At 40.6% G+C, this 115,235-nt stretch overlaps 2 protein-coding genes and 1 long non-coding RNA gene across 6 annotated transcripts; 1 reads left to right on the plus strand and 2 right to left on the minus strand.

Annotated features, from left to right (window-relative positions):
• Positions 1 to 28,527: 28,527 nt before the first annotated feature.
• Positions 28,528 to 31,941, minus strand: LOC138108304 (uncharacterized). Of its 3 annotated transcripts, XR_011149924.1 has the most exons (3): positions 31,854 to 31,941; positions 30,827 to 31,065; positions 28,528 to 30,733 (listed from the first exon to the last, which is right to left on the minus strand). It is a non-coding gene; the product is annotated as an uncharacterized lncRNA (long non-coding RNA). The 3 variants fall into 3 exon arrangements; XR_011149923.1 differs by having other exon boundaries at positions 28,528 to 31,065; XR_011149925.1 differs by lacking the exon at positions 31,854 to 31,941 and adding an exon at positions 31,431 to 31,537 and having other exon boundaries at positions 28,528 to 31,065.
• CCN2 (cellular communication network factor 2) lies at positions 31,703 to 34,793 on the plus strand. Its single transcript, XM_069010756.1, has 5 exons — positions 31,703 to 32,001; positions 32,108 to 32,330; positions 32,463 to 32,714; positions 32,936 to 33,147; positions 33,472 to 34,793. Exons 1-5 carry the CDS (start codon positions 31,942 to 31,944, stop codon positions 33,766 to 33,768), a joined length of 1,044 nt encoding a protein of 347 aa, XP_068866857.1. The 5' UTR covers positions 31,703 to 31,941; the 3' UTR covers positions 33,769 to 34,793.
• A 14,946-nt stretch (positions 34,794 to 49,739) lies between these two features.
• LOC138108305 (ectonucleotide pyrophosphatase/phosphodiesterase family member 1-like) lies at positions 49,740 to 102,576 on the minus strand. Of its 2 annotated transcripts, XM_069010757.1 has the most exons (25): positions 102,391 to 102,576; positions 85,679 to 85,751; positions 84,099 to 84,215; positions 81,119 to 81,244; positions 80,889 to 80,949; positions 75,891 to 75,988; positions 73,102 to 73,181; positions 71,729 to 71,848; positions 70,535 to 70,644; positions 69,284 to 69,349; positions 68,904 to 68,976; positions 67,918 to 68,026; positions 66,663 to 66,794; positions 65,139 to 65,170; positions 63,796 to 63,923; positions 62,670 to 62,739; positions 60,564 to 60,651; positions 59,192 to 59,367; positions 58,635 to 58,686; positions 56,102 to 56,256; positions 54,697 to 54,832; positions 53,811 to 53,891; positions 53,020 to 53,152; positions 52,202 to 52,358; positions 49,740 to 51,392 (listed from the first exon to the last, which is right to left on the minus strand). In XM_069010757.1, the coding sequence occupies exons 1-25, from the start codon at positions 102,574 to 102,576 to the stop codon at positions 51,225 to 51,227; spliced, it is 2,727 nt and encodes a 908-aa protein (XP_068866858.1). In that variant the 3' UTR covers positions 49,740 to 51,224. The 2 variants fall into 2 exon arrangements, with proteins under 2 accessions (XP_068866858.1, XP_068866859.1); XM_069010758.1 differs by lacking the exons at positions 75,891 to 75,988; positions 84,099 to 84,215; positions 102,391 to 102,576.
• Between the last annotated feature and the right edge of the window lie 12,659 nt (positions 102,577 to 115,235).

Consider the following 115,235-nt stretch of genomic DNA (forward strand, 5'->3'; position numbering starts at 1 on the left):
CTGTAAATTCTTGACATATTCAGCAGATCCTCCATAATGACAGCTCCCAGAAGAAATTGTTCTTGCCTTGCCTTGTTTTCCTTCTCTTCCTACAAAAACTCTCCTTCTTCTCAAAGACTTTGGTGTGGTTTGGTCACCAAGTTCTGTCACTCCAGGTTATGGAGGGTAGCTTTCCCCAAGTCCACCCTGACCACAGCCCCAGGTGGGCCTGGCAGTCAGCCAGCTGGTGGGCCTGGAATGCAGCACAACCCCAGCCTTGTCCGAAGAACATCTATGGGATCACTGGATCTGGTATGCCCCCCAGTGACATACAGAGTATGTCCATGGTGAAATCAAATAAAGTGGTATCATTTCAGGGGAAGCAAGTAGCAGTGGTCTTGGTTCACTACACTAAATGTGTTAAAGGCCGAGAGTTGCAAGGAAAAGGACCATGCAAATTCAGAGATTTTCTAAGATTAGTATTCTAACACTAGCTTCACAGGTCCCAAATCTGCCATTACTGAATGAATGTGCAGCAATGTGAGGGGGAAAAAAGACTTACTTCTGTTAGGGAGCTCTGAAACACTCTGATTATGAGGGAGTAGCGGAAAAGTTCCCTGGAATTATCTAGTGATCATGTAATCAGGCTGTTTCAACTCATACCTGAACTCATACCTACTGTGAGCACACAAAGAGAGGAGCCCTTTTCTCTCCTCCAGATTTTGCCTGTGGGTTGGATTGTGCTGATCATTCTCTTCCTCTACTTAAGCAAACACACTAAAATTCACCCACCAATGTAACTTCTGTTGTAAAACAGTGGTCACAGTTTGAAGGTACCAGTACTCGTGGCCCACAGTGACCCTCTTATACTGCTGTACCAAAGTCACCATCAAATATTCCTCATTTAAGAGCAACCACAGCTGATTATGTTGCTGATTTATGTCATAAGTTATTGTACTACCTAGTCATGGTTAAAAACATTTTCGTCTGGAAGATTTGGACTAACAAGTATTTTGGATGGTAAATTCCACAAGAATCTGCTCCTAATTTTTATTTATCTGGTGTCTTACTTCAATCAGTGCCTTTATAGTGAAGTCATGGCTGGGATGGTGGACTACTTAACAGTAGTTGATAATGCTATGCAAAAGTGTAGGGAACAAACTGAGGAGGAACACCATAGCCAATTGAAGTGGCAGAGGAATGCAGTAGGCAGAATTTAATTACTTGTGTAAGAATTTGCCTAGGAAACTGAAGCAAAACTCTGCTCCTTTGAAAAATATACTTTTTAGCATATAATGATCTAAATCTCTTTGCTAGGTGAACACTGTATTGTTAGAGTTCTGGCAAAAAACTGAAAAAACCCCACCAAGTACAACAGACTAAATGGTTCTTGAATGTTCATTAATTTTAATCTGATATAAGAAAAAAATGCCCTAACTGCCTAAGAAAAGCAAAATGGAAATCAAGGGAAAATATGACTAGTTTTGAGTTTCACACATTTCTGAACTTCTAGAAGCCAGGGCCAGAGACAGAAAGAATTAGGACATGCTAAACTTCATATAAATGCCTTTTTTTCTATAGGATTTAAGACCAGGGGCTAGACTTATATTTGGAGACTGGTGAAAATTGTTCGGCAATTCATTATGGTTTTGATGACAGCTCTCAAATCTTTTAAAAAGTAGCCTGGGATCTTTTGGATGCTTTTAAGTTCTGCAAGGAAGTTCTGAAGTCTATACTCGTTATTTGTAAGAGCATAAGTCTACATCCAGAAAGTGATCCAAAGGTGGGATGCAAGAATGTGTTTAGAAAAACAGCACCCAGCCTGGTGATGCTGGACCCCTACGGGGCACTGTGCAGGAGGTGGCTACAGGGAATCCACTCTGCACTGCTGAGAATGACTCCAAGCAGAGAGCTCTCCAGCAGCAAACAGGGAAACCCTGAGGACAGACACAGATTTTTAACTCTGCCCTCAAGGCACCATGTGTTGTACTCAGAGTTAGCAGAAGGTACCTTCCTCTCTTCAAATCAAAGTCTCGGTCTGTAGGAAAACTGCCTAAATTACAACACAAAGCACAGGTGTCCAGCCATGCTTTGGAAAAATGATTCAGGACAGTCTACAGGGGCCTTGTTGACATTTGCGGTTCCATGGGAAGTGGCTGACTGCTACTCACTTTGGTCCCTCAAAACTGGGGGAAATCCTATTTCTTTGGCAAGCTCCCAAACCAGCCAGTAACAGGCATGTGCCCTCCTGCCTGCTCAGACATCCTGTGCAGCAGAAGGACAGATGCTCTCAGACAAAGTGAGTGCAAGTGGCAACTTAAACACTGTGCATAGAGGAAGAAAAGGGGTAGCTTTTCTCATTACCCTTAATCCCCTGGGCCCTGGAACCAGCACAGATGGAAAAGCTGATTAGTTGAAGCATAGCACCATGCAGAGGAAGCAATATTCCCTTTCATTCAAAAGCTAACTTGGGTGAGCAGGGTCTGCATGTGGGCTGTAGTCAAAGAGAGAGGTGATAGGGATACTTTTCACTGCTTCAGTCACTGCTCTCAGTCATCAGTTTGTTATGATATCTGATTTTCCACAGGTGATAAAAATGGGCCATTCTGGTATCTATGCAGGTTGAAGACAAACATTATGCATTGAAACAGCTGCAGGAAGAAAGAACAGAAGAGACTGGGGAGAAAAACGTCAAATATTAAATTCAGTTTAGTAACATATCTTGTTTTAGGCCAGCCTCCCTTCACAATGTTCCACAAAACCAGTCTTAATAGAGACATTTACAAGCATGGAGTATAGATTGGGAAGAAGTCAAGACTCCTTTTATTCCAGGAACTGAGAGAAAATTTCCATGCAAACATACGCACTTGTGCAATCACAAAATCTCCTTGAGTGTAACTTTAAGAGATGCAGCAGCATTGGTCGTCAGATCAGCCAGAACCACTTCAGTTTGATTGAAGAGAGGAAAAACAACAACAGTAAAACCACTGGGTTCAACAATTTGGGCCAAGTCCTAAAAATAGAACTGCTTTCTTATGGAAAGAAATAAAAAAATAGAAAAAAATCCAAAACAAAACAAAACATAACAAAACAAAACCACCCTCCAGAAGATCTGAACTGTTCTCAAAATTGCCTGAATTTGGTGCCAAGCACACAGGGGCAGCCTAATACTTAAGAGGCTCCCTGTGCCAGCTCTGAATCCCTCCAGTAACTAGAGACTGTACATCCAAGACTGGGAAGTGACTATGGAAAAAACACCATGTTTTCTAGTGGGCAAGCTGTCCAGTCATTTTAACCCTTGCTTGAATACTTGCCTTGAGGCCTCATGATGCATAGTTTTTCCTCAGCAGGCTGCTCCAGCTGCCAGGGCTTGCAGCCTGCATGGCACTGCAGTGGGACCAGTCTTGGGCACCCATGCTCCAGCAGGGCCAGGGGTTAAACAGCAGCTTTGTTTCATGTGAGGAAAGAGTTCAGCCCTTATGGAGAGACACAGCTCCAGCCTTCTCTGCTGCCCAGACCAGGTGCCCTTGGTGCTGTAAGTCTGCAAGCAGGGTTCAGCCCCAGGTTCCAACCAGAGGGTCCTTGCACGGGCTCACTCCCATCATGACCACTGTGCAAAGAGCAACCCCGCAGCTGCCTCCTAGCAGGGAACAGGGCATCACTGGCAGAGAATGGATCTGCTTTTGCACAAAAAATCCCTACTGTGAATGAGTTTCCTGAAATTACCATCTTGGAGCAAGTCCTTGCTGTGCTGTACAAGCTCAGAAGTGTCTGTGTAGTACTGAAAAGGCACAGGGGGATGTGCTGCTCCTTTCATGCAAAATAACTGAAGAGGAGAGGCAGTTTTGTGTTTGCCTGCCTGCACCCTTCAGAATGGGAAAAACACAACAAATAATGTTAAGAAAATAAGTAACAAAGCTGCTTACATTTATCCCCTGTGAGACTCCCTAATATCTTACTAAGAACCAGGCAGAAAAAGAGCTTCTCATGATTTTGCTTTCATGCTTTGCCCAATCTCAAAATGTACGGTACTAAGAGAATGTATCCCCTTCAGGGACAAAATAAAGGAATAAACACTTTCTGCACATTACACTGGCAAGAAATACAGGTCGTCTTTTTTCACAAAGAAAGGCAGGATTCTGGATTTTCACAAATCACCTGAGAGCTTCATGCTAAAAAAACTGAAATGTCATTACCTGAAATGTCAAGAGTTATCAAACCTTTCCCTCCAGACCAATGGCCTAATAGCTGTTTGTCCAGAACACCTGAAGATGCTGCATGAAAAGACTCTGAGAGGGCAACTCCGCCGCCTCCCTCTGAAAGGCTCCTTAGACCCTGCTGCTCCTGTGAGGCATTTCACTGGTATTTTAAGGCAATCTTTGTATTAGTGATTTTTACTTTTGCCTATGGTATGAAAAGTTATTTTTAATAAGCGTATAAAAGATTTTTAGTAGTAGAATTTAGCTAATTTTCATCAGTTTAATTGTTTCTAAACAGGTTCCAATGTAGCTCCATCAGTTTTCACATAAACTCCAGACTCAGTTGTTGTTTCAGTTTCCTGAAAACTTTCGCTAGAGTGGCAGGATAAGCTACTTTCTTTCTTTCTACATGGCTGAAATTGGCATAAGGACCAAGAGAGGCCAGGACATTTAAGGAAGAAAGGTCACTTTTCATACAAAAAGGGTTTTTAACAAGCCAGGATCACAGCTGAATTTTCATATGCCAACTACAAGAAATATAATATGAGAGAAACAGAAGTGTTATTTTGGGTCACATAAGTATCATATTCTGAACAATCCTTTTATTAGCAGGCTGCCCTTTCCTGCCTCATCTTTCTTGCCAGCAGTTACAGACCTCAGGCTCATACATTTCCATCAATGCGGTGAGAAGAGCATTTATCAACTTCTGTCCTTCAAAAAATATAAGTAAATCTGAAATTGAACTTACCAAGAAGCACATCACGAAGCACAGAGCAGCAGCTCTCAAAGTTGTTTAAAAATGTGTTTTCAAGGAGAAGGTCAATATTTTTAATATGATATTTATCTTCTTTCTAAACATCTGACCCAAATAAGTAATCAAAGAGAATGAAAGCCTAAAGCAATCAGTTTGAATTTCATCATGTGATTCTGGCCTGGTGCATGAGAAAACACTCTTTCAACTTAACAAGTAAAGTGTGCATAGGAAATATTATTCTAAGCATTTAATGGAGTTGCATAACTCTTGTGTGTTTGCTAAATATAGAAAAACAGTCAAGAAACACTTTTTCAATAAAATATACCCTTTTATTTAAAAAATAAAAGTTGCTTATGCTTTTTACAGACATTCAGTGTCAAAGTGAATCTAATAAACATTTATCAGGGCTCTTCGGGTAACATGTTTAACTCATTGAGAATAGTTTCCTTTTAACATGATAAAATGAGAATGGAAATTTTTTTTGTGCAAAAAATTGCTTTCCAAACAGTTGTCATGAATACTTTCACTTACAGTTACAGTGTGGTTAAATTGTTTATTCAAGAGCCTGAATCATTGGTGTATTTCTCCCACTCTGTTTTTTTTTTTAAGTTTAACCCTAAGTATAAATTTTAAAGCTTTCATATGATTTGGACCAATTACAGAAGGCCCTTGGAACTGAAGCTATGGCTGTACTAGGCATGGCTCCGATGCCGAGGCCAACTGAGTGAGTCCAGGAGCATTTTTAATTACAGCACCGCCCTACGCATTTATGATTATTTAAGTGTACTTGACCCCACCAGTTGTCTAATCCTTCCTTTTAACTTCTCCACGGTCTATTAAACATCCCCATTTACAAGACTCTCTGCTGGAATCAAACCCTTGGTGGCTGCAATGTCTGCCTTCCCTGCTTACAGCGTTCTGACAGCCCTTAACATATTCCAGTCCAGATTTGACCTTTCAAGGGAACATGTCTAAATTGAGTCAATCTCATTGACAAAGATCAAACCACTACTTAAAATGTCTCATGGCTGGATTTCCTTCCCAGCAGACCCACAACTCCAAGCTGAAGTAAATATGAAAGGCTGCATGCAGCTGCAAGCAGTATTAGGTAGGAGAACAATGCAATGATCTGAGCAGTAAGTGTTCCTGTGGCAGCAGTACAGGGAGAAGGGAGGGGAAATGGGCAACAGGCTCCTGACCCTTGAGTAAATCAGTGCCTAGAAAGCGTGATGGGGATACTCATCCATGCACGGCAGAAATACTCACTCAGTGCACACTACACATGCACAACAATGATACAGTCAGCACTTGATAAATTACCTCGCTGAGTAGAAATGAAAGATTTTATGCTGTTTCCCTTCTTTGTGGTGTTGCTCGATTCATTTCTACTTATGGCTCAGAACTTTTCACAAACACCATCTGGAAAACCAACTTTTCTACAAGTCCAGGCAATCCAGCAGTACAACATACAGTATAGGTATTTTGCATGGAAAAAAGAATTGCTGCTTTCAAGTACATAGAGTAATTTATGAATGCTGTCCTTAAGGTGATTACCAGATGATATCAAACTAGAATAGAGAATACAATTCCTACTGTTTTCCACCGAGAAGTCACAGTGTACACAAAACCACTGTTTTTGCAGGAAGATGAGGAGGCTAAGCTAGGAGCTATAGCATCTACAGTTTTATCTGTGATTTCATTATTTACTTTCAATCAGGTATTTCATTTTCCTTTCAAGATATCATCTCTTTTGGACAATTATTCTAGCAAAGAGTGAGAATAAAGCTCTTGATTTCAATTTCTTGAAAAGGCTATTTTGCCATTAATATACTGGGAACCAGTCAACAATTATGCTTCTGCAGGGCCCACAGAAACAGAACTGGTACAGAAAAAAAAAAGAACTAATTCTTTCAATGCCAGTATAAAAGAAAGTCATGTTCTTGCCAGGCAAGTTCTTTAGGTCAAGTACAGCCAGAAGGTGCACTTTGAAAAAGAGAATGTATTCTCCAGATAATAATGTTCTTTGGAAAGAAATCTATGCTCCTAGAAATTGGTCTGTGAGGTTTATTTTCTGGCTATATGGGTGGAGGAATACAGATCCAGGAAATATATTTACAATTCTCAGTGGATCAGAAAAGTTAATGCCTGTCTCACAAAACTCTTTCAACTTTCCTTGGTCCTCTCCTTAGCTTCCTACCAATTATTTTCCCACAGTGTCCTGTAGTAACTCCGGCTTCACTGAATGCAAATTTCTTTATCTATATTGTGTTCTTAAAGAAATGCATTCAAAACCATCTTCTAATGAGACCAACCACCCAGGAAAACAAAACAAGAGGGCTTGATAAGACCTCACTCTGTCATTGTGAGAGGTTGGGACAGGATAAGATAAGAATAAATAATAAGAATAAAGAAAATAAAGAAATAAGAAAAAAGATACTTCTTGTTGTTCCAGTAATGGAAGGCAGAAATCAGCTAAATTGGAGGTCTCAGAAAGCAATACACATAGATTACTTCAGATTTTGTTCTTATAAAGCAAAAATGAAACAAAGAAATTAATAACATCCCAACTATCCTGGGGTAAATAAGTGAATAATTGTTCTGTACTATATCTTAGCAGTGAGAAAACCACTATCTCATTTCAAAACTATATATATATAGAGAGAGAAGAGCAACTGACATCACCTACGTAGACATTTGACACTGTCCTGCACAGCATCCTTGTCTTTCAACTGGAGAGCCATGAATTTGACATAGAAACCACTCAGTGGATAAGGAATGGTCTGCATAGTCACAGTATGAGAGCTGTGGTCAACGGCTCGATGTCCCAGTGGAGACCAGTGAGGAATGGCCTTCCTCAGGGCTGGCAGAGGGACCAGCACTGACATCTTTGTCAGTGACATGGGAAGCAGGATCAAGTCACCCTCAGCAAGTTTGCCAATGACATCAAGCTGTGTGGTGCAGCCGACAGGCTGGAGGAAAGGGATCCCTCCAGAGGGGCCTGGGCAAGCTTGAGACGTGGGACTGTGCAAAAGCCAAGTGTAAGGTCCTCCAGGAGGGTCAGGACAATCCCAAGCACAAATATAGACTGGGCAGAGAATTGTTTGAGAGCAGCCCTGCAGAGAAGGACTTGGGGGTGCTGGTAGATGAAACGCTGGACACAGGCCGTCAGTGTGCACTCACAGCCCAGAAAGCCAACTGGGTCCTGTGCTGTATTAAAGACAGCAGGGCCAGCAGGTCAAGGGAGGTGATTCTGCCCCTCTACTCTGCCCTTGTGAGATCCCAGCTGGAGTGCTGCATCCAGCTCTGGGACCCCTAATATAAGAAGGATGTGGAGTTCTTGGAGTGAGTCCAGACGAGGGCCATAAAGATGATCAGAGGGCTGGAGCAAATTTCCTATGAAGATAGGCTGAGAGAGTTGAGGCTGTTTACCCTGGAGAAAAGAAAGGTCCAGGGAGACCTTACAGAAATCTTCCAGTACAAAGGCATCCTCCAAGAGAACTTGAGAGAGATGTTTTAGAAGGGGCATGTAGTGACAGGACAAGTCTAATGACTTTAAACAGAAAGAGGGCAGGTTTAGTGTAGATATTAGGAAGAAATCCTTTACTGTGAGGGTGGTGAGACACTGGAAAAGGTTGCCCAGAGAAGTTGTAGTTGCCCCATCCCTGGAAGTGTTCAAGGCCAGGATGGATGAATAGCCTGGTCTAACGGAAGGTGATCCTGCCCATGGCAGAAGAGTTGGAATGAGATGATCTTTAGGGTCCCTTCCAACCCAAATCGTTCAACAATTCTGTGATATGTAGGTATATATAATAACCACTGGTATTGTATATTCCCTAAGAAATGTTTCCTAGTTTACATATTACACAATGAAGACTGAAGAGTTTTAATAATACCCTCCCAACTTTGTACTTGTTCTCCTCCCTGCCAGGAGGAAAAACCCTGTGGCATTCCAATTCCACTCTGTAATTGAGCATTCTCAGTAGACACTGCATGTTTTTTGTCTTGAGGTAACAAAACCAATTTGTTAGTTATGTTGTTAATTCAGGGGGAGAGGAGTAGAGCTTCAGGGCTTCTTTCAGTCCCTTACTCATGTCTTCTTTTCTTCCAAATTTACTGTGGAGTTAGGAATTTGTAGTAAAGATAAGGAATTATTCTAGGATTTGCTTTCCCATTTAAAAGGTATTTAAATTGAGGTATCTGGCTAGAAATTATTACTTAGAGATAAATCCTGTGTTGCACCTGGTGCAATACCCTCAGTCACTGTGCCCAAGGAAAGTGAGAGTATTCCTGGGGATTTCACATTTCAACAATGTCTTTCTAGCCCGCTATAAGGTGGCACAGGGTTTAATGAGAGTTAGCACTTTCCCTTCCCACATGATTAAACTGATGACATCTATAAGCACACATATAAACCCCCTGGAATTGTATATTATGAAACATTTGAGGCAGAATTTTTGATAACTGTAGTATGAGAATATTACGCTCTAAAAATAAAATGCAGAATAGGATTAATGGTATCTAAGACACTTAATAGCTCAGAATCTAGGCAGACATGAAGCAGCACACAGATTTCTTTGATTGATTTCTTTGAACCAAGTATGACTAAGTCTTTGACTGATTTAAGCACTTGATGTGTATCTCATAATTCCAGGAACACAGCAAGCCTTTTTCTGCTTGAATGTTTTAAGTGGTGAATCCTGTATGCCAGGTAAGCATCTGCTTTCATTATGGTTGTTCTGGTTCCTAAGAAACAAAGCACTCTGGCTTTAACAGTTTCCTCTAGTTCCTTTTCAATTCTATTAATAAAAATTGTGGAATATATTTCATTTGAATAAAAACATCACATACATTTTTCTGCAACTTATTCCTGGGAGAGTTATTTTTGCTTTTGCAAAAGCAAAATATTTCTATATCACAGTACTAACACAAACTGTCAACATAACCAGTCCTTCTGCTGTCATAAACAGGACCACAATAATGTTCAACTCCACTACTGAGCTGTTCTTCAGGTATTTCAGTATTTCTTTACTGGGCTGCTAGATAAGAAATAAATAATAATTAACACACATCACAAGAGATGTTTTAATTGCTTTGACAGTTAGACCCACTGAGGGTGAAGTTTTCTGACTTGAACTTACACGTCTTATCTGAGCCTGCTTTCTCGAATCTGAAGACTGAAGAATCTTCATGAATCCGTGAAGCAAGGCCTTCATTGGTTGAAGTTTTCTTAATTCCTCCTGTAGATCTCACCTCTTATAATAAAATGTTCATGGAAAATTCTATTCAAACCCTTTCTGTTCTTCTTAATAAATGAGCATTCAGGTAGCTGATTGTAGTGGGAAATGGAAATTACACAGAACAGTGCAAAAGATTACTACTTTCTATTTAGATAAACATATTCCTTGAAAAAAAAGAATATTGTAGAACTTCCAGGTTCTTTGGCCAGTTCAATTTGCTGTTACTGAACTCTCTGATGATATTATTTGCCTAGGTCTTCTCTCCTTCCAGTCTTTTCGTTCTGTTTCAAGGGCCTGTGCTGTTTTGCTCCATTACTGTTCTCCTCTGAGGAACTCAGTTTTACCATAGCTGCAGAAATACAAAGCAAGACAACCAAAAAGTTGTCTTGGTCCCTTCATATTTTCATCCCATTCTGCTAATTTTCTCTTCAGGACTCTTCCTCCATATCAAAACAACTGAACTATTCTCTTTTCCAGACCCCAAGAAGCCCTTTTTTTTCTAAAACCCCTTCTCCTTGGCCCTAAATCCCTTCTTTCTTTTGATAAAATATTCCCCTTGTGCCTCCTGTCTATCTGCTCAGCAGGGAGACTGGCACACAAAAGTTGCCTTCTGCTCACCTCTGTGGTGTCTCCTGCCCTAGCACAAGTCCTACACAGCTCCAGTAGTGTCTTCCCACAAAGATGCTCAGTTTAACCCTTTGGCCAGAAAAAATCCCTGGTATATTACCAGGTATTTTACCTTCAAGGCTCAGTTTCAGCACAACAGGCACAGAGGAATCACCAGTCCTGCCTGAAGGATGAACCTCCAATAGTCACATTTTTACTGGAACTTTCTTGCATTTTGCAAGTGTTTTTTAAACAAGTTCCCTATTTTTATGTCTGTCTAGGTTTCAAGTTCAGGATTTTGCTGAAATAAATTAGATCCAATTAATGAAGAATTTGCTACCATGTGTCTCACAGTCATTCTCAAAAAACAAAACAAAAAACCCCTGAAACCTTTGTCAGCATGTTTTCTGCAGACATAAGAAAGTAATTTGGACAAGGTGATTCACTGTTTGTTCCTTTCCAGATGTAGTGTTCACTATAAAAAATAAAGGTCTTTGTTTTAAACGCCCTGCAAAACAACAGTAGCTGTTTTCACAGACTAAATTTTCTACTCCTTAAGAAATATTGATAAAGGAATCAAATTACCAAGACTCTCCTCAACTTCTTGTATCACATGCACAAAACTTCAGTAAGTTCAAACCACACCATTTAAATACAGAACATTATTTAAAATTAAGCACGTGCAAGAAGGAGTTCAACTAAGTCTGCAGTCTGACTAATTATTGCTAAGCAATTAATCGCTGAAGCTTGTCAGGTAAAAGCAGAACATTAAGTCAAAACATGATCATATTACATTTACAAATCTCAGGTACCACCCTGACTTTCTTATTTCCTTGGACCAGGTTTCATAGGACCTTGGTGCTTTCTGGTAATCCTGATATATCCATAGCTGACTTCAGAAGTGGCCCTAACTGGGACAGCTTTTCACAGAAGACCTTGGCAGGAAGAATACAACAGCAAAACATCCAAAAAAAGGCTTCTCAGTTTATATGGGGTTGTTACATGAGACTTTCTTCTGGGATGGGATATAGATCTAGAGCTGTCTCGTTCTTAATACCCAGGTTAATCATTGAGAACAGTACAAACAATGGTATTTAAATTAAGTAGAATAAACAGCAATTTTGAGTCACGCTGTTGCTCGCTCCCTTCTAACATGCTGTGTGCTGTGGCTGAACCATCCAACATCTGGACTGTGAATATAATGCTGCCAAAGCTGTACTTGGTGGTTGCCAAACTGTTGAGCCCACGTGTAGCTTCGCAGCTTGATATCCAGGGAGCCCAACTATGATTCCAATTCTGAAAAGTCACCAGGTCTATGGTTGCAATATGATTCAGCAGTTTGGAGGCAAGCCTTCTTAAGTTAAAAAAAAAAGAAAACGGTAACAAAAAAAGCCACAGCTGACCATATATGGCATACAACTAGCAAAGAAGCAAACTTCTTGAACACCTTCACAACAGAGCTCCACAACTTGACCAGATGGTACAAAAGATGATTTATCACAAGCATCGGGCTAAATTCTGCTCCCCCAATAACTGTGTAAACTCAGATGAACTCCACTAATTTCAGCGATACACAGCCTGCTTAAATATGAATGTATAGATGTTCCTCAACATGCCTCTTGCTGGCACTCTTTGAGATAAGCTTGAAGTCATTAACCAGGTAGAGAGCAGCATCCTTACAGAAGAATGCCTCCAGTGGTATTCCAGGAATTTAGCTACAGAGGTAGACTCATTCCCTACCACACAGATATACTTGATTTGTAAATGAATTAAGCATTGTGAATTGATCAGAGAAAGAAAAAAAAAAAACATGTTCTGCACACACACAGAATGCACTGGGAACCTCAGTCTTACATCAATTGCTCTGTGCACTCCAGGATCATTTACACATACATAAAAGATGACCATATCTTGCCAAAATTAGGTGTCTACTGGCCTGGTAGATGGAAGGGCTCAGCTGCTGATTTACATTGCAAAGCCTGTTTCTCAAACTTGTCTCCTTGCCTTCTAGCAGATATAAATAGCTAAAACATGACTTTTTTCTTCATTTACTGATTGTTCAGGTGGACCAGCACTGCACCAAGGCATGAAAGTCCTCAAAGCTCATCCTGTGCTGCTCATCCCTGCCTAGTCAGACAGACGAGACACCATCCTTCTGTGTGTATTGCCTTCATTTCTTTTGGTGATGATGCTTACTCTTCCTTTGCCAAGTAGAGTGGCTTGACTAATATTCTCTACTCCCAGAAAAATACATGCTCAGTCATTTGGGAAATTAAAAAAAAAAAAAAGGGGGTGAAATAAATGCTGCTCCAATTGAAGTTGAATGATTTGTTCAACACTACAAAATGTTGTTCTAGGAAAGCTTCCCTTTAATATAATAAATGCAACAAATGGAGTCCCCTTTTTTCTCATTCCCTTCTCTTTAATAGTAATTGAATGAAGTGGAGATTGTGAGGTAAAACCAAGCACATCTGGGTCAATTAGCATGGAAAGTCAATTCTTTAAAACCTGAAGGATGCCTCTGGGAATCGTGCACTTCACAGCACGAATCTCAGGGCAGTGCTGCACTCTCAGCAACTCAACTCAATTAAGCCATTACGTGGTTCTTTAAATCTGGGGATCCGGGGGAATTGGTTAATTGTCTGCTTGTCATAGTTCCTCCTCAGGGAGCATGTAAACGTCTTCTGTTTCTCCTATAGATGTGTGGTGCACGTAAGAACAATCCATTTTAGCTGACTTATTCAAAGCTTACTTCTCCCGTGGGAAAATTAATCTTCCACCTCAAACACTCAGAACAAAGCCCTCCAGTGGAAACAAACCATGCCATCAATGTGAAATAGGTTTTCAATGACTACAGTCGAATTTATATTTCCTTTTCCTTACAAGGCTCAACTATTTCTCCCTGCTTTCACTTGTTCCTAACTTTCACAACCAAACTTCTCAGGCCTGTGATAGAGTTTTACCATTCTCTGCAGCTATGGGCAGGCAGCTCTGACACACCCTTGGACTTACCTAATGCACCGTAAGTCACCCGCTGACTTTACAGTCAGCAGAGCCCCAGCAAGCCATCTAAACATTTATGAAGTGCTTAACTCCATGTACAGGGCTGAGTGCCTCCAAAGGATAACTCATCCCACATCCATAGTTGAGCAGAATGGCACATCAGGGGATTGTGAGCTGTTCTGGATTCACCAAACTGAGAGATCTACTAAAGAGCTCTTTAACAGCCAGCCTAAGGCAGACATTCCACTTTTAGACAACAAAATTAGTGAGCTTAATCCCACCTACATCTCCTCACTGCTGTGACTGTGACAACCACTCGGGAAAGACAGACTGCTGTCCCTGTTTCACCACACCACATCAGTGAGTTCCTCCTCATGTGCACACAAGCAGCTGCTTTCACTCTTCTTTTGCTCCATGTTTCAGACTGCTAAACATCCAAAATCTCTAGCTGGCCTCAGCGGGAGATGGTTGCTGGGTGCTCGGGATTGTGGAAACAAGCCATCCCATTTAGCCCCTAAATATGGATTTAGAAGGCTAACTTTAGCTTCAGATTTTTTTTAAACTTGGCATGGTATTAAAATCCATCCATGGGGCGAGTTAATTTTTTACCATCAAAGAGTAGTAAAACAACTTCTCCAAGGTCATGCAGCAGGATGACTAGGATTAGAATGCCACAAATTCCATGTGTTATAACCAGAAAATTATTCTGTTTCCTAAATGCAACATAATTGGGATACAGTCTGATAAATGGAGACTGAGTAAGCCACACTAAATCTACTGATGTGTTCTGCAAAGTCTGGATGCATCCCCAACCCTAGCTATGAAAGGAAATGTAATTATGGTAATGAGAAAGTGCAGTCCACCCATCATTTGGGTTACCACACACATACGTAACCGATTCCAAATATAGAACTGCAGCAATGTCTCCTACACTCTTATCTCCCATTGGATCCCTTTTCCTTAAGTTATACACTTGCCATCTTTTCCTCTGACAGGAGAAACAATCTATTTTGGTGTATGCACAGCAGCTGAAGGGCTATCACATCCGTCAGGACACGGGGAACAGCTGCTGGACGTTCACCAGAGAGCTGCCTTTGGGGGCAGACACCTTCCCTTGCCCACATAGATGTAACCAGTGTTTGCTCAGGCGCAATGCTGGGGACGAAGGAGGGAAGCTAAGCCTGAGGAAGAACGTTCAAGGAGGAGAGGAAGATCAAGAAGCCAGAGAATTTTATAAAGCACCCTTGTGTTTTGAAACCTATGCCAATTTTAAAAATGAGGGGTATGTCTCTTAGTGCAGTCTAAGCCATGAATGCAAGGTAGTGTAGAGATTCAGAAGCCTTATTTAAACATCCTAGTTTGGCTCCAGAGGAGCGGAACAGCATAGCACACAGTCCAGGGTAACTTACACAGCTCTGCCATGGCAGTTTAGACCAGTCAGAGCCTCAGGTGTATAAAGGTCTCTGTACAGCGGTGACCTCAGCATGCATCACTCACTTGGTTTACATCATCTGGAGGACGTGTCTTCACGGGTGGTGCAATGTGTGAGTGTAACTTAAAAATTTCAGCTGTGGCTCCAGAGTACGTGCAAGGGATCCTGATGACAAACATTCTGGCTCTCCTGCCTGTCTGCAATCCAGGGACATAATGCCAGACACTTTTCCTCCTGTGGTGGACCGGCATGTACTTATTTTTGTGCACCTCAGCTTGCCATGGTTACGAAAGAGAGAGGAAATATTTTATTAATTTTCATCTCCTAAACCAGAGTGTGGCAGATAGCTAGACTTCCAGTTCCACCAAGTTTCTGCAGGAAAAGGAGAAATGGGTCATTGTCAGGTGTTTATAAAGGTATTCGGAGGTATCTAAAGCTGAAAAACTGTTCTGAGTCTAACTTGAAAATATTAGTATCTTTAGGCTGTCATGCCTAGATGTTTGTCCTGAGTTAAGGATATAGCAGCTATAGCAGAGACAGCAGGAAGAATTAGAGAACTGGATTGTGACCTGCACATCCCCACACAAGGCTTCTTGGAAGTGCCTTGTGCTAAGCAACAGCATGTCACAGCAAAGTAATCCCAGAACACGGCAGCCAGTCCCAGTGCGCTGGTCACAGCTCCACCAGCATTCAGTGCTTTCGGACACAGAGACACATCAGGGCTTGAAGGGACTCTCTGTCCACTTTCCACCCACAATGTTAGCAGCACCACAGCTCTGTTCTCAGTTAAAATAACACTAAATGTACGTGCATCTGGACCAATTGTCAGGGTGTTGTAGATTCAAGATACTTTAATTTCCTTCTTAGAAAACAAAGGAAGAGAAAAATCAGCAAACTGCCTCTTATACCCTCTGTCTTTCTTATTGCCTGGAATGAACAAAGATGGTGCCTGATAAGCCATAGATGGAAGAAGAAAAATAGGGAAGCACTAGAGCAATCCCAGTAACTTCAATCCAGTCAAGTCAACAGCAACTTGAAAGCTTTCTGGATGCTCCGCAACCCACACACAAGAGTTCCTCCAGTCCACTTTCTGCTACCAATATATCTGCATCCCAAAGTTAACACAGAAAGAGGCCAGTAGAGGCTGAATTGCTTCCTGGCATAAGGTAGCGTGGACTCTACAGTTGAATATACACGATATACCATTTGAGGAAGGGACAGAATATTGAACGGCAACTGTATGTACCATAGCCAGTGCCTGACTGCCCTGCATGTCCTTTGCTGTAGCCTGCTGAACTGGTTCAGAGATTATGTGAGATGCTGCTGCCATGTTTATGTTGGCTTCACTTTGATGCAAGTGACTACATGAAATGTCACACATGCGCACACAGGCACACGCACACCCCAAAGACAGGCCTTCTTCCAGGGCTGTCAGCAGCACCTTTAAAAAGCTGTATATGCACCTTAAAAAAAAAAAAAAAAAGAAAAAAAAGCCATTTTGAAGAACTAATTTTTCTTACCTTTCTTCAGAAAGAACTCTAGCACCCTCCAACACTCAGGGCAGCACAAAACCTGGTATGTTCGTCTTGGTATTTCAAGCACATACACACATATGAACATACATGCACACACTTATGCAGACCCAAAACTCTCTCCCCAGGAACGTGGGCTTCCCTTTTCAGGTACGTACCAGTAGGAATGCATACACTGAAGAAACAGAGGCAGAAAAATCATATTTTTCACACAGCTGTTTATTCTGCTTGCAGGAGTTCCTTTTCCAGCCACAGGCAAGGGTGGAATCCAGAGAAGCCAAAGGCAGTTGAGGCGGGATGTAAATGAGACCACACCTTCCAGACACACTCCAATCATAAGGGAAGAGCATGGATGTAAATAAAACCACACCTTTGCTGGACCAGCCTTCTCTTCTAACGTAAAACAGTTTCCATGTAAATAAGGCCACTCCTTTGGATGATCTGCCTATTTCCATTTGTGAGGAGAGGCATGTAGGCAAGGCCAAGCCCTTTCACAAACTCTTAAGTAAAACTTTGAGAGGATTATAAGTTTTGCCCTTGTCTGGCTCAGAGAAGAGTAGTTCCTTCTTTGGAAAGAACTTTATTGTTCAGAGTGGGATCTGATGAGCCAGCACATATCTTTCCTCAGTCTCCCTGTCAGGCACTGAAGACTGCGTTATGAACAAACTGCTCACAGAACATGGATACACATTTTAACGTGCAACTTTTACCTTGCACTGATAAGCCTTTACGCTGACATTAGATGGGTGCCTTCCTTTCAGCTGGGCAGAATTTAAAAATGCAGCAATGGAAATAGTGAGATCCTTCTGCATTTTCTCCATTTTTCTCTTATATCCTTCTTTCCACATGCACATCCAAATCTGATTTCAAGATTTCCAACCCAGATCAAATGCAAGAGGCTTGTCCCAAAAGGTAAAGAACTAAACTGCATCCAGGCTTCAGCATAACTTTTTCCAGATGTCAGAGCTCACTATAATCATCATCAATTTTGGTTTGGGTCAACAAGCAACATAAGTGTCAGTAAAATCTTACTATCACTGAGAGTCTTTAGCTACTTGGAAACACTTCAGATGTCTAGGTTAGGAAGACAAACAACTTGAAGGCATTCTGAGGGAAAAAACACAGTTCTCATCTATACTCCTCACATGAAGAAAGTCCTGGAGGAATGAAAAAGGCAGACTCAGTTTCCTAGAACAAGATACATGAGACAGAGTGAAAGTGCTTACAGTGGCACACACTTTAGCCAGAAAGGTGGTTTTTAATAAAATTGGGAAATGGTGTACTGCATTCCCACAGAAATGGTGGAAACACAGATGTTGTCCCAGTTTAGGAAAAAAAAATTGTCCACATTTTTGATGTTTGCACCAAAGGAAAAAATGCTGCTTTGAAGGAAGACTACTAGAGGAAACCAATATTATCATGGCTGCCATCAGTGATACAGGAGGCCAGGATCTGTCAACATTTTCTTTATAAATCCATCTTTCAAGAGAGTCTAAATAGGCTTTAAATAACTATAGTTGGGACCAAAATCTGGATTGTGAGATCCCTGGAAACAAATCTGCATCTGGCTGTTTACAAAATTCTAGTCTAGAGAGATCGTGAGAGCGGAAGAGGGATAACTTCTAGTGGTTAAAGGTATCTATCTTGTTTGTGCTGCTAATCAGTGATCAGCAACCAAAAAGGATGTTTGGAATCTGTGCTGATGAACACCCAGAAGTATGCATGCACATTTAGCCATCTCCTCCAGCATTTTCTTCTTAAACATAACACAGGCTGCCTTGTGATATATCTGGAGCTCACAGTTCCAGAGATATCCTGGACAAAACTCAGCAAGAACCACAGCAGGAAAAGAAAGATTCACAAACAATCTTGATTTTTAGAAAAGAATTATTTCATGCCCAGGCTTAAAACTAAGTTATGTCTAAAACACAATTATTATAATAATTCAATGAACCAGCTCATTAGGCTTAAAGAGTAGCACTCAAACAAAACCATATATACAGTTTTCCTTGTCTGAGCCAGTCCCCCAAAAGTGCCTACCTACCCTAAAGCTGTACACTTTAATGAGAGACAGAAAGGAAGTAAAATGAAAAATGGAGTCATAGGACAGGTCTGATCAAGCAGATTTTTCATTTAATGGACTGAGTATACCAATTTCCATCCACCTCTCCTGCCTCACTGCACTGTTCAGTGGCCCTGGCCCTCTCAAACACTTGTAGCATGTTCCAGCTATTTGTCTCTACAGCTTCCTTCAACTTACATAGCTGTAAAAAGGGTGAAGTCCATTAACGTTTTGCTTTACCAGGCTAATTAGGTGTTGGGCAGAATAGCAACTGGTCCTGGTTCAAAACCCACCATGGTCTGCTCTTGCAGTAACTGCTCCACACGTTTTTCTGCTCTACAGTTTGTTGAACTTACCCCTCAGCATTTTACTTTCTTGTTATTTCTGCTCCAGTTTATGCCATGCACCTCTTCTTCCTCAGTCTTCCTTTCAACAGCAACACCCCTAAAGTAAACCACCTTACCTGCACTCTGAGGAAATATCCATCCCAGGTTATTGGTTCTCCCCTATTTTACCAGATTTTACAAGCTCTTTTGCACAAACCTGCTCTTAATCTGTGTGGCACAATTGGCAAAATCTGGACCCAAGAATGGTCTCTTCACACAGAAGCCGTGTTTTACTGGGCATTCCTGCAACACTGCACACAACTGGTATCCTTTGCACATTAGTTTACTATTAAAAATATCTAACCCCATCAATTATGCCTCAAACCTACTAGTTCAACAAATTATATAAATCCCTTACATTTTAATTAGCTTATTAGCTAGATCTTTTAGGAAGATGCTCTCTTAAACTCTTAGGCTTACCACAGAATTCTTTTGTGGACCAAATCTATATAACAGTATCTGAGAGAAACTTTGAAACAATATATTACAAGAGAGAAGCTGCAGTTGGTGAGAGACCAATAAACACACTGTAAATTCTGAGGGTTTTCACAAGAAACACTGAGTCGTGAATGACTATTCCAGAAATGGAAAAATAGAGAGCCTCTTGACATCCGAATAGGGTGAGCAGGCAGTGGTCCAACAAACAAATCAGAAGTGGAAAGAGAAAAAAATGACTTTTTGGATCCAAATAGTTTCAAAAATGAAAACAGGGATTAAAAAACAAGAATTAAAACGTGGGAAGCTGAAGTCTATTCCCATATTTTATTGCGCCACTTGAAAGAAAGCTAAATGCTGGCTCTGTCCTGATGAGAAGCAATATCCTCTGTTTTTCTGCCAATTTTAGATAAGACTCGCTGTCAAAAATGAGGTTTAAAATAGGATGGGATTTAAATCAGTGCACAGATAGAGAGGTCATGCTGCTGCTTCTTCTTTCATTAAATGCAGGGGTGGCTTTCCTAACCTGTGTACTCTGGAGGTGGCAGACCAGGTAGATAAGACTCTCCCCTCAGCTCTTCCCCATGCCACTCTGCAAAGCAGGGAGTCCACAAGGACAGCTGCTGGTGACACTGACAAGTGCTGAATGCTACTGCCAGTGGCTGTGAAAGGCAGGAAAAGCCCCTGAAGGAATAACCTGCAGCAGCCCTCTGCCCTGCAGGCACTAGCAACGAAGTCCACACTAGAGCCCTCTGAAAATGTCTCTGGCACATCACCCTTCTGGGCCATGCTTGAAGGCTTATGGCAGAAACCCAAATATTACTAGTTTGGAGAGCTGTTCAGTGTTAGAACACTTAGATTAAACTCAAGAAACACAAAATGGTCCTGAAGCAGCTGTGAGGGGAGGTAAGGTCCTTGTATGTGAGGGCCATCAGAAAACAGTTTGGTACCCTCGGGTCTCCAAAGAAGATCTTACCAGACTCAATCCCTGCAGCTGTGCCTCAGAAACTCCCCCTGCAACTCCAGCAGAGAAAAAGCATGACAAACAACTACTGTTTCTTTACAGGTAGCAAAGCTTCCACCCACACTGCCAACTAAACTCCACACTCAAGTACAGGACTCACGTGAAAGCACAGAAAATGCAGAATGATGGCTGAAGGGCTCCAAGGCAGCCCTCAGTGATTGATCCCTACCTGCTGGACTCACTGGCCTGTACCCAACACTGACCCTTTGAACTGCCTAACCTAGGGCTCTGTACTGCAGACACTCAGAGTGGGATTTGGTTTAGGAACAGCTACAGTGACAGAAAATGGTAAAACTGCATTACCAAATTTGCTTTTACATAATAGGTTTTCATGAGTCTAAAGAAATCTTAGAGTATTTTTAAGTGTTCCCTGATGTGGGCCAGAAAAAGTTTTTTCTGCTCTTTGAAGAACACTGGGTTTCCAAGCATGTCTTCAGCCCTACTTACAGTGATAGACATTAAAAAAATGTCACTCAAAGTGAAAATTTTAAAAGTGTTTTTGAAGAAAATCAAGACCAGTAGGTCATTAACACAAAGAGGATTTGAAATCCATTCCCCCAACATTTCTCCCTTCCAAAATCAAACCAAATCATTGACATGTTTCAGAACAAAAGAATTCCGATTTTTTTCTCAGCTTCATTTTGCTGAAAATCAACACAAGAAATGCACAGAATCTATTTCATCAGGATTTCTCTTTCTAATGAAAACAAATTTCAATCAAAGCTCCCCAGTTGTCCTAGAAACTTAAGAAGAAAAGACTAGAAATGTTCCTGGTGTCTTTGTCTCTCAGTTGAGAAAATCATAGGCTCTATAAACTGCATAAGATAGATGAACAGATAGGCAAGCAGATGCTCACAATTTTGAAGACACACCAAAAAAATAGTCCTGGAATACTGAAGGGGATTTTCATAGCCTGTCTGTAGTTCTGACTGGTTTTCCAATTGGAAAACAAATATCTAATTGCCTTATATACTCTTAAAAAAAAATATCCTGTCATTATTTTAAAGTGTGTTGATCATAGTTTATTTTTAGATCTGACAAACCACAGAAACATCTCCAAAAATATTCTAAAGAAACCCAGTGACCTTTCCAGCTTGGAAAGCAGAGCTGTTTTAACAGCATCCTCCAAGCTATGGTACAGGCTAAGCAAATCTGTAAGACCCCTTGATGGCCTTCCCAAAAGTCTTCCACATTCACCTATACACTGTTTTATGAAAACTTGTCACCTAGGCTAGCAAAGGTAGTCTTAATTATCAGCCCATACTCAGAAGCAGAGCAAGGAGTCACCGACTGAGGAGGAGAGCATTGCTCTAGAGACAGAAAAAGATGCTCGTGGGAACATGGGCTGCAGTGGTGAAGAGCGACAGCCAGCTTCGTGTCTATGCTCGAGAGGATGCAGTTCACTGAACACACAGGCAAAATGAGGAAAGGTGGTGAAAAGGCACTGGAACTCAATCGGGGAAAATGATGGTCAGGAAAAGGAGAAAGCTTCCAAAATGAGCGGGGATTTGATGCACAAATGATGCAAAAGTAAGTGAATATTTTGCAAGGTGCAAAGGGCAGAGGCAGGCAGGGAAGAAAGTTTTACCCCTCATGCTCTGGGGATGACATGTTACAGCTGGTCAGGCAGAGTGTCACTACTGCCCCATGGTCAATCTGCTGAAGCTATCTACAGCTGGGTGCTGTATTATGTCTAGCAATTATCTCCTCCCTACACCTACTTACAAATTCAAAACTTTCTTCCAAGCAAGTGCAGTCATCACGCAAGAGGATCACCCTAGGTCTTTTCACCAGAAGTGTCCCAGTATCAACTCTTCACAAAAATTCTGGGCACTCTACTCTCTCAACCTGGGGAATTTTTTTCTCTCCAGCTTTCCTGTTATTCCCATCTTAATTGTCCCCAAAACTCTAATGCATTGGTTCACTTATTCTAGGATTATCAAATATGTTTTAACTCCTGCAACTATGTTCCTGCTTAGCTTTCTTGATAAGTATCTGTAGAAGAGAACATCTTGTTACCTTGGTGCTTTTTTTTTTTTTTCATATTAATATTTTCTTTTTTAATGATTAAATAATGAGAATGTACTGTTCTGTGTTTGCCTGAAGCAAAAGCAGGAAAAATTAAGGAATTTTGAGTGAAAACATAACTTTGGCATGATTTGATCTGGTGGCCTTCAAGAAATAAAAATTAGACACCTCATCTATTCACCTAATTTTACTTGAAATACAGCATGTGTGGGGGTTTTTTTATTATTATAATAAAATGTCACAAGTGCACAAGGAATCAGCTCTGGACACAACGTAAAATCAAGACTCTGCAGGAACAAACCTGTCACCTCTAGCAGCAGACACACATCTATTCCTTTTCAACTAGAAGAATGATTCAATTACACTACAGCGACTATGCTGTCCATTCATCCTAAACCACAATGAAGAGTCAAAACAGAAAGGCTGACACATCAAGTAGAAGTGTTGGACTCAAAAAAGATTGCTGTAAGTTCCCTCAAAGTTACTTACTCTCTTTTTCTTTTCTCTCCTGAAAAGAATAAAGTGATGAAAATGGAAAACCCGTAGAAACTGGAATTACAAAGCACCTAATGCTGGTTTTGCTCTTGGTTTTGTCTTTGTACATGTATTGATTCTTCAAATGTTACAAAACACACGCCATGTCCAGAATTAATATCTATATCTTAACACAGTGTTTTGTAAAAGCACTCTGACAGGGTCTAGGTTTTGTGACACTGTGACACTGACTCAGGTCAGTGTTCTCCAGGGTTTTATTACTGCAAGAGTCAGGGTGAGTGCAGTAAACTGTGGTACAAGCTTCACTATGCTTCTGACTTTAATCCCTTCTATAACTAAGGGAAAAATTAAAAGTTGCTCTGAATTTATTTAATTTTATCATTTTCTGTTTGCATTTTTATGTTAGGTTAACTTTCCGAATTTGCAACAACCACCCTAAATAAAAACAAGAACCTGAGGTTTAGGCATAAGTTTGGAAAACGTATATATATTTTTTTAATCTTAGATGTTTATTGTTGAGCAAAACCAGCCTTGCATTCTTTGAGAATTTCACTATACTTAACAAAGTTCCACTCAAACCTAGGCACATTACCTCCAAAAAGCATAAGCAAATTCCTTATGTCTTATTTGGAAATTGGACCAATAATTCTCTCTTTTTTGTGTCTGTTAAGAACAAGGTTGTGGAGCAGGCACTGAATTTATCAATATGCTAAACACAAAGAACATGGATTTCGCTCAGGCTCCTTTTGATGATAGTTCAAAAGTCCAGGGATCCCAGATATACAAAATGCACAAAAAAATGTTACCCAAATAATGGTTTTTCTTCCCAACCCATTTTTGCCATTAAAACCAAAAGCAAAGACTTGCCTGCCATATTCTCCTCTGTATTCTAAAATAACACGTTTAGCATGTATTACTGTTATTTCTCATGATAGGTTACAGAAGCGTGTGTTTCTCCTTTAATTCTTCCTTCATTCTCACTTACTCTACCTCGTTACAGATCTGTGCACTCAGATCCTGAGGACTTATAAAAGAAAATGTGCCTGATTCACTCCTTTCAGTTGTTCTCTTCATCATTAACAAGTTCCTGAAAATTATTTCGTTCTTTCCCAAAAATTGTTGACTAGGTTGTGCAGTGATAAAACTCCCTAACACAGACCCAAAAAGCAAGAAACTTGTAGTGTCTCCACTGTACCCCTCAATGCGGCTTGGTCCTGAGTGGAGCAGGGCAAGAGAAAACAAGGACTGGCTTCCATAGGTGTGGAAAACAGGAGCACCCAGACTTCACTGCAGACACCTCTCTCTTCTTCTGGAAAATTAGTTTTCCCGTGGTTGAACTGACCTGAGCACGGTTTCTTGGTGGTGAAATACTGTAAAGGCAGTGGGAAGGAAGCTGCCAAGCCCACCTCATCCTTGGCTGCTTCACCTACACCACTCTCCTCACACACCATTTTCTCCACTTCCTCCGTTCCACCCCACTCCACCGCAACACTTCCCACAAAAACACATATGCACCTCTCTCTTCAGCCCTGTTTAGCCTTTCCCACTCAGCACCTTGGCTGGTTTTCTCTGGGGACATGCTCAAATACAGCACATGGGTGAGAAGCTAACAGGAGTGGTAAGTCCCTTTCCACCCTCTTGTATTACTCCAAAATCCAAGCCCACTCCTTCAACTCCCGCTCTTACAATCCCCATCTCTGGCCCCATCCCTCCCCTGCAGAACTGTACCAAATCCACTGGCAGGGCAGGATGGTGGCTGACAGCTGTGCTAGTGCTTCAGACCGTGCATTGCAAGAGCAGTTGTGGTCACACAAGGGAGAAGAGAGCAAGCCCGCAGCCAGGGCCAAGGCGCGAGGAACACATCCCCCTTCCCCATCCTGGCTGCATAGGGCCCATAGAGAGTCCAGTTACTCATCATGAAGCAGACAGGGTGGATTTCACCAACACTAACAGTCCCACAAAAACAACCCTTTTCTATCAAGTTGGCAGAACTTTTCCTCACTGTGTCCTCTGCCTTGCCTCTGCCTAGCATTTTTTCTTCATTAGCCAATAGCCTAATGTGGGAAAAGCCTTTTGTCAGACGGGCAGGGATTTTGCAAGTACTTTACAACTCCCACATGTCATCTTCCCTCCTGAGGCAGGAAAACAATTCGGTCACATTCTCCTTACATCTGGACAGAAAAGCTGGTAGGAATGAATAAGAAAAACAGCGCGGTTTTGCAAAGCGGTGAACTATTCAGCTTGTCCCAGCTCCTTTCTCCAACCAACCCTTTCATTCCTAGAACATCCACTCCTCTTTTGCCCCTGCTTTTCTCGCCGTGAGAGACTGGCCAGGGTACACACAAATACAGCACTTGCCTCAGTGGCTTCTTGGGCAGCACAGTCCTTTCCAAACTTCTACTCCCCCCTGTGGCAGCTTGATGGCAAAAAAGAAATAGCTCATTTCCCAAGTCTTATACTCCACCGTCACTCTTTGGAAGCCCTTGATCAAGAAAAATAAAGATATATGAAGGCCTAGGTGAGGTATCACTGAATTTAAGAAGGTAAAATAGGAAAACTGTTCCCAGGGAATTTGAAAATCAACCCTCTTTATCTTGTGAGTGACATAAGGAGGATAGTTCATATATGGTTTTAAAACTCACCTGAAATTTTTATTACAAAGTTTGTAACTCACAGAGGAACAATGTTTAGGACAGATTTAAGATTTTCAAATACCTTGCAAAGCTTAGGCAATAAAAAAAGGCAGTTGATGAACTGTTTTTCATCCCATGTCATAATTGAATCTTAAATAATCATACAGATCTGCCATGCTATTAAGGTTAGGCTTTTCCACAAGATCCACCCTGGATAGCTTCCTCACAAGAAACGCACCACAAATAACTTCTTAGGCTCAATCTTCACAATGACCCCATTGTCCAAAATGGCCAAAACAAACATCATACAGTAAAAATCTAACCTTGATTTCTATTTAAAACCCTTTAATAAAAGGGTTATAAACGGAGTAATATGCTCAGAAACACTTGCTGTTAGTGAGAGTCCTACCACTTTTACAACATCATGCTTATTACTTAAAAGCCACCCATCAATAAGACATCTGTAGCAACATGGTTGTAAACTCTAGACCTGGGACTATTGATGTTTAAAACAACTGGGTTTCCTCAATTAGTTCCTACAGGAAATCAAAATATTTTAAACATGTCCCCACTTCCCTAACAATGCACATTTCTTGGAGTATCTGCTTTTCTCGTCTCCATGTGAAAAATGGTCTGACAGAGAATTTCCCACCAACACCAGAGGGATTAGCAGTCGAAGATGTTTTTCAGACCTGGCCCAGTAGTTGCTAAACTTCACACACATCCGTGGGTCAATAAGGAAGCCACCTTGGCTGTTGTAGGTTACATCCTAGTTTCCCTGCCTGCGTCACTTGTACAGATGTATTTACACAGGTCACATACCACACATCACTTGCTGAAAAAACAGACAGCCAAGCTGGCAGCTGAACCATGGGGAACCATTTTCCTGAAAAATCATCCAATCTCCAAAATCAGTGCCAATGCATTGAGGACATTATGTTGCTTTGCAGGTCAGCCGATGCAGCGTGCTTATGAAGTCCTGCAGAGGCATTACAGACCTACACAATAAGCCAATTCCTCCGTTTTCTCTGGAAGGAATTTGCTAACAGAAAGGCCCACTACACCAAGGTCAGTGAACTGAGGTTGCATCAAAAATGGGGGGCACATTTCTCTCTTTTCTTTTCTTCCCAAAGAAACCACTATTTGTCACCCATGCATGTACAAGTATTGACCCTATCCTATGAGACAACATGGAAAATGTATCCCACATGATTCTCCCCAGGCCTCTACTCCACAGCAGCTACAATATAAATTAAGAGATCACATAGTTTATGGCAAATCAAACTGCATTTGTTAAGGGAAGTCCCTAATTTGGTCAAATCTTTAATTAAACATCGATGGCTCATCTTGGGGCAAAAAAACCCACAAACCCTCGAAAGTTACACTGACATCTCCTGAAAAAAGAAGACTGAAAAACTGAAAACAAGATCACATGCATTGTAGACTAAGCAGATCTGATTCATTCCTGCCCACATAATCCACGACAGAGTGGGAGGAAGTGTTCATCCAGCTGTTTTCCACGTGGTTCCTCTGAAAATCTCAAAAGGATTTCTGGTTCATGTTCTGAGTCAGTCCCTGGCCACATTTCCTCTCCAGCCAGCAACACTAACTTTTTATGAATTGTTAACCATTTATGGGACAATTGTCAAAGGAGTGGTTAGTAACTCACTGCAGTCCTATACCAGCTGACTTACTATAGCAAGAGCTTGCGAACCTCAGTCAAATCAGAGAAATAAACAAGTGAAAGCCTCCTCCCTCCATGAGCTGCGGAAGGGCTCTACATTTCCCCACAAAAACCCAGGACACAGCCAGCCTCCTCACACATGTAGTGAATGCTGCTCCTACAGTGGTTTTAAGACCAGATCTATGGCAAATTTTTCAGAATAAAATCAGATAAACTGAATCTGAGGCTCAGTAGGTAAAGGACATTTGACTTCACACTACTTATAATCTCACTTTCATACAAATAGTTTTACATGTGCTTTGAATACCCGTTTACATTATTGTACTTCCAGTAATCACTTTGCTGGTTTAAGACCACACACATTCACAAAAACTCCAGTTACTTTTTAAGGATAAAGCCAGGTGCTTAAAGCAGCATTCTCAATGACTCTAGAAGTAACGAAATATTGCACGTTAACACATAAAGAATGACATTACAGAAAGGAACAAAACTCAGATCTGCAAATGGGAATTGCACCTGATGATTTTGCTTTAGCCCAATGGACTTGGACTTTTCAAGTCCCAGTATTTTGATGGCTAACAGTGAATTTAGTGAACTGCCCAACTGATGCTAGCAGAGAATCTGAACCAGTATCTTGAGGGATTTGGACTAGGTCCACCAGTTCGGCAGCAAGTATTTCTACAGGCCCTAAGATATCCACTGCCTCTCCCCGCCTTCTTATTCTGGTTCACTTTGGAGAAGAGCTAATGGTTCTCATTAGTAAGATTAGCTGACATGAATTGTCACAGCTACAAGGTGAACAGCTTTGTATCAGTCTAACCAAGCAGTACAAATCACACAACATGGATGTTTCTTGACAGATCCTGGGAAATGTAGTCTTTGCTTTGCCTTTGTTGATCCATGAGCTCACGCATCTCCCCAGAAAAGGATGAGTAAAAGTTCAGCAAGTAGTCTACTTCAGAGCCTTTCCTATGCCTACAGATATGTAGAATAAGCTACCAGATAACTTCTAAGAAAGAGAAATACAAGGCAACCACATTAACGATGGAATAAATCTCTTTATTTTTATTCTGTGTCTATTTCTGAGCTAGCAGAGTAAGTATTTCTTGGAATCTGCATTTTAAGCAATAGCCTACTAACGTAACTTTAACCAGACCTCTCAGAATTTTGAGATATATTTATTACAATTTTAAAGAAATATCCTGGTGAGCATTTTGGGAAAGGAACTAATTGGCACACTAAACCTGAGGCAAGACAGAAATGTCTGAAGCCAGCTACAAGCCTATCGTGATGATAAACAGCTCAGGGTCCAGATGCCCATATATGGCAAGACTTCCTATAAGACTGACAGTACTGTATGTGCATTGCGTATGGTTGTTGGATCAGATTCACATTCCTCGGGTATGTTTCTCTGGGAGCTTTTGATTTCCGCTTTGAGGCCTGGCTCAGACCTCCAATTGCTCTTATAAAAAAATATCTGTGACTGAAAGTTGAAAATGTGCAAGATTCTTTCTTTAAGTACACAAACACTCCAAGTCTAGCCACTTTCCTGTAGTCTTGCCAGGTTTTCACTATGTCTGATACCTGATCAAGTGACTTTTTGGGGGGAAGCAGGAAAAAAAAAAAAGAAGGAAAAACACAAGAGAGGAATGTAGCAATCCACACCTGTACATTTTACAAGACTTCACCAACTGAAGCTGATGTAGACACACACATACCATATATAGCTGTGTAAACAAGTCTGCAAGGCTGGTATAGTGAATTCCTAGTTTCAGCAGAAAAAATATACTATCTTAAAAGCATGTGCTATATAAATACCTGCATGGAAGTCAAAATTAGTGCATTTTTACCATTTTATGCATCAATGCCAAGATGTACTTCTCCAACCTGTGGCCTTCTCAAGAGACACCTGGATGTGGCATCCGGGGATATAGTTTAGGGGTGATTATGGTGGTGTCACATTGCCAGCTGGACTAAATGATCTTGAAGTTCTCTTCCAACCTTGAGGATTCTGGGATTGTCATCAGAAAGGATAAGCTGAAGACTGACTGGAGTCTGAAAGAACTGCCTTTGCTTCCAGGTTCCCTTTGCCCCCGTGCGTAAATACACACACACACACACAAATGAGGTACCCATTGTGACACATCTAACAACACAGAAACCAAGATGACCAAAAGGCACTCCCATGGACTCTGATTCTTACCCCCCTGCGTGTGCTGGTACAACTTCTAATTTAGTGGGCTAATGCCTGATCCACAGTGGTGCAAGACCAGAATTAGTTCTGAATTCAAACACCTATTCAAGTAGTTTTTCTCAGGGCAGCAAGTGTATGGGGCTTGCTGTACTTGGCCTGCAGTGGGAGGACTTAGGACAGATTTATCCTTTAATTTTGGATTTCCTGGCTTTCTGGTAATTTGTTACTTTTAAACATACTTTTTCTGTCAGTAAGATTCTTAGGTTTTGTTTAATAAAATTGTATCTCTGAAAAAACCTCTTACATGGAAAGTTATAAAACATGTCTAGAGCCTCTCTCTCTCTCTGATGTTCTCCTACCATATTTAGGCATTTAAAAAAGGCATTCTGTTTACCTGGTTACATTTGCATTTTGGTATGCATGTCATACATAGTTTGGTACACATACTATTTACCCAGCACTGAGGCCACTGGAGTCCTTCAAGTAAATACAGATTTTAGGAGACCTCATGATTTTGGGAACATACATTATTCACCATAACTGTTCCTCTGGGATTTATTTTTTCTTTCAGAGCCAATCTCATTTCTTTTAATGGAGAATTTCAAGTAGAAGAAATTACATCCAAATGACTTTACCAGACACAGTACAATGCTGGCAGAATATAAGTAACAGTTTTACAGTACAATGGTTCTACTGGGGCATTACATGGAAGACCTTTTTTTCCCCTCATGAACCCTGTGCACACATATTGCTGCATCATAGCATGGAAGCATGCCTAGATATGGAGGGATGGGAAGAAGTGGGGGGCGAGGGGGAATGGTAGTGGGGGAAAGCCTACATACAAAAGATGAGATCTCTTAAGGTAACTACCAAATTTCAGATTGCTTAATGTGATGCATTAAGCTGGTCTCTCTTACTAAACACTAACATACTTCCACAGGTCAAAAGCCAAAACATTGGCATTCCTTGCGTTAAGCGGAGGTCAAACAACATGACATCACTGAATATTCAAATAATACACAGCAGGCAGGGGAAGAGCCATCCTCCTGGCTAAAAAAAAAAAAAACAAGAATCATAGCAGTTATCTGCAATGACTTAATCCAAGCCACAATGCTTAGGTCTTGGGTTCAGTCAAATACAAACCACAGTGTTAAGGTTTTGGCTGAGTGCGGCGGCATGCCATTCTCTTCTTGTTGTAATCCTGGGGCGGACCATCAGCAAGGTTGGGAAGCAGGGATGTGCGAGGAACGTGTTGCTCAGAAATGACAGCTGCACACACAGGCGGTGGGAAAATAATAGCCACTTCTTCCATGCTTCACACTCCACTCGCTGTGCCAAGTATTTCAGAGTAAATAGGCACTCTCTCTATTCATAGAGAGCATCTATTAGGGAAGGAACACATTACAAATATTCAGTATGATTCAGTGGTACACAGAGTCAATTTATACCCGGTAGTGTAATTATACCTTTTTTCGGTGGTACCAAAGCGCCGGGACCGTTCGCCGCCGGACACCGAGTACCCCGCGCCACCCCCGATCCACCCGCCCCGCGTCCCCTGTGCCCGAGGGAGGGACGGGGGGCGAGCGGGGAGCACAGGGGAAGGGGAATAGCGGATTCCCCCGAACGCCCCTGGCAACCGCCCCGCCGCCCCCCTCGCCCCTTCCCACCGGACCCGCCGCCCGCCTCGGAATAACGCGCTGCCGGGGGCGGGGAGCGGCCGGGAGCGCTGGCAGCGGCGGGGACTCACATTTAAAACACATCAAGACGAAAAATAAAAACCCGTAAAGGGGAGAGGGGGGTGAGAGTGGCGCTGGGGGGGCGCAGCCGGAGGAATGCGGGAGTCAGGGGTCAGGGCCGCTCCGGGGCGGCGGCGGCGGCGCGGGGCGGGGCGGGCGGCGCGGCGCGGCGCGCAGGAATGCGCGGAATGTCGCTGTTTGTCCGCGGCCCCATTCAGCCCATTGGCGAGGCCGCGCCGCCGCCGCCTATAAAGGGGCGTCCGTACCGGCAGCACTTGGCAGTCACACAGCCACTCTCCCGCCGCACTCGGACGGAGCGGAGCGGAGCAGAGCGGAGCCGCGCAGCACTCAGCAGCCACCCTCCGGCACAGCGCCCGCCGCAGCCCCGTCCGCGCCGACGAGGAGATCCGCCCTGCGGGAAGCTCTCGGCTCACCTCGGCTCACCTCGCTGCCCGGCAGCCCGACGCCGCTGCCTGCCCGACGCCGCCGCCTCGCCGCCCACAAGCCGCTGACCGCTGCAGGATGGTCCCCAACACCTTCGCCCCGTTCGCCGTAGCCCTGCTGCTCGCTCTCCTCAGCCCGGTAAGTGCTGCCGCCCGCGGCGCCGCCGCGCCTGCCCCGTCCGGGCGGTCCCGGCGGAGGCTCTGACGCCCCTCTCTCTCTCCCTCTCTCCCCCCGGCACTTGCAGGAGGCTCAGGGCCAGGAGTGCAGCGGGCAGTGCCAGTGCGGCGCAGGGCCTGGCCCCACCTGCCCCGCCGGCGTCTCCCTGGTGCTCGACGGCTGCGGCTGCTGCCGCGTCTGCGCCAAGCAGCTGGGCGAGCTCTGCACCGAGCGCGACCCCTGCGACCACCACAAGGGGCTCTTCTGCGATTTCGGCTCCCCCGCCAACCGCAGAATCGGCGTCTGCACCGGTGAGTGGGGACCGGGGCTGCCGCCCGCCGCGGGGACAAGGACAGGGTCCCGCCGGGCAGGGAGCGGGGGTAGTGGGAACCTCCGAGACTCCCGCCCGCCCGACTCAACGCTCTTCCTCCTGCCCCTCGCAGCCCGGGACGGCGCCCCGTGCGTGTTCAGCGGCATGGTGTACCGGAGCGGAGAGTCCTTCCAGAGCAGCTGCAAGTACCAGTGCACCTGCCTGGACGGCGCGGTGGGTTGCGTGCCTCTCTGCAGCATGGACGTCCGCCTGCCCAGCCCCGACTGCCCCTACCCGCGCCGGGTGAAGCTCCCTGGAAAGTGCTGCGAGGAGTGGGTCTGCGATGAGGCCAAAGAGCAGACTGCCGTGGGACCTGCACTCGCCGGTGAGTGGCTCTCTGCAGATGGCAACCAGGGGAAAGGGGCACCCTGCTTGGAGGCTGAAGGCAGTGGGCTGGGTGGACACAGGGCAGACTCTGGAGGGCTGCAGTTAGTGGAATCACCCCACAAATTTAGTGTAGCTGCCTGAAATTCTCAGGAAAAAGAAGGAGCATTTAGAGGGCTGAGGTCACGCAGTGGTCTCACTTTGGTTTTCTGTCTCCTGCAGCTTACAGACTGGAAGACACTTATGGTCCAGACCCAACAATGATGCGTGCCAACTGCCTGGTGCAGACCACGGAATGGAGTGCTTGCTCCAAGACCTGTGGCATGGGTATCTCTACCAGGGTCACCAATGATAATGCCTTCTGCAGACTGGAGAAACAGAGTAGACTCTGCATGGTCAGACCTTGTGAAGCAGACCTGGAGGAGAACATCAAGGTAAATATGATTATCTTTATGTATACTGTACTAGCATGCTTCCATCCACTAGCAAAAGGACAGTGACCAAAAGTGCAGTGCTGACAGGTAGTCAGTTTAAAGTGCTTTGCTTTGAGATCTGAGTTTTACCCTAGTGGTGATCACTATTTACAATTAAATGTCCTTAGTTTTCTCTCATGCTGTATTATGGCACTATACAAGGCAGTCTTGCCTAGTGATAATACAGTAAGGATTATCATGTCTCCTCACCCTTAACTTGCAAGCTTAGTGTGCTGTGTGAAAGCCTACCTTCTAAACATGTTGTATTCACTTTCATCCTAACAGAAAGGCAAAAAGTGCATTCGCACCCCCAAAATCTCCAAGCCCATCAAGTTTGAGCTGTCTGGCTGCACCAGCGTGAAGACCTACAGAGCTAAGTTCTGTGGTGTCTGCACTGATGGGCGCTGCTGCACACCTCACAGAACAGCCACCCTCCCCGTGGAGTTCAAGTGTCCTGATGGGGAGATCATGAAAAGGAAAATGATGTTCATCAAGACCTGCGCGTGCCACTACAACTGCCCTGGAGACAATGACATCTTTGAGTCTCTGTACTACAGAAAGATGTATGGAGACATGGCATAAAGCCAGAAGGAGACGCTAAGTAGATTCTCAACTTGAACTGATTTGCATCTCATTTTGTAAACATGATTCAATAGCACAAGGTATTTAAATCAGTTTTTTTTTTTTTTTTAATTTCAACAAACTGCTCCATGTGACTTAAGACAATTTTTCTACTGACCCCAAATGGTGGTTTGAAGAAGAACGTAGAATGGACAGTGGGACCACAGCAAGACACAGCTTCAGAACATGTTGTTCCTAAGGCAGTGTGATGGGGTTAAGGGAAATAGACAGGAAAAGCAGATTCAAGCAAATGTTCCCTTAATGTGGTACAGCATGCTTCATCTAGTAGTGCAATTGAGAAGAGACCATTAGCATGTTTGCTGGTGCTGGCTTAGACACAGCAACAGCTGGAATGCAAACACCCAGCAAAGTGCTAAGTAGAAGGTGTTCTGTTAGTCAGGACAGTAATGTTTCAGCTCTGACATTCTGATTTGGATGGCTTGGCCAACAAGAGTCAGAATCATGTCAATTAGACTGGACAGCTTGTGGCAGTTAATTTACCTGCAACAAGCTACTTTTTATGAATATTGTAAATAATGTGTGTATATATATTTGTACAGTTATCTAAATTAATTTAAAGTTTTGTGCTTTTGTTTAATGCTTTGAAAGTTCAATGATAGCCTTCTTTTTTGGAACAAGATAGGTAAGATTTAAAGCTTGTTTGACAATGCATTCAAAGCATGAAATAGATACTCTAGTGGAAATTGTTCACATAAGGCCAAATGGTGAGTTGAGGTCAAGATGAAGTTGAGGTGCCTGTAATGTTACAAAGCATTCGTCTGGCAAAAATATGCTTACTTACTATAAGACAAGTGGCTTTAAGAAAAATGACTGTTCTGTAGCTCATCAGTCTTTCCACTTGAGCATTTGTTTCTTTCTTTGACTATGGCTCTTTTTGGACAGTTTATTTGTTGAGAAGTGTGACCAAAAGTTACATGTTTGCACCTTTTTAGTTGAAAATAAAGTATTTATATTTTTTATATAAACGGCTTGGTATTTCATTTACCTTTAGTCTCCACTATTTCTTAACGTATTTCTAAAAGGGCTTGGCTTTGCACTAGGTGAAAATCAAGTAATGTGTGGTGAGTTCTTTGTCCAGAAGCACATACACTTAGGAATAAGCTAATGATTTACTTATTCTGTTACTAGTGAACCAACTGTAGTTTGTTACTCTTCTAAGTTTAGAATGGAGGGAAGGGCCAGGCTTGCTTTGCCAAGCCCAGTATGGCATTAGAAAGTGCAGCAGGTCTCTCATGCATCACATGTGGTTTGAAGGGAGCTGGCTGGTCACCATGGTATTCAACTGCTGCTGTAAGACACCACACAACATGCTTAATTACATTGAGGTGTTCCACTGGTCAAGATTTGCTTTCAACTAAGGCAAGGAAAATATTTTCACTAAAAGCATTGAAGTGGTTCTTGACTCTAGAGTCAAATCCAGAAGTCCAAAATTTGGTACAATTCTCAGGGAAGAGCTAATGGGTTGTATAACAAAAATCACAGAATCCTACAGGTTGGAAGGGGCCTCTAATAAGCTTCTGATTTAACCTTCATGCAGAGTAGGGCTAATTTAGATGTAGCTTTACTTGAATTAACACCTAAGTGTGGTATGGTGGAGCACTGAACTCTGGTGGCAATTACCAGGATTATCCTCCTACTTGCTGACCAGGCTAAATAATTTTACGTGGCAGTTCTGTGTAAAGTGTCTATAGGTTCATACTCTAGCAGGCCCACAGATGAGAAGTATTGTAAGAGCTACATATTTTGATGATGGTCCAAACATTCTTCTTAGATAAGCAAAAACTAGTGTAAGAACAGTTGTGAGTCACTTGCCTCATCCCCCTGGAAGCTAAAAGAAAAGCTTCAGTCCCGTGCTGGGTCCTACATTAATAGCAGAATTTTTTTGTCCCTTTGTTAAGACAAGGAGATTCTTTGAATTCAAAATTAACCTTTGCACTAGAAGTATTAGTTCTTGTTTTCAGAAAAAAACATGCTCTCCAACAAGAATCCTTTTCAGGCAAACAAGTTCAATCTGGAATTTCCTGGTGCTGAAAGAGTGTTAGCTTACAAAAATGTCCATCCTTCCTGAGCACCTTCCAATCTTGTTGATTTCAGCTAGCATTAGCAGCAAATCAGTGTAACACCAGCTTTGACTAATGATGAACAACAGAGCCCTAAACTAATGGGAAGTCAATGGGAGCCTTGCCAATGGCTTCACCAGGCTTTGCTCAAGGCCATAGAAGCATTTTCCCTTCCTCTGAAAACACAAGGAATTCTCCTGGCATGAGGAAGTGGCTTTCTATGTCCCATACTAAATACCTTTGGGTAGCCTCTGGCTCTTATGCTCCCTGAGACTCTCCAGCGTTTTTTCTCTATTTTTTTTTTTCAGGTTATGAATGTGATGCAGCCGTTCAGTTCCCCCTGGAAACACGTCAAACCCTCGTACAAGAGCAAGGACTGGTTGCCTGACCATGACTGTGGCTCCACCCCCAAATAAAAAGAAAACTGTCATTTCTAGTTCCAGCAAGGACAGGATGTACGTGGACTTCATTCATAACCATCACTATAGAAGCTCTCGGGATCAGCAGAACAGAAAGAAGCACGATGCACCTGGCAGGTTGGGATTAATTCCTCTAAGAGATGGGGTGTTTACAGCACTGCTTAAGCCTGTTGAGGAACAACTCTGCCCTGCAGTCTTTTACAGATTGGTATCAGATATTATAATGAATGACGTTTCCTGGTAACATCATTCCCATGAGCCTCATGACCATGGGCCCATGAGATTCACTCAAGTTCTGCTCCCAGCTCTCTGCAGTGTGGGCTGCATCACCAGCACCTAAGCCACACAATGCTGTGGCCTCCCCTGGTACTGTCCTCGAGCCATGCCTGGAAAAAAACACTAGAGGGTCAGAAAGCAGCAGCAGGGCTCTAGGTGAGGAAGGGCTGTCTGAAAGACACTCACAAAAGGGCTCCCCCAGAGCACCCCAGGACCACTACCTATCCTCTTCCCGATTATATGATGATGAAACAGCCTTGCCTGCCATCTGGCACATTGTTGCACTGTTTCACAGGCCAGCAGAGCACAGAAGAGGCCTGTCAGACTATTTTAATGGTGTTTTGCTGTTGCCACTGGGAATTGAAATAGGGGAGCATGCTACATATGAAAATCTGTTAAGCAAATTATTGCTCTCCCCTGAGCATATCAGGGACCATAAATCTCAAGTATGCATGATAATGAATTGCACTCCTTTTTCCAGGACCATGTGTAGTCTTCTGACAGAAGCATGCGTTTTACACCATTTCACAGGTGTCAGACCTCTGAAGGTTTTATCTCTGAAGGCAAAGAAATTTAAATATTTTGTTGTAAGCTCTCCTAGAGGTGTAGGTGGGCATCATAGTCTTTGTAAGTCTTTCTTTCAAAGGTATCCCAGGAAAACGGAGCCCTTGTGTGGAATTTATGGCATCTTAAATGATGGCTACAATGTGGGCCTTTCAGCCGTAAAGAAGTTTCCTGATTTCATTCTTTGTGCCTAAGATGCATAGATGGAAGAATAAAAAACTTGAGTTCAAAAGTCCAAAGTCACTTACATGGGAAAGAACAGTGGTTCACATTCCTTTCAAAATACCTTGTTTTGGAAGTTTGCTTTTAGTTGTTTGCATCCTCAGAAAATCCTATTGTTCAGGTTTGCTACTTTAAAAATATTTTATTCATATATGAAAGTCTATTAATTCTAATTAGTAGCTCCTTAAAATGGATCTCCAGCCATATTAATAATACAGTTGGTAAAGAATCACTGTAAAGTCAATACTGATTTAATAAAATATACTCAATTAAATATTAAACAGGAATTCAAGGTGGCTGGAGACCAGAGTATCAAATACTTTGAAACAGTTCTAAGCCATCGCATTTCAGATTTTTGTACCATAACACTTTTGCATGGATTTGCAGCTTAGCTTTCTAACACAATACAGATGTGAACAACAGACACGGATTATAGCCCTTTCATATGAAATAGGCTCTACTCTCCAGATGGAAATTTGTCAGATTCCTCAGAGCTAAGACATATCCAAAAGACACTAGTTAAAAAAGTCTTCAAGAATGAGCCACTTTTAATGATCCGCAACCACACAGGAACAAATAAGCCTTTGAACAGTATCCAGTTGTTTGTCTCACAAAGACGGGGACTCAGCTGAGAAAACTGACTTTTGGACACCACTGGAAATACCATACTCTTTACTAGATCAGTTGTATTTTTTTCACGTAGCATAGCTTTTTCAGACCTCTCACTTGAAGAAAGCCCTCATTTCATTACACTGAAAAGGTCATTAAATGTAAGAAGGAACAGTAATATTCTTACCTGAACATATAATAATTCAACCATTCTGACTTTGTATCCTACCACCAAAAACCTAAGTTCTTTAAAAACAGTGCTTAAATGTGGCTTTAACTGATGTTATACTATGCCTACATATGGAAGTAGTTAGCAAGGAGAATTTGGGATGAAATACCAGTGTAAGGCTTTGCCCAAAACCCAAGAAGAATCTGAGAGAGGAAGTAGTTCAGTTAACTTATTTTTCCTCTCATTTTCCACTTTTTTTCCTCCCTGCAGTTCCTTTGATTCATGTCCATAAATGGACATACCAAAAGCCATTACATTCTCACAGTGTTTTTCAGCCTGCCTGGAACCAGGAAATACCAGGAATTTCTTCAAGGAACCTGTTCCCAAACTGTACTAAAGCCTTCAACACATTTAGTGTTTGAACAGAGTTTAGAAGCATGACTAAGGTCCCATCTCCACTGCACGATTCAGGGTTGCTGCTGCATCAGAGAACAACTGCTTGCAGTTATTAGTGCCAGCCCTGGCTTTTTCAGCTCTTCTCTGTGCTAGTCCAAGCCCACATCCCCAGAGTAGTGAATTTGGGCCCATTCTGAAATGTCCCACCCTGAAACATCTGGCTGCATATTGTGGCAGCATTCCTCAGCTCCTGTCTGTTATTGGGGCACTGCCAGTTGAGGGACTATTTATGTTTGCTTAGTGGTAAGTAAATTCAGCCTTGATAGTAGTATAATGGTGTTTATGTTGTGAGGAACAAAGCGTTTTACAGCCTCCTGAGCAGGACCAAAAGGTTGCTAACATGGTACTGCAGTGCTAACACAATCCAGTGGTGTCTCCATTCATTAGTCAGCCCCATTAATTGAGCCACTGAAAGAAATGCGCAATCCAAATAAATGTTTGTTGGTTTAAATTAGGCCTATTAAAAGCAGGTATTTAACAGCTTTCAGCAGCTAGGAAATATGTTTTCCTGCTCCTGAGCTGAATGCTAAGAACCAGCTTTTCAGCCAGTTTTCAGGACTCAGGTCAGCCTAGCTAACTGACTTAACTGCAGTCAGACTGGTTTAGACCACCTGTGATACAAAATCCTAAGGCTGTACAATTTTAGGGGAACTGCATGGAGCTGTGTGCCTTGGAGGGCTCCTGGGAGGACACAGGCTGGTCCTGTGGCATTTGCTGGGCAATAAGCTCTTGCAGGAGCACAAACTGCGCAAGATAGTATTCTGTAAACAGCTAAAATTAAAACCTAGTACAAGCTACTAGAGAAGTGATAAGCTAGTGTATCTGGTAAATTAAAGTGAAGGACAAGGATTCAAAATTGATCTGAAATATTATTCAAACTTTAGACAATGTAACACCTGGGAAGGTATTGGATATAATCTTAATACACTGTGATATGGTGTTAAGTATGCTTTTTTAACTACATATTTTTAAATCGTGTAATTAAAAAACCCCAAAACTTTACTCTTAAACAAAGAAGAAGACATTTAACGTGTTCTGATGAGGTTCATCTCCTCATGAGCTTTCTAATTTAGCATATTGTGCTCTGAAGGAACTTACTCTGCCCTAACTCTCAGGCTTTGGTTACATCACATGCACTGAGCCATTCACTGACCCAAGAACAGGTATGGCCCACCTGACATCTGTAATACTGTGCTGTCACACAGCTTCATTCTCAGGTGGAGAGGCTGGCAAGTGGAGAGGAATGTAAAATGAGAGAAAACAGACCAGCTAAAGAGGTAACCGTACCTCTGGGGTTCAGCTTCACAGACAACAAGAGCAAAACAGAAAGATATTACTGTGCAAAGTTTGCACCTTCTTATCCATGAATCAAGAGCAAGAGAGAAATGTGTATTTGATGAAAAGCATGAGAATAGTTGAGGACCATTACATCCTGTAAAGCCAGAGAATAAAAGTACACAGTCTTGCTGAGACAATATCTGTTCTCACAACATTTCAAATTCTTCCAGCCTAAGGAAGGTCAGTGTTAAAATTCACTGATCTCAGTAGAAAAAAGCATTTGTTTTGACTTAATGCTCACAAACACCACACATGCAAGAGAACAAGCATGCAGAGCAATGGAAATAAGTTAGAAGTCATATTTGACCTTTTCCATTTATATATACTGTTTTAATTCTAGGCTTGTTGTAAGGTTAAAAAGTCCAAGGTGAGTAAGTTGATCAAGCTTCTGAAATCTAATGTGTTAGGAGTTAGTGAAGAAAGCCAGCTCGTCTTATCTTGGGAACTGCCAGGAATGTCTCTCAGTGGGTTTCCCCATCAACCTTCTATCTGTAGTTGCCCATCTGGGGGAATCTGCTCAGGTTTTTCTTCACCCATGACTCAAATGATTTTCATATGATGGCATAGAAATGAAATATTTCTTTCCTTCCGTTGATCCTTCCAGCCACAGCTCCATAGCCAATAAGTTGTCACTTTGAAAAGAACTGCACAGATAAGAATATGCTCCAGCCAGTGATTTTGAATGGATCCCAATATGGCTAATACCTGTGAGAAGTCACCTGGAATCGGTATGTCAAGTAAAAGCAACCTTTGGCTTTTCTTTCTGTGTTAAAGGTACAGCATTGCCGCTTATCCTTATGATCCACAGGAGTACTAAAGAGCACTCTAGAAGTGCCATTTTATTTTACAGTCATTTCATTACTGACACCAGGAAATGCTGCTAGAGAAGAATTGGTGATGTTATCCCACTTCACGAGAGGATGCCTAACTTAGAACTAGTCAACATGGAATACATCTTGAGTAAGGATGTTCTGTGAGGTCTGAGCTCACACACACACGCAAGCCCTTGTGCACGCAGACATCCCCACTGTAGCTTTCGGTATTATGTAGCTATTCTCATGAAGATGTAGTTATAATCTAAATGTGTCACCTTAGACAATATTCTATTCTACAAATGTGAGTATGCTCATGTTACCATTTGGATAACTGTATGCAATGGGGATTTTTAGTTCTGGCCTTTCTGACTTCTGCAAGAATATAATGAGTATGGCAAATCTTGGAAGTACAGCCAGCCTTAAGAGTGCATGGACTATCTGGGTAAAAACTTGGCCTTTGTATGAAGAAATAGTGGACTTTCTACCTGCAGAAAGAAAGCAAGACTTCTATCCTTAAGAGTGCTTTAATTTCATACAGTTGAAAAGCAAATTAGAGACTATTTATGTAATGTTTTATTTGGCTTCTGCATGGCATTCTCCACAGACCTTATCATAAAACAATTTAGAAACAACGCGTATTTGCTAACAACCACACACAGACATATACAATGGCCCTCTCAACACAAATCAGAGGCAAGCAACTGGATGATAAAATCTCTTTGTGCTGTATGGTGACTGCTGGTTGCGAGAGGCAGCAGGTTCTTCTTCCAAATAGTTTATAGTTAAGCCTAAAATCTCTCTAAGATCATTTCTTAGACTTCATTAAAGCAATCTTTGAATAATTTTTTGCTCTGTACATCCACACCAGGACAAGTTGTGGGCTAGTAGGATTGCACAAAAACATCCTGTCCTTTAGACAGAAAATAAAGCAGCACTGGCCACCTGTATTTCGTCTGTCTGCTTTTCCAAAACAAGGAGGAAGCAAAAGTTGGTCTGTAATTTTATTTCATGAGTTCATTCAAATAAGAGTGGCTTCATTGATGAGGCAATTTTGGAGCATATAATTTCTGGTAGATTATGCTGGTTATAGATAGTGTAGGAAGTACAGCAATATATTCTCGTATTTATCCTAGCTAGTACTTAATACCCCACTTGAACCCGTATCAGACTACCAACTCCTGAAACACCAAATTACTACAAAGACCCTGTCGGGTTCCAGTTGTCAAAGGTCTCTGCCAGACCTCACGCCGGACCACAGGAATGGGGCCGGGCTCTTTCCCTGCATCACACTGACACCGTGTGGCTGCTCTGCAGCCGCCTTTTGCCTCCGTCCGTATGAAGCCAAACAAGCTCATTGTGCTCTTTTTGGAGGAAAGTGTTTGATTACTCACTTGAAACAATTCATGCTGTTTTGTTACGAGGGATGATGTGAACTAAGCATAGACCTATTTGGAATATAGGAGATCTTTCTTATTTTCTCAAAGTGTATTAAAGTAACAGCTACACAGTTCTCCCTGAGCACCATGCTTTACTTCGATATCATTGCATCATTGCTATTGATATTAAAGATACAGAAAATTAAACCCCCAAAGTGCTTGGCACCCACCTTGGAAGAACAAATCACCATAATAGTCACAATACATTACAATAGTTTTCACCAGAAGGTACCTGGAAAAATACTCTGAAAGAGGGGTTTATTTATTAAAGACAATATTAAAGGAGAGTATATTTTAATTGTCTTACTTTTTATCTTGCATGTTTCTTAAAAACTAATCAACACTCCAAGGTTCAAGTTTTAGGACGAGCAGAACTCACTTCTCCTCCTTAGGAGGATACAGATTCATGTGTAGGCTTTGGGGATCTGTCAGAAATCCATAAAATTATCTTATGTAATTACACCTCCTTTTTTACAGTTGACTAATTATGTTACAATAAGCTTTTGAGTTAAACTGTTGAAAGGGACAAATTCCCTCCTGACTTCTTCAACATGCATAGACAATGAGTTACATCCATTCTGTGTCAGTTTGGTTGCTAAATAGGTCTTTGGCTCTGATGCTCTCTAGCTCTAACCCAAACCCACTGTAAAAAAACTCTGATCAAGCTCTCTACTTGAGACCCATTAATGTGAAGTGGATTTGGACATACAAATGGGCCAGAGGGCTGCTGTGCCTTGTTCTCTGGATTGTGTCTGCTGCAGCTGTTGACTGCCCAACTTTGAAATTGTGGAGCAGGGTCTAGTACGTGGACTGCTACACTACTGAGACTCAAAAAAAGTGGTAAGAAATGCTGTGTGTTTGTAAGGCCCATATACTTCCTTCATAAGTTAATATGTTTTCTACTAGTCATTTGAATAACAACTTTATTCAATAGTAGCAATGATGGACTGGCCATTCTTAGTCACTCAGAACCAGAGATTCACCTGAGATTTGCTTTCCTTACTCTGCTCCTTAACAGCACTCTGCACCTCATCTTCAAGAGCAAAGAGCCAAGGCTTTTTAGAGACAAATTTCCTCAGATAACCTTCCCCAGGTGAACAACTTTTAACACAGGGTCTTCTTCAGACCTTTGTCAATGCTTTAACTAACCTGGCTAGAAATGTTCAGTGAATCTCAGGCCTGGCACAGGATCCAGAGGCCTTGAGATATCAGTACCACTCAGGCAGATGTCAGAAAGAGTATCTTCCATCTCCTAGTGCCACCCCCTTCTTGGAAAGGAGGCAGTCTTGTGGATAGCCCAGCTTTGTGCTCACCATCAGCCTGGTCCTAACTGATCCATTTCTTCAGCTTCTAAATCCCTACCAAGAGACACATCCCATAACCTGTGCATAAGTACTTCTCTCACATTCCTGGTTTGAGAATCCAGGTTGGGCAAACATTTGCTTACACAGTTTGCTTTACACAGAAATCCTTCTGCCTCTTTTTTTTATGTTAAAGGCAGTGGCTCAGTCAAACAGGTCTAAGAACATATTCAGGTTAACTTCTCTCTTAAGCACTATATTCCCCATATATGTATTTTGCATTGTGAGTAGCTGTTTTCAGGGTGGCTTTGAAATTCTTATCATACACACACTCCAACAAAATCATTATCTACATGAAGTGTCACCTCTTATACCATCAGAATATGCTATATATTATGTTTCTGAAAAAATAAAAACTTCCAAGGAGAGGGCTAAAATCAATACAAGTTTTGTTTTTAAAGATGAGGCCTTAGGAAAGTGTTTGCCATTGACCAAGTCCTCAAAATTTCTCTTATTAGCAGTGGCAATTATTTCTTTGTCACATGTTTATCCAAGTCCTTTGGGCCAAAACAGCCTTTTGGTTGTTGCTTTTTCTCTTTTAGGAATCTGTGTGCTTGATCTCAACTGATAGACCTATTCTGTCCAACACCCGAAACACCACCCTTTTTTGATGCCCTTTTAGTAATGGAGCATTTGCACTCTTGCAGAAATAACTACAGCTCTGTAATTTCTGTGAACTCTGATCCTAAATTCCACATGGCTTTTTCTTTCATGTAGGGCTTTTTCTTGTAATACTTCGGGTTCACCGTCATGTTTTGCATAACAAAAATATTTCTCTTTCAGAAGCTTTATTTTGGTGTGGATGATTCTTTGGCAAATTATCATTGTGAAGGATTAATTGTGGATGTTGTGGGAATCTCTGCCCTTTCTGTATTTAAGGAAGCTACATGTCAAGGAGCTACATGAAATCTGGTGCTGAATCTGAACATATGTCAACATGTTCTGAGCTTGTAGCATATGGGGACAGGGAGTCTGGGGTCATGCTTTACTCTTCTTGGGGTTTTTTTGGTGGTTTTTTTTTTTTTTTTTTTTTTTTTGAGACAAAGCTATGGACAACCTGGTTCATACTGTGTAATCTCCAAGATGACATCCATTTCTGCCAGACATCATAAGAACAATTGGGATTAAGTAATTAAATGATTGATACAGAGTCACACTGCATTTCTGCTCTGTTGAAGCCAGCAGTGGGAGTTAGCAACGTGCATTTTAAGTGATTTTAGCTCCCTGTACAAGAAAGTTCCACTGGCATGTTTCATGAACAGGCTATATAGTAATTTGTATGTAAACAAAAACTTCCTTGGTGATAGGAGATGATAGCATAACCTTCTTCTGCAGAATTTTGATTCTTTGCACCTCAGTAATTCAGGCTTCCCCATGCTCTCATCTCTAAAAATTCTGCTAGGTGTGTTAGGTAATTACAGAAATGGAAAGTACCTCATAAGAAGCCTGGGAGAGCCCATTATTTTCAGGTGGCTTGCCTGGATTTCTGCCGTCCTGGGGCCATGTTTCCTTAGAGAATGTACACTGAGCAAAACAGATAATTTCCCCGTTATTCCAGATCAGGCCAGAAGAGGGCCAGTTATCACCAGCAAATGCAGCTGTGTTCACTATTCGTTCAAAGTATAATTTATCTATGCGTCCATAGACAATTTATTTTGAACACCAGAATCAAGTGCACATCATTTCCTTCTCCATATAAAGGGACTAAATACAGCTTTAGACCTAGTTACAGGACTGTAACAAAGAGCATAATTAATTTTTTGTAGTGGACGGTGCCATCTTCTGCAGCCAGCTGAAGACTCAGAAGCCAAGACACAAGATTTAAAAATTAATTATCGCCCTCAAGCAGCATACTTTCTGCCACAGAGAAATTCAAAGCTCTGGAACAGATGCAGGATGGCAAAGGTAAGGCCTCCAGAAGAGACATTTGAAAGGACCTAAAGAAATTCTCTGACAAGTTTCAGACCAAGGCTGGTGCTAAAGTGTGGCTTTGTCAGTGTCACAAATGCAGACTCATAACAACTAGATGGAAAGTTAACACACATCTATAAGAAAGGCTGGAAGGAGATCTGGGGAATTACATGCCTGTCAGCCTGACCTTGGTGCCAGGGAAGGTCATGCGGCTGATCATCTTGAGTGCAATCACACGGCACGTACAGGACAGCCAAGGGATCACCCCAGCCAGCATGGGCTTATGAAAGGCAGATCCTGCTTCACCAACCTCCTTTTATGAAAGGTTGTGGACATTGTTTACCTGAACTTTAGTAAAGCCTCTGACATCATTTCCCATGGCATTCTCCTGGAGAAACAGGCTGCTTATGGCTTAGGTGGGTGCACAGTTTTCTGGGTAAAAAAAGTGTGTGGATGGCTGAGTCCAGAGAATGGTGGTGAATGGACTTACATCCAGCTGGTGGCTGGTCATGAATGGTGTTCCCCAAGACTCAGTACTGGGATCACTCCTGTTTAACATCTTCACTGAAAACTTGCCTGAGGCGATCAAGTACGCCCTCAGTTGGTTCACAGGTGACCCCAAGTTAAGTGGGAATGTCGACGTGCTGTAGGGCAGGAAGGTTCTGCAGAGGGATATGAACAGTCTGGATTGATGGGCCAAGGCCAGTTGCATGAGGCTAAATAAAGTGAAGTGCTGAGTCTGGCACCTGAGTCACAACAACCCCACGTAACACTCCAGGTTTAGGGCAGGGTGTCTGGGAAGATGCCTGGTGGGAAAGGACCAAGGGGTGCTGGTCAACAGCAGCTGAACATGAGACAGCTGTGCTCAGGTAGCCAAGAAGGCAATGGCATCCTGGCCTGTATCAGCAATAGCGTGGCCAGCAGGACCAGGCCGGGATCATTGCCGCTGTGCTCAGAACTGGCGAGGCCACAACTTGAATCCTGTGTTCAATTCTGGGCCCCTCACTACATGAAGGACATTAAGATGCAGGAGTGAGTTTACAGAAGGGTGAGGAAGCTGGTAAACTGTCTGGAGCACAAGTCCTGTGAGGAGTAGCTGAGGGAGCTGGGGTTGTTTAACCTGGAGAAAACGAGGCTCAGGGGTGACCTTATCACTCTCTACAACTACCTGAAAGAAGATTGTAGCCAAGTGTGGGTCAGCCTTTCCCCCCAGGTAACAAGTGAAAGGATGAGAGGAAAACAGTGTGAAGTTTCACCAGGGGATTTTTAGTTTGGGTATTAGAAAAATTTCCTCACCAAACGGTTTGTGAAGCACCAGAACAGGCTGCCCAGAGAAGTGGTTACAATTCTTGGAGGCACTTAGAAGATGTGTGGATGTGGCACTTAGTGACGTGGTTTCATGGTGGACTTGGCAGTGCTGGGTTAATAGCTGGAGTCGGTATCTTAGAGGTCTTTTCCAATCAGAATGATTCTGATTCTGTGACTGTCAGCCATGCCTGTGTGCCTTATGGATGTGACCAAAAGGCAGTTCTGGTGTCTTCCGATCAGGAAATCAGTCTGGAGATTTTGGGTGACTCAAGATTCTTCCATTTCACTGTATTTTATTTTATTTCAGTAAATTAAAAATAGAAAGAACTAAACATGCAGTAAATGGCAATACAAATCTGACACATGTTGTGGCTGAGGAGGAATACAATAATTTGCAATGGTATCCTCTAAAATCGGTTTCCAGGCTTCCATAATTATTCCAAGTTTGTCCGTGGTCTCCATAGCAGACTTTCCCGAGGCTCGAGGCTGGTGTGGTGACTCACAGTGGTTCAGCAAGGGACTCAACTCCTTTCCAGGGAGTCTGAGTCACAGGATACCAAACCTGGACTAGTTTCCTGTAATATAGAGGTTCCTGAGCTGTGGTAGATGTACCGCTCATGGTACACAAGCCACCTCAGCATAGTGCTCTAACACCTCCCAGACACTGCCACAAGGTATGCAAGGGTAAGCAGGAGATGTTGCTGCTGCTGCTGGCAAACACACACAAATATTTGGAAACTTGTGCTTTAATAAGTTGTTGGACTCATACTGACTCTGCCCCTGAGCTCCTCAGAAGGGCAAAAACAGTTTACCACAGCCCAGCAGTAAAAGTGCTGAATATAGAGCTCACCATGAGCCCTGGACTGGTTTCCCAAACTCATTAGTGGTGCTGCTGTGGGCACAGAAAGTTACAGCAGCTGCCCTGTGACCCTGCAGCACTAGAAGTTCCTCACAGTGTTCTTATTCCTGAGCATCTACTCTGGAGTGGTAGGTTGGGCAACTCATTCTGGCACAGGTACCTCCTCAGCAACAAGCTTGAGCTTTGTAGTAGATTTTGAAAGAAGGAAGGTCAGAAATGAGATCTTTGCTCCTAGATGAGTATCCTAATCACAGAGTCACAGATTGAGGCTTCCTTTTATATTCCTTTTTGTCTTCTTGTCTCATTTTCCTGGAAAAGTGGATGCCCTCCCATGCAGCAGGAAGGTAGCTCCTCCCAGCTTGCTGAGTATGGTTTATAACCTTGTATTTAAAGGGATAATTTTGTACTTTGAATCTCCTCAGACTAAGGAAAGGCAGGAGCCCAGGCCACCCACTTGCCGGATGGCACAGGGCAGCCTTTGGCAGGTGCTTTTAGCAGACGGCTGTTGTGCACTGGGCTGGACACAGTGGTTTAGTGTATTCTGGATGTGTTGAGAAGAGATTTGCCAGAACAGGCCTGTCTGAAATACAGACAGATGTTTCTTCATCTTCTTTAAGCATGGTAGATCCTGACGTAAATAAGAGCAAGAAACCCCTAACATATCAATCAAGCAAATTACCTCAGTTACTGACAGTAGCAACCAGTGAAATAAGTCTACACCACCCGAATACCTCTGAAGGCACAACTCCACTTGTCTTGTGACACGTGACACTGCCAGGCACATCCAGACCTGCAGTCTGCTCTTCCTCTGCCTTTTTCACTTGAAAGAAGGCCACACTACACAGCAAAGAAGCAGTTATATTGAGTAGTACTGACACCCATGTCACCTGTCACCTTTCAGCTTCACCTACTGAAAATGCTTAGTGGAACTCTGTCATGGTTTAGGAATGGTATCCCCAATTTAGTGTTCCCACTGAAACACTCCAAACCACATGCCACTGGTTCACTCCCCCATTCCTTCATCCCTGAGGTAGGATGGAGAGGAGAATTAGAGGCACAAAAGGTAAAAATTGCAGGTTGAGAGAAAAATTTACTGGAAACAGCAATGAGATAAGAAAACAAACAGTAATAGCAACAATATTAGTAACAGACTGCACAAGACAGGCAAGTGATTTGCACTTGAGTGCTCCCCACCACCAGCCAGCAGGAAGGAACCCAACCTCCCTCCCTCTACCTCTGTGTGGGGTGAGGTGCTATGGAATAACCTCATGGTCCTGGCCATGCCTCTCCTGGCTACTGCAAAAATGAACCCTGTCCTGGATGGAAACAGACAAGCTCTGATACCATACACCAGCTTAAACAGAAAACATTTTACATCCAGATGGACAAAGCTGTTGAGTTTTTTCAGAATGGAGTTTGATGGTGGCTGTAGGATGTTCCTTGGGGCCCATCAGTCTTCAAAAAGACAACCTAGTACCTATCATCCCGGGGTATTGGCAGCCACTGGATACCAGGACTAGCATCAGCATTTATTCATATGTTCTGACACCACCATTACAAATGTCTTTAAAAATCAAAGAAGAAATTTAATCAGCAGAAATATTTACACTAACATTAAATGAGAGTAACTCTCTTCATTGTCAATTTGACTTGTCGATTTCTGGCAAAGCCACATCCCAAACCCCATTTAGCTCCTGCCCTCTCTTGATGACCATAATAGCTTTCACAACTGCTTTCCATTCCAAAATCAAAGATCAAACCAGAAGTCTTGAAGACTCTCTGGTTCCATTTTTATCCAGGATCTAGGCTGACCCTGCCTCTTAATGGAAACTGGCATCACCTTGAGATGTCAAACATATCTATTTGCATTCAGGAGAGAGTACTAGTTGTAAAAAATAACAAAAAAAATTTAACACCTTGACCGTCTTTCTCCCTATCTTCCTCTCCTAACAATAAATGTAACTAATGTTACAGTTGGAGAAATTATCTTCAGTTCACAGAGCAAAGACTGAAGCAATCCCTATTCCCCCTCCCCCCCAATATGAAATTGTGCTCTCTAACTGCACCAGTCGGTACAGTTGGTACAGAAAGGGTCACAAACAACATAGTACTTCTGATGGGTTTATTTGTCACAGGCAACTTTACAAAGCAGTTACACTGAATAATGCTGTCACAGTCCTATCGTAATGTGAGGTTGCTACAACACATTTAGATTTCACACAGTGAAACTACTTGAGAAAAAAAAAATCATGCTCGTAACATAAGATCAAGAAAATACACTTGGTTAAAAGAAAAAATGGTCCCAGAATTTCAGCCCACCCAAACTGAAGTTAACGGGAAAAGCTTCCTCTGACTTCAGCAGGCTCTGGATCCAGCCTTCAACATGCCCTGACCAAGCTCTAAGGTCAAATGCCTCTCTGCTCAGTTACAGGCTCTTCATTCTTCTGACATACTTGTGCGTGATGTATTTTCTCCTTTTTAAATGAGAAGAACATAAATGTGAAATTGACTATGCCAAATTTTATACGTAACAGAGCCAATTTTGGGTCATCAGCTTTAGAGAGTGGGAGAATTACAAAGGTGATAATATGTGTACTGGAAAAGGAGGGAGTTCCTCCACTCCTGAGTGCCTGTAGCAGCTGTTTGTGTAGCCTGAAAGCTTCCAAGAAAGGTCATTACGCGCTTCTTCAGAATTCGCATCTCTGACAGCATCTGCATTCAAAAATGGGATTTCAAAACCACAGCTGACAAAAACATGTACCAAACAGAGAAACACATCTTTACTTCAATAAAGCAAAGTCTTTTAATCAAATCTAAGTTTAGTTTGAGCATAATTACTCCTGGGAGCTCAGACATATTCCTAAAATAATTTCTTCTCATTTACAGGTGACTTGATGCATCCTATACCCACCTATTCAGAGGATGCATGAACAACATACAAACTGTGCATCTAATTCTCCATCAGTGTTGGAGCCATCAGAGGGCAGCAACACGCCACGGCTGCCCAGCCCACGGAACTCCTGTAGCCAGGCGTCTCTTCCATGTGGGGGAAGTTTTAGTTACCTGTCCTACTAACCTCAGTATAGCTTCTTGCACCATAGCACTGCATTGTTTTTTTAATTCACACTTCAAGGAAAACTGGAATGAGAAGAGTGCTGTTGTTTAGATTTCAACAGTCAACAAAAATGTAGTTCTTTCCCAGAACGGTATTTGCTAATTATCTGCATTTTTAAAGTGGAATACTGATCATAAACCATACTTTATAAAATCCTCCCTCTCCAGTGCATATCAAAGATAACATTTGTGTTCGTGTCTCAGACTACGATGACCAAATGCTGTTAGCATAATAATGGACATGGTTCTACCACATCCAAGCGGGAATGACAGGAGCTGCCATCCTGTGTCACAAGTATAGTCCATCAGGAGTCCCTGAGATACAAATATGGCACCCACTCTCCTCTCTACTGGCATTTTGGTCAAGAGTTCTCAATAAAAGTTCCAGCTTATTTTTTAAAAAAAAAAGTTTTTGTTAATTAAAAAAAGTCTATTTACAAATCAGTTGTGAAATCAATAACAACATTCCATAGGAAAACTCAGATTGTCTCAAAAGTTGGTAAATATGTTTTTAACTGTAAAATGTCAGATATTGGCTGTTTTCTGTCTTGATAGAAGCTGAGTCCAGTAAGTAATTCTATATCTCTGATCCGAGCCGTATGAAACTTCATTCTCTCTTCAACCCACATGGACTCAGACTTGCCATCCTATTGGGGCAGAGGAGGAAAAACAAAAAAGGGGTTGTAAAACTTTTTTTTTTTCTTTCCTGAGATGTATTTAATCTACTAAAAAAGACATTTGGTGTTTTATAAAGACAGAAACCAGTAACAGAGTGTGCAGGATTATACACAGTTAGAAGCTTGTCTGAATTTAATACTTGCTGTTACCTCCTCAAGTATATAAAACTTGTAGCTGCACCAACGGGTGATAATGGGAAATGGCAAGTTAGGTCCAGCATCTCCCAGTCATCTGTATGATAAAAATATTTCTGAGAGCTGTGCCTGACTCTAATTCCTTGCTGCAGGATAGGTCTATACACTTTCCTCCCTTTTTTTCTGGTGTGTATGGAGTGTAGCTATGTGCATTCCCACAACAATTCCAAGGTACCTGAACTAAAAGCAACCAGTGCTCCTCAGGAACATTTGTGTCTTTTCCTTCTGGGAATGCATTTGTCCTAAGCACCGACCTTTTGTTGTGGGTGACTCCTCTTAGAAGCTCTTCATCCTCAGCTTTTGAATAGATAGAAGTCTGTGTATGTATCACACTGATGGTCTCTGCATACTCTGATTCCACTCTGCTAGCTCTAAGTTTTGCTCTTTGAACAGATCTATTTTCCCATTTGATCATATTCACAGACTTTGACATAGTTCCATTTGCAAAAATATTGTCTTCTCTCTCAAGATGATCATGTAGAATGCACCACTTTTACAGGCTTTAACTAGTTAATCACTGATATCCAAAAAAACAAGCTCCAGCCTGACTTCAGACGTTTATGGGAACCAAACAGACTACTTACTGCACAGCTTTCACTGTTGTCTTCTCTGTGAGGTACAACGAAAGACAAGGCATCTAGAGACCCTTCACACTCCAGAGGAGTTTCAGAAGTATTTTTACAGCTAGTCAGCACAATGAAGAAGTGGGTTGGAACTGGAACTTCTGAATTACCAGGGTATCTGAAATACAAAAAAATTACATCCACCAAATCATTCTTGCACAAAGATCAAATGACAGCATTCAGCTATATTCAGTTTTAGCAATTCACCTATTTTGTCCAGAGAAAACTTAAGTCTGGAAGGAAAATTCTAGATTACTATTTTTGCAAATCAGGTTTGGCTTGAAGGCTGATTTAAGTAACAAGTTTGATGAGGTATAACAATAAACTGATTTATTATCATTATCACAAAAATATGTAAAACTCCAGAGGGGATGAAGAGTTCAGCCTGAGTCCCAAAAACCATCTGTCTGCTAGCTTGAACCAGTTTTGCTAACTAGTGTAACCCACAACTTGTATTGGAACACTGCCAGCTCAGGAATGATCAATCATGCCACCCGGGATAAGCCCTTGCCTTGTCCTCTCCTAGAGGCAATGGCAATGTCCTAAGTTTTCAGGCTGGTGGGCATCATTCCACATGCAACAGCTTCTCTTATACTCCACCTTCAGGTTTAGGATGGCACATTTTGAAGGTGCATTTTTCTCTTTGTGCTTGTTACTTCTTTCTTAACCTACTTTTCTGCTTAGGGCCATTTGCTTGTCTTTCTCATCGAGGATAGTAATTACTAACAGACCAGCAATGGAGGAAAGAAACAAAGGATTACAATGTGAAAGGTTCTCACCTTTTCAACTTTTCTGGGGTATCATAGAGCCCATCAGAGTCATAATCAAACACAGGACCACTGACTATATTGACACCATTCCTGGCTGCAGCATATTCAGGTAGCAGGTGTTGATGGAAGTAGTTCCATAACACTGAAACACAGTAATGGAATCAGGAAACAACCTTCACAATAGAAGCTGCTAACACAACTCTGCAGAGTATTCAGTGGAGTATAGACAGACATGACAGGCTAGGAAAATAACAAATTCTACGGGCATTTGCTGCTGTTAAAGGTTGCATCCAGCTGGGCAGCAGCATTCACTGCAGTGTGTCCTGACACTGTGGTCTCACAGTCACCCTAACCACAAACCTGACTGAGGCATAGTGGTGCTACTCCCTTGGGACCTTAGGTTTCTTTCCTTGGAAACCAAACCATGGAGAGGTTAGAGGAGGAAAGGCCAGAGAAGACCATGCGTGTCTGTGTCTTGCCCCACTATCAAGCTGGCCTGGCTAGCTTGTACACTCATACCTATGAGCTGGAAAGTATCTAACCTATAAAATACTTTAAATTACAACTAAGAATTGAACAGTATTCCATTACAAAACAGGACATCTCTTTTTTTTCCAGAAGAAGTATCACAGTTGTTGCTCTTTTCCACCAGGTACATACTTATTCTCTCTCAGACAAACATCTCATGTTCCCTCTCTCTCAGGAACCAGGGGTCATTTGCATGATTTGGAAGCAAGTAAAAACCAGCAGTCTTTCTTCTATTGAACTGTGGACATAAAATATGCATACATATAAAATACCTTTAAATGCAGGATACATTGGCACAATGTTGCTGGTAAGCAAGGCATCATAGTGAGGTTTCTTTGCATCTGTCATAAAATCTGAAACCAAAAAGAACAATTAATTACTTGGACTTGTTACTTTCAACTTGCATTTTCATGCTTTTAGTGATCATTGTAATAACATCAAGATGGAGCTGACCTAACTCTATTTTCCAAAACTTATCTGGGTGTAAGTGCTGACTTCAGTACATGCTGGATTCCATCTAAAATAAATAATCTTAGTAGCAGCAGCAGCAGCAATTACACTTGTCAGATATACAGTTGGCAAATTTCATGAGATTTAAAAATATCAGAACAGGCTTCTGAATTGTGGGGAAAGAAATAAAATTCATGAGTGTCAGGCAAACTTTCCATGACTGTAGAATGTAGGCTTAAAGACAGAATTCTGTTGAAACTGTGCAAACTACATTTGACATGGATATTTAAATAACCTTCTACTTGGTATTCTGTGCAGTAGAGTCAATATAAAATACCTCCATATCAGGTCAGCATCAGTTCACAAACAATTTATCTAGGTATACAAAGTGAATTTGTAATTTACCAGTTTGCTGGACTTAATGTTTACATGTTCCTCCCAGTTTCTTCTGTGAGATGCCACTTCAGAAACCTGATAAGTTTCAAAACTTCTGGGAAGTACTAAGTGACCTTGGACAACCCACTGAATGCTGAAATACCTGAAGCACCTAAAATGTTTTCCTTTCTCATATGCTGAAGTGAACTGCAACAACTCAGCAGCTACTGCTTCATATTCTGATTGGTTATCGAGAACACCTAAAAAACTACACCTGCTACATTACAAATCATGTAAATCAGATATGCTATACAATGAAGGCAAAGTACTTACCTGGAGGAGCAAGAAATCCGTAAGTTAGGCGAGGATGATTGTTGTAAAACAAACAGGTCTGGTTATAATTCTGTGAAATACGAGCATCTTTGTGTAAACAGCTGGAGGCAGCTCCTGTAGAAGAAACCCATTTGTCCTATTGAACAAGAAGAAAGTGTCATTGTGAATGCTGACTTACAATAATTCTTTCAGTATGAGGGACTGCAGAACTCTAAATATTTAGCTGCACCTTCCTTTAAGATTGTGAAGGGTTTAACTAAGATGCAAGAATTGTTCCTCTTCTGTCAGTGGAAAACAAGCCTTCCCATCTACTTCATATACCTTGGAAATAAAGTGAATGGAACTGAAACATTTTAGCCAATTATAACATCTTCTAAAACTGAATCTAGAGGTGCCCATTAAAGATAATCTGATTTACTGACTGATAGGCAGACTCACATAATTGACAGATAGATGTGTGGGCCACTTGTTACAGTAACTGGTTGCTTCATGTCACTAACCTCAAAATATTCAGGATCAAGCAAATCTTGCCAGAGTTTAGGTAAATTTAATTATAACAGTCATTATTTAAAACCTATGATTCCCAGATAGTCAGATTAAAAGTATTCTCTACTATCCTAATTCCTTTTAAGCATGATCTGTCTCCTAAATTTTTTCTGAATGGGAAAGGCCAACTTGAAAAGACTTTCCTTCATCAGATCAGTGCTCTGGCATGAACAGGTGTATCCTTAAGCATAGGATTTAGGACCACAAAGACCTGATTTATTTTCACTGACCTTTTTTTTTTTCCCACTCAGTATTATATTCAGAGTGAAGGATCATATCAGGGCATGAATAGCTCAAGATGGTCCTGAGATTACTTTTTCAAAAGCATCCTGCCACATTACAAACTGCTTTAAGACTATGAAACCCAGACTGAGGCTAGTTTTAAGGACATACTGACAGACTGCTGTAGCAGACCTATGCAGTCTCCTAGGGCTTCTATACCAATGATAATGGAGTCCTCACTTCCTTGTGGATCTGCTCAATCTGGAGGCAAAACTGTTTCACACTCTGAGAAATGGAAGAGTCAAAGCCAATCCTTATTAGCATAGTAAACCTCACACAAAATTCCACTTTATATCTTACGTGGTTCAACTTAGTTCCCTGGGAGATAACATCATAGACTCATTTCAGCTGGAAAAAGACCCCTAAGGTCATTGAGCCCAACCTTTGTCTGATCATCACCTTGTCAACTAGACTATGGCACTAAGTGCCAAATCCAGTCCTTTCCTGAACACCTCCATGGACTCCACCACCATGGCGGCTTTCATATCATGAGCAGATATAAGAAATCTTCAGGAATAACTGGCACTCAAGATTTTTACTTTCCAAGGTTGCTTCTAACATTTCTTCTTATGCTTACATCTTTGCCCACAGTGTACGCACTCCACAGAGACATCCTGTAGTCCCTGCTGTACCCGCTCACGTAGCGGTAATGGTAAAGGAGGCAGTAATTGTGTCTTTTCTGCAGAACCCTGGGCCGTCCGTAGGGCAAATTAAGTTCCTCTGTCTTCTTAACTGAAACAGAAATAGTGCTTATTACTTTTCAATTAATACTGGTTGTCAGCTCCTTCCTCTTTACACACCTAAGGTTGCCTTATTTTCAATTGCCAAATAAAACAGAAGTCACATTAATGGGATAAAAAAATTTCAATATTATACCAAAGGCACAGTTTCTATGCTAAGGCAATAAATTAAGTGATGAAGCTAGTATAAAACAAACATTTAAATGTACACTGCACAAATTAAGCCTATATTTAAACCAAAACCTTTTTCCATTAAAAACAGGAGATAAATTTAACTTGAAAAGTTAAAGTCTTTGTTGACTTTGTGTTTCAATTTGAAAATGTGGGATCTGCTTCTATGTAACATTTAGATGGGAGGGAAACCAATTCTGGTGATTTGAAATTACTATTTCAGTAGAAACCACACAGTCTAATGTAAAAATACATTTAAAAGGCTAAGAAATACAGAGATTTAAATAATACAGTGAAGTACTAGATTGGATTTGGATTTTCAACTGTGCAAAGACTCACCACTTTGCCTTTAAAAATTCAAGTATATTCAATCATTACATGACTAGAATTATAAAGAAGGCGTCAAAGTATATTTTCAATTAAATAGGTCCCTACCATCTGCAAATTATTATAAAATATTGATGCAAATGTACTACATGGGGAAAGAAATTGAGCAATGAATGTGCAGGGTTTTTTCCACAGTAATACCACAGCACAAAAAAATGTCAAGATTATGACAGTTATTTCTCCACCCATGAGGGAAGAACAATTCATGTTTTTTTCATAAAACTAAAAACGCAGTTATAATTTTTTATCCTTACAGACTGTCAAGTTGTGACAATCAATGAGAGAACATGCAAACTGAAGTAACTAATGAACTTTATATAGTCTTAACGAACTTCTAGGCTGGTTACTAGAATTCTTGCATCTGTGCAATGCTTTTTATATCTAATTAATGCTTAATTAATACAATTCCTAATGAAATTACTGCTATTAAGACCAGTGCTATACCAGGTTTCACTGACAATTCAGGACAAAACCCTACTGCTTCAAAAAAGTAGGTTTAGAGCATTAAGTTCCTTTTTCTACAAAAGAGAACTGAAATATGTTATTGTGCCTGGCCTTGTCATGCTTCTTCAAAGCCAGGTTAAGCAAATCCCTCAGAGATCCTTAGCAGAGTCTGTTTCAGCAAAACCCCTGGTGCACCTGGGGGAAAGCACATTTGAACTAGATTTGATTTTGTTGCTCTCATGAGCATTACAATACAGAAAGACTTACTTTAAGAGGGTTCTGGGACACATTTTAAAATGATGATCTGTCATTAGTGAAAGAAATTCAAGAACGCTCTATCCACCCTTTGTTTCAGGACAAACTACACAAATCAACAGAAGCCTTGAATTAGCTCTGGATAAGCAGCAAGTACTGGACCCTGCCAGTAACTGGCATTTATGTCCAGTTCTTAATAGTGAGCTATAGTGGGGTGTTGCCAAATACAGTTTATTTGCATAAGAAACCCAAGGTTTCATGAACACACACACACACACACACACACACACACGAGGCAAGGTCTCTATCAGCCTATTTCTGACAGCCTAACCTTCTTGATATTATCTTTTAAGGCATTAGCACCTAGGACTATGTTCCATTTTGACTTACAGTTTTCCTTATTTACTTGCTGTTTTATCTGTTTCATTCTCAAAATAGTTTATTTTGTTTTATGAGTCCACAGCCTTGCCAACTGCAGCTTAAACATGGCATGTATATGTCCAATGATTGGAAATAAATCATAAGTAAAAGAAGTAAGCTCAAGACCACATAAAAACTCAAATGTGTAAAATACTCCTTATGCCTCATTAAAAGTATGCTGCCATTATGGATATCATTATTTGCATTGATTTCTTATTGGGTACTTCCCCATGCATCAATTTGGCTTCCCATTCTGGAATGCTCATTACTTCAGTACTAGAAAGTCAAAAGTGACAGATAACACATATGCCATAAAGACACTTGTATAAGGATACACATTCATTTGAGAACAAATGGTTCAGGAGGACTGTATTCAAAAACATTGGAATCATAAAATGGTATGGGCTGGAAGAGACCATAAAGACTATCGAGTGCAACCACCCTGTCAAGAGCAGGGACATCTTCCACTAGACCAGATTGTTCAAAGCCCCATCCAACCTGGTCTTGAACACTTCCAGGGGTGAGGCGTCCACAAATTCTCCAGGCCGGACTATAGTGTCAGCAAGTATTTCAAAAAATTTTCATATAATTTACTTGGGAGTTGCTCAGAAGTTTAAAAATATAGAATGATTGATGACTATTTTTTCTTTTTTGTTAGCTTTTTAATTTTATATTATTATCTGAAGTTCTTACCTTCTGTTTCAGTAAGATTTAAACGCTGATGAAAATCCCTTATTGGCAAGCCCTATAATTATAAATGAAAAGCAGTGAGACTCTACAAAGCATATTATGAGTCCATGTTATGGTACTACACTTAAATGTAACTTCTGTCTTGCAAGTTATACATACACAGAACTCACTGACACGTACTGGAGGAGAGCTACAGGGAATTTGCAGAAACAAATTGGTTCTGCCACAAGCAAATCTACAGGCTTGAAAACCACAGCCCAAATACAACATTCACAGAAGAGAAATTTCAACATAATTAAATGAAGCAAGTAAGAATGGAATGCTTTCCCCATCAAGCTCCTGTGGGTTTTTTTCAGGCTCTTTAGAGATGAATGTGACTTAACATAAGCAATCTGCAAAAATTATTACGCAAATACAGGCTAGCACTCACTAACCCCAAACAAGATTTGATTTTGAAACCAATAGTAAGGGACTGTGAAACCATCTGGAGAATGCAAAGCTTCACTCTTTGAATAGACACAGACTTCTGCGTCCATAACTTTAACCATTTCAGTACTTACCCCTGTCCTGCAGGAGCAGCCAAGGCTCACTGAAAAGGCTCTTTCTCCCACCACAGAGCATTCAGAAGGATGGCTTGTTTCCTTGGGATGGTGAGGGGTGTAAACAGGGTTCTTTAATAGATGGTTTAGGCGTCCATGAGTTCCATTGTTTGGGGCTGGTTTCAAATCCAGCAAATCTATGGAAGAACTCAAGTGATATTAACAGGAGGAGAAAGAAAGACTGTAATACACAACTGGTTATATTGTGCTTACAAGTATGGATGAGCCAAAGCTTCACTGCTTGCTGCTCATAACACTCAAAAGGAAAAGCAATGTCACCTCTTTAAAAGGGACCACACATGTTCTTAGGTAGGGTTCAGTGTGGTATTAGTCTGCTTGTAAGGCTGAGTAAGTTGCCTCAATTAATTTTATATCAGGACATTCACATGCTGGCTTTTATACATCCTATTCATCTAATTCTTTCTGCATAGGATGGAGAAAATCTAAACCTCAATGACTGCACTTGCAACATCTGATCTGTCACTGAACTCACTTCAGTAATCAGAGATGGCAGTAAGTGCTCTACCCCTCCCATGCAGCATATGCAGAACATCTCAGGGGGCACAAGAAGGTATTTCAATATCAACCATGACAGGAGAAGACAGCAAAGCACAGAAGGCTGAGAGAGATGTACTTCCTGACAATGGCCTGTTCCAGTTCCTATTCCAGCAAAGAATTTAGACATGTGGTTTAGATATGGTATACCCGAATATCACCACTGATCTCAAGCATTTGCAGAATTCCTAATAAGTTTATTTTCTGGATCAAACTCTTTGGTAATACTTAATTTCTCACAGAAGCAGTATAAGTTCTAACAAGAGAGGGAAGTAGGCAATAATGGAAATAATGGAAAACAGGTGAAGACCTCAAGGGGAATAAATGAACAGAAAGTGGTAGATTTAGTGACAGACTTTTGGAAAAACCATGAAATACAGAATGAAGAAGGGACAAAGGAACAAGGAGTCACAGTAACATTGTGTTTGAAAGAGGGGGGGAAAGGACGCTTCCCTTCGTGATGGTAGAGAGATTGTGAAGTAACCATTTTTAGTAGTGGTGAGTCAAAGCACCAGCTCTGGAAAAGCCAGAGGAATAAACAGTGTGACCAGTGGAAAAGAGATATATAAGGTAGCCTGACCAGTAGATCCTAAACTGCTGTTAGGCATTTAGAGATGGCCCTTTCTCAGAAAAACAAACAGCTGATTTGTGAAAATCAGCAGCAAGTTTTAAGGATGAGTTTCTGAGGACACTTAATCTGTTATTAGAAGATTTGCAATGCCCAAAAGATATTATATTTTTATATTGAACAAAAATGACCTCCATCCATTGTACTTACCACACATTAAATTATATACTTCAATATTTTCAAATGGATCAACTTGAGTACCAAACTTGAATCCTGGTCCAAAACCAATAAAGATAGCCTAGGATTTACAGAGAAAAGCATGGTGGAATTCTGTTTAAGACAAGTTGAAATGAAAATTATCTTCATACTCAGAGGGCATTTTCTTCCAAGAACTTCATCTTTGCTTTAGCAACATAGTACACATCAAGTCAAACGCATGTATTTTTCTTTAAAAAAAAAAAAAAGTAGATGTATAAGAGTAATTTTTTAAAAAGCAGTAGAAAAGTATTAGGAAACCCAATTCTGTCTCATTGTTGCCTTTAGCCATTTATCAAGTCCCTTGCTCTTCTCTGCTTTTGAAGAAATTAAAAGGTATTTTCTTAAATGCTTTAAAAGATTCAATGGAAATGTTGATCCAAAGTAACCATCACATATCACATCCTGTAAACAATTTAGAAGCTTTTAACTTAGGGCTATAAAAACATCTATTGGTAACAATGCTCGAAGTGGTTTAAGCAATGGTAGGATCGCAGGCTTCCACGCCTGGTTTGCAGCTGTTCTTTCTTCTTACACCACTTCCCGAGCTGTACTGGACCTGATCCAGGAATACTGCCAGCTCAGAAACCTTCCTTTTTTTTTTTTTTTTTTCCTGCTGGCTTCTTTTCCTTCTGGTTCAATTCCCCAACCCACTTGACACTGCAGCCACAAAAAACTTACCAGCATACTGCAACATTTGCTGCGCAAATGAGAACAAGGAGGCAAGGGCAACAAATGCTTAAACTCAACTGTGCCAAAAACATTGTTTTAAAACTTATCTTCAGTTACTCAGCTCATTTTTAATGAAAAGAAACAGATCGCACACATCTGTGGTATCAAGATACTGAATGAGTGATGGATGTTTTACACTGTATAGCATGTCCCTGGGTAAGATCTCCAAGCTCTTTGTAAACAATGCAATTGCCTCAGATTTCATAGCTGTGTGGCAAAAACAGAGGCTAAAAACTCAACTCCTAACTCCTTTTTTTGAGATTAAAGGATAACACAGAGCATCATTCGGCAACAGTTGATACTAAAATCTGCAGGCTAATAATATACTCAACAAACCTAATCTGAACCAGATGAGGCAGGGATGATGAGCAGGCGCTACCTCCTTTCTGATATTTTTGGTAATTACAGAGTATGAAATGCTGTTATGCTGCTATAATGTTAGCCACAAAAAGGATAAATTTTCTCTCTTTTAAGACCTGTTAGGGCTGCTATGAACTGGCAATCCCAAGTGTGACAAAGTTTGAATAGAATCAACCTACTGAAAAAAACTTGCACAGTCAAACTACAGTAGAGAGAGATGGAATGCATTTGGGATCACGTGGCTTGCTGATTGCAACCCATTACTAGATACACTATCAACAGGTTTTCCATTGTCAAATCAGGGAACAAGAGTAAGCTTGGAAGGGTAAATTGATACAAGATTAGGACTTTTTTTAAAAACATTTTGATGCCAACACTATATAATTCTACAACACATAAAAAAAAATAAGACTTCTAAGAGAGAAAATTATTGAAAACAAGTTTTATAAGAAAACCTACAAAGTCCACAGAACACACAGATTCCTCTTTATAGATGTGTTTACACATATTCACTGTAATAGTTCCAAGTACCTCACAATTGTTGGTGGATTTTAATCCTGAAAACAGCTTTTTGAAATTATGAATATTGGCTTTCATCTTATTGATAGCAGAAACTAAGGCAGAGGATAGGTTAAGTGACTTCCTCAAATTAGATGAAATTAAGGGTCTGATTTCATGTTTCCCTATGATGTCTTCCAATTTCTCATTAAAGAGAAGAATTTCAAGACTGTCTTTATTTGTGTGGGTTATCCAGCACATCACAATACCAATCCTATAAACGCTTGATTTCTTTAATTGCAAATGGAATAATATAACAAATCTTAAAACAAACAAACAAAACCCCCCAAAAAAAACAAAAAAAAAACCACAAAAAAAACCACAAAAAAAAAACCCCTTAATACCCAGCAAATACAGCATTTGGAAATAGAAGGAGCTAAAAATAAGAGCTAATGTAAGTTTAAATCTCACCTGCATATTAGGGAAGCGATTGTCTGAGCCATGGAATCCACCTTTGCAGCTTTTAATCTCAAGTGGTTTTCTATTAAAAATACACAGTTTTTATAACTCACACTTTTCAAGTCATATCAGCAAAAAGTACATTCAGTGATGACTTATTTACTTCTCTATTTAAAGATTCTTAGAGGATTGTCCATAGGGAATGAGAAGTCTTTAAGGCTTGGGAAAATAATGCCTTTAAAATCAGAATGGTAATTTTCCCTGCAAATGTTATGCCTTTGGAACTTTCATGTGATCATCAGAGTAATTTAACCTCAAAGTACATGATATATGAAAAAAAAATTGTTTTCAGGATAACAGATTTTCAGTTCACTGTCATTTGGGTTACAACTTTACAGTACTTTACATAAGTATAGTCTCAATATTTTTTTACTAAAAACACTAATCTAATTTAGACCATTCAGACAGGAATCTTACAGTCTAATAAAAATAAACATCCAGCCTGTGCTAGGTCCATACACACGATTTAAACACACCGTTCTATTAACCCAAACCTGATTTGCATAACTTGCACATGTCTACAGTGTTACACAACAGGACTTACTGAAGAGGTGCACTGAAAACTCTTCCATGATGAAAGCCCTGAAGCATCACAGAGGTGCTCAAAATTAATACTATTATAGCAGATACCACTATTCTGGGACTTGTAAATTCTTTTGTCAAAACACCTAAGGTAATTAATCATCATGGACTCAGTAAGCTCAATGACTGACAAGACTGATTTAACCTAGTAATTATTTCCATGCTCTGCTTTCATGGACTCACTTTGGAAACTCCTATAGCATGCAAAATGTGCTCAAGTACCTGACAGTGAGGCTCTTAGTTTCTAACCTGCCACTACCTCCATACCCAGCAGGGAGAATACTTATGGCTGCCAGTTTAGAATTAAGCCTCCCCAGGCCAGCAAAACCTGCAGAAAAAAGCATGCATTGTTCCTTTGCAATGTCCCTTTGCTATGACAAACAAGAACATCACACTCTAACAGCTATCACTGAACTCTAAGCACTTGGAAGAGAAAAGCTGTGAGAAAACAAGAAATTATTTGTTGCACAGTCAAATACTGAGAACTGTAACTTACCGAGCAAGCTGCCATTGGGAGTCTAAATAAAAGTGCAGCGGTTCAATCCGGTCATTATAGGAATAATGGAAACGCTTGGGTAGCAGCTGCTTCATGTAAGCTTTGAAAGGCTGGTTTGGTTTTATGCACTGGAATGTTTAAATTAAAACAAAGAAATTTTGGTGAAATGTGTATTTTATGTCATGCACAGTTCTTATAAAGCACATCAGTTGCAAATGGCCTGCAATAACTTCCACTAAGAACAATATAACTCCACCAGGTTTGGAGTTACAAGGTCTGGGACATATGAATGAATACTTAAATCACAAATATTGACTGGTTTTGGATTCAATAGTTAATAGAAGATATTTAATATTGGATTATGGACAAAACTTGCTTTTTTTTAATCTTAGGCCTACAACTGTACAGAACCAAATGGTACTTCTTAGAATTAATAAAGAATTACACTAAGACACCACAGTAATTTCACAAGTGATAGGAGACTATCTAGTGCAACAAGTCTACAGCTCTGTAATAGAGAAGGTAACAGATATTTAAAGTTTTTTTAGATTGCTCACTCAGGGACAAATAAATTTTTCCACAAACTAAGATCCATTAATAATTTAAAAAAAGAAAAAAACCTACAAAACACAAAAACAAAACAAAATCTCTACTATAACATTGGAATCTTGGATAGTGAAGTCATCTATACAAACAGCATTGCTCTCACTGACAGCAGTGTCTGCACAAACGAGAGGCAAACAAATTACAGTGCAGGGATAAGAATAGAAGCCAGGGGCAGAGCAAAAAAGCATATCCACTAAACTGTAACTGAACAACAACAAAAAAATTCAATATCCTCTCTCAAAGCTGTCTATCTAAAAGGTGTGAGCAAGAAAATCCTATGTGTGTCCTGGCAATAGAGCTGAGCTTTACAATGACATGGCTCTCAGCTAGTAAGATCCAGGTACACAAGTTCTCCAGATGGAAGAGCAACACAATACAGTGAACAGACATGAATACAAAGCCTTAGGCAGACTGATGTCACCTTACTCAATTTTCACCTCCCCCTCTGTGGAACTACTGTTGTTGTTGTTAACCACAGGTCACACACAGAATCAATTCAGTTGGAAAATATCTCTGAGATCATCAAGTACAAGTATGACTGAACATCACCTTGTTAACTAGAAAAAATTCTTCCAGTTGTCCAACCTAAACCTCCCCTGGTGCAGTTTAAGACTGTGTCCCCTCATCCTGTCACTAAGCCAAAGTACAGAAGTAGCCCAGCAAACAGCTAAGTGCTATAAAATACCTGTAAATGTAACCAGAAATTAAGCTAGAACAACAGATAAGACAACACTTACTGTGAGGTTTCTGACAATGCCTTCATAATTAACTGGAAGAATCATATGTAAGTATTAGTCACCTAAGTTAAAAAAGATCAGATGTAAAATGAAAGCATTCCTATCACATGATACAAATGATAAATTTGAATAAATTTCTGGGCATAAGAAATTATTTTTCCAGATTGAAAACCATATAGAGCAAGATAATCCCTAACTGTCAAGCTATTGCTTTTAGAAAATTTTAGTTCAGACTCTTTCCCTTGATTACTTATTAACAGCTTTAACTTTAAATTTAAACTGTATTAGTTAAACTTTAGTTAATTCTATTAGTTAAAAGTTTAACTATACTTAAATACCAAACTATATTAACCACTGTTAGAAAAATAATCCAAGAAGTAAGTTTTTACAAAAGAAGCAACTAAATGCTGTGTTAATCAAGATGATTTTTCCTCACTAATAAATTTATAAAGAAAAAGACACAAAAGACACAAATGCAATCACTAGGACAGCAGTTTTGCCTAGGAAATATCCTTAGAAAGAAAGCCAAGCATCAGCTGGCTAAGATTCAGATGCTTAGACTCAAGCCAAAAGGGACCATTACATCATGTAGTTTGACAATTTGTGTAACACAGGCCCACTACATTTCACAGTTACTCTGTCCTGACTCTGATATCCAATACTTGACTCAAGTACATACAGGATTACCCTGGCAAGAGAACCATTCATAATTCCTGCACAGATACATGCAGTGCTACAAAGACAGCTATGCTACTTCATTGTAACAGTGCACACATCCAAAGGAGGAGATACACTACTTTTCTTATTCCTGAACTTCCTTCTCCAGGGAGAACCTGGAACTGCATTTGACTCCCACGTTCTCCAAGTAAACATTTAAAACAGTTTAGAATAGCATCAAGCAGTGAAGTAAACAGGACTTAAAGTCACTGGGACTGAGGCCTACAAGTTTTAAAGGGCACAGAGAACAATAATCTCGACAGAAAAGAAACACAACCCACCCAAAAAATACTATGAAACATGAAGAAAAGTCCTGCAGTCAACATTTAAAAGTACCCAAAAATTGCAGGCATTAAATGTTTAACTAAAATTAGACTGCTTAACCAATCAGAGTTTAAAATTTGTAAGCATTCATTGATTTTTACTCAGTTTTATTACTCATGTGTACTTGCAGTTTACTCAGCTACTGTCAGGCCAGTAGGCCAAATTTTTATAACTAGGAAATGTAATACTCAAAATAATATTCAAATGATGCTAACAATCTAACATTCTGCTAAGACAAAAATACTGCGAATTTATACAAATAAATCCATGGGATTCAAACATACTTTCTGACTTGAAAAGTCAAGTGGTCTCTAAAAACACAAGTGTACACACTACTCAGTATTTCCTGCTCATCATTATCCAGGTTGTCCCTAGTTGGCACCCACTCAAGATTACTAATGGAATATGTGGATCCTAAGCTTGTATTTGTGAAGTAAAAAAACATATAACCAAATAACAAAAGTTAGTTTAGCAACTACATACAAGAGAAATACTCATCTGGAACATTATTAGGTCTTAGGCGAGCTGCAGGACCGGGTACAACTATAAAATCTTGAACATTGTCCAGATAGCTGTTCAGATACACTGTTCTTCTGCAGCTCCCTGCTTCCATCCCTGTAAAAGGAAACACATTTCCTTTTAAAATGGGAATATCAATGCAGAGTAGCCTTGCTAAGGAGACATGTAACTTTAGTTGCAGAAGTCAGAAATGTAATTTCTTTGGTCTTTTTATCAGGAATCCCAAGGCATCTGACCCAAGGAGAGCACAATACTCATGTGTAGAAGATAAAAAACCACACACAGATAAACACTATCAGCCACTTCCACAGCTGAGAAAGACTCTCCAATTTAATAAACAGACAAACTTTCTTTTATAAAGGGAAAAGAACTCTTATGAGCCTAAGAACAGCAGTAAGGGTCAGACCAAATATTAATTTAACTCAGTATCCTACCTAATAATGTTCAGTAACATATCTAGAGAAATACCCAGTAAGCACAGCATTATTGACTGGTTGTTCTCCCAGTGCTCTTTAGCAGTTTTCAGAAGTCAAAGGGACTTCAAGTTGCATATTGTATTTGAACTCTTAATGATTCTTGACAGGTTTACCCTCCATTCATTTTTTTTTAAGTCTGTATAGATATTTGGCTTGCATCATTCCCTGTGGCAATGAGTTTTGCAATATTTTGTGCTCATATTTTGTTTGTCAAGCAAAGAAGTAGAAAAAAAATAGTAAAATATATAACTTACAGAAATAATTCCAGATATACAGAAAAGCTAGAAAAATAAATCAAAGTTTCATATTCACAGCCTTCTAATAACATATAAGGGAAGTGATAGTTGGAAGGAAGATATGGCTTGTATTTTCAGTTCTCCAGCAGTTTGAAAACTGGTGCTGTGCAGTGTAGTTAAAGGAAAGAAGGAAATGAAATCTATAGTCTACAGTTCACCTTTTTTATTCTATTTCTTTTATCATATGGTAATGGTTGCAAAAGGAATTAGAAACAAAATATGAAAATTATTTAATTCCTCCCTATGTTGTACACTTCTTTACCCCCTCATAAAATAGTCTGACACTGTCTCACACTATCTTTCATATCATCTTGACAATATAAAACATATTTTATAGGTATTACTTGTGTGTTAACCTTGACAGAAACATACAAGTATAAATTCAGAATATTACTTTATAAAGACAGTTCTTCAAAGTTCTGATATATTTTATAAAATCAAATTTACCATGATCTGATATAAAAATTATGTTCAGGCATTTATGCAAGTTCATTTGCTTTAGACCATCCATCAGCATCCCTACTATTTTGTCCACTCTCTGTAATGCCATAATGACCTGCAGGACAAAAATAGGAATGTAAAGTCAATGTTAAAAATACTGTTAAATATGGCTAAATAAAAATGAGATCCTGCAGACTGCATATTGCCTGCATTGTTCAGAGTTACTTCCACCTACAGAAAACTGGCTATAACTACACTATACAGCCCTTAGCCCAATTTTTTTCTGTCCCATATTGCACCATGAGACAGCTATACATTTTTATGTGTTATTTCAGTTGCAGATGCTTAAAAAAGAGGAAAAAACCCAAACCAAAAACATCAATAAAGAAATCCCTCACAGCTATTCAGTACTTTTTAAGACAGTAGCAGTCCCAAAGACTTCTTATTTATATAATGAATCACAGGCTGTGATGGGGTCAACGTTCCTTTCATCTGTCTCTTTCTGAGAAGGCATAAATTGTAACTGCAGGGAGATAAAGCCAATATCCACCTAACCTTAGCACAGAGGCTGGGGGGAAACGAATGACAATTGCAACTTGAATACTTCACCACCACAACTGGGACATTGTTATGCAAACCTCTGTTCTTGCTAAATGGAACATATACAAATTCTCTGTCCCCATTCCCCTCCCCCACCAAAAATCAATGTGAACCACTAGTAGGAGCAGATAAAAGAACATACAAGACATACCCAAACATTCTTGGTAATATAAAGTTATAGAAATAAAGAAAATAAAAAGAAGGCTTACTAAATAGGCTATTACACACTTATATCAATGTTAACCATGGATGGACTGTCTATTCACAAATTTTTTTCCTAATAAGCATACTTCACATGATCTGAGTTAACCTAACATGAATTATGGAAGTTACAGAGTCAGAGCAAAGCTTCAAATTAAAAAAAAAAATTAAGAAACTACAGAACTACTTACTCCACTGCTTACTGGTCCAAACTTATGGCCCGAGGAATCTGGTTCTTCTAAATACAGAGTGTAAAAGTGTGGTCTATATCAAACAGTACCAAAAATGTAATATTTTACATACATGTTGAGACAGTTTGAAGAGATTATATTTCAACAATGGAGATCAAATATTGGAAACAACGCTGTCATTCAGAGGAAAAATACTTTGAACGGAGAGATGAAACTTAATTAAAAAAGCTTTCAGTCATAGAAACAAGTTCGCATTAAATAATATTTTAACATTGTTAGAATAAAGCATAAGATATTGTTTAAAACAGAAATCATGTTTACAAAGTAATTCACTGCAATATCACTCAAACAGGAACTCACACTTGCAAATGTACACCTACCTTTCATCTTCAGGTAGCTGCAGCCAGCGAAGGACAGTCACCACTCTTTCTTCAAAGGGGATTGAGCTGTATTAGAATAATATAATATCAACTAGCCATGTATTTCCAAGAGCTAAAAACTCTTAGCCATGTGTTACCAAAAAAAAAAAAAACCACGAATACATTACAAGCTATTTAGCAGGATGCAAATTTATCTATGCTAGTTGCCTGTGACTCTACAGGAGTTTATGGCCTGAGCTAAATCTCCCTTGAATATTGTCCCCAATGACTGTAATATGATTAGAATAAAGCTCCCAGTAGTGCTTATGCTTATTATACAAAGCAAATAATTGGCCTCAAGGTGCAAAGTCACAAGCAGGTTTTCATTCCTGTATTATGTTTTGAAAAGGTCTTGGTTTATGAGTGGGGTTGGGTATTTTAAATGTACAGGGGTTTAATACAAGTTCTCATACTATGTCACAAAATAGATTTTCTGCATCAGTTACTGAAGTACACCAACAATAAGCACGTTGACCTTTAACAAAATGAGGCACCCACAAAATAAGTATTCATATTTAACACAAGTTCAAGTAATAGTGTATCATCAGTTCCTAGGGAAAAAAATATAGGTAGCAAATCAAGAATCAAAAATTCCATCCTACATGAGGGATGTAAGAAGAGAAAATGATCCTAAGATAGAAATGAGAAGCCTGGTTTCTTGGGCAAGATTTGAGATTATTTAAAAAATGGTGATAAATATTTTCATTAAGCAGAAAATGTTTAATTACAGCAAAGAGCAATCACTGACTAAAATATGAGTGCCTTAATGTGAAATATTTTATAATTTGGAACGAAAATCATTTTAAATTGGAATAGCTTACCACAGTCAACAGTAAAACTTTGGTTTTCATGGACAATATCACATCAAAGCCTGATCCATTCACTGTATGAGAAGTTTGCATTGAAATACTCTACACCAACCACAAAAGCTTTTTATAAATAGAAAGAGTAAAGCACTAGAGCTTCAAAGCTAGTTATGCTTAAAGCTGATTTTTACACATCTTACCATAAAAACATTTCTTGATGAATGAAAGGATAATTAAACAAAGACTCTACATTATACTGAAACAAAGTTAATTGGATCCTAGCCTTTTTTTCCCCACTGTACAAAATTATTTGGAAAAGTAGGAAAAAAAATGTGCTTTCGCTGGCATCTGTCCTGCTGCAATCGTTGAAGTCAAATATTCCTTTGAGACACAGGTGTTTACATACCCATTGTATATTTCATACAGGTTTGGAAAGGTGCCATTCACTGCTACGTCAGACCCAGGCCAGAAGAACGTCCCTGCTTTCAGCCCTTGGTACATGGCTGTGAGCCAAATCTGCCGGAGAACATTCGCCATCATTAGTGCCCATCACAGCTGAGAGACTGCCAGGCCCACTGCCACCCTCACCAACTCTGCACCCTTCAGCAAGACCAAAAACTGACAGTTTAATGGAGCCCTCCAGTCAATCTAGCCTGTCGTTGCTATCTGCAGCCCAGATATACCTTGTAGCCTGAATCCTTGTGGCAAACACTCTCATCCCTGCTGCTGCTGCTGCTATGCCACAGAGAGCCAGGACAGAGGTAGGAACCATTAGCAGAAATGCAATGGTAGAACCATGGTTGGACACCAGGAAGGGGAATCATCTCAAGAACAGTGACACAAGAAGGGATGGGAATACTCCAAGGACCTACATCCCACACACTCTTGCATATGGAAACAGCGTTTTGGTCAGTTCTTTTGATTTTACCGCTGCTCTCATGATTTACAGATTTATGCCTTCTGCATGTTTTCTGCCTACTTCATATATCACTCTCTTCTCAGTGACCTGCAAGGTCTACACCCATGTATTCTTTCCTCAAGGAAAAAAAAACAACAAACCTGTCTTCCCCACACTACTAAACAGTTGCATCTGGTCCCTTGCTATTCTTCAGGCTCACTCCAGTTTTTCCCTGACACTTCATTTTCATGGTAGTCTCATCAGTTTTACCATAGGTGCGTGATTGAGCTGAGACAATTCCTTCTAAAACCACAGACTTTAGGCTTACAAGTAATTTGGGCAGAGTATAAACCTTTATTAGTGCTTCTTATTGCTCAAACTAACTGGTCTGTTGATTTCCTCAGAGAAGCTAACTGCAAGCCCACTCATATTAAAAGCAGACCGAAATCTGGTAGCTATATTAGCTATTTTAAGCCACCATTCTCCTTAGAGAAAATTCCATTTAAGTTCAAAAAAAACCATTACATTTTGTTTCATTTGTTATTTTGCAGCTCTAGTACAGCAATTCCTGGTGGTGCTGAGTAATGCTTCTTGGCTGACTTAGAAGTACCCTCTGTACTCTTTCGACATCACTATGCATCCAAGCAATATTAAGTAACATAACAGGGTGATGTACATTCTCAGAAGGGTATTAATACTTACAGGCTGGCCTTGGTACCACTGTGGATCAAACTTCTCCTTATTTCTAAGGGTGAAGGATGCATTTCTTTTGGGGTCATACATCTTGTTATCAATTATACCATGAGATTCAGGATACAGCCCCTGTAATTGAGAGTATGCCTTGTTGCAATGCCCTAAAGAAGAAGAACCTTCCAGCTACACAAACATGTCCTTCAGACAAATATTGAATACTCTCTTGGTGACTACTACTCCACTAGTAGTTCAGGACTGAAGTTTAGCAGCATGATCTACCATTGCTCCCAAGCCCTGCCTTCCAACTCTTAGTTGGTTCTCAATGATATTTTTAAAAAATTAGGGAATCTCCTTTGGGATCAAACTGAAATGAGTTCACACATTTGTTGTATCTTTAGTACCAATCACATGAGCAAAAGCTCTAGCTGGGATAACCATTACATGAGCAGCGAAAGAGGTGCAGGCACTAGTTCTTGGGTAGTTTTAGCAGATTTTGTGCTCTATCTTTAAGCAGACTAGCTCCTTTATACATTTACAAGTGATAAAACAACACCACCATTTCTATTTTTCACAAGAATGGGGAGTTGAGATAAAGCTCTGTAGTGTACACCTCACATGGCTGCAGGGCACGATTAATGCCTCCTAGTTGCATATTCAGTCATGGAGATCTGTGAGGATTACACAATTAAGCATCTTATTCCTTAACCTGTGTTTCTCACCAAATGCCCTGACAAACTGGGAGGCAAGAAAGTGCAGATCCTAGTATTTGATTGAGTTTTAGGTGCGGCATGATGAAACCAAAATAATCTCCTGGATTCCAACCCTGCATTTGTGTTGAAAACCTCCATTTTTCTTTTTCCTCTTATATGCAAGAAGCGGCAAATTTACAAGATCAGCTTTGTGACATTTCTATGCAGGCTTGGGTACAGTCCATCACAAAGCCAACATAAGCATCTTTCCTTGCTCACATCTTCCCCTTCATTTCATAGTCTTCTTTGCATCATGCTAAACTACCTTAAAGAAGTGGAATAAGGTTGGCAACTTAAAGCAGTCAGGCTGTTCCCACTCCAAGAGCAGAAACTGCAATTTAGTGGAAATATTTGCACAAATGAGGAGTTGTAAAGTGATGTGTGAACTTTTGCCTATATGGGATTTCTCACAGCTACTCTTGGAAGGACTGGATTTGCTTACATTAGATCTGGCCACTTATCTGTAGAGGTATGTAATAGCTGTTAACCTAAATTACATAAATACAATACATACTTCTTCCTACTCTAAAGGGAAATCAAATTATTTTAATAATTCATCAAAATATACTATCGCCTCGGAGAAAACTTGATAATAAACAGTAGTGGAAACATATAATATACAAGAATTCTTACTGTGACAATGGAGTAATGGTTGGGAAAGGTTTTTGAAGGATACACTGGTCTCATACTGGAAGTGTATGTTCCACATTTCTCTAGAGGGAGGAACAAAGGAAGTCAGCAAAATAACTGAAATAAAAATCTTGCAAGTTTCTCTCATGAAGATGTATACCTATTAAAAAAACATAAAGTCAAAATATATTTCCGGAAAGTTTTCACTCTTCAAAACTGTGGACTTAATACTTATCTTCCCATATTCATTTACAAGCTGACTAAATGCCTATTAACACAAATTTTATATATGCCTAATGGCTGACTGCAATGGTCACACAAGCAAAACCTACAGCCTTGTGAAAAGCATATACAGATAAGAATGAAAAATGAAAGCAATCACACCCTCCAAAGCTGCCCTGGTATGCAATAAGTGCAGTCTGCAGCTTGAGACCAACCAGCCACTTAACCCTGGGTGCTCCCAGAGGTAAAGTGGCCACTGACACAGTGATGCCTGGCTCTCTGAGTCATCTGTCAAATCACCACTTCCTTTGCAGTCTTCCTTTCTTGCTTGTGGGGCTTTTATAATATAAAAAGAAACTCTTATTCTAGGATGAATGTCAAAATTTTCTTTCTCTCTATATAAAAAATCATTGGGTTTAAGGAGATTAGTGTACAGTAATTGCTAGTATGAAGAGGCATTAGCAAGGCCAAAACAACTGAGCAAACCTTATTTAAGAGGTCTAAATTTCCACCAGCAAAAGTGTGGGCCCCAATTTTCAGAAAGGAAAAAAAAAAAAGAAAACACCTTCATTAACAACTAAAAAAATACCAAAACTGTTTCAACAGATGCTAAAGAACCAAAAGTTATGACCCTACAGGAAGACCACCTGGGTCAATCTTCACTATGACTCTGGGTAATTATATAATATAAATAAAATAGAAACTAAAGGCTCCATAAACATAGAAAGTGTTGCATCAAGGCACTTTGAACTCATTGCATTGGGGCTTTGATTATATTTCAGTTGAAATAATAAATTTGAGCTAATCCAGATAAAAAGAAGCCAGGTGGGAAAAATAAAACCTCTCAAGTCACACAGACACCCCCTCCCACACTTGTGTTCTGTAGTAACAAATAATCACTTGTACCTTTTTTTATTACAGGAAAACACTTAGCACATTTCAACAATTACCAAATCTGTTGTTGAGTCTGTTTTCCAAAATCTTAGGTTTCTTGTGTGGGTGGCTGGGGAGGTTGTATTTTGTTTTGCTTTTTAAAAGTAATAGAAAAACACACTTTTAAGGTTTTGCCAAAAATCCTAGGGACTTTTTGCTAGCACTTTCCATAAGAGTTGTCTTTATTCTCTTTGGCTTGTTGCCTTAGCTAAAGATGATTTAAGACAAAAGGATCATTTATCTAAAACTTAAAATATCACAGCATAATTGTATTTGAAAATGTCTTCTCTGAGTACCACATGCACACAGTAAGATTATTCCTGGGTTCACTAAAATCCCTCAGCTCTATGAGGAATTGTCCATCTTTCAGATAGCAGGGAGGCAAATGTATAACAAAACTTGGTAAAAGTGAAATTATGATAGCCTTACAGGCATCTACTCTGACAGATTTCTCCAAGGAGACACCAGAATATCACTGTAAGCATGGCTGAATTAACAGAACCAAATAATGAAAATATTTTTATCTATCGGAATTCTGCACTTGTCATCAAATGCTTTAAAGATGAAAATCCAGGCATTTAGCACACTTCTAATTTAATGCAGAACCAGGCAGTCCAGTAAGTTACTGAATATGAGCAGCTGTTCACTGCTTTGTAAATGCTGTCATTCTTACCCTGTCTCTTTTCGAAAATTTAATAGTCCTATGAATGGAGAGTTATGAACTCCAAAATTGTTTAATAGAAATGTCCCAGAAGTCTTCTCCAATTTATATTTTTTATAACTGCATCTAATGAAAACTTTGCAAGTGCCTCATTTTATTCTAGCATGGAACAGAATTAAAAAGAAACCAAAACCTCAAATACATCTGCAAATTGTTATGCTCTGGAACACATCAAGTTGTAACAACCACTGTAAAAAAAAAAAAAACCAAGTATTTTTACTGATTTATTTTTAGTCAAACTGAAACCAGGCACCCCAGGTAGTAATTTATGAATGTCAAGAAGATTGGCGTATTTTTCAGACAAGAAATACCATCAGTTCTCTACAGACCACAGCCAAAACAGAAACAGGAAAAGCAACTAAAATTATTTAGACACTACAAAATCAAGTAAGACACTAAAAAAGCTGGGGAATATTTCTTCTGGAAATGTTTGTTAAATTAAGGCTTTCTTGGATGCATCATATTTCTACCAGCCCTTCTATATCATCTCTTCTTAGTCTCTTCCTTCTCTGTCTTCTTTTTCCAAAAATAATCAAATGCTTTCTATCTTGCTTTCCATTTTCCAAAGCCATTCCACCTAAATATGAGATGATAGGCATTATAGAGTAAAAAGGATCTACTTCTATTTTGAAGAAATAAAGTAATCTCACAGCAGAAAAAATCCACCTCCTAAATATAAAAGGGGCTATCGTTTATAAGATTTCACTGAAAATCAAAAGGGCCCCTTCCTCATGCCATCTCTCTTTCTTGCCCTTCCACTCTCCCACACCTCACTTCCCTGTGCATGGGTGTTCTTTAGGGCAACAACTTCCACATTCATGGCAGAAGAGTGAGGATTTTAAAGAGTGAGCAAAGCTGCATCCATGTTTTTTCAGGTAAGATGTCATAATATTTCTTAGACAAAGAAACTACTCACGTAATTTACTAATAACAGGTAGAAGTCCACCCCAAGTCTGCAAATATTCTGCTCTGAAGCCATCCAATGAAAATAGTAATACTGGAGACTTGGTAAATCTGAACAAACAGAAATTGAATATTAAAAGACAGCCTCTGAGAAACAGTTTCCTATCACTAATTTCAAGAAAGTTTCCCCCAAACAGTGGGAATGTTCATTCCGGGGCTATAAACCAGGCCAAGGAAGTCCTCCTAAGCAGGAGGGTTTGCAGGCTGGCACAGCGGTGAGCACACAAGCTGTCGGGTCCCTCTTCTTGAAGGCTGGCAGAGCAAACCCTGCCCAGAGGCTGAGGTTTGCAGTGGGGCATGCACAGAAAAGCCATGTCAAGGTCTGATTTCAAACACACCCATAAAATGAAGAACAAGCCAAGATGCTCAGATGGTCCATCTGGTGGGTTTGGTACTCCTTATCTTGAAATCAGTCCCACTGAAGCAACATTCAGCCCCTCCAACCCCACTCTCCCACCCCAATGTAAGAGCAGGGAAAGAAGGCAATGTAAAGCCAAACCTTCCTTTATTCACTTTGCTCCTGAACAACCTGTAACCTAGCTGAAAAAAAGGATTCTTTTTTATATATATACAGTGCACAGAACTGTAAGCAAGTCTAATGTACAGGGTATGTTAAATCAGCAAATAAAACACATACTTTCCCTTTCATCTTACAAAGATTATCTAACCAAAAAACTTGCTTACTGCTCCAGACGTACCACCAATCTCCAAACTCAAAATATGGCCCTGCGACTGGAAACACTGTAACAACATTTCTGCCAGGAATTTGACAGATAAATTCAGAAACTGATTTCACTGGAACCAACACAAATAAATTCTCCCCTTACAGTCTCCACAGGACCTACGTTTTCTAGTCTTGACTTGTTCCCAGATTCAGCCCTGTTCAAACAACTTCTCTCCAACTGTAAGTACTTAAAACATTGCATCACAGACAGGAATAGTAACTTCTGTAACATCAGTAACTTCTTCCTTGAAGAAAACATACCCTGTGTTTGACCTATAGACATGAGGGCATGTGAGACTGAAAAAAAAAATCACTGCTGTGCAGCAATAACTACTGAAAATATAGAATTTCATAATACAATTGAATATATTTTATGTGTTAACTGCAAGCTCATTTTCCCTTTTTATATTTACAAACTGTAAAATGAAAATGCCCTTTTTTTTTTAACTTTGTTATACTTTAGTTTCCAAAAATAAAACAGTGAGGATAGAAGACAAATATTATTTATAAACTGTTGACAATTTCTTTAGTGATGTACCCCACAAAAAAATCCAAACAGTCATTTACAAATGAAACATTTATAAGCTGTGTGTCAGTCAAACAAACTAAAGAATAGTCAGGCAACCAAAACACGTCTATCCTAAGAAAATTTTAATTAACAATTTGGACAACTGTTCAGCCAAAAGGATTTCATTAATCAGAACTGTTACACAGCCAACCCTACACCCCAGATAGAATAAGACTTTTAGATGCATTTCTAAGATGTATTTTTGTAGCCTGCTTTTTAATTCATATGGCACAAGTGGGAACAAGAAATTAATGATTTTCAGGTCAAAACTAAAGCCCTTGGGCAGAACAGAGCAAGGAAACTTTATGCATTACCTTCACCCATATTACAAGTATTTTTTTTGCACCACAGATTCTGATCTGATGCAAGTTTTTCAAATACCTTCTCCATGCCCCTTCCTGCTCAATAAATTGATTCACTTCAATGTAGAGGTCTAAAAATCTTCACTGCAAAGTTCTGTGCAATGAAATATGAACCTTGAGGCAAAGGCTGTTCAATATTACTTACCAACAAGTCTAACCTAAAAAAGAAAAAAAAACCAAACCAAAACCAGAAAATCCCACCAAACTTAAAACAACCACTTAGAAAGGGACTTTACACAGCTGTTTCTGGTTTGGCATTTACAAGTTAACCAACTGTTAAATACATGTTTTGGTTGTCTGCAAATCTAGCTACTGACCCCTTCGCACATGTAAAATTAAACTTGGCAAAATAGGCCATTGCCACAATGAGGGCAACTGGCCATTTCACTTTTTGTATACTCTACACATGCCAAAACTCATTTATTTAGTGATCTGCCCTGGTGCTCAGGGAAGCAAAGTGTGACAGACCATGTTAAACTGCACTCCCTTTGGAACAGCTCCAGTAAAATCTCCAGGCAAACTGACCCAAGCTCCATTCTGAGGTATATCCATGCATTTCTCCTGCCAGTAGCCAAGACTGCACTTGCTACTTCATAAATGGGCTGTCATGAGCAACCAAGCCTGGGAGGCTCAAGTTTTGGTCCTGCCAGTGATTCATGCTGGCTGTGTCCAAACAGTAAGATGAGCATGTTTCACAGGTCTTGGATAAATAGGTGTGCCACAGTCACATCCTGACTCCAAACTGAAGGAAATGCAGTAGCAATTATCCCCTCCTATAAACCGGCTTCTATGGAAACATTATGCAGGCAACACAGGCTTGCTGTGGTCTAGTAGGTTCACAGTCTGGATGATCAAGAGCCCAGAACCATGGAACACATTGCCAAGATGACCTACCTCACTGCAGGCAGGTTAGACCATAATTAAAAGAAAGAAAAAGAAAACAAAATAGAAGGAAAAGAAAGTTCCCTTGCAAAGCTTAACGAAGTACACAGAAAACTTCCTATCCCACACACACCCATACACTACTGCCTATATACAGCCATAAAGCACAGATGAACAGCTTTCTGTCCCACTAAATGTACAGAAAGCCTCAACAAAAGGCATAAGAGCAATCTCCAGGTATACAGAGAGATCTGCAAAGAGGAAAGGAATCAGATGCTCTTCCAGCTCAATGAAGATAGAACAAGTAGTAATAGGCCTGAAGTACAGAAAAAGACATGAGGACAAAAAGACATCAGTAAAGCCATCTATGTAAGTACTAGGATAAACTGTTTGAGTAGGTTTGAATTGTCTGAGTATTATTTCACTCCTAGAGCAGTGGGAAGACTAGATCACTCCTCAGATCTTACAGCCTATTAACTTTATAACCCTATTAAACAACATAAAACCCAGTTTTGGAAAGACTTAAGTGTGTACTTAATTTTAAGCAGTTGATCAGTTTCATTGAAATCAGTGGGATTTCTCACATTAAGCACCTCATCGAATGCTGAGTAGTCTTTTGTCTATTCTGCACCACAGGAACAGCAACACAGCTAAAATTAAAACAGAATAAAACCAGCAACCTGAACCCACAAAATATGTTATCCTGAAGTCTCAAAATGAGTATTGCAACTAAAGTCACCTGCGCTTCTGCCTACCACACAGCATAGGAAGAAGTGGATTGTTTACAGAGTTGTGACTTTTGGGAGAGGCTTGTGTGCTAATAGTCTGACATGAGACTTCAGTCAACACTGCTTGATTCAACTTTGACCACATATCACCCTTTCCTGGGCTGGGTTTTATTGCAACATTTTGGGGTTTACCAGGATTAAAACAATTTTAGAGGAGTAACTATGTATCCCTTTCATGAGCTGAACAGAAAAAACAAACAAAAACCCCGAAAACAAGTTAACCAACAGGAGTTGCCCTACAGCATTTGCGTCAATAACTTTGACTGTGGATCGGCACAAGACTTGTTTGTTAACCAACCTCTTGGGGGCAACGCTTCCTAGCCTTGCATTACGGAAATCAGCATCCTAGACTCAGTTCCCAGCACAAAGTCCCAAATGGCTCCTGAACTCAGAACAAAAGTTAATGAGAAAAACTTCAAGAACCTCCTGGCTGTCACCTTCCTCCATAGGGGATTACTGGGGACTTGGACTACAAGCTGGACAGAAGCTTCCATTTCTGTCCTGATGAAGGTTCTGACATGTCAGCATCTGTTAGTGCTCTGAACCAGAATGAAGGGTACTCAGTTGGTATGAAATATTCCAAAAAGTTATGTATTTTGTTTGACATTATTATAACTCCAATGAATAAATATAGCATGATTTAAATATCTTAATTCAAAAAAGTAGTGACATAAGAACAAAATAAAATGGTTTTACTTTATTAGAAATATCCCATCACACTATAATTTCAAAACCAAAATAAAATAGGTCTGATTTTTTTGATACTTGTCAGACAAGAACATAACTGAATTCAACTTATCCCATAACATATCTAGTAAATATTTACTAGTGGAACATATTTCAATGAAGAATTTAAGTCACTTCTATTGATAGCTTAGATATACAATCATAGTTTATAGTCAACTTCAGCTATGAAGTTAATTTGAAGATCCCACAGGAAAAACAGTTCAAGAAATACAGGCTTTTTTTTCCTGGCTGGGAGCTTTGCTGTACTATTCAAGCCTGAGTGCTGATGCCATAAACCACATGAGTCATTCCTCACAGTGTATACATAACTTGCAGGAACAGGCCCAATGTGGAGCTGAGCCAGAGAATACAAGGATCCCATGGTACTTTACACCTTTTAAAGAAAGTAATTCAGACAGCTTGCAAATAGTGTTGTCCCACTGCTGGTGGAGCTGGAGCAGCGATCTGCCCATATTTTGCAGTTTTGAGGCTGGAAAATGCACGCTATTGGAAAGGTCTTTTAAAGTGACAAAGGAGGGAGGCAATCTTAGGAGTCCAAGATTGCTGGATGGGTCCCAAAATATTTGGGATAGTGGGTATTGTAGCACATGTAGGTCAATAATACAGTTGGCAACCAGGCAGAGTTGCCCAGGGCACATACGTCTGTGAGACACAGCAGGGTTGAGGAATAGGCATGTCTTGCAAGTCAAGCAAGTGCTGGGATAGAGCAACCTGATCTGTTAGTAAGCACCACCAAATGCTGGCTGAACAGGTGTTCCTCTCTGTCTGGCAGCTACTTTTACTGTGTAAAGCAGGTCCTAGGAAGGCACAGCAGGGAAAACAATCTCAAAAATGAAATGCAAGCAAAGAGCAGAGCTATGCAAATATACAATTTCCTCACCCTTTTGGACACTGAGGTTCAGTAATGTCCTCACACTCTTCTTCAACCCAGCTTGCCTCTCCTTAAAACAAATGAGTGCAATTTATTTTTTAAAACAATACATTCTTACTGACACATGCAAGGTTTTTTTCATTTTACTGGATGCTTTTAAAGTCATATTATGTTCTTGCTCCTTTTATACAACTATGGGTACATATGAAAGATGGTAGTAATTTGTTGATAATATTTACCTTTACAAACAGCTTGATAATTGACACAGCAATCTTTGCTTTCCACACAATCATCAGAACAGGAACAACGATATTCTGGTCGCCTCTTTTCTCCGCACCTGAATTTATTGCAGGTCCATATGTGGGCTAAAAAATGGGTGAGAGAGAAGGACAGCACAATGATTAATACTGCTGTAAGTCCAGAACTAATAAACCAAGTGTTAAGTTCAGTCTCAAATCTCTACTCACTGAGGAATAGTCCTCATGTGCAATAGAGATGATGAATTATCTCATACACGCACAGTATCACAAACGTCGGCACTTCAGGAAATGGAAACGCCCATGACTAGGTATCCAAGAGCATAGTCATCTGAATACAACTATGCAGCATATGGGTATAAATATCACAGGTCAGAAAGAATCCTTTTTAAAGATCTCCTGAAATATGGTAATTTATGTGGGTTTAATCTAGTAAGATCATACTACATGAAAGTTTCCAAAAAACTCTCCCAGAAAAAAACCCAAATTGAGTCTGAATTTGGAATGCCTAGAAAACACTGAACAGCATTAACTTATTCTGACTTGCATCTGAAGTCACAATATATTTTACCAGTCATCATAAGACACTCCAGCCTTGTTCAGCACCTCTTAGGCACAGGCATCACTACCACTATTTAAGACTCTATTTAAGCTCACAGGAGGACCTACTGACTTCAGCTCCACTGCTGACTTTATTAGAGAACAATGTTGGCTTCTCTGAATGGCATATTCCAGTACATTGTATCATCTGAAGACCTGGATGTCCTGGTTGAACATGAGTCAGCAGTGCCCTGGCAGCCTGGAGGGCCAACCCTGTCCTGGGGTGCATCAGGCACAGCATCGCCAGCTGGGCAAGGGAGAGGATTGTCCTGCTCTGCTCTGGGGCAGCCTCACCTCGAATGCTGGCGGCAGTTTTGGGTGCCACAATGTCAGAAAGACATTAAACTATTAGAGAGTGCCCAAAGGAGGGCCATGAGGATGGTGAAAAGTCTGGAGGGGAAAGTGTATGAGGAACAGCTGAGGTCACTTGGTCTGTTCAGCCTGGAGGAGACTGCAGAAAGCCCCATTATAGTCTTCAACATCCTCATGAGGGGAAGCAGAGAGGCAGGTACCGATCTCTTCACTCTCGTGAACAGTGACAGGGCTCAAGGAAAGAGCATGAAGCTGAGTCAGGTGAATTTTAGGTTAGGTATCAGGAAAAGATTTTTCACCCAGAAGCTGGCTGGGCACTGGAAAAGGCTCTCCAGGGAAGTGGTGACCGAGTTCAAAAAGCATTTGGACAACACTCTCGGGCACATGGTGTGACTCTTGGGGTGTCCTGTGCAGGGCCAGGAGTTGGACTTTATGATGCTGATGGGTCCCTTCCAACTCAGCATATTCTGTAATTCTGTGATTTTGTTATCAGTCATAAGCACAAATAAATCCTTTACATTCAATGAGGACAAACACAAGTGAATTTACCAGTTGAGTGAACACTTAAGTGAAGATCTTAACATGGAAGCCAAATCTAAATGTTTGAACAGAGAACACTCAATGATTTTCATACATGACCAGCAATTAGAAATCCCTAAAAGCATTGCCAGGAAATTAAACTCACTTTCAGGTTACTGTACTTCAGTAATTCCATTAGTATCAAATAGATCTTTACTTCCATGAGAGAGAGAAGAATCTATTATGGTTCTAGTTACATGATGCTATTTGATTCTCCACTGATATTAAGGCTGATTTTTAAAAAAAAAAAAACACCATCAATCAATTCATTTGCATTCTTAGTGCTAAGACAGACTCTCCAGTTTGTTTTTAAAGAATCTTTATCCACAGAGGAGTGATGTAATAAAACAGAGTAAAACCCATGCGACTATGTACCTGGATATATCAACTATATATGTGTAACCTGACCTTTCAATAGTAGTCAACTGAAGCAGGGATCTGAGCACAGTTTAATTATTTTGGTTTCCAAAGTCCACATTGGAATTTTAAATATATCAGTGTGGTCTCACCTAGACATTAATCAAATGCATTTAAAGAGGAGTGAGAAGGAAAAAAGTTATCTGAAAGGAATGCTGCATTTGAAGCATAAAGGCAAAACCAAAGTAGATAAAATAGTCGAGTTCTGTCCTTGGTGTTCTACCTGCACTAACACCTTTCCCTGTGAGATTTCTCCAACATTTTTCACACATTTGCCTATCTGACCTTTGCCTTCTGGCAACTCATGGCAGCTGCTTCTCATTTCGCAATCCTTCACCAGTGCAATCTGTTTTGTTGTCCTGCCTTGATTCATGCTCATGATCCTTGCTTCACACTCAGGCTGGGGAGTTACAAGGCAGAGGGCCTGAGCAGCTGGGTAAGGAGAGATGGCAGCTTTCACAGAGCTGCTCTGTCCTTCGCCCTTTTCACTCAGGCAATGACAGACAAATGCAATATGCAGAATGCACTTCTATTCCAGGCTTGCCCAAGGACTTAGGAGTTATCCCTGATGCCAGGAACAATGCAGATCACTGTTGTCTCACCACCAGAGAACAAACAGCTGGCTAAGACCTCCATTTGTTGTTGTTCCTCCTCCTTCCAAGGGGGAGGGCAGCAGCACAGTCTGTTGCAGTGTCTCTCCTCACAGGAGAGCTATGGGAAAGCCAGCCTACTGGCTATGTCAGCTCCTAAGTAGTCCAGCTGGGTGAAATCCAAGCTTTGTTTGTGTGAAACAGAAGCTGTACCAGAGCCCTGATGTTTCCACAGGAGTCCCCAGTACCACCATCACCACTGCAACTCTACCCAGGAATGCAACACAGAAAGCACAAAAAGGGGGAGATGAGTGGCATCAGAACCACTCTGCTGTTCAGTAGCCCCACTTTGCTCTCACAGCCCATCTGAAATAAGTCCTGACCACAACAGTACTCACATATGCTGAGCTGTCCCTTGTCAAAGAACAGGAGAGATGGCTCCCTCAGCTTTTTTCCATCCTTACCTGGTTGTATACATGTTTCCTGGTAATCTAAGCAGCAGTTTCCAAGCTTGACACAATCTTTATCACAACGGCAGCTTCCAAAGGTCCTTTCAAAGCAACGACCTTTGCAGGTTTTCACTGTAATATTGGATAGTGTTAGATGTCAGTGGCTGAGCCCAAATCAGTCAACATGCAAAAGAAGCTAGTACAGTCAGTGTGTGAAATGACACACTTGGCCATTCCACAACTTACAGCATGGCTGCAAAAACAGTGATAGCCAAAGGAAAGTCTTGTTCCAACCAAATGCTTATTTCTTCTTACCAAACAAAAATATTTTTTCATCATATTGAACAAAGAGTTCTGTTCTGTTTTAGGAGGAATATGGTGTTTCTGTACTGGCAGAAACAAATTAAATAAAAGACTACAATTCTAGTTGTGACTGTCCTTGCCTTTCTGTGTCACAGGAAGATGTGAGTACAGTCACTCAGAATATGCAAGATCTCAAGACAAAAAGTGGGGTGTTCCAAAGCAGACACAAGAGATACAAACTTGAGTATACTGCTCACTGGTTTATTTTTTGCTCAATTTTAATATGGAAAAAAGGAAAAAAGACATAGCATTCTTCTTTTAGACTGGGGTTGCTGAGGGCAGGGGAATACTCCCCACCCCAAAAAAAAACCAACAAAAAACAAATCAAAAAACAACCACCAAAAAAAACCCAACCAACCAGAAACTGGTGATGTGAAGGATTAACAAAACGTAAGAATTTCGTCACACTGTCTAATCCTGAGCAATCACCAGAAGGGAGTGAGGTAAATCCTCCATCATTTGGCTCCTCTTCTGAAGAATCTTGAGGTGTGTGATATGAGGAAAATGAGATAATAATGAACCAGTACTGCAAAGCTGTAATAAAATGAGAAGAAACCTATATATATCATAATAGAAGTCTTATAAACTGAACTTCTGTTAAAAGTCATTGTTTGTTCAACTTCGAAATTATTTGTCATAGTTGTTCCCAATGTGAAGCCTAATTTCTTAAAAAAAAAAAAATCTTTCGTAACCTTCTACCTGAAGAAACTTCACCATTGAAAAAAACCACATATTTTTCAGGACAGAAAATAGACAGAGGAATTCCACAAGGAATGTTTTCAGGCTACAATTCTAACCAGTAAAAAAATAACTTTTTTTTTCATCCATAATTGACTGGAAAAGATGAAAAACAAATGTTCCAGGACAACATGAAATAGAAGTTGTTGCTTTTTGTTGTTTTGTTGTTTTTTTTTTTTTTAATGGTGAACTGAGAAAAGCCAGCCATGTGACATCACCACAGTGAAAGTTGGGATACACGGAAGCTGCCAGACCAGACACTGAGTACCAGGATCTCTACCTCTCAAATGAGTACACACAATTGAGTACACCTGAGGTTTATTTTCTGGTATTTTTATTCCCCTCTTACTGATATTGCTTCAAGCAGTGCATGCAATCCTCTTCCTGCAGCAAGAAGGGTGGCATTGTGATAATATGAAACTTAATGCACTAAAAGGAAAAAAAAAAAAAGGAATTGTTCAGTAATATTACTAAAGAAAAGACATATTATTTACCATCTTTTGAACAGCTAGGCTTCAGGCCAAATATACATCCTAGGATTGTCGTTAACACGCACACACAGAGTACCTGTGGGACAGGAAGGAAAAGAAAATAATATTAAATTACCACTGAATGGTTTTGAAAGCACTCTTTTTCTCTATAATGCTATACAATTGTACTGAAATTCATAAACGTGCTGATTAAGAGGCTAATTTCACTGTTCTCACTTCCACAAGTAGTTATGTTGTTTGCAATTAATTACTAGTGTATGAACATGCTTGTGACAACTGGGGCTATGCATATAATTTCTTCTCAAGTCATTTAGCATAGACATATCATCATGTCTTGATTTCTTTTATATCATTCTTTCATGATGATATATTTCTATTTCTTACATATTTTATAGAAACATTTTTACTCCACTCTTTCCTTCCTCTTACATTGTTCTAAGAAGGTGAAACAAAGTTTTGCCATTAACCACAGACTACAAACAGAAGGCAAAACCCTTAAGTGATACCCATAATTTTCTCAGGCAGGAAAACCCTTTCCCATTTCCTAGGATCCAGTTCATACTAGATCTGGGTCCACACCATGGTAAGCAACTGTGGGATGTCACATTAAGACTGACCACAGTGTCTTGCACTGACCAGAAACTATGGCTGTGTTCCTTTTGGATTCTGGATGCATTGAAGTTATTGAACAAGCAGTATATTATCCTTGCCCAGCATTTTAGGGCAAGATTTAATGCCTACTCAAATACAGGCACAGATTTCTTTTAACCTCATTAAGTATTGGATTTGGTCCATAAACTCTTTAGAAAAAGTATACGTAGTATCAGTGCATGTACAGTAATTAAAGAGAAGCCAACAATGCAGTTACAACAGCTATTCTATTTAAGTGTAGAATGTAATAAAGTACTTTGCCAGTAGTCGTGAAACAGAAGATACTGCAATAATTCAAACTGTCTTATACAAAAGAATTTGGGGAGCTCTGGGTAGGGAAAATATGTACATACTACCTGTCCAGTCACTGTTTTCTGAGGAGAAATTGCACTGAAGCAATACTTCAATAACTTCACATACATGGCTACACAATTCTCTACCTTTTTTTCTCCTTTCCCATCAGCAAAATCAGCTGAGCCTTGAGTAGGACACCTGAATCATATTGTGATGTGGCAAAAATTTCTTCCACTTTAAAATGCACCTAATTATTTCTCAAATATATTCTTTTTAAAGACTGTGAGCACTTCAGTAACTAAAAACTATTTGCATTGTTTCTAACAACTCTACAGTATACTACACAATTTTGTTCACTAAGCAGTTAATAAAGAGAGTGAGAAAGCAATTTCTGGAATATGTAGCATTGGAATTCAGATATTACTCTGAATTTAAGTACAGAGCTTTGTAGTCCTATTTTTTGTTTCTTTGTTTTTAAATCAGAATATTAACACATGCAGCATCAACACTTTCTGTTACATCAGTATCAACAATCTTATCTTCAATGTAAATTGTTCTGGACCTTTGAAATCCCCCATATAAAATATCATCTAGATAAGAGCAGGTGCACAGGTAGGTAGGTGACACTTCAAATGTAAGATGTTAAAGCCCAGAAAAATCAGTGGAGAGAGCGAAACCTGTTATTGTCCTTTTAACATTATTATTACTGTTGTTGTTGTTATTATTATTCTTAAATTACAAATGAATTCATTTATTTTTTAAAAGCCAGGTTGAGAACATTTTATTTCTGGGTGAAAATATACTGCTTCTCTGCTCCCACCAGGCTCTGCTACTAAGATCAAGGAGTAGAATGTCTGCTGGGATGTAAACACAAACATGCTTTAAAACAAGCAAAGCCCATACCTACTCTATCTGTAACAGGTTTATTCCCACATCTTCTAATAGCTACATGACCTATGGGATTTATGCCACCTAAGGCATCCTTGTACAGGAAACATATTGCAGTGCCACTAAATGGACTATTAATATTCCCTTATTGAGCTTGAGTATAGGTAATGCAGGAATTTAATCATGACACCAAATTAATGCAAAAATAAAATCTACATAAAACCCACTCCAAAGCCACAGCATTATAACACTCCTCAACATAAAACTGGTAAAACGTCACTAAAGTTCTCACAAATAATTCCTGTGATTTTGGCACCATATGTAAGAAAATCACAGTTTTGTATTGTATTCCAGGCTGTCAGTTTTACGCTTCTATGAATGTAATTCCAATAAGCAAAAACAAAAGGATTATGTTCACTGAGGCACATGAGTGCTCTTTTGGGTACAAAACACTATAAAATGCAATAATAAATGAAGATCTTAAAACTCTCGACTCACTACATTAAAGCCTTTGTTTTCTTAACCTTAGTCCCACTAGCTTAAATTTTTGTCTTAAAAATACTTTACTGCAAAACACTGAGGCTTCCCTCTCCTTTTTTCTTCTAACACTTAATAAAGAAGTTTTACAAAAACAGTAAGTTTACACATAAAGCATTTGACAATGTTCTGGGACAGCCAAATCTAACCCAGTGGAACCCCATGCAATTGCAGCTTAGTGTTTAAGGCTTTGAATTGAAGCTTTATCTTGAGCCTGAATGACTTCAGTCACATGGATATTATCCACACAAATGGCAAAATGTTCTACTGGAACAATAAGGAGCAGCTAATGCTGGCCAGCAGCAGCAGTTGTCCTTACTAGGCACAGCGAGAGGTGCCACACCAGTAGCTGACCTATTGTCAGTGGAAAGGCCCGAAGATTATCAACTCTGAGGATGATGAATATTCAAATTATTTTTAAACAGTCAGATACTCACTGCATCTCACTGCTGCAGCCTAAAGATGAACTAGTTTACTTTGCTTCTTTCTATGTTGCAATGTATCTATGCTGCCCAGAGAAGTTGTGGATGCCCATCCTTGGAAGTGTTCCAGGCCAAGCTGGACAGGGCTTTGAGCAACCTAGTGGAAGCTGTCCCTGTCTATGGCAGGGAGGTTGGAACTAGATGATCTTTAAGGTCCCTTCCAACCCAAACCATTCTGTAATTCTATAAGAAACTTCACTGCAGCAATAGGTTACTAATATTACCTGACCTGTTTTACATACAGGTAGCTCAGGTTTGGGATGCTGCAGTCTGCTGCATAAAGATTATATTTTTTTTAATACAAAGAAAGACAAGTAGCTGCATGCATTCTTGTTTACTAACAAGCACCTTGTTTAGCATCCTGCAGCAAGCACCAAATTCAAATCTCTAACTGCTACTACACTGTCAACATAACACCTGCCTTGAAGGTTTAATCTTCCTTTTTAAATAGGAAGAAATCTTACCTGTTCTCTCTCACCCATATACTTCCACTCAAAAGAGAAAGCAAGAACTGAGGAAAAAGGTGCAATTAAGAAAGAATATGGGAATCCAACATTCAGTAGGAAGACAAGTAACATTAAAGAACCTGGCCTTGTAATATACAAAAGCAGAAAATACAATTTTTATCATCTTTATCTTATGAGGTTGCTAGCACAAACTGTCAGATTCAGTTCTAATATGGTATCTGAGAAAAGTTTTTTAAAACAACACCGTAACAACTGCAGAGAAGAAAATGTCCTTTTTCGGTTTAAAAATAATTTTTAGAAAGTTTGTTTTGGAATCACAAAAACATTGTCATCTAGGGATGAATCTCTGTCCCATCACTGCTTCCTTTACGTGGGAGGAAGCAATAAAAGCTTTGCTTTGTAAACAGTTATAATGGTTGGGAATAGGTGGTTGAACGTCTGGAGAACTGCAATCCTGAGAACATTTCAAAAGCCTTTTATTTTGAGCTGGGTAGATGGAAATATGATAGCATGCTTAGAGAAGAGAATCATTTCCGCCACTCATCTCTAGAACTGCAGCTGAAGAGAATTTCTCAGCAGATTTTGGGGAGCTGGTGGAAGGGCCAGAGTCAGCAAGCATGCAGGTGCACACATCAGATTCCAGAGAGACTCCTCAGCTGTGCAGGTCTCACTGAAACACAAAGAAATCTCTCACTGGCCTTAGCCACTGCCACCTTTCCTATCATATTTTAGTCCTCCTTTACACAGTTAATACTACGGCCCTTTTCTCTTCACTCTTCTCTAGCTCAGTCTGCCTCTCCCACTCCCCCCTCTTCTATTCTGTATTTGCTTTGGCAAAGAAGGCATTGATACATCTTTTAATGAATCATTTTTCTGAATTATGTTGCTTTCTGTGTTGATCTCCCTCACTCTTTGCCTGCCATGTACCCAGTTGCTTTCCATCTCCCTTCCTTCATCCCTGGTATTCCATGGCCAACAAAACTTGTCACTTGTCCAAGGCTGAACACATATCCATTGACAACTACATAATCATCAAGGAAACCATGCAAAATAATGGTTTTCCATTCTAATCTCCACGATTGGTTCTCACAGTTGTGTCACATTTATCCATGAAGGGACAATGTCTAGACTGGGTCTGTAATGCCAGTATTAAGAAAACCCATGGAATTTTCCAAAACCACTGGGATCTGTGAAAGGCATGCGAAGTTTTTGCTGTTTTGTGCACCTAGAATAGATGACTAATGACCTGGACTTTAACACTGAAATATCTTTGAGAAAGAATTTCACCTGCAAAAGTATAAAGAACACAATAATAAATAATTTCAAGCCAGAACAGTGTCACCTTCTGTCTCTAAAAGGGCACTGTTAAAAATGCAGACAGCATACTGTATAAAGAAAAAAAACCCCCACACTTATCTACACTTGCTAGCAGCAAGTATTCATGCTTGTAAAAATTATTTTAAAACCAGCATAATCCCCTTGCCAACAGCTCAATTTTATTCAAAAGCAGGGGATACTTAATAAAGTTTAATAAACTGAAAGGCAGTAGATACTTCACTCACACCAGCACAGCTACTTAAGTAACACTTAAGTAAATCACCTAAAAAAAAAAAAAAAAGAAAATAAATCAGCACTGATCAAGTGCACCACTTCCTTCTTGCACCAGTCATCTCTTCTTTCCATATTTGCAAATATTTTTATGGTCTTCAAAGACTTGCTTCTGTTGATCTACATTCCACTCATAGAGGCCAGCAGGAGGAGACTCGCTGAGGCTCTCAGGTCCTGGCTGTTGTAAAACACTGGAGGTGACTAAATTCTGAAGTCAGTGGATGAAAATGCTGGAGATAACACCCAAAACTTTTCAGAGCTGAAAAGATTTACTATAAAAATGCATAGGCATTATTGTTTTTCTTCTCAAAGCACCATACAGAGGCTCTGCTCTCGTTCTATCTATTGAATGTTCCCAAGACTGTTATGTACTATTGCAAGCTAAGGCCATTCAAAGGACAAGAATGTTTTAAAGGTAGATTGAGCCATTGTCAGGTATTATAAAAGCCTTCACAGAGCTCACCAAAGAGTGAAAACTCTTCACTCAGCAGAGATTTATCAGCAGAAGACATCATCATACTATAGCTCTCTAAATACCTTCCAAAATTATTCAAACATCTGGTTTTTAACAAAAGGATGCCAAAAGACAGAAGAGTTAGCATCTGTCAGCTAGTCAGCTGTAATCTAAAACATTTTTTCTCGTTTGTTGCTTGCCCAACCAAATAGGTACATACCCTCGTGGAAGTCATTAGGACTTGAGCTGTTGTTATCAAAGCTTCACCCCAGCTGTTATGTTTTTCACTGCACTTTACACCATGGGAGAATTTAGAGAGAAATTAAAGTGTGACAACATGCTAGCCGAAAAGAAGGGGAAATAAAACTTCTAGTTAAATTCCCAGAAAGCAGATGGCAGCTGACTCTGCTATTTAATCAGCAAGTAGACTTTTGTAAAGACCTAAGGATAAACAGGACTGAAAAGTCATAATATGAGAAAAAATTAAATATTGTACTTTCAAATACAATTCTTTTATTCAACACAGCAGACTAAGAACACAGAACAAAGACCACCACTTTAGTGGCAAGCACATAGGAATGTACAACTGCATAGAAAGGAAAGAAACTGTCAGTAATTATGCCAACTAAAAATTGTTTTCCAAACAAATTGCACTTGACTCATAAATAAAAGCAAAATTGAATGTGAAAATATGGCCTTGGGCCATCTTCATGCCCTTCCTACTCCAAAAATCCCTTTTCAAGAATAAAGCTAAAGCTTTATTCCAATTTAGATTACTGTCATGAGAGTTGTGACAAGAACAGTGTAGAGAGGGGGCTGCTTCTACAGGGTACTGATTATACCACCAAATATGCTAAGTAAACCTATATTCACATCCATTTTTCTTTGGCAGATACTATTACTTGCCACCGTAACAGCAATATTAGCTTCCACAGGAAGACAAAATAACCTTGAAGAATAAGTGAAGAAATCCTGTAAAACACTAAGATTATAAGGATTGTCAAAAAATTGCAGAACCACAAGCAGTATGAGAAGAAGATAGGACAAATAAGGTTTCATAGAATCATTTAGGTTGGAAAACACCTTTAAGATCAAGTCCAGCTGTTTCAGTTATTCATTATAGGTCTTTACTAAGTACACTGATATCTATCATAGACACATCTTCAGCCCTGAATCCTTTGGCCATTTTCCCAAAACAAAGACCAGGACTGATAAAGAAGTTATTATTTACCTCTGCATCATTTGATTACAGCCCCTCAAAAAACAAAAGGCAGACTATCAAATTTTGATGCCTCATAACATGGAAACATATTTGAGCCAGAAGATTCAAGAACTGGTCCATTTACCAGAGTTAAACAGTGAAATGAAATATACACGGCCAGGGCGGAATATTGATTGTGTTGAAACAGCTATAACAACACTATACCTTTTGTTATTCTAGGAACAAAAACAACCAACGTTTAACACAAACTTGTACCCACATACTACCAAATTAGAAAGCATATATATAGGTTGATTTGCCTATATGCCATTACACAGCACAATTGGGACAAGGCTATGCTCACTCAAGTTTCTTCAGAAATGCAAATACTTCATCTTTTCTTATTACTTCCCTTTTCTCCTTAGCTAACTTACTCAGTGTCAAACAATTAAACAATATTTCATTTGCGGAAAGTCCTCACTTATACTACTTTTCTTTGTCCTTCACCACATCCCATTTACAATAAAATCCACTGCTGCCTTATAAACACACTTAAAGGAAACTTTCTACACAGGTGACTTGTGCAACACCTGTGCAGAAAAGTACTTTTTGCCTTTCAATGCAGAAAGTGTTTTTTAAAAAAGAAGTCAGGACATATATCAAAACAATGTAAAAATATCATTCCAATATGGAGCATTTTAAAATACCTTTTCTTAAAATCACATCCACTACTGTTTCATTCAAATGGAACACTGTCATGATGCAGCACACTGACAAACTCTAGCATAGCATATGGTCATGCTGATACTTGCCAATATATTCATTTCTACTATCAGCTTCAAGGTGAGAAACTCTTCATACCTTTCATGTTTTCAAAGCCTTTATTTACTCTGCTCCTCCTTTCAGCCAGAAGCAACAATAACATAGCTTCCACTGCAAGTCAAATCAGAACAATTCACGCTGTGTAATTCCAGTGATAACAGTAAAAGAATGCAAAGGAAAATTTTTGAAGGGCAGGAGTTGGAAGGAAGCCTTGCATAGTGTTTGTATCTTTAGCCTTGCCTGAAATCTAAGTTTTAGCACAGTGCTAAGTTCTTCTAAATTCAAGATAAATTACTACAGAAAGCCTATCAGCTTAAACTGTTAATGTGTTATTTATTATTTCAGTATCCGAGAGTCTTGCAGAACTATATGAAGGTGTTCAGAACAACAGCACCCTCCCTCCTCCCAGGGGTTTGGCTGCCTGTGCTTGGGGCCAGTTCTCCAGTATTGGTTCAGTTACTAATAGCACTATTTGGGATATCTTCAACCAGGCTTGAAGATAACTTTTCAATAAAAAGCTACAGAAAGCCTCTGAAGAGTCACTCTCCCCTTGTTTTAGCCAGCCTTGCCTCTGTGCCCTGTCTGAATGTGGTACAGCCACACTGCAGTCGAGTCCATCCTGGACAGTTATTCTGTTGACCCTAACTCACAGGCCTGCCTTCCCTTACCTTGGACCTCTCTTACCATTATATACTCACCTGGCAATTTAGACTGTTGGCTGAACCTGGTCAATGTCCCCTAATCCACTGTGCTCACCTTGCTCACATGCAGTGAGACTGTCCCTTTCCAATAGGCCACTGCCTATGCCTGCCTTGTTGCCACGACTGGATACAGTTTTACCTTCTCTTTCAGCATGACCTGCCTTCACCTGGTGCCTGACAGGTAGACAAAGATTTACTGCAAAATTAAAGAAATGTAATGGAAACCATAAGGCATGGATCGAGTCAGAACTCTAAATGCTGGAGCAGTAAGTCTGAGCACACACACCAATGACGACCCCAGTCACTCGTTTTGCCTGAATGGACCAAAGGGCTGATCCAAGCACAGTGTAGACTAACCTATCAGTAGAGATTCTGCTCTCCCACTCCTAGGCCAACATGGCTGCTTTCAGGCAAGCAACCAGCCAGCAGCATTGACAGATGCACAAGTCACAGAGCTGGGTATGCTTCAGCGTGGTCCAGGCTTTGCACTCCAGATGGAGTGCAGGCAGCCAAAAGCATGCACACACACTGCACTCCAAGGGGTGACTGAAACCTCCTGGATGGCTTAAATCCTCCAATTCAGCTACAGAAGAGAGTATTTGGTAGCCTAAACTCCATGCTGTTTTATTGATGCTAAAAGCCATATCTAAACTACCCATGTAAAAGCAAGCTGAAATGTGCTTAGCCAATTCACAATCACCCCTTTGACTGTGTACCCAAATCCAACCTAGTTGGGCAACAAAATTTAAACTGAGTTCTGAGTACAGTTTTTAACAAAGATGGTCTCTACTCTCCCTTTGTGAAGATTTTTGTAAAAGGGGAACTTGGGGAGCTGATTTTTTCTGTTGTTTAGGTTGGTATTGGGTTTTGTTTGTCTGTGTTTGCTGTTGTTTTGATTTGGGTTTTTTTTCCTATACTTAAAAATCCTCAACCAAATGGAAAGACTCAATTCCCACAAATGTTTCTTTGGACAATATTTTTACTTCATTTCAGCTTCTGCCTTTTAAGATAGGATATGCCAGCTAGCTCTATGAAGTGTAAATAAAGCAAGAATACAAATTAACCTTGGAAACTCTTCAGAGTTAAAATATCTAATTTTTTTATTGTATAAGAGCAAGATTATGATTTTTGTCTTCAATATCCAGCATGAACATCCCCACTTAAAGTACAATAAAGAAATTTTGGGTTTACAGCTCCCTGTGTATAACGAGAATTATTTGCAAAGTCTTCTCTGAAAAATGAGTTGACTGAAGAGAAACATTAGGTTATAATGATTTTTAAATTCATCAAACCCCAAGCTTTCTTTTGATGGCTTAAATTGGATAACAATGTCTTTAATTTTTGTATGTATAGTTACGATTTTATCCTAATTAATGCATTTAAACAATATCAAGAGCATGAACAATAAAAAAAAATGTTTTGTCAAACACCATGTGTTCAGACTTAAAACCAAGTCACCATGGAAGCTGAAGAGCTGTAACATTGGCAGAAGACAGCTGTAAAACATTGTTGTTTCCCAGCATTGGAATAGATTTTCCTACAAATTATTAAAATACTGGAGATTGGCCAAGAACTCTTCTAATATTTCTAAACTGAAAGCACTTCAAAGTCTATTAAAAATATGGCAATCCTGCCACCATCATTCTTCACTTCATATTTCACCAAAGGCTGTTTAATGCCAAAAAAAATTAAATCACCCAACAGTCAGTCACTTTAATATTACTGTTAAGCTGTGTGGTGTTTCTTGGATCTCAGAAATCCCATCTAAGCTCAGTCCAACACTGTCATGGGAGCAAGTAATTTCAGCAAGGACAACTTTTCCCTACTGAATAATAAAGAAAAAATTGCAAGGTGCATAAAACAAAATAATACAAAAAAGGCTGAAATTGAATGGTTTGTTGGGGGCCAAAAAAAGATTAAAGACTGAACATGGCACCCAGGCCTCCCAGATTCAGACAAGAGCATCCTTCAGTCCAGTGCTTAAGGACTGACTGATACCCATAAAAATACCCACACTGAAGTTGGCTGAACTCAATAACAACAGTTCAAATCACAAAGTTTGGGTAATTAAATACATATTTTTAATGGAAAAAAAAAGTATATAGATATGCATTATTAATTTTTTTTTTAAGTGCTAATCGATACAATGTCTGGGCACCTTCAAACATATTTAGGAGGAAAACCATCAGCATGAAAACAACCGAACAGGAATACAATCTTCCAGACAACAACATAAAAAAAGGTTGTTTCCACACCTTCGCCTCTGTGGAAGAAAAAAAAGAAACCAAACAAAAAAAATTGGACAAACTTACAGCTGTCTCCAAAATCCTGACGTAGTGCACCCATCTTTCCCTGCCTTAGCAGAAAGTCAGCAGCTACGGGTTATTTTAGAATGAAGTGGTGAAAAACTTTCAGGACTCATATAGAACATCTTGACATCCAATAGATGTTCTTTCTATAGTGTTGGGGTTTTAGGAGCTCTCCTGGTTTTTCTTCTGTTAAAGGAATTTTGCCCATATATGTTGCTAGGGGAGCAAATGGCTGGGTACTTAAGAAAAACAAGAGAGCTGGCTACAGAATGGGGCACATCTGGCTACTCTTTTGTTTTCACCTGAGTGTGTGGGGGCAGTCGGTCTCAGCGTTCAGGCAGAGAGGGAAGCTGCTTTCTTCAGCCGTTTTTCCTTCTGCTGGACAAGCCCCAGGATCCCAAAGCTGCCTTCCCTGCCCCGCTTGGAGCTGGGCCGTGGCCGCCCTGCCCCGCTGCTGCATCGAGCCTTCGCTACGTTGTAGCCGTGCTCGCCCAGACCTCCGGGGGGTTCCCCATTTGGATACATCACATCTGTCATCCAGGATTTGTGCTTGTCCCTGCGGTTCCAGCCTGCCGTTCCCAAGGGCCCGGCCAGACACGAGGATCAGCTGCCCAGGGGTTTGTGAAGCTCCTTTGTTCCATCCCTTCCCGGGATCCCAGGGCACCGGTGCCGCGTGCTCCCCGAGCTCGCTCCGGAGCGCCCCCTGCAGCCGCGGGGGAACCATCGCACCTGCCCTGCTCACCGGGAGCCGCCAGCGCCCCTGCCGGCTGCGAGCGGAACTGCACCCGAGGGGAAATAGCCTGACAGCCGAGAAGGCTGGGACTGGGTTTGTGTTTGCTGTTACTGTCATAGTTATTGGTGTTTGTTTGACTGGTTATACACATACAGATATATAATAATAAAGAACTGTTATTCCTATTTCCCACATCTTTGCCTAAAAGCCCCTTGATTTCAAAATTATAATAACTCGGAGGGAAGGGGGTTGCATCTACCATTCCAAGGGAGGCTTCTGCCTTCCTTAGCAGACACCCATCTTTCAAATCAAGACATATAGTTAGATTCTCTCCTGACTGCAGCAATGGCAGATATTAACTGGCAACAGAAACTCTTCCATAGGCAGAGACTGTCTCATTTATATTATGATAAATGGGGGTTTATGATTCATAAAAGCTTAACATAGTAACCAATGGACAACTGACACCAGATTTATAGAATCATTGAGTAGATGTTCCTGAAAAGTATGCTAAGGCACATGGAAAATAAGGAGGTGATAGGTGACAGTGAACATGGCTTCAGTAAGGGCAAATTGTGTCTGACAAATTTGGTGGCCTTCTTAAATGGGATTACAGCAGTAGTGGAGGAGGGAAGAGAAACTGAAATCATCTACATGGACTTGTGCAAAGCATTTTCCCCATGGCATCCTTGTCTCTACACTGGAAAGACATGGATTTGACAGACGGACCACTCAGTGGACATGGAATTGGCTGGATGGTCACACTCATGAGCTGTGCTCAGGGGCTCAATGTCCCAGTGGAGACCAGTGCGGGGTGGCCTTACTCAGAGCTGTTTGACATTTTGTCAGTGACATAGGCAGCAGGATCAAGGCACCCTCAGCAAGTTTGCCAACAACACCAAGCTGTGTCGTGCAGTCAACAGGCTGAAGAAAAGGGATGTCATCCAGAAGGACAGGCTTGAGAGGTGGCCAAAGGCCAATTGTGTGGTCCTGTATGACAATCCCAGCAGCAGCACAGGCAGGGCAGAAAATGGTTTGAGAGCAGCCCTGAGGAGAAAGACTTGGGGGTGGATTAGTGGATGAGAAGCTCAGTATGACCTCGCACCCCCAGCTGGTCTGCAGATGACACACAGCAGAGTCAGTGCTGTTGACATAAGAAAGAGATTCCATCCAGAGGGACCTGGACAAGCTTGCAAGTGGGACCATGAGAACCTGTCTTGGGGTGATTTTACAACAACACTGTATTCCCCTATCATCTGCTTATTGCCCAGAAATGGGTCCCATAACTTTAAGCTGGGTCCAGAAGAGGGGGGGGGAGAGAAGCCAGGAAAATTCTTCAGCATGGTTTATGTTCAAGGACTCTCACACACTCCCCTGCATCTTCACCACAGCAGAGCGGAGGGAGCACCTTCCTGCTTTTAGCCAGCCTGTTAGCTGAGGCAAGAAATTTTTCCCCAGAGTGTGGCTTCTTCTTCTGGAACTGTTCAGCTTTGCTCTGGTCCAAAACATCAGAACATCCCCAGGAGACCCATGCTGTGGCCCAGAGGGGAGGCCCTGGGGCGCTGCACCCCAGCTCCAGAGCACCTCATGAGAAGCTAAGCAGGACTCTAAAAAAAATCCACCATATTTCTCCACAACAAGAAGGTTTATTATCTAACATTCTTTTTTTTTTTTTTCCCTCTTTGCCTGTATGCACCCTGCTTGTTAAACAAACAGTCTTCTTTCACTTTCCTCCAAGAAATTCCCTTCAAATTTGTTGGGGGAGGGGCTGCCAAAACCTGTCTTCCATTAGAGGACACATTCATGTCAGGACATTTCCTCATAATTTGTCTCAAACCGAGACAGAACCTCATGAAGTTCAACAAGTGCAAGGTTCTACACCTGGGTAAGGGCAATCCCCGAGGTGAGTGCAGACTGGGAGGACTCACTAAGAACAGCCCCACAGAGAAGGACTTGGGGGTGCTGGTAGATGAAAAGCTGGACATGGGCCATCAATGTGCACTCACACCCCAGAAGGCCAACTGCATCCTGAGCTATATCAACAGAAGTGTGACCAGCGGGTCAAGGGAGAAGATTTTCCCCCTCTGCTCTGCCCTTGTGAAACCCCACCTGGAGCACTACATCCAGCTCTGGGGCCCTTGACATAAGAAGGATTCTTAAGACTTCTTGAAGCAGGTCCAGAGGAGGGCTACAAAGATAACCAGAGACCTAGATCACCTCCCCAGTGAAGACAGGTGGAGAGAGTTGGGGCTACTCAACCTGAAGAAGAGGAAGCTCTGGGAAAGCCTTACAGCAGCCTTCCAGTACCTAAAGTGACCTACAAGAAAGCTGGAGAGGGACTTGTTACAAGAGCATGTAGTGATAAGACAAGGGGAAATGGCTTTGAACTGAAAGAATGTATGTTTATATTAGATATTAAGAAGAAATACTTTATCATGAGGGTGGCAAGACAGACTGCCCAGAGAATCTGTGGATGCCCCATCCCTGCAAGTGTCCAAGACCAGATTAAATGGGCTTTGAGCAACCTGGTCTAGTAAAGCTGACCCTGACCACAACAGAGGGGCTGAAACTAGCTGATCTTTAAGGATCCCTTCAGACCCAAACCATTCTATGATATGATAAGGCTAGAAGAGACCTGAAGAGGTTTTCAGTTCAATCTCTTGCCCAAAGATGGCAGTTGGTTAGCTTTTGGGACATGCCTTTAAAAAAAAAAAAAAAAAAAAAAACAAAAAAAAAAAAAAAACACAACCAAACAAAAAAGGACTGGACAGACTTAATGAAAAAAAAAACCCTCCAACTTACAGACTATAAATATATTAAGTGTACTCCACAGAACTTTTTCAAAAGTTCACAGCTTATTATCTTTATGCACTCTGAAATGCTTGAGTTACTCTTATGATGAGACTAAAACACTTTCAACATCTCAGTCTGGACCTTACCTGGAATTTTTTGGTAATTTTTTTCTACTTAGGAATTCTCAAGCTACAAAAACTCCTTAAGAATTTTTCTAACAAAAGTGTCAGTTTAAATGAGTTTTCCAGTTCTGACAAACATCTGAAGCTGTTGGAAAGAAACATTCTCTTATGTTATTACTTTTATTTCTCTCAACATTTCAGGCATGGAAAATTTTATTTTAATGGAATGAATGAATCAGGCCAAAATGCAATGCCTGAGAGTTCCTGGCAAGTGGGGATAGAAAACCTCAAACATAAGCAAAGGTTATGCTGCTCTTGGGCAGCAGCATACTGCTCACGCACACAACAGCCTGGAGAGACTACAGACAGAGAGAGACAGTTCATTGGGCTTTGAGGGACAAAAGTTTGAGCTCAGAAAACTGGCAAGACAGTAAATGAAAAGGTGTGCTTTAGGTCCTTAGGGAAGCATATGGGTTAGTAAATGCCTGTGGGCCTCTCCCACCATTTGTGGTATCCTTCCTGTGCAGCAGCAACAGCTGCTCTGTAATAAGGTAAGATTGAATTGTGGACAAAAGCTGGGAATGTTGAGGTTGTGTTCACAAACTGCACAGACATCTGCAAGTGGCAGGCACATGAGAAGGAAGAAGAGAATGCAGACCAGTCTGTGCTTTCCAGAAAAGTGAAAGGAGTGATCCAAGTATTCCCTAATCAACAGAAATGCATTCATGAGTTTTTTAAAAATTTCCACATAAGCTTACTTGAAAGCACTTACTTTTCTGTCCTTACTTTTTTAAATCTACATAAATAAATAAAGTAGCTGTGCTTACAAGTAGGATAAATGCAGGCAGATGAGGTTTATCTAGACACTTCGATAGTTTCACATTCCTATAAAACTCCAAACACCAAGCAGGTAAGCCTACTAACTTGTTCCTTACATTGGGATATTGTCAGTGCTTTATAAATACATTGGCTTGTGAGAAAGAACAAACTTGCATTTCCAGCTCCAGTCTTCCACTTTCTAGCATGTTCAGCTCAAATACATTCTTGTTTTACTCAATTCACTATAACCTGCAGTGTTTAGAAAGCTTTCCAAGTTCTCACTGAATATCCTATGTTATCCCAGGGTCTGCAGTCACCCAAAGAAAAAAGAGCATGGCCATAAATACTTAGAATTTTAAAGTTATTTCTATATAGATGACATATTTCACTCTGACACTTTAATCAACCCAGGATAAACCTTTTGCCAGTTCTCAATGAATAGCTATGGTATGGAAAATAAGAACTTAATTCAGAAAAGTAAGTACCTGCAAACACTAATTTGTACTTAGCTCCAGTCTCCAAGTGGCTATGTATCGCTAATAATTTTGCTTAAAAGCTCAGGGTAACAACATTAGGTTTTGAATAGGATATCAGTATTTCCCACTATTCAGTATCTAATATCTTAGCCTGAAAAGAGCTGAGCTGTTTTCACCATCCAACTGCAGTGGCTTTTATGGCACAACCTTAAGCTCCCCAGAAAACAATGAAGTAATGAAACAAGCTGCAAACCACAACCTTTAATTAAGGGGCATTTCATCAGAAAAAATGACAAAAAAAGTTCCTGCATGGAAACTACCATAGATCTTCACACAAATTTTCACACTTTTCTTATAACATTCTGAAAACCTTATAAACAATTTACCACCCGCTATGTCAGAAAGTATGACCAACCTGCAGTTGCTATGATATGAGTGGACGATTCATTTGAAACAGTAACCAGATTACAAAGATATCAGTAAATTTGGAAAGGCACCTTGACCCTTATGCTTCAGTGTATTGAAAGCAGACTACTTATGCATACATACGTACGCATATGCAAAGTGAAGTCTGCTGCAGTTCCACTAAAGCTTCCTTCCAAGAACACCACAATTCCTTCACCTTGATAACGATTTTAGCCTCGTAATGATTACTCCAGGAAGTTTGGAAGGTCTTATTTTCACATCTCTATGGGGAGGATAATTATAATACACTAGCGTGGATAAAACTGGAAAGTGACCTACCTGCTAACAATGGCTTTGGCTGCTAGGGCTTCTGAACAAGGGCCAAAAGTGCCTCCCAGCAGTACTTAGAGACAAACTTTCAACCCACGGTAGCTCAAATTCAGAGAGAGGCAGGTTTTTACACTTCCTCTGTCCTTTTGGCTCTTGAACTCTTTTTAGCTTTTCCAGCCATATTTTCCGATTTTAACCTGGTTTTGTCTTGCCGGGTGTCCCCCCTACAGCAAACAGCTAAAACCACGTGACGGAAGACGAGAAAATCATTGACACAACAAAAAAATTTTGAAAGATTCAACGCTGACCACTGTCAAGAGTAAAACAGACCAAGAGTTACGAATCCCTCTTTGAGGCAGGTCGCTGTCTACCCGCAAGTGCCACGCTCCTGCCCGAGGCGGAGCCGTCCCGCAGCACTACTGCCCTGGGCATCCCGAGGAGCCCGTGCTGACAAAGGCGATCTCCCTCTTCCAACACCGCCGGGAGGCTTTTAAGGTCCCGCCATGGGCTCCCCGCCTATCTCCTGAAGCCTGGAGACGGGCGAAACACCTGCGCCAGCCGCAGCGCTCCCCACGCTCCCTCCAGCGAGGTGACACCCGGATCCGCCCCCCCCCTGCCCTTACCAGGGACAGCACTTTGTAGGTGTTGGGATCCTTGCTCTTGCCGCCCGGAGGCTTCTCCGGCTCCTCAGCCACCTCCATGGCCGGCAGCATGGGCACAGCCGCAGCCTGCAGCCCGCCATCAGCCGCCCCTAGCCCGTCCAGGTGGTCCTCGTGGCCCTTCCCCGCTTGCTGCCCGTTGCCCTGCATGGTCCCGGCGGCTCTGCCCTCTGCCCGCCCGGACACGGCTATTAATAACCCGGCGGCCCGGTCCCGCCCCGCCCCGCCCCGCCCGCAGCGCGGACACCGGCTGCCCCCGCTCCCCCGCCGGCAGCGGCGTGGAGGAGGGAGCGGGATGTTCCCCTCCTTCCCTCCCTCCCTGTCTGCCCGCCCCGCTCGGTCACCCCTGCCTGGCCGCCCCCCGCTTTCCGACCCCTCCCTACAGGTGAGGGAGGGCCGCGGCCGCCCATCCCTGCGGGCAGGGCAGGGCAGGGAGGAGGTGCGGGGCCGGAGGATACCGCGCTGCTCCGAAATAGCGTCTGGGGGAGGGCGCCGGGCCGTGTTTACGAGGGAGCGCGGAGAAAGTTTCCGCTGCCCGATCCCCGGGCGGAGGCGGTGCCGCGGCTTTCCCCGAAGCCGCCCGGCGGCGGTGGCACAGGTGCGCGCGGGGGCGGGGGTCCCGGTCCCGGTCCCGGTCCTGCTCCCGGTGCTGCCACAGGCACGCAGCCAGCCCCCGGTGCGCGTTTGCACCCAGGGCGCTGCCGGCTGCTGGTGTCCTTCTCAGGGTGCTTCCCTCCATCCCTGCCTGCAGTTCTTCGCCCCTTCCCGAGGTTTTGCCCTCTCGTCCGTAAGTGCCTGCGGGGTGCCCACGGAAACCCCCCACGCGGGGCATCAGGCCAACCGAGTGCCTGCACACCGGGGGCGCAGCTCAGCAGGCGGCTTCATCGCCCGCCCAGGGGACACTGAGTCTCCTTTGGGGTGATTTGGGCTGTTCAACCTGGAGAAGAGGGGACTGAGGGGAGATTTCATCCCAGTTTACAACTTTTTCGTGAGGGAAACAGCAGGGGCAGACACTGATTTCTCTGTGGTGACCAGCGACAGGACTCAAGGAAACGGCCTGAAATTGTGTCAGGGGAGGTTTAGGTTGGATACCAGGAAAAGGTTCTTCACCCAGAGGGTGGTTGGGCACTTGAGCAGGCTCCCCAGGGCAGTGGTCACAGCACTAAGCCTGAGAGAGTTCAAGAAGCACTTGGACCAATGCCCTCAGGTGCATGGTGTGATTCTTGGGGATGGTCCTGTGCTGAGTCAGGAGTTGGACTTGATGATCCCTGTGGGTCCCTTCCAACTCAGCGTATTCTCTGATTCTGTTACTTTGGGCTCAGTGCCCCCAAGCCACGTCCTGCTCAGAGGGGCATCATTGTTGGGGTGAAATCCATGTTTGGAGCCCTTCAGGGCCTTTTATTGGGACTGACACTGTCTGGCTCCAAGGTGTCACTTCCCACTCATTCCTACTAAATTCAGCCCTGCTTGTTTGGCAAGAGAGAGTTGTTTGTACACACCCTGACTGTCCATGGGGAAGGGCAGTTCACCCCACGTGTGTAGGTACAGTCCTGACTGCAGAGTTGGCTCCAGACATGGGTAATTCCTCCTTTCTCTAATAGATCTGTGAGTGTTGAGTAACATCAAGGCTTGCAAAGTATGCCTAAGCTTAAAATTGCTAGAAGTATCTCATTGTCCATAATTTATTTTTATACTATATAGAGTTTTGTATGTTGACATTAGGCTTAGACTTTCAGTTCTAATGGGACGGTGGGTTTTATTTCCTAGGGCTTCAGGAGTCTATGTCAGATTTTTTTTAACTGGCAATGTACTCAGAAAGGAGTAGCACTTGCATAGTTTCTGACAAAAATCCATATTTTCTGAAAAATAGCTACAGTGAAATGAAAATTTTCTTTGGAGGTGATCTTGATCCCTGTTGAAATGTTGTTGCTCTGCTTTCTATTTCAGTTGAGTTGCAAGAACAAACTGTCAGTACAACTTCCCATTAAAAATAATTGCAAAGGTGCTGAGTGTACATTACTGCTGGTCTGTAGCACTGCTGCAGCTCACAGCATGCTGAGGGTCACTGCAGGGCTGCCTCCACGTGCCTCTTGTCGTCTAATGAGGTTCCATCGGTGCACTCCTGAGAATTTCTACACTAATGTTTCACTTTGTCGCAGAGGAAAGAGAAAAGCAACAGAAACCGTGAGAACTAAGCTCTTGAGCCTACATTAAAAATCTCCTTTATTCCATTAATGTGGCATTTCCAACAGCTGTCGACTTACTATGTGTTCAAGGATTTTGACATGTGAACTGTTAAAAATTGCAAACTGAATACTGATTGCTCAATCATTTTAAAACTCTCATAAAAACTGACATAGTCAAATTGTTTTGGTTTTGGGTTTTTTTTCAGTGAATGTGACTTTAATAATTAGCACAGGTGGCAGTAAGCCATTCACTTTTCCTTTTTTTTTATTTCATAAAAATGAAAAGATATTGCAATCACATTTCTAAGTTCAAATCTTTTCTTTTTCCATTTCCATTTTCCAGAAAATTTTTCCATTTTCTCTCTCCAAACAAACAAACAAAAAAGATAAATTAAAAGTTTACAAGGTTTTATTACAAATAAAATTTCAATTTTCATTTCCTTGGTTTTTTATGTAGAAAGATATTTTTTCTTAATTTTAAATATAAGTCAAACAGAAATCTTTCTTGTCCTAAGTGTCACCCACTCAAAAATTTGAATAGCACATATTGTATACTGATGATTCAATGAAAATTATGTATAACTACATTGCAGACAAAAAGGTATCTTTTTTTTCCACAGAAAGAAAGGATATTCTGCAGCTGGAGCTAACTTCTGAATTGTTAATTCATTAACTATTCATTAACACTTACTCTTCGGTGTACAAATACTCATGAAACAGCCTAAATTTTATCATTTCTTTCTGTGACAATACAAATAGTTAAGGTACTTCAGGCTAGGCATGGAAAATAATTAACCAGCATGGAAAATAATTAACCTAACAGTGAGAAGTAAGCTCATTTGAGCTGACTGACAGGGTCAGTCAAAGTGCTATAGACAAGAGAGCCTGGAAAACCAAAAAGGACTAAGTTTTGATGCTGAATGTATCAGATGTATCTAAATAAATCTATTGAATACTGGGGGAAGAGGCAAAACACTCCCAATATTAAACCTTCAAAAATCCACGTATGCTTGATTGCTTTGGGGTGAGGTTGTTAAATAGCAGTCAATACCATTTTAACAAATCTGTGACAAAAGACATCATTGTGCAACAAATTAATTGCAGAGATTACTGAGGTTGCAAATCCAAATTCCAAAAATTGACTGCAGCCATTTCAACAGAGACTGAGGAAGCTTTTGAGGAAGCAAGCACAGCTGCCAGCTCAAGCAGTAACTGAATCAAGCTGCCCCACCAAATGTCGAGGGAGAACAGCAGTAACACCAGCTTCATGTTTTCTGGCCTTATCTGTAAAGGGAGTTATTGAGATTATCAATTTTAATCTGCTGTTCAGCTGTTAGTGGCTGCAGCAAAGATAAACAAACATAAATTATGTAGTAGGAGAAAAAGGTAAACACAGGAAGTTTTCCATGTGGCTGCATGTCACAGCCTGTGATGTTTTCTCCTAGCATTTTTTTACCTCGACAAAATCTCCACCAAACATCTGTTTTTAGAAAGACCTGAGGAAACACTAAGTACTCTCATCTGGCCCATTATGTAAGGTGGCTGTGGCCCACTTAGGAGCTGTGGTTAGTGACAGGAGTTGTAAATTGCACCATGTTGCATGATTGGACAATCCACTTGCTCCAGCCGGAGTTGGGAGGCCCTGGCTGCTTTCACAGCAGGGGCACAGACTGAGTTTGCAGGCAGAGGAGCATCATCTTGTGAGGTTGCCAGTGATAAGCAGCTCCAGGCTGGCTGAGGCTTCACCCTTACATTGCAATAGAAACCAGTGGTTGGTAGTTGTGGCAAGTATTTCCTGTTGCATTGCCTCTAACCCGCAGCAAAATTCCTGTAGCCAAGAAAAACCAGGAGCCCCAGGAAAGCCTGAAGCTGCTCATTAAAGACCACTGCTGCTCAGTGTAACACTGGACTCTACCTTACAGGAGCTAATTGACGCTGTTTCTCAGCTCCTGCTATAAGGACTTCTCCAACATTGTTGCATGAGAGTTGCATTGTAAACTAGTCTAGAAATCATTGAAAAATTGGCAATTGTGGTCGTTTCTGTAATGTCTTTATGGGTAGTTTTATTTAGCATTCAAAATGTGTCTAAAACTTTACAAAAATGCAAGTCTGTAATAAAAGGAACAAATGAAACTGGAGGTGTATCTCAAAACTGTTTTATTATGTCTGGGAGTAATGCCTAAGATGAAGTCAGAAATCCCATCAAACTGTGTGGACTGAACTGTGTTTTTCAGGTTTGCATCAAGACATGATATATAACCCAGCACAGATCCCAGTCACGAGGGCAAGGCAGAGTTTCAAGACACACTTTGCAAGTCTCAGGTTCTGAGCTTAGGATCAAGATGCCTCTTTGTCAGGAAAAATTAATTAGTCCTTTATAACTACTTGCTTCAAAATCTGTTAATTTTACTCCCCAACATGCTCCTTTCAATAAGTACGGAAAGAATTTTTTTTTTTTTTTTGCAAATAATTACCCATTTTTGTTGTTTTGCTGGTCTCCAAAAAAAAAAAATCTGGGGATGATAAACTGATAAACTAATATTTCCTGTATAATTGAAAAATGGCATAATTATTCCTCCTTTCAGTCTTAGTTTGGCATATATTGTTGGAAATTTAATAACTGCTAACACAACAGTTGTTAGATTGCTGGCAACAGTAGAAGAAAAATATGAAAAGTCCTTTAGCAATAAGAAATAATTGTTTGACAGTGATTTCCTGTCTCTCTAAGCTATATAAAATTTTGATTTTAGAAAAAATGCCTATACTCAATTAAACTATAAAATCCTGATGTGATGACAACATATTGGCAGTATTTGTTGGGAAGCAGACTACAGGATGTTTGAATACTTTAATGCTGCCCAAGCAGACGTTCATTATGCTCTTCCCAGCATAATCTCTCTAGCAAACACAATTTCAATACCTAATTTGCCAACCATATCCAAGTGGTCTGCACAATCAAGCAGAAGAACACCTTGGTACCTAGAGTGGAAAAGGTGTAGGTTGTTCACCAAAAGAAAAAAGGGAGTGGGGGTGGGGAATACAGTATTAGGGTAAATACCCAAGTGGTTTCTTGAAGATCTGAAGGGTTAATTCAGTCCTCCTGGGAGGAGTCCAGAGCAAAGCAATAGTGTAGGTACTGTAACATTCACTGAAGCTAGAGGGTGATTTAAAGAAGATAAATTGCTCTTTCACAAGTTAAATATTGTCTTAAGATTTAAACTAGATATCACCTTACTTCTCATTGATTTTTGACATCTTGAAGTGAACAGGATTCAACACAAACCAGGATGGGAAGGAAAAAAACTTTTAAAATACATGGTCAGTTGGGAGCAGAGATTTGAAAAAAAGCATAAGGAATTTATCAATGGGCATCCGGCATCTGCATACGAATTTATATTCTAAATCATATAAACAGTTTTGAAATTCACTTTTATTTCACCCCTGGAAGTACAACAACTGCTCCATTAAATTAGGATAAACAGAGGTCAAAGACCTGCAGCTGAGAAGATTTTTGAGCCAGAGGGAAGTTCTTCTGCTAAATACTGTTTAGGATAATTTTTTATCGTGTCTAACCACTTTTTGAAGACGTACATGTTTTTTACAATCTACCCCATCCTGTAGTACAAAATTTTGCATTCTAACTTTTGGTGAAGAAACACCTCCTTAAATTTTAGTATCCTGTTGTCACCATATAAAATATGTAGGTTGATGTAATTTGAGGAAGTTCCATGTCCTGTATAGTAGCTTTACCATTCAGATGCTCCATGTGTCCTTTTCAACAGCTTACAAGCACTGGCATTCACTACCTTCTTACTGGAAACAAGTGCATGGAATGCCAAGTTTTTATTTCACTGCTGGAACAAAACCTATTTCTTTTGAAGATACTAAAATATCATCAAAACAAGATTCTGGAAGAAATATTTACTGCTAAAAAATACCTGGAATTATGCTTTAAGTCAGGCTGCACTGAATTAGCATAGAAAAAAAAGTTTGTGATTTTCACAATGCAAGTTGTTTCTTCCGGTGTTTCAGCAAACCACAAATGATCTAGGAACTTGTTGCACATTTAAGGAAACACCTGGTATTTTAATATATTATATTACTCAATACACAAAATTAAAATACTACATGTAGGGATAATAAGAGAAAAACCATATGTTCTTAAAAAAATAAAAATGAAGGTATAAGATGGGAATTTAACAGTCAACATTAATATTAACATTATTAACATTAATGTTATACTTGACAAGTATAATGTTAAGGCCAGCTGGAAAACTCAAGAGATAAAACTCAAATATCTCAAAGGGGAGGGAGGAAGGGAAGGACAGAGGGGAGTACCTGGACGGAAAGAAAGAGGAAAATTTTATCTTTGTTTTTTAGTGGTGTAAATGCTAATTCTCATGCATCTGAATTTTAGTGCCCTGTGTGCAAGCATTGCAAGTTTAGCAGATGATCCAATTCAGTAGAACAAAACACCTAATGAAAACATTTTGTTGTTTGGATCAAATTTCCTCTCCATAAAAGGGACATCCATAAAGCTTCCAAGTAACTTGAATAGTTGTGGTACTCACCAGTAAGCACTCCATGTTTCTGAAGATTTGACCATCACAGCCCTCACTGGACAGATGGTTTTGCAATCCTGAGAGTTCTCTGCGCAAACACTTTTGAAAGCTTAAACACTGTCTAAGAGTAACATCTTTACGTAAATTTTAAATAAACCATGAATTTTAAAGCTAATAATCTCTAAGAAAGCTGACTCAAATAATTTTTTCTCAGGGAGACTAACTTTTCCAATGGAATTATCTAACATTCGAGTCTTACATGTTGTTAGCTGTCAGAAATAAACACTTCTCCTTGCACTTCCAAGTCAGCCTATGCCTGAGCTGCTCGCTGGCACACATCTCTTGCTCACCCATTCTGCTTCTGTGCTTCTTCTGACTTGATGCACGTGCAGAAGAATGCACCAAGCAGCTGAACATGGTCTTGTGATAGGAAATGTTCACGTTCCCAACTCCAAACAGTGTGAGTGGGCGTAACCAGCACCTGATCTCACCAGTACTCCCTCAAACATGGAGTCTTCAGCTCTCCTTTGTCACCCAGCTAACCTGTGCTGCTTCCTCTTGGGGTCTCATGGCAAAAAAATATCCAGGGAAATTCTGGGAGAATATTTTAGTATTATTCTTTTGGGCTCCATTATCTGCCCCCTCTGCATTTATGAAATCAGATATTTAGAAATATTTATAAACATATAAGAACACGAACAATTGCTTCTGGCAAAGCTGCTCCAGAGTCATAAAATGAAATAATTTTCTGGGACATGTCCCAGGCAAGAAGCCCATCAAGAAAAGGAAACAATGCATGCTTAAATAAATACTTTTGGAGAATCTGCATGACGTCTCTAGCAGGGTGCCTATTGCTGAATCCCTGCTACTTTATGGCCTGGGCTATGGCATCATTAAAAGACTGTCTAGAGATTCACTGGACATAGGTCTCAGGAAGTACAGCTATTTCCAACTATGGAGAATACCAGGCAGTGCATTCTTCCAGCTTTGATACAAGGTCTGTACAACATACCCCAGACATGATCTTCAGCAGCCCAGAAGATCACAAGGGGTAGGGCAGCCAACTCCTTAAGATGAAGTAACAATGTGCTTTAACTGGGAGTAAGAAGCCATTGCCCATATTTTTCTTGCCATTGAAACTCAACCCATTCCTCTACTTTCAGAGGAGAATTTGACTGTTTTTAAGAGTCACAATATTGCTGGTGGACAAAGAGAACTGAAAACTACAGGTGAGGCTGACAGACCCCATCTAAGGAACGTGTGCTAAACCAGTCCTAGAGGGACACATGGTCAATACTGACTCCACAATTAGTATAAAGGAATACTAAAAACATAACATTCCAGTCTCTACTATTCTCCATTCACACCTTCCTGTAGCCCATAAGAGAAGTGGAAGGCATTACTCCTCCATCTATTCAGGAAGCAGAATAACAAAAAGCCGTGTGTTTAATAAACACAGCAGCCACTCCTCTGCTGACCTGAAGACAGCACTGGCTATTTCAGGCAGCAGGCTCTTAGCCCATTCACTACTCAATCCGCTCTTTGTTTCAGCTTAATTTGCAAATGAGTCTTCTGAGGAGTAGAGTTAAGTATCCTTTATAAAGTTCCCAAATCATTTATGTCAAGTGTGTTAACAAACTTTTTTTTCAAATATCTACATTAAACTAAATCAATGATTCCCCTATGTGGACATGCCACAGCCAGATTATCTTGAGATGTCCGAGACAGGTTTGCTCTTTCCATATTTGCTTCCCTTGGTGAAACTTGTTTGTCCCCAGTTTCTCAGTAGTCCATCACTTATGAGAGAGCAAATCTTGGCTAAGCATCATTCGCTGTAGGATATGCACTGTAGGTAATGCAGACATAGTGTTACCTTCTCATATGAGCTCTTCCTGCTAGGACTTTGAAGCTGGAAAAAAGGAAAATATCTCAAAAGGCAGATGTATGAAATTTACCTGACAAACAACTCTTCCAGAGCAAAGCTTAAAAGCTAATTTTTAAAATAAGTTTTCTCTTCATGTTGTTTTAAGAAGTATGAAGAAAAAAAAGCCCCAATTTTTTTCATCAGCTTTTGTAGGGTTTCTTTAGACTGTCATCATTTAAAAACTAATACGTTCAACCAAACCAAAGTATGTATTTGACTTTAGGGAGATTGAATTGACTCGACTAGGATGTTAGTGGTGTCTAAAAGTCATTTCATCCTCACCCCAGAAAGAAACATGGCGTGGTTTTAGTTTATGTTTATTTTTGTCTGGGGTTCGTTTTTCACGGAAAGTTCCAAGAGCTCTACATACCAAATATGTTAAAAAACACAGTTTACAAATTGTTGGTAAATCATTTTGTTTCTGAAGAATTGCTTGTCTTCGGAAAGTATCTGTCTGTAACTCTTTCAGGGTGTTAACTAACCATGGGGTTGTTGAGATTAGTTACCCTGAAAGTTACTCTTATCTTCTGAGCTGCCGGATAAATTGCAGAGGAAGCATATGAACAGTGGTGACTGCTGGCATTTTGAACATGGCACAGCATTTGTGCTAAGGCACTTCTCTGTTAGTTACACTGTTAGAAATGTTTAGTGTTGATAATCACTGTAGCTTTCACTGACAGCAGGTTGGCTCATAGTGATGGCCTGTGACACACAGTTAGAATTGCTAAACAAAGAGCTAGATGAGAATTTATATTTTGAAATTCAAAATCTGGTTTTAATCTAGCCTATTTAAAAAGAGGTCAAGAGTATATTTTTCATTGCTCTCCATGGAGAAGAGGGATAGGGCAATCAATTCCTCAAGATGAAGTAATGATGTGCTTTAATTGAGAGTCAGAAGTCATTGCCCATATTCTTCTGATTTAGCAATCCACTATGCCCCATGGGCTTTCAGATCATGTACAAAGAATTATGAAACAAGAAAACTGTAGGCATAGCTCCATGTTCTTCCTGGCATTCTTAGAGAGCAATGGGAGTGTCTAAAAGGAGTCAGTAAATGCAGATTAACTTTTCCACAGAAACAACACAGATTATTTCTCCATGTGGACAAGAAGTCATAGTTTCTTTGCCTGATACCTCAGAGAGACATTTCCTCCAGCTTTTGTAACAGGCCTCTTTACTAGCACACTGTACAGGAGCCCCAAGCTTCTCACTTTCTGTGTCTCTCAGGAGGAAATCCAACTCAACAACCTGAGATCAATCAGGAAGACCAACCTGATAAGGAGGCTGACTCACCCAGGACCAGCATCTGGGGCTCCCACTAGGACCCAGTCTCTTACACCAACTACCAGTTCCAAAAAGAACTAATCAGCTGGCACTGGGTAATAAGGTGGGATGAATCCCAAACACTGATGGTCAGTCCCAGCAGTGCTATTGCCCTTGTACTCCGTCCAACCTGTACTTTGTTTACAAAAGCCTACGTTAGCAAGCATTTTTATTTTTCAGAGTCTCCACCAATTATTAGAAGATAGATATTAATGGAATGAGTTTTGAGGATGCAAGGAAGACATTATGATACTTCTTTCCATATGCCAGCTTAAAACCTCAAAGTACGTGCCACACATCAATCTTTTTTCAAGTTTTATATGAAGAACAGAGATAAGGAAGCGTTGATTGTACCCTGTGAACTACATAAATACTGAATACTTGCACAGTTTACATGAAAAGAATTTAGAGTTACAAGGCAGTAAATCTGCTTATTCTTCCCCTTTATGGTATAAAAATCCAAAGTCCCAGCCTATCAGTTTACCTCATGCATCAGCTCAAGCATATAAAAAAATTTCCCTCTGATCTTTTTTCTAAAGTTATATATCAGCAATTCATGTTTATCTTATGTGTTGTGTATCCCCTAGATAAATAAAAGATGGTCAGAAAGATAGAATATTTTTTTCTGCTACTCTGGAAGTCTGCAAATGATAAAACAGGCAGGCCTTTTCACTGTCCAGCACTTTAGGGTAAGAGTTAAATAGTTTTCTGTCACTAATGAAATAACGATACTGATGAATAATGATCAACTGCTGCACGCTGCATCCAAAATAACAAAAGATGTAGGGACCCAGCTATTATGATGGTCACTTTATAGTCACTCAGTCATCATATCTCGCCTCTAGGAAATTTAATACATTTAATTGCCTTTGGGCTCTTGCAGTTCTTCTCTGTCTTCTGACTGCTCTCAGTAGATATAAATAGAAATGACCTGCAAGGCAGCTTCTCTGACATGAAAGTTTCTGAGCAGACCACATCCTCCATCATGTGCTTGCTCTCCTTTTAGCCAGGCTGCCTTGCCCCAGTCTCTGTATATGTTCCAACAAAAATTCATGTATCTTTTTCTTATTAGGAGTTGGAATAGGATTTTGGCAAAGCAAGCAAGGACAACAGCGTGAGTTTTGGATGTGCTGAAGAGGAGAGTCATGGCAGAAATGCTGTGCTGGAAAAAATTTCCTGCCCTCAGGGAATTTTTAGGACTTCAAAACCTCTCACATTCTGCACCAGGTCAGAGCCATCTTTCAGGTGTGGAGATCCATCAGACAGAAAAACAACAAAACAAATAGCATATGAGTTATTAAGACACTCACTCAAGTTGTACAAAATCTGGCATCAAGTTCATGCCTGCAAGCTGCTCCAGCTCTGGATTTTGTCATCTCAGCAGGCCATGCAGCAATATGGCTGTCAGCCAGGATTCACTGAGTTCAGGTTGTTTGTCAGCTCAGGAGAAGACTGAAAGAAAAAGTCATGGAGATGATGCATTGGCATCTAACCTTGTTCTGAAAATTGTTTGGATGACAAGGCTGTTTTGGGACACCACTGAAAGCAAATTCAGACTGTACAAAATTATTATTTAATTTCATGGATCTGACAAATTCATCCAAAAAAAAAATCCAACACCAAAAAACCACCAAAACCCAAATAAGTTTTATTAAGCTTTTTCTGACCAACTCTATCCATGCCCTTTTCCCCCTAGCTAGTCAAAAGCACTTTGTACAGACATTTTCCGGCTCAGCATGACATCTCTTGTCATTCTTCCCAACCTCACAAACACAGCTGGAAGTAAAGCAAGTGGGAAATATGGTTTTCCTATCCACATGTTCAGGAATATGATTCACAAGCAACCAAAGCAGAGCATGAGCTAGGACTGATGAAATGGCAGCACCAGCAGTGCTCATACAAATCCTGGCCACACAGATACCTTTTATTTAAATTGCAAAAACCCAGGCAAGTTTCTCAAGTTACTGGTTGGTAAGGACTTGAGATGTTAATCTCTGTTAAACATCTTTAATGGCTGTCTCAATCAAACAGGTCTTGCATTACCTTTCTGAAGTTAAAATGCCCCTTCTTTTCTTTCAATTAATCATTATTCACAGAAGCAAAGAACACAGACCCAACTGAGTCATTGAGGCAGTTGCCTGCTCTGATGGGTAACTGTGTAATTCAGGATGATTCAGAGGTCGACCAAGCTCTTTACTTTAAAGTATTTCTGTTCATCCCCTGCAATTGTCATAGAATAGCTGTTCCAGAAGCTTACCAGTGACAATCTGTCTCCTGATTTCCAGTTGGAATCTACTGCTGGCAAATTTATGTGTCGTTATAATTGCTTGGTGCTAACATTTCCCTATACTATAAATGATTCTTTATTTTCTTTCTCTGCTGTTCATTACTACTATCATTCCAAGGAATACAGCTAGAAAGAGTGGTTTATCTCCTCTCAGGTTCTGGGTTTGCTCTGCTAAGCAAGAAAATATTTTAAAATCTCTCATTGTTTGTGAAGTGATTAAAGTAGGTAATCACATAGGGATTTAATTTTCCATATGATATCAGAGCCTTCCTTTGCTTTTGCTTCAAAATGAAATCACCTCACACCTAACTGGAATTACAATGTTCCCTTATATTTTGGAGCCCCTTTCTTGTACTAAAAACCAACAGAAATGTATCATCAATGTGCATTTGCCAGCCTTACATGAGCTCGACTCTTTTCTACCTCCAACAACCACCTCTGAAGGCCATGTGAATCACTATTTGTCAAGATGTTTATCTTCTGACTACTGGCAATCCAGGATAGGAGGTGTCACCAGTGGCAGCCAC

This window comes from Aphelocoma coerulescens, chromosome 3 (assembly GCF_041296385.1).
Source record: "Aphelocoma coerulescens isolate FSJ_1873_10779 chromosome 3, UR_Acoe_1.0, whole genome shotgun sequence".
NCBI classification, from domain to species: domain Eukaryota; kingdom Metazoa; phylum Chordata; class Aves; order Passeriformes; family Corvidae; genus Aphelocoma; species Aphelocoma coerulescens.

Bases quoted from the DNA above. Each gene is read 5' to 3' on its own strand.
- CCN2 (XM_069010756.1), top strand. From the start codon at position 31,942: ATGGTCCCCAACACCTTCGCCCCGTTCGCCGTAGCCCTGCTGCTCGCT. The intron at 32,715-32,935 runs GTGAGTGGCTCT...TGTCTCCTGCAG, and splicing joins CGTGGGACCTGCACTCGCCG to CTTACAGACTGGAAGACACT. The intron at 33,148-33,471 runs GTAAATATGATT...TCATCCTAACAG, and splicing joins ACCTGGAGGAGAACATCAAG to AAAGGCAAAAAGTGCATTCG.
- LOC138108305 (XM_069010757.1), bottom strand. From the start codon at position 102,576: ATGCAGGGCAACGGGCAGCAAGCGGGGAAGGGCCACGAGGACCACCTG. The intron at 66,795-67,917 runs GTAAATTTGATT...TTCCTTTTACAG, and splicing joins AATTTTTATATCAGATCATG to GGATGGAAGCAGGGAGCTGC. The intron at 63,924-65,138 runs GTAAGTGTTGTC...TAAACATTCCAG, and splicing joins GCATTGTCAGAAACCTCACA to TGCATAAAACCAAACCAGCC.